This window comes from Rhopilema esculentum, chromosome 9, assembly GCF_057945365.1.
Source record: "Rhopilema esculentum isolate cy_ngs chromosome 9, ASM5794536v1, whole genome shotgun sequence".
Taxonomy (NCBI): Eukaryota; Metazoa; Cnidaria; class Scyphozoa; order Rhizostomeae; family Rhizostomatidae; genus Rhopilema; species Rhopilema esculentum.
The window spans coordinates 9,256,108-9,400,286 of NC_142823.1; the positions used below are offsets into that span (position 1 = coordinate 9,256,108).

At 34.8% G+C, this 144,179-nt stretch overlaps 2 long non-coding RNA genes across 2 annotated transcripts; both read right to left on the minus strand.

Moving 5' to 3' along the window:
- Positions 1–3,100: 3,100 nt before the first annotated feature.
- LOC135695553 (uncharacterized) lies at positions 3,101–72,344 on the minus strand. Its single transcript, XR_016144021.1, has 3 exons — positions 72,290–72,344; positions 5,355–5,758; positions 3,101–4,451 (listed from the first exon to the last, which is right to left on the minus strand). It is a non-coding gene; the product is annotated as an uncharacterized LOC135695553 (long non-coding RNA).
- Positions 72,210–73,638, minus strand: LOC148959593 (uncharacterized). Its single transcript, XR_016144022.1, has 2 exons — positions 73,335–73,638; positions 72,210–72,431 (listed from the first exon to the last, which is right to left on the minus strand). It is a non-coding gene; the product is annotated as an uncharacterized LOC148959593 (long non-coding RNA).
- Positions 73,639–144,179: the final 70,541 nt, after the last annotated feature.

Consider the following 144,179-nt stretch of genomic DNA (forward strand, 5'->3'; position numbering starts at 1 on the left):
TCCTACTAATATCCTATCCTACTAATGACCCATCCTACTAATGTCCTATCCTACTAATGTCCTATCCTACTAATGACCAATTTTATTAAAAATCTAACCTACTAATGGCCTATCCTACTAATGTCCTCTCCTACTAATGACCTATCCTACTAATGTCTTAGCCTACTAATGACCAATTTTTTTAAAAACCTATCCTACTAGAGGCCTATCCTATTAAAGTCCTATCCTACTAATGGCCTATCCTACTAATGTCCTATCCTACTAATGTCCTATCCTACTAATGACCATTTTTATTAAAAACCTATCCTACTAGAGGCCTATCCTATTAATGTCCTATCCTACTAATGGTCTATCCTATTAATGTCCTATCCTACTAATGACCAATTTTATTAAAAACCTAACCTACTAATGGCCTATCATATTAATGTCCTAGCCTACTAAAGTCCTATCCTACTAATGACCAATTTTATTAAAAACCTATCCTACTAGAGGCCTATCCTATTAATCTAGCCTACTAATCTCCTATCCTACTAATGACCAATTTTATTAAAAACCTAACCTACTAATGGCCTATCCTACTAATGTTCTATCCTACTAATGACCTATCCTACTAATGTCCTATCTTACTTATGACAAATTTTATCAAAAACCTAACCTACTAATGGCCTATCCTACTAATGATCTATCCTACTAATGGTCTATCCTACTAATGTCTTAGCCTACTAATGACCAATTTTATTAAAAACCTATCCTACTAGAGGCCTATCCTATTAATGTCCTAGCCTACTAATGTCCTATCCTACTAATGACCAATTTTATTAAAAATCTAACCTACTAATGGCCTATCCTACTAATGTCCTATCCTACTTATGACCTATCCTACTAATGTCTTAGATTACTAATGACCAATTTTATTAAAAACCTATCCTACTAGAGGCCTATCCTATTAAAGTCCTATCCTACTAATGGCCTATCCTACTAATGTCCTATCCTACTAATGTCCTATCCTACTAATGACCAATTTTATTAAAAACCTATCCTACTAGAGGCCTATCCTATTAATGTCCTATATACTAATGGACTATCCTACTAATGTCCTATCCTACTAATGACCAATTTTATTAAAAACCTAACCTACTAACGGCCTATCCTACTAATGTCCTATCCTACTAATGTCCTATCCTACTAATGACCAATTTTATTTAAAACCTAAACTACTAATGGCCTATCCTACTAATGTCCTATCCTACTAATGACCTATTCTACTAATGTCCTATCCTACTAATGTCCTATCCTACTAATGACCAATTTCATTAAAAACCTAACCTACTAATGACCTATCCTACTAATGTCCTATCCTACTAATGGTCTATCCTACTAATGTCTTAGCCTACTAATGACAAATTTTATTAAAAACCTATCCTACTAGAGGCCTATCCTATTAATGTCCTAGCCTACTAATGTCCTATCCTACTAATGACCTTTTTTATTAAAAACGTAAACTACTAATAGCCTATCCTATTAATGTCCTATCCTACTAATGGTCTATCCTACTAATGCCCTAACCTACTAATGACCAATTTTATTAAAAACCTAACCTACTAATGGCCTATCCTACTAATGTCGTATCCTACTAATGTCCTATCCTACTAATGACCAATTTTATTAAAAACCTATCCTACTAGAGGCCAATCCTATTAATGTCCTATCCTACTAATGGTCTATCCTACTAATGTCCTTTCCTACTAATGACCAAATTTATTAAAAACCTATCCTACTAGAGGCCTATCCTATTAATGTCCTAGCCTACTAATGTCCTATCCTACTAATGACCAATTTTATTAAAAACCTGAACTACTAATGGCCTATCCTACTAATGTCCTATCCTACTAATGACCCATCCTACTAATGTCCTATCTTACTAATGACCAAGTTTATTAAAAACCTATCCTACTAATGGCCTATCCTACTAATGACCTATCCTACTAATAGTCTAACCTACTAATATCTTATCCTACTAAGGACCAATTTTATTAAAAACCTAACCTACTAATGGCCTATCCTACTAATATCCTATCCTACTAATGACCCATCCTACTAATGTCCTATCCTACTAATGACCAAGTTTATTAAAAACCTATCCTACTAATGGCCTATCCTACTAATGACCTATCCTACTAATAGTCTAACCTACTAATATCTTATCCTACTAAGGACCAATTTTATTAAAAACCTAACCTACTAATGGCCTATCCTACTAATATCCTATCCTACTAATGACCCATCCTACTAATGTCCTATCCTACTAATGACCTATTCTACTAATGTCCTATCCTACTAATGACCAATTTTATTAAAAACCTAACCTACTAATGGCCTATCCTACTAATGTCCTATCCTACTAATGACCAATTTCATTAAAAACCTATCCTACTAATGTCCTATCCTACTAATGTCCTATCCTACTAATGTCTTAGCCTACTAATGACCAATTTTATTAAAAACCTATCCTACTAGAGGCCTATCCTACTAATGTCCTATCCTACTAATGACCAATTTCATTAAAAACCTAAACTACTAATGGCCTATCCTACTAATGTCCTATCCTACTAATGACCTATTCTACTAATGTCCTATCCTACTAATGTCCTATCCTACTAATGACCAATTTCATTAAAAACCTATCCTACTAATGTCCTATCCTACTAATGTCCTATCCTACTAATGTCTTAGCCTACTAATGACCAATTTTATTAAAAACCTATCCTACTAGAGGCCTATCCTACTAATGTCCTATCCTACTAATGGTCTATCCTACTAATGTCTTAGCCCACTAATGACCAATTTTATTAAAAACCTATCCTACTAGAGGCCTATCCTATTAATGTTCTAGCCTACTAATGTCCTATCCTACTAATGACCAATTATATTAAAAACCTATCTTACTAGAGGCCTATCCTACTAATGTCCTATCCTACTAATGACCTATCCTAGTAATGTCCTAGCCTACTAATGCAAAATTTTATTAATAACCTATCCTACTAATGACCTATCCTAGTAATGTCCTAGCCTACTAATGACCAATTTTATTAAACACCTATCCTACTAATGGCCTATCCTACTAATGACCTATCCTACTAATGTCCTAGCCTACTAATGACTTAACCTATTAAACAACAAACATATTAATGACCTATCCTATTAAACACCTTTCCTTCTAATGATCTATCCTACTAATGACGTATTCAGTCAATCAGATATCGTTTTAATGAACTGTCGGATCAATGACCAATCTATCCTATGAAAATTATTTTCTTTTCGAAGACCTACCCAATTGAAGACCTAAAATATTATTGACCAATTCTTTTAAGACCTTTCCTATCCAAAAATCTATGCTATCAGAACTAATTCTATCTATTGTAACAACTTCTACAGCTGATAAAGATAAACACCAACAAACTCCTGGAATGGTTTAAATTGAAAAATTTTCTATATACACAATTATAATTCGAGAAATGGGAGGTTATAAAAAAGCTTGACTTTGCCACTGTGTTTACGATAATATAACTTTACATTGTTTTGAGTTTGACAATTATCCTAAGTTAGAAACTTAACATCGATATATCTGAAAATATAAAGCCAACAATTCAATCATTTAGAGTGAACAGCAAAGCATATTAAAAACCAATTATTAAAGGATATTTACCATTAATTTTGGTATTGTTTATTTTTTTCTATTGCCCATTAGTATGGATGTTATGTAGCAAAGGAAGTCATGATAATTTAATAAAAATTAAAGATCATTACCGCTAGAGTTTTGTGACTATTCATCCTACTTTAATGATTTTGTTGCCAACTTGAAGGAGACTACCATACACCTTAATCATATAGCGTGTCAGCGTATCTAAAATTCTTAACAATCTGAATTCTTGATAATCTAGATTCGACGGTTTTTTGCCAAAAATAACGACTCACAATTATCGTGTATGAAATCTTTCTTGAGACAAAAGGTCAAAACTATAGATTAGAGAATCCGGTCGCTTAGCTTACAAGGTTCAAATATTTGAAACTCACATCTAGATGAATTCAAAACAGCCGAAAATTTGCATTAATTGAAAATCTGATTGAAATTTTGCTCTTAGAAAACGAAGACGTCTTATTTTTCGGCAAATTAACTGTCTTGAAAAAATCCTTGTTATTGCTTCAGGTTAGTCGGATTTTGTGTTTTTTTGCTATTGTTAAACTATCATTAAATAAATCATTCGATGCGATAAACTTATAAACAATAGAATACAGTATGATACAATACCTCTGCCTGCAAGCTGGGTATCCATAGCAACTGTCTGCTCAACCATCGCATTTTCAGCCAGAGTTTTTTTCCTCACAGCGGCAAATACCGGATTCGGCGACACACATTGTTGCCACTGTCTGTGCATGGTCACACTCTCATCCTGAAAGAGAACACAACAGTAAATAACAAAGAAATACTATTCATAAATTGGAAGCCTTTTTTTTCAAGTCTTTATGCGAAATATTCACATTACCATAATCCATACCAATGTTGAGACGGATACAAAAATAATGTCTGAGAATACACTCATTTCTTTTCATATATATCTCCACTAAATCTGACAATAAACAATTTCTGTTAGGGCACAAACTAATATGGTTTTTCTCCATATTTCTGAAGACAAATTAGCTTGCTTTGGGGCTTTATCATAATGGAAAGATGGAACAAGACCAAGAGCGCCATTGCCCAACTGTGAACGTTTGTAGTTCTTTTGCTTTTATCGTTTGTTGCGTCAAGGGAGTGTGGACACTAAAAAACACTGGCATCTTTTGCAATGGAAATCCGTATTAACTTGGGTTAGCATAAAGTCTTTCATGGATCGAAATTCTAAGGGGAATGTATTCTCGATCTTCTATTCAAATTTGGTTTAGAAAAGAACATTGGCCAGGGGATCGAGAAACTCAATCAACATTGAAATATTGGGAAATAATGACAAGATTACGGCCTATTGTGTTCACAAAAATAGAAGCTCAACTATCTGGTGATTGTAAAAGATACTAAAATGATAATTAAAGAAATGTTGCAACTTGAACAAAACATCTAAATTGATCTTCCAATCTATAAAACATAGAACAAAACTGATTTTATAAAAATGAACTTCTCGTTGAATGAAACGTGAGGAAAGATTGTTTTTCGACCTTTAGCATGCTACCACAAATAACACACACGACATTGTGTCAAATGTTCCTCGAATGCTTTGGAAATTGAGATTAACTAAGCCAAAATATTTGTCTAATTTTCCCACAGTCGACAACGAGTATTTGAAAAGTGTTAAGTCATTTACCTGACCAACGTCAAAAGAAATGTTGACTTTCTCATACTGCAAGCCCTTGGACAGCGAAGGAAACTGCCGCCATTTTACGCCCCGCATGTTGATGTAGTGGTTTTTGTTTGACCTTTATCTTCATCAAAACATGGAGGCGGCAGAGATTGAGGTGCTGCTTTATCAGTATAGAAAAGGGTTCAAATTTCTAAAATCTGCACATTGAGGGGTTGAAATTTTAATTTTCTTTGAGCACAACGTCCTCGTGGATGTCTTTTTGTAAACAACAAGGCCAAGTACAGGGTTGATTCAATGCTTGATTCCCGCGCTTTTTTGTGAGAATATGAACGGTCGACCAATCACATCTACTTTTGAAATCACGTGCAAACGTTGTTGTGGTTTCCATTCCTCTTCAACCAACTCGCCTTGAAGAAAATTGCAGATTCGAAAAACTGAAGCTTTTGTTGAGTAGCCAAAGAAGACACATTGTGTTTATCACTCAAATGTATACATTACATCACAGTAATTACACGAAAACTAACATAACTAAGCATTAAGATTGTTACGAATGTCAATGCGATTAATCCATTAACGTGTTACGTGTGATTGTCATAAGGCTCTACTTCACAGTTTTTCTCGTTGCTGCTTGTTGGAAACATGTTGGAAATATTTAGAATTTTTGTTTTACTGGTGTTGGCCTAGCTGGATACGGACCTTTCTTTTATTGCTAGAAACCTCAATTTAATTCTCTTTAAACGTCTTGTTTCAATTGCCTACATCAACAAAACTCAATTCTTTATTCCCGACTTTCTACATTACAAAAATGAATAATAATTAAATATCAGTCTGCTTGTCGTCCAATATTGAAGATTTCATAATCTATTATCACGCAAAGGTCTTGTAATTATTTTTGCATTCACCATTTTAGTCCAAGATTGATAGTACATACATTCGGCCACAAATAAGTAAAAATAAACTAACAAGATAAAATAATCAATATTTTGGAAAATAACATCTCTTTGTGCGTTGTAAATACAATGATTTGATTTGATTTCTTAAGGAGAGTAATTAAATATAAGCCCTCGCGGATAAAATTACTGATATACACTGTTTTTAAATTATAGTTTTAATCCAAGAAATTTATAAAAGGCATCTCTAAGGTCCTCAAATTTGATTCCGATTTTTAAAATGGCTGCGAGGGGGAGCAGGAGCAGTTTTGTCCCAGGTTTTCAATGTCTGTTTTCATGGACACTGGAAGTGGAACAAACTAAGAGCAAGGGGGCAAGCTTGAGTAATGGGCCTTTGAAAATAACTTTCAGCTTCTACTCATTTCTCCAACTAACTACCATTTTATTTCAATCTTCTGTTGGTATCTTGAAAGTTGGCTAACTTTTGGCATAAGGATTTATTATACAAGTTTTGAGAAATGTCGCCATGAATTAAGCACTGGAATCAGAATTTCAACGGAATCTCTCTGATTTTTACAATGGGGCGGTTTCAAGAGTACTTTAATCAAATGGGCACCCTGGCCCCTCTTGCCCCTCCTATCAAAAGGCAACAGGGGGGTTGACCCTCGCGCCCAATTCTCCGGCGTCCCTGTCTGTAATGTCTCGTAATGTAATTCTCTTTTAAGAATGGAATCAACAAACATAACAAAAGTAAAGGTAAATTTTTTAAAGCTATTGAAAGAAAATTACTGTAAGAAAAATTCTGAAATGTATCCTAAGCTAAACTAAAGACTCGTGTCCTAGTAAGTAATGAATTTCATTTTAAATCAGAGTTTGTTAAAAGAAACAAAATTATGTCTGAAAAAAGTAAAAGGTTTGAAACGAATGAATAAATGCAAGCTAATCTAAAAAGCGTGGTCGCGATGGCCACTGCCATTGAATAAGCCCCTAATCGTAATATGCGGATTCTAATCCATGATAAATTGAACACAATTTGGAGAAATGAAGGTAAATGAATAAAAAGAAATTCCAAAATGCTTTTGAATTTGCTGTAAACATCGATTTTTTTTAAATGTTCAATTCTCATAGTGAATTGAAAAAGTAAAAGAGGCTTTCAAAATGGGCTAATTTATTTCAGACAATTCTTTTAATTTCCCACTCTTGTTTAAGCTCTTCTCTCCAATTTGCTCTTACTAGAATTAACCCTGTGGTTGCTCAAAAAAATACCTTCCAACTATCATTAGGTAGGCCACGCAGAAAAATTGAAACTTCACATTTCCAATTTTTCTGCGTTTGCTGAATAATTTCCATTTTGTTCCAAAAAAGAAGCAGTTTTTTATCAAAAATGTCGATAATATGATAGTTCTCATCGATTCGAAGCATTAAGAACAATGACAATTTGTGGACTTAGTCAGAGGGCAGATTAGATAGGCCAGACAGAAAAAATGAAACTTCACATTTGCAATTTTTCTGCTTGGGCTCAATATTTTCGATTCTGTTCCAAAATAGAGGAGTTTTTCACCAAAAATGTTGCTAATATGATAGTTCTCATCGATTTGAAGCATTTAGAACAGTGAAAACTTTTAGACTTAGACAGGGGGCAAATTAGATAGGCCACTAAGAAAATTTGACACTTCACATTTCCAATTTTTCTGTGTAGGATCATTTTTTTCGATTTTGTTCCAAAATAAAGCAATTTTTTTGCCTATAACGTTGATAATATGATAGTTCTCATCGATTTGAAGTATGAAGAACAGCGACAACCTATAGACTTAGACAGAGGGCAAAGTAGATAGGCCACGAAGAAAAATTGAAACTTCACATTTCCAATTTTTCTGCGTAGGATCTTTATTTTCGATTCTGTTCCAAAATAGAGCAGTTTTTTACCAAAAAGGTTGATAATATGATAGTTCTCATCGATTTGAAGCATTTAGAACAGTGACAATTTGTGGACTTAGTCAGAGGGCAGATTAGATAGGCCAGACAGAAAAAATGAAACTTCACATTTGCAATTTTTCTGCTTGGGCTCAATATTTTCGATTCTGTTCCAAAATAGAGGAGTTTTTCACCAAAAATGTTGATAATATGATAGTTCTCATCGATTTGAAGCATTTAGAACAGTGAAAACTTTTAGACTTAGACAGGGGGCAAATTAGATAGGCCACTAAGAAAATTTGACACTTCACATTTCCAATTTTTCTGTATAGGATCATTCTTTTCGATTTTGTTCCAAAATAAAGCAATTTTTTGCCTATAACGTTGATAATATGATAGTTCTCATCGATTTGAAGTATGAAGAACAGCGACAACCTATAGACTTAGACAGAGGGCAAAGTAGATAGGCCACGAAGAAAAATTGAAACTTCACATTTCCAATTTTTCTGCGTAGGATCTTTATTTTCGATTCTGTTCCAAAATAGAGCAATTTTTTACCAAAAAGGTTGATAATACGATAGTTCTCGTCGATTTGAAGTATGAAGAACAGCGACAACTTATAGACTTAGACAGAGGGCAAAATAGATAGGCCACGAAGAAAAATTGAAACTTCACATTTCCAATTTTTCTGCGTTGGCTCAGTATTTTCGATTTTGTTCCAAAAAATAGCAACTTTTACCAAAAAAGGTTGATGATATGATAGCTCTCATCGATTGCATTGAAGCATTGAGAACAGTAACAACTTGTAGACTTAGACAGGGGGCAAATTGGAAAGGCCCCGTATAAAAATTAAAATTTCATAATTCCAATTTCTCTGCGTGGGCTCATTATTTTCGATTCTGTTCCAAAATAAAGCAATTTTTTGCCAAAAACGTTGATAATATGATGGTTCTCATCGATTTGAAGCATGAAGAACAGCGACAACTTATAGACTTAGACAGAGGGCAAAATAGATAGGCCACGAAGAAAAATTGAAACTTCACATTTCCAATTTTTCTGCGTTGGCTCAGTATTTTCCATTCCGTTCCAAAATAGAGCAGTTTTTTACCAAAAACGTTAATAATATGATAGTTCTCATCGATTTGAAGCATTTAGAACAGCGACAACTTATAGACTTAGACAGAGGGCAAAATAGATAGGCCACGAAGAAAAATTGAAACTTCACATTTCCAATTTTTCTGCGTTGGCTCAGTATTTTCCATTCCGTTCCAAAATAGAGCAGTTTTTTACCAAAAACGTTAATAATATGATAGTTCTCATCGATTTGAAGCATTTAGAACAGTGAAAACGTGTAGACTTAGATAGGGAGCAAATTAGATAGGCTACGAAGGAAAATTGAAACTTCACATTTCCAATTTTTCTGCGTTGGCTCAGTATTTTCGATTTTGTTCCAAAAAAAAGCAACTTTTACCAAAAACGGTTGATGATATGATAGCTCTCATCGATTGCATTGAAGCATTGAGAACAGTAACAACTTGTAGACTTAGACAGGGGGCAAATTGGAAAGGCCCCGTATAAAAATTAAAATTTCATAATTCCAATTTCTCTGCGTGGGCTCATTATTTTCGATTCTGTTCCAAAATAAAGCAATTTTTTGCCAAAAACGTTGATAATATGATGGTTCTCATCGATTTGAAGCATGAAGAACAGCGACAACTTATAGACTTAGACAGAGGGCAAAATAGATAGGCCACGAAGAAAAATTGAAACTTCACATTTCCAATTTTTCTGCGTTGGCTCAGTATTTTCCATTCCGTTCCAAAATAGAGCAGTTTTTTACCAAAAACGTTAATAATATGATAGTTCTCATCGATTTGAAGCATTTAGAACAGTGAAAACGTGTAGACTTAGACAGGGAGCAAATTAGATAGGCTACGAAGGAAAATTGAAACTTCACATTTCCCATTTTTTCTGCGTGGGCTCATTATGTTCGATTCTGTCTCAAAATAGAGCAATTTTTTACCAAAAACGTTGATAATACGATAGTTCTCGTCAATTTGAAGTATGAAGAACAGCGACAACTTATAGACTTAGACAGAGGGCAAAATAGATAGGCCACGAAGAAAAATTGAAACTTCACATTTCCAATTTTTCTGCGTTGGCTCAGTATTTTCGATTTTGTTCCAAAAAATAGCAACTTTTACCAAAAAAGGTTGATGATATGATAGCTCTCATCGATTGCATTGAAGCATTGAGAACAGTAACAACTTGTAGACTTAGACAGGGGGCAAATTGGAAAGGCCCCGTATAAAAATTAAAATTTCATAATTCCAATTTCTCTGCGTGGGCTCATTATTTTCGATTCTGTTCCAAAATAAAGCAATTTTTTGCCAAAAACGTTGATAATATGATGGTTCTCATCGATTTGAAGCATGAAGAACAGCGACAACTTATAGACTTAGACAGAGGGCAAAATAGATAGGCCACGAAGAAAAATTGAAACTTCACATTTCCAATTTTTCTGCGTTGGCTCAGTATTTTCCATTCCGTTCCAAAATAGAGCAGTTTTTTACCAAAAACGTTAATAATATGATAGTTCTCATCGATTTGAAGCATTTAGAACAGTGAAAACGTGTAGACTTAGATAGGGAGCAAATTAGATAGGCTACGAAGGAAAATTGAAACTTCACATTTCCAATTTTTCTGCGTTGGCTCAGTATTTTCGATTTTGTTCCAAAAAAAAGCAACTTTTACCAAAAACGGTTGATGATATGATAGCTCTCATCGATTGCATTGAAGCATTGAGAACAGTAACAACTTGTAGACTTAGACAGGGGGCAAATTGGAAAGGCCCCGTATAAAAATTAAAATTTCATAATTCCAATTTCTCTGCGTGGGCTCATTATTTTCGATTCTGTTCCAAAATAAAGCAATTTTTTGCCAAAAACGTTGATAATATGATGGTTCTCATCGATTTGAAGCATGAAGAACAGCGACAACTTATAGACTTAGACAGAGGGCAAAATAGATAGGCCACGAAGAAAAATTGAAACTTCACATTTCCAATTTTTCTGCGTTGGCTCAGTATTTTCCATTCCGTTCCAAAATAGAGCAGTTTTTTACCAAAAACGTTAATAATATGATAGTTCTCATCGATTTGAAGCATTTAGAACAGTGAAAACGTGTAGACTTAGACAGGGAGCAAATTAGATAGGCTACGAAGGAAAATTGAAACTTCACATTTCCCATTTTTTCTGCGTGGGCTCATTATGTTCGATTCTGTCTCAAAATAGAGCAATTTTTCACCAAAAACGTTGATAATACGATAGTTCTCGTCGATTTGAAGTATGAAGAACAGCGACAACTTATAGACTTAGACAGAGGGCAAAATAGATAGGCCACGAAGAAAAATTGAAACTTCACATTTCCAATTTTTCTGCGTTGGCTCAGTATTTTCGATTTTGTTCCAAAAAATAGCAACTTTTACCAAAAAAGGTTGATGATATGATAGCTCTCATCGATTGCATTGAAGCATTGAGAACAGTAACAACTTGTAGACTTAGACAGGGGGCAAATTGGAAAGGCCCCGTATAAAAATTAAAATTTCATAATTCCAATTTCTCTGCGTGGGCTCATTATTTTCGATTCTGTTCCAAAATAAAGCAATTTTTTGCCAAAAACGTTGATAATATGATGGTTCTCATCGATTTGAAGCATGAAGAACAGCGACAACTTATAGACTTAGACAGAGGGCAAAATAGATAGGCCACGAAGAAAAATTGAAACTTCACACTTCCAATTTTTCTGCGTTGGCTCAGTATTTTCCATTCCGTTCCAAAATAGAGCAGTTTTTTACCAAAAACGTTAATAATATGATAGTTCTCATCGATTTGAAGCATTTAGAACAGTGAAAACGTGTAGACTTAGACAGGGAGCAAATTAGATAGGCTACGAAGGAAAATTGAAACTTCACATTTCCCATTTTTTCTGCGTGGGCTCATTATGTTCGATTCTGTCTCAAAATAGAGCAATTTTTTACCAAAAACGTTGATAATACGATCGTTCTCGTCGATTTGAAGTATGAAGAACAGCGACAACTTATAGACTTAGACAGAGGGCAAAATAGATAGGCCACGAAGAAAAATTGAAACTTCACATTTCCAATTTTTCTGCGTTGGCTCAGTATTTTCGATTTTGTTCCAAAAAATAGCAACTTTTACCAAAAAAGGTTGATGATATGATAGCTCTCATCGATTGCATTGAAGCATTGAGAACAGTAACAACTTGTAGACTTAGACAGGGGGCAAATTGGAAAGGCCCCGTATAAAAATTAAAATTTCATAATTCCAATTTCTCTGCGTGGGCTCATTATTTTCGATTCTGTTCCAAAATAAAGCAATTATTTGCCAAAAACGTTGATAATATGATGGTTCTCATCGATTTGAAGCATGAAGAACAGCGACAACTTATAGACTTAGACAGAGGGCAAAATAGATAGGCCACGAAGAAAAATTGAAACTTCACATTTCCAATTTTTCTGCGTTGGCTCAGTATTTTCCATTCCGTTCCAAAATAGAGCAGTTTTTTACCAAAAACGTTAATAATATGATAGTTCTCATCGATTGCATTGAAGCATTGAGAACAGTAACAACTTGTAGACTTAGACAGGGGGCAAATTGGAAAGGCCCCGTATAAAAATTAAAATTTCATAATTCCAATTTTTCTGCGTTGGCTCAGTATTTTCCATTCCGTTCCAAAATAGAGCAGTTTTTTACCAAAAACGTTAATAATATGATAGTTCTCATCGATTTGAAGCATTTAGAACAGTGAAAACGTGTAGACTTAGATAGGGAGCAAATTAGATAGGCTACGAAGGAAAATTGAAACTTCACATTTCCAATTTTTCTGCGTTGGCTCAGTATTTTCGATTTTGTTCCAAAAAAAAGCAACTTTTACCAAAAACGGTTGATGATATGATAGCTCTCATCGATTGCATTGAAGCATTGAGAACAGTAACAACTTGTAGACTTAGACAGGGGGCAAATTGGAAAGGCCCCGTATAAAAATTAAAATTTCATAATTCCAATTTCTCTGCGTGGGCTCATTATTTTCGATTCTGTTCCAAAATAAAGCAATTTTTTGCCAAAAACGTTGATAATATGATGGTTCTCATCGATTTGAAGCATGAAGAACAGCGACAACTTATAGACTTAGACAGAGGGCAAAATAGATAGGCCACGAAGAAAAATTGAAACTTCACATTTCCAATTTTTCTGCGTTGGCTCAGTATTTTCCATTCCGTTCCAAAATAGAGCAGTTTTTTACCAAAAACGTTAATAATATGATAGTTCTCATCGATTTGAAGCATTTAGAACAGTGAAAACGTGTAGACTTAGACAGGGAGCAAATTAGATAGGCTACGAAGGAAAATTGAAACTTCACATTTCCCATTTTTTCTGCGTGGGCTCATTATGTTCGATTCTGTCTCAAAATAGAGCAATTTTTTACCAAAAACGTTGATAATACGATAGTTCTCGTCGATTTGAAGTATGAAGAACAGCGACAACTTATAGACTTAGACAGAGGGCAAAATAGATAGGCCACGAAGAAAAATTGAAACTTCACATTTCCAATTTTTCTGCGTTGGCTCAGTATTTTCGATTTTGTTCCAAAAAATAGCAACTTTTACCAAAAAAGGTTGATGATATGATAGCTCTCATCGATTGCATTGAAGCATTGAGAACAGTAACAACTTGTAGACTTAGACAGGGGGCAAATTGGAAAGGCCCCGTATAAAAATTAAAATTTCATAATTCCAATTTCTCTGCGTGGGCTCATTATTTTCGATTCTGTTCCAAAATAAAGCAATTTTTTGCCAAAAACGTTGATAATATGATGGTTCTCATCGATTTGAAGCATGAAGAACAGCGACAACTTATAGACTTAGACAGAGGGCAAAATAGATAGGCCACGAAGAAAAATTGAAACTTCACACTTCCAATTTTTCTGCGTTGGCTCAGTATTTTCCATTCCGTTCCAAAATAGAGCAGTTTTTTACCAAAAACGTTAATAATATGATAGTTCTCATCGATTTGAAGCATTTAGAACAGTGAAAACGTGTAGACTTAGACAGGGAGCAAATTAGATAGGCTACGAAGGAAAATTGAAACTTCACATTTCCCATTTTTTCTGCGTGGGCTCATTATGTTCGATTCTGTCTCAAAATAGAGCAATTTTTTACCAAAAACGTTGATAATACGATAGTTCTCGTCGATTTGAAGTATGAAGAACAGCGACAACTTATAGACTTAGACAGAGGGCAAAATAGATAGGCCACGAAGAAAAATTGAAACTTCACATTTCCAATTTTTCTGCGTTGGCTCAGTATTTTCGATTTTGTTCCAAAAAATAGCAACTTTTACCAAAAAAGGTTGATGATATGATAGCTCTCATCGATTGCATTGAAGCATTGAGAACAGTAACAACTTGTAGACTTAGACAGGGGGCAAATTGGAAAGGCCCCGTATAAAAATTAAAATTTCATAATTCCAATTTCTCTGCGTGGGCTCATTATTTTCGATTCTGTTCCAAAATAAAGCAATTATTTGCCAAAAACGTTGATAATATGATGGTTCTCATCGATTTGAAGCATGAAGAACAGCGACAACTTATAGACTTAGACAGAGGGCAAAATAGATAGGCCACGAAGAAAAATTGAAACTTCACATTTCCAATTTTTCTGCGTTGGCTCAGTATTTTCCATTCCGTTCCAAAATAGAGCAGTTTTTTACCAAAAACGTTAATAATATGATAGTTCTCATCGATTGCATTGAAGCATTGAGAACAGTAACAACTTGTAGACTTAGACAGGGGGCAAATTGGAAAGGCCCCGTATAAAAATTAAAATTTCATAATTCCAATTTTTCTGCGTTGGCTCAGTATTTTCCATTCCGTTCCAAAATAGAGCAGTTTTTTACCAAAAACGTTAATAATATGATAGTTCTCATCGATTTGAAGCATTTAGAACAGTGAAAACGTGTAGACTTAGATAGGGAGCAAATTAGATAGGCTACGAAGGAAAATTGAAACTTCACATTTCCAATTTTTCTGCGTTGGCTCAGTATTTTCGATTTTGTTCCAAAAAAAAGCAACTTTTACCAAAAACGGTTGATGATATGATAGCTCTCATCGATTGCATTGAAGCATTGAGAACAGTAACAACTTGTAGACTTAGACAGGGGGCAAATTGGAAAGGCCCCGTATAAAAATTAAAATTTCATAATTCCAATTTCTCTGCGTGGGCTCATTATTTTCGATTCTGTTCCAAAATAAAGCAATTTTTTGCCAAAAACGTTGATAATATGATGGTTCTCATCGATTTGAAGCATGAAGAACAGCGACAACTTATAGACTTAGACAGAGGGCAAAATAGATAGGCCACGAAGAAAAATTGAAACTTCACATTTCCAATTTTTCTGCGTTGGCTCAGTATTTTCCATTCCGTTCCAAAATAGAGCAGTTTTTTACCAAAAACGTTAATAATATGATAGTTCTCATCGATTTGAAGCATTTAGAACAGTGAAAACGTGTAGACTTAGACAGGGAGCAAATTAGATAGGCTACGAAGGAAAATTGAAACTTCACATTTCCAATTTTTCTGCGTTGGCTCAGTATTTTCGATTTTGTTCCAAAAAAAAGCAAATTTTACCAAAAACGGTTGATGATATGATAGCTCTCATCGATTGCATTGAAGCATTGAGAACAGTAACAACTTGTAGACTTAGACAGGGGGCAAATTGGAAAGGCCCCGTATAAAAATTAAAATTTCATAATTCCAATTTCATCGCGTGGGCTCATTATTTTCGATTCTGTTCCAAAATAAAGTAATTTTTTGCCAAAAACGTTGATAATATGATAGTTCTCATCGATTTGAAGTGTGAAGAACAGCGACAACTTATAGACTTAGACAGAGGGCAAAATAGATAGGCCACGAAGAAAAATTGAAACTTCACATTTCCAATTTTTCTGCGTTGGCTCAGTATTTTCCATTCCGTTCCAAAATAGGGCAGTTTTTTACCAAAAACGTTAATAATACGATAGTTCTCATCGATTTGAAGCATTTAGAACAGTGAAAACTTGTAGACTTAGACAGGGAGCAAATTAGATAGGCTACGAAGGAAAATTGAAACTTCACCTTTTTCAATTTTTCTCCGTTGGCTCAGTATTTTCGATTTTGTTCCAAAAAAAAGCAACTTTTACCAAAAAAGGTTGATGATATGATAGCTCTCATCGATTGCATTGAAGCATTGAGAACAGTAACAACTTGTAGACTTAGACAGGGGGCAAATTGGAAAGGCCCCGTATAAAAATTAAAATTTCATAATTCCAATTTCTCTGCGTGGGCTCATTATTTTCGATTCTGTTCCAAAATAAAGCAATTTTTTGCCAAAAACGTTGATAATATGATAGTTCTCATCGATTTGAAGTATGAAGAACAGCGACAACTTATAGACTTAGACAGGGAGCAAATTAGATAGGCTACGAAGGAAAATTGAAACTTCACATTTCCAATTTTTCTGCGTTGGCTCAGTATTTTCGATTTTGTTCCAAAAAATAGCAACTTTTACCAAAAAAGGTTGATGATATGATAGCTCTCATCGATTGCATTGAAGCATTGAGAACAGTAACAACTTGTAGACTTAGACAGGGGGCAAATTGGAAAGGCCCCGTATAAAAATTAAAATTTCATAATTCCAATTTCTCTGCGTGGGCTCATTATTTTCGATTCTGTTCCAAAATAAAGCAATTTTTTGCCAAAAACGTTGATAACAAGATAGTTCTCATTGATTTCAAGCATTAGGACTAGCGACAATTTGCAGACTGAGAAAGGGGGGCAAATTAAATAGGCCACGCAGAAAAAGTGAAACTTCACATTTCCAATTTTTCTGCGTGGGCCCATTATATTCGATTCCGTTCCTAAATAAAGAATCTTTTTACCAAAAACGTTGATAATATTATAGTTCTTGTCGATTTGAAGAATTAAGAACAGTGACAACTTGTAGACTAAGACAGAAGGCAAATTAGATAGGCCATGCAGAAAATTTGAAACTTCACATTTTCAATTTTTCTGTGTGGGCTCATTATAGTCCATTCTTTTCCAAAATATAACAGTTTTTTACCAAAAAAGGTTGATGATATGATAGCTCTCATCAATTGCATTGAATCATCGAGAACAGCGACAATTTGAAGACTTAGACAGGGGGCAAAATAGATAGTCCACGACGAAAAATTGAAACTTCACATTTCCAATTTTCTGCGTAGGATCTTTTTTTCGATTCTGTTCCAAAATAGAGCAGTTTTTTACCAAAAAGGTTGATAATATGATAGTTTTCATCAATTTGAAGCATTTAGAACAGTGACAACTTGTAGACCTTGACAGGGGGCAAATTAGATAGGCCACGAAGAAAAATTGAAACTTCACATTTCAAATTTTTCTGCGTGGGCCCATTATATTCGATTCCGTTCCTAAATAAAGAATCTTTTTACCAAAAACGTCGATAATATTATAGTTCTTGTCGATTTGAAGAATTAAGAACAGTGACAACTTGTAGACTAAGACAGAAGGCAAATTAGATAGGCCATGCAGAAAATTTGAAACTTCACATTTCCATTTCTGTGTGGGCTCATTATAGTCCATTCTATTCCAAAATATAGCAATTTTTTGCCAAAAACGTTGATAATATTATAGTTCTTGTCGATTTGAAGAATTAAGAACAGTGACAACTTGTAGACTAAGACAGAAGGCAAATTAGATAGGCCACTAAGAAAATTTGAAACTTCACATTTCCAATTTTTCTGCGTTGGCTCAGTATTTTCCATTCCGTTCCAAAATAGGGCAGTTTTTTACCAAAAACGTTAATAATATGATAGTTCTCATCAATTTGAAGCATTTAGAACAGTAAAAACTTGTAGACTTAGACAGGGAGCAAATTAGATAGGCTACGAAGGAAAATTGAAACTTCACCTTTTTCAATTTTTCTGCGTTGGCTCAGTATTTTCGATTTTGTTCCAAAAAATAGCAACTTTTACCAAAAAAGGTTGATGATATGATAGCTCTCATCGATTGCATTGAAGCATTGAGAACAGTAACAACTTGTAGACTTAGACAGGGGGCAAATTGGAAAGGCCCCGTATAAAAATTAAACTTTCATAATTCCAATTTCTCTGCGTGGGCTCATTATTTTCGATTCTGTTCCAAAATAAAGCAATTTCTTGCCAAAAACGTTGATAATATGATAGTTCTCATCGATTTGAAGTATGAAGAACAGCGACAACTTATAGACTTAGACAGAGGGCAAAAATGATAGGCCACGAAGAAAAATTGAAACTTCACATTTCCTATTTTTCCGCGTGGGCTCATTATAGTCCATTATGTTCCAAAATATAACAGTTTTTTCCAAAAAAGGTTAAGGAGATGATAGCTCTCATCGATTGCATTGAATCATTGAGAACAGCGACAATTTGTAGACTTAGACAGGGGGCAAAATAGATAGTCCACGAAGAAAAATTGAAACTTCACATTTCCAATTTTTCTGCCTTGGATCTGTATTTTCCATTCCGTTCCAAAATAGAGCAGTTTTTTACCAAAAACCTTAATAATATGATAGTTTTCATCGATTTGAAGCATTTAAAACAGTGACAACTTGTAGGTTTTGACAGGGGGCAAATTAGATAGGCCATAAAGAAAAATTGAAACTTCACATTTCCAATATTTCTGAGGGGGCTCATTATTTCCCATTCCTTTCCAAAATAGAGCAGTTTTTAACCAAAAACCCTAATAATATGATAGTTCTCATCGGTTTGAAGCATTTAGAACAGTGACAACTTGTAGACTTAGTCAGGGGGCAAATTAGATAGGCCACGAAAAAAAATTAAAACTTCACATTTCAAATTTTTCTGCGTTGGCTCTGTATTTTCCATTCCGTTCCAAAATAGAGTAGTTTTTAACCAAAAACGTTAATAATATGATAGTTCTCATCCATTTGAAGCATTTAGAACAGTGAAAATTTGTAAACTTAGACAGGGAGCAAATTAGATAGGCTACGAAGGAAAATTGAAAATTCACATTATCAATTTTTCTGCGTTGGCTCAGTATTTTCTATTCCGTTCCAAAATAGAGCAGTTTTTTACCAAAAACGTTAATAATATGATAGGTCTCATCGATTGGAAGCATTTAGAACAGTGAAAACTTGTAGACTTAGACAGGGAGCAAATTAGCTAGGCTACGAAGGAAAATTGAAACTTCACATTTCCAATTTTTCTGCGTTGGCTCAGTATTTTCGATTCTGTTCCAAAAAAAGCAACTTTTACCAAAAAAGGTTGATGATATGATAGCTCTCATCGATTGCATTGAAGCATTGAGAACAGTAACAACTTGTAGACTTAGACAGGGGGCAAATTGGAAAGGCCCCGTATAAAAATTAAAATTTCATAATTCCAATTTCTCTGCGTGGGCTCATTATTTTCGATTCTGTTCCAAAATAAAGCAATTTTTTGCCAAAAACGTTGATAAAATGATAGTTCTCATCGAATTGAAGTATGAAGAACAGCGACAACTTATAGACTTAGACAGAGGGCAAATTAGATAGGCCACGAAAAAAAATTGAAACTTCACATTTCCAATTTTTCTGCGTTGGCTCTGTATTTTCCATTCCGTTCCAAAATAGAGCAGTTTTTTACCAAAAACGTTAATAATATGATAGTTCTCATCCATTTGAAGCATTTAGAACAGTGACAACTTGTAGACTTTGACAGGGGGCAAATTAGATAGGCCAGGAAGAAAAATTGAAACTTCACATTTCCAATTTTTCTGCGTTGGCTCTGTATTTTCCATTCCGTTCCAAAATAGAGCAGTTTTTTACCAAAAACGTTAATCATATAATAGTTCTCATCGATTTGAAGCATTTAGAACAGTGAAAACTTGTAAACTTAGACAGGGAGCAAATTAGATAGGCTACGAAGGAAAATTGAAACTTCACATTTCCAATTTTTCTGCGTTGGCTCAGTATTTTCGATTCTGTTCCAAAAAATAGCAACTTTTACCAAAAAAGGTTGATGATATGATAGCTCTCATCGATTGCATTGAAGCATTGAGAACAGTAACAACTTGTAGACTTAGACAGAGGGCAAATTGGAAAGGCCCCGTATAAAAATTAAAATTTCATAATTCCAATTTCTCTGCTTGGGCTCATTATTTTCGATTCTGTTACAAAATAAAGCAATTTTTTGCCAAAAACGTTGATAATATGATAGTTCTCATCGATTTGAAGTATGAAGAACAGCGACAACTTATAGACTTAGACAGAGGGCAAATTAGATAGGCCACGAAGAAAAATTGAAACTTCACATTTCCAATTTTTCTGCGTTGGCTCTGTATTTTCCATTCCGTTCCAAAATAGAGCGGTTTTTTACCAAAAACCTTAATCATATGATAGTTCTCATCCAATTGAAGCATTTAGAACAGTGACAACTTGTAGACTTAGACAGGGGGCAAATTAGATAGGCCACGAAGAAAAATTGAAACTTCACATTATCAATTTTTCTGCGTTGGCTCAGTATTTTCTATTCCGTTCCAAAATAGAGCAGTTTTTTACCAAAAACCTTAATAATATGATAGTTCTCATCGATTTGAAGCATTTAGAACAGTGACAACTTGTAGACTTAGACAGGGGGCAAATTAGATAGGCCACGAAAAAAAATTGAAACTTCACATTTCCAATTTTTCTGCGTAGGATCTTTATTTTCGATTCTGTTCCAAAAAATAGCAGTTTTTGCCAAAAAGGTTGATAATATGATAGTTCTCATCGATTTGAAGCATTTAGAAAAGTGACAACTTGTAGACTTTGACAGGGGGCAAATTAGATAGGCCACGAAGAAAAATTGAAACTTCACATTTCCAATATTTCTGAGGGGGTTCATTATTTCCCATTCCGTTCCAAAATAGAGCAGTTTTTAACCAAAAACCCTAATAATATGATAGTTCTCATCGGTTTGAAGCATTTAGAACAGTGACAACTTGTAGACTTTGACAGGGGGCAAATTAGATAGGCCACGAAGAAAAATTGAAACTTCACATTTCCAATATTTCTGAGGGGGCTCATTATTTCCCATTCCGTTCCAAAATAGAGCAGTTTTTTATCAAAAAAGGTTGATAATATGATAGTTCTCATCTATTTCAAGCATTTAGAACAGTGACAACTTGTAGACTTAGACAGGGGGCAAATTAGATAGGCCACGAAGAAAAATTGAAACTTCACATTTCCAATATTTCTGAGGGGGCTCATTATTTCCCATTCCGTTCCAAAATAGAGCAGTTTTTAACCAAAAACCTTAATAATATGATAGTTCTCATCGATTTGAAGCATTTAGAACAGTGACAACTTGTAGACTTAGACAGGGGGCAAATTAGATAGGCCACGAAAAAAAATTGAAACTTCACATTTCAAATTTTTCTGCGTAGGATCTTTATTTTCGATTCTGTTCCAAAAAATAGCAGTTTTTTGCCAAAAAGGTTGATAATATGATAGTTCTCATCGATTTGAAGCATTTAGAACAGTGACAACTTGTAGACTTAGACAGGGGGCAAATTAGATAGACCACGAAAAAAAATTGAAACTTCACATTTCCAATTTTTCTGCATTGGCTCTGTATTTTCCATTCCGTTCCAAAATAGAGCGGTTTTTTACCAAAAACCTTAATAATATGATAGTTCTCATCTAATTGAAGCATTTAGAACAGTGACAACTTGTAGACTTAGACAGGGGGCAAATTAGATAGGCCACGAAGAAAAATTGAAACTTCACATTTCCAATATTTCTGAGGGGGCTCATTATTTCCCATTCCGTTCCAAAATAGAGCAGTTTTTAACCAAAAACCTTAATAATATGATAGTTCTCATCGATTTGAAGCATTTAGAACAGTGACAACTTGTAGACTTAGACAGGGGGCAAATTAGATAGACCACGAAAAAAAATTGAAACTTCACATTTCAAATTTTTCTGCGTAGGATCTTTATTTTCGATTCTGTTCCAAAAGATAGCAGTTTTTTACCAAAAAGGTTGATAATATGATAGTTCTCATCTAATTGAAGCATTTAGAACAGTGACAACTTGTAGATTTAGAAAAGGGGCAAATTAGATAGGCCACGAAGAAAAATTGAAACTTCACATTTCCAATATTTCTGAGGGGGCTCATTATTTCCCATTCCGTTCCAAAATAGAGCAGTTTTTAACCAAAAACCTTAATAATATGATAGTTCTCAGCGATTTGAAGCATTTAGAACAGTGACAACTTGTAGACTTAGACAGGGGGCAAATTAGATAGGCCACGAAAAAAAATTGAAACTTCACATTTCAAATTTTTCTGCGTAGGATCTTTATTTTCGATTCTGTTCCAAAAAATAGCAGTTTTTTGCCAAAAAGGTTGATAATATGATAGTTCTCATCTAATTCAAGCTTTTAGAACAGTGACAACTTGTAGACTTAGACAGGGGGCAAATTAGATAGGCCACGAAGAAAAATTGAAACTTCACATTTCCAATATTTCTGAGGGGGCTCATTATTTCCCATTCCGTTCCAAAATAGAGCAGTTTTTAACCAAAAACCTTAATAATATGATAGTTCTCATCGATTTGAAGCATTTAGAACAGTGACAACTTGTAGACTTAGACAGGGGGCAAATTAGATAGGCCACGAAAAAAAATTGAAACTTCACATTTCAAATTTTTCTGCGTAGGATCTTTATTTTCGATTCTGTTCCAAAAATAGCAGTTTTTTGCCAAAAAGGTTGATAATATGATAGTTCTCATCGATTTGAAGCATTTAGAACAGTGACAACTTGTAGACTTAGACAGGGGGCAAATTAGATAGACCACGAAAAAAAATTGAAACTTCACATTTCAAATTTTTCTGCGTAGGATCTTTATTTTCGATTCTGTTCCAAAAGATAGCAGTTTTTTACCAAAAAGGTTGATAATATGATAGTTCTCATCGGTTTGAAGCATTTAGAACAGTGACAACTTGTAGATTTAGAAAGGGGGCAAATTAGATAGGCCACGAAGAAAAATTGAAACTTCACATTTCCAATATTTCTGAGGGGGCTCATTATTTCCCATTCCGTTCCAAAATAGAGCAGTTTTTTACCAAAAAAGGTTGATGATATGATAGCTCTCATCAATTGCATTGAATCATCGAGAACAGCGACAACTTGTAGACTTTGACAGGGGGCAAATTAGATAGGCCACGAAGAAAAATTGAAACTTCACATTTCCAATTTTTCTGCGTTGGCTCTGTATTTTCCATTCCGTTCCAAAATATAACAGTTTTTTACCAAAAAGGTTGATAATATGATAGTTCTCATCAATTTGAAACATTTAGAACAGTGACAACTTGTAGACTTAGACAGGGGGTAAATTAGATAGTCCACGAAAAAAAATTGAAACTTCACATTTCCAATTTTTCTGCGTAGGATCTTTATTTTCGATTCTGTTCCAAAATATAGTATCTTTTTACCAAAAAGGTTGATAATATGATAGTTCTCATCGATTTGAAGCATTTAGAACAGTGACAACTTGTAGACTTTGACAGGGGGCAAATTAGATAGGCCACGAAGAAAAATTGAAACTTCACATTTCCAATATTTCTGCGTTGGCTCTGTATTTTCCATTCCGTTCCAAAATAGAGCAGTTTTTAACCAAAAACCTTAATAATATGATAGTTCTCAGCGATTTGAAGTATTTAGAACAGTGACAACTTGTAGACTTAGACAGGGGGCAAATTAGATAGGCCACGAAAAAAAATTGAAACTTCACATTTCCAATTTTTCTGCGTGGGCCCATTATATTCGATTCCGTTCCTAAATAAAGAATCTTTTTACCAAAAACGTTGATAATATTATAGTTCTTGTCGATTTGAAGAATTAAGAACAGTGACAACTTGTAGACTGAGACAGAAGGCAAATTAGATAGGCCATGCAGAAAATTTGAAACTTCACATTTTCAATTTTTCTGTGTGGGCTCATTATAGCCCATTCTGTTCCAAAATATAACAGTTTTTTACCAAAAAAGGTTGATGATATGATAGCTTTCATCAATTGCATTGAATCATCGAGAAAAGCGACAACTTGTAGACTTTGACAGGGGGCAAATTAGATAGGCCACGAAGAAAAATTGAAACTTCACATTTCCAATTTTTCTGCGTTGGCTCTGTATTTTCCATTCCGTTCCAAAATATAACAGTTTTTTACCAAAAAGGTTGATAATATGATAGTTCTCATCAATTTGAAACATTTAGAACAGTGACAACTTGTAGACTTAGACAGGGGGTAAATTAGATAGTCCACGAAAAAAAATTGAAACTTCACATTTCCAATTTTTCTGCGTAGGATCTTTATTTTCGATTCTGTTCCAAAATATAGTATCTTTTTACCAAAAAGGTTGATAATATGATAGTTCTCATCGATTTGAAGCATTTAGAACAGTGACAACTTGTAGACTTTGACAGGGGGCAAATTAGATAGGCCACGAAGAAAAATTGAAACTTCACATTTCCAATTTTCTGCGTTGGCTCTGTATTTTCCATTCCGTTCCAAAATAGAGCAGTTTTTAACCAAAAACCTTAATAATATGATAGTTCTCATCGATTTGAAGCATTTAGAACAGTGACAACTTGTAGACTTAGACAGGGGGCAAATTAGATAGGCCACGAAAAAAAATTGAAACTTCACATTTCCAATTTTTCTGCGTGGGCCCATTATATTCGATTCCGTTCCTAAATAAAGAATCTTTTTACCAAAAACGTTGATAATATTATAGTTCTTGTCGATTTGAAGAATTAAGAACAGTGACAACTTGTAGACTGAGACAGAAGGCAAATTAGATAGGCCATGCAGAAAATTTGAAACTTCACATTTTTAATTTTTCTGTGTGGGCTCATTATAGCCCATTCTGTTCCAAAATATAACAGTTTTTTACCAAAAAGGTTGATAATATGATAGTTCTCATCAATTTGAAACATTTAGAACAGTGACAACTTGTAGACTTAGACAGGGGGTAAATTAGATAGGCCACGAAGAAAAATTGAAACTTCACATTTCCAATTTTTCTGCGTTGGCTCTGTATTTTCCATTCCGTTCCAAAATATAACAGTTTTTTACCAAAAAGGTTGATAATATGATAGTTCTCATCAATTTGAAACATTTAGAACAGTGACAACTTGTAGACTTAGACAGGGGGTAAATTAGATAGTCCACGAAAAAAAATTGAAACTTCACATTTCAAATTTTTCTGCGTGGGCCCATTATATTCGATTCCGTTCCTAAATAAAGAATCTTTTTACCAAAAACGTTGATAATATTATAGTTCTTGTCGATTTGAAGAATTAAGAACAGTGACAACTTGTAGACTGAGACAGAAGGCAAATTAGATAGGCCATGCAGAAAATTTGAAACTTCACATTTTCAATTTTTCTGTGTGGGCTCATTATAGCCCATTCTGTTCCAAAATATAACAGTTTTTTACCAAAAAAGGTTGATGATATGATAGCTTTCATCAATTGCATTGAATCATCGAGAAAAGCGACAACTTGTAGACTTTGACAGGGGGCAAATTAGATAGGCCACGAAGAAAAATTGAAACTTCACATTTCCAATTTTTCTGCGTTGGCTCTGTATTTTCCATTCCGTTCCAAAATATAACAGTTTTTTACCAAAAAGGTTGATAATATGATAGTTCTCATCAATTTGAAACATTTAGAACAGTGACAACTTGTAGACTTAGACAGGGGGTAAATTAGATAGTCCACGAAAAAAAATTGAAACTTCACATTTCCAATTTTTCTGCGTAGGATCTTTATTTTCGATTCTGTTCCAAAATATAGTATCTTTTTACCAAAAAGGTTGATAATATGATAGTTCTCATCGATTTGAAGCATTTAGAACAGTGACAACTTGTAGACTTTGACAGGGGGCAAATTAGATAGGCCACGAAGAAAAATTGAAACTTCACATTTCCAATTTTCTGCGTTGGCTCTGTATTTTCCATTCCGTTCCAAAATAGAGCAGTTTTTAACCAAAAACCTTAATAATATGATAGTTCTCATCGATTTGAAGCATTTAGAACAGTGACAACTTGTAGACTTAGACAGGGGGCAAATTAGATAGGCCACGAAAAAAAATTGAAACTTCACATTTCCAATTTTTCTGCGTGGGCCCATTATATTCGATTCCGTTCCTAAATAAAGAATCTTTTTACCAAAAACGTTGATAATATTATAGTTCTTGTCGATTTGAAGAATTAAGAACAGTGACAACTTGTAGACTGAGACAGAAGGCAAATTAGATAGGCCATGCAGAAAATTTGAAACTTCACATTTTTAATTTTTCTGTGTGGGCTCATTATAGCCCATTCTGTTCCAAAATATAACAGTTTTTTACCAAAAAGGTTGATAATATGATAGTTCTCATCAATTTGAAACATTTAGAACAGTGACAACTTGTAGACTTAGACAGGGGGTAAATTAGATAGGCCACGAAGAAAAATTGAAACTTCACATTTCCAATTTTTCTGCGTTGGCTCTGTATTTTCCATTCCGTTCCAAAATATAACAGTTTTTTACCAAAAAGGTTGATAATATGATAGTTCTCATCAATTTGAAACATTTAGAACAGTGACAACTTGTAGACTTAGACAGGGGGTAAATTAGATAGTCCACGAAAAAAAATTGAAACTTCACATTTCAAATTTTTCTGCGTGGGCCCATTATATTCGATTCCGTTCCTAAATAAAGAATCTTTTTACCAAAAACGTCGATAATATTATAGTTCTTGTCGATTTGAAGAATTAAGAACAGTGACAACTTGTAGACTAAGACAGAAGGCAAATTAGATAGGCCATGCAGAAAATTTGAAACTTCACATTTCCATTTTTCTGTGTGGGCTCATTATAGTCCATTCTATTCCAAAATATAGCAATTTTTTGCCAAAAACGTTGATAATATTATAGTTCTTGTCGATTTGAAGAATTAAGAACAGTGACAACTTGTAGACTAAGACAGAAGGCAAATTAGATAGGCCACTAAGAAAATTTGAAACTTCACATTTCCAATTTTTCCGCGTGGGCTCATTATAGTCCATTCTGTTCCAAAATATAACAGTTTTTTACCAAAAAAGGTTGATGATATGATAGCTCTCATCAATTGCATTGAATCATCGAGAACAGCGACAATTTGAAGACTTAGACAGGGGGCAAAATAGATAGTCCACGACGAAAAATTGCAACTTCACATTTCCAATTTTTCTGAGTTGGCTCTGTATTTTCCATTCCGTTCCAAAATAGAGCAGTTTTTAACCAAAAACCTTAATAATATGATAGTTCTCAGCGATTTGAAGCATTTAGAACAGTGACAACTTGTAGACTTAGACAGGGGGCAAATTAGATAGGCCACGAAAAAAAATTGAAACTTCACATTTCCAATTTTTCTGCGTGGGCCCATTATATTCGATTCCGTTCCTAAATAAAGAATCTTTTTACCAAAAACGTTGATAATATTATAGTTCTTGTCGATTTGAAGAATTAAGAACAGTGACAACTTGTAGACTGAGACAGAAGGCAAATTAGATAGGCCATGCAGAAAATTTGAAACTTCACATTTTCAATTTTCTGTGTGGGCACATTATAGTCCATTCTATTCCAAAATATAGCAATTTTTTTGCCAAAAACGTTGATAACATGATAGTTCTCATTGATTTCAAGCATTAGGACTAGCGACAATTTGCAGACTGAGAAAGGGGGGCAAATTAAATAGGCCACGCAGAAAAAGTGAAACTTCACATATCCAATTTTTCTGCGTGGGCCCATTATATTCGATTCCGTTCCTAAATAAAGAATCTTTTTACCAAAAACGTTGATAATATTATAGTTCTTGTCGATTTGAAGAATTAAGAACAGTGACAACTTGTAGACTGAGACAGAAGGCAAATTAGATAGGCCATGCAGAAAATTTGAAACTTCACATTTTCAATTTTTCTGTGTGGGCTCATTATAGTCCATTCTTTTCCAAAATATAACAGTTTTTTACCAAAAAAGGTTGATGATATGATAGCTCTCATCAATTGCATTGAATCTTCGAGAACAGCGACAATTTGAAGACTTAGACAGGGGGCAAAATAGATAGTCCACGACGAAAAATTGAAACTTCACATTTCCAATTTTCTGCGTTGGCTCTGTATTTTCCATTCCGTTCCAAAATAGAGCAGTTTTTTACCAAAAACCTTAATAATATGATAGTTCTCATCAATTTGAAGCATTTAGAACAGTGACAACTTGTAGACTTAGACAGGGGGCAAATTAGATAGGCCACGAAAAAAAATTGAAACTTCACATTTCCAATTTTTCTGCGTGGGCCCATTATATTCGATTCCGTTCCTAAATAAAGAATCTTTTTACCAAAAACGTTGATAATATTATAGTTCTTGTCGATTTGAAGAATTAAGAACAGTGACAACTTGTAGACTGAGACAGAAGGCAAATTAGATAGGCCATGCAGAAAATTTGAAACTTCACATTTTCAATTTTCTGTGTGGGCTCATTATAGTCCATTCTATTCCAAAATATAGCAATTTTTTTGCCAAAAACGTTGATAACATGATAGTTCTCATTGATTTCAAGCATTAGGACTAGCGACAATTTGCAGACTGAGAAAGGGGGGCAAATTAAATAGGCCACGCAGAAAAAGTGAAACTTCACATATCCAATTTTTCTGCGTGGGCCCATTATATTCGATTCCGTTCCTAAATAAAGAATCTTTTTACCAAAAACGTTGATAATATTATAGTTCTTGTCGATTTGAAGAATTAAGAACAGTGACAACTTGTAGACTGAGACAGAAGGCAAATTAGATAGGCCATGCAGAAAATTTGAAACTTCACATTTTCAATTTTTCTGTGTGGGCTCATTATAGTCCATTCTTTTCCAAAATATAACAGTTTTTTACCAAAAAAGGTTGATGATATGATAGCTCTCATCAATTGCATTGAATCTTCGAGAACAGCGACAATTTGAAGACTTAGACAGGGGGCAAAATAGATAGTCCACGACGAAAAATTGAAACTTCACATTTCCAATTTTCTGCGTTGGCTCTGTATTTTCCATTCCGTTCCAAAATAGAGCAGTTTTTAACCAAAAACCTTAATAATATGATAGTTCTCAGCGATTTGAAGCATTTAGAACAGTGACAACTTGTAGACTTAGACAGGGGGCAAATTAGATAGGCCACGAAAAAAAATTGAAACTTCACATTTCCAATTTTTCTGCGTAGGATCTTTTTTTCGATTCTGCTCCAAAATAGAGCAGTTTTTTACCAAAAAGGTTGATAATATGATAGTTTTCATCAATTTGAAGCATTTAGAACAGTGACAACTTCTAGACTTTGACAGGGGGCAAATTAGATAGGCCCCGAAGAAAAATTGAAACTTCACATTTCAAATTTTTCTGCGTGGGCCCATTATATTCGATTCCGTTCCTAAATAAAGAATCTTTTTACCAAAAACGTCGATAATATTATAGTCCTTGTCGATTTGAAGAATTAAGAACAGTGACAACTTGTAGACTAAGACAGAAGGCAAATTAGATAGGCCATGCAGAAAATTTGAAACTTCACATTTCCAATTTTTCCGCGTGGGCTCATTATAGTCCATTCTGTTCCAAAATATAACAGTTTTTTACCAAAAAAGGTTGATGATATGATAGCTCTCATCAATTGCATTGAATCACCGAGAACAGCGACAATTTGAAGACTTAGACAGGGGGCAAAATAGATAGTCCACGACGAAAAATTGAAAATTCACATTTCCAATTTTTCTGCGTTGGCTCTGTATTTTCCATTCCGTTCCAAAATAGAGCAGTTTTTTACCAAAAAGGTTGATAATATGATAGTTTTCATCAATTTGAAGCATTTAGAACAGTGACAACTTCTAGACTTTGACAGGGGGCAAATTAGATAGGCCACGAAGAAAAATTGAAACTTCACATTTCAAATTTTTCTGCGTGGGCCCATTATATTCGATTCCGTTCCTAAATAAAGAATCTTTTTACCAAAAACGTCGATAATATTACAGTTCTTGTCGATTTGAAGAATTAAGAACAGTGACAACTTGTAGACTAAGACAGAAGGCAAATTAGATAGGCCATGCAGAAAATTTGAAACTTCACATTTCCATTTTTCTGTGTGGGCTCATTATAGTCCATTCTATTCCAAAATATAGCAATTTTTTGCCAAAAACAATGATAATATTATAGTTCTTGTCGATTTGAAGAATTAAGAACAATGACAACTTGTAGACTAAGACAGAAGGCAAATTAGATAGGCCACTAAGAAAATTTGAAACTTCACATTTCCAATTTTTCCGCGTGGGCTCATTATAGTCCATTCTGTTCCAAAATATAACAGTTTTTTACCAAAAAAGGTTGATGATATGATAGCTCTCATCAATTGCATTGAATCACCGAGAACAGCGACAATTTGAAGACTTAGACAGGGGGCAAAATAGATAGTCCACGACGAAAAATTGAAAATTCACATTTCCAATTTTTCTGCGTTGGCTCTGTATTTTCCATTCCGTTCCAAAATAGAGCAGTTTTTTTCCAAAAACCTTAATAATATGATAGTTCTCATCAATTTGAAGCATTTAGAACAGTGACAACTTGTAGACTTTGACAGGGGGCAAATTAGATAGGCCACGAAGAAAAATTGAAACTTCACATTTCCAATTTTCTGCGTTGGCTCTGTATTTTCCATTCCGTTCCAAAATAGAGCAGTTTTTAACCAAAAACCTTAATAATATGATAGTTCTCAGCGATTTGAAGCATTTAGAACAGTGACAACTTGTAGACTTAGACAGGGGGCAAATTAGATAGGCCACGAAAAAAAATTGAAACTTCACATTTCCAATTTTTCTGCGTAGGATCTTTTTTTCGATTCTGTTCCAAAATAGAGCAGTTTTTTACCAAAAAGGTTGATAATATGATAGTTTTCATCAATTTGAAGCATTTAGAACAGTGACAACTTCTAGACTTTGACAGGGGGCAAATTAGATAGGCCACGAAGAAAAATTGAAACTTCACATTTCAAATTTTTCTGCGTGGGCCCATTATATTCGATTCCGTTCCTAAATAAAGAATCTTTTTACCAAAAACGTCGATAATATTATAGTCCTTGTCGATTTGAAGAATTAAGAACAGTGACAACTTGTAGACTAAGACAGAAGGCAAATTAGATAGGCCATGCAGAAAATTTGAAACTTCACATTTCCAATTTTTCCGCGTGGGCTCATTATAGTCCATTCTGTTCCAAAATATAACAGTTTTTTACCAAAAAAGGTTGATGATATGATAGCTCTCATCAATTGCATTGAATCACCGAGAACAGCGACAATTTGAAGACTTAGACAGGGGGCAAAATAGATAGTCCACGACGAAAAATTGAAAATTCACATATCCAATTTTTCTGCGTTGGCTCTGTATTTTCCATTCCGTTCCAAAATAGAGCAGTTTTTTACCAAAAAGGTTGATAATATGATAGTTTTCATCAATTTGAAGCATTTAGAACAGTGACAACTTCTAGACTTTGACAGGGGGCAAATTAGATAGGCCACGAAGAAAAATTGAAACTTCACATTTCAAATTTTTCTGCGTGGGCCCATTATATTCGATTCCGTTCCTAAATAAAGAATCTTTTTACCAAAAACGTCGATAATATTATAGTTCTTGTCGATTTGAAGAATTAAGAACAGTGACAACTTGTAGACTAAGACAGAAGGCAAATTAGATAGGCCATGCAGAAAATTTGAAACTTCACATTTCCATTTTTCTGTGTGGGCTCATTATAGTCCATTCTATTCCAAAATATAGCAATTTTTTGCCAAAAACAATGATAATATTATAGTTCTTGTCGATTTGAAGAATTAAGAACAGTGACAACTTGTAGACTAAGACAGAAGGCAAATTAGATAGGCCACTAAGAAAATTTGAAACTTCACATTTCCAATTTTTCCGCGTGGGCTCATTATAGTCCATTCTGTTCCAAAATATAACAGTTTTTTACCAAAAAAGGTTGATGATATGATAGCTCTCATCAATTGCATTGAATCACCGAGAACAGCGACAATTTGAAGACTTAGACAGGGGGCAAAATAGATAGTCCACGACGAAAAATTGAAAATTCACATTTCCAATTTTTCTGCGTTGGCTCTGTATTTTCCATTCCGTTCCAAAATAGAGCAGTTTTTTACCAAAAACCTTAATAATATGATAACTCTCATCAATTTGAAGCATTTAGAACAGTGACAACTTGTAGACTTTGACAGGGGGCAAATTAGATAGGCCACGAAGAAAAATTGAAACTTCACATTTCCAATATTTCTGAGGGGGCTCATTATTTCCCATTCCGTTCCAAATAGAGCAGTTTTTAACCAAAAACCTTAATAATATGATAGTTCTCAGCGATTTGAAGCATTTAGAACAGTGACAACTTGTAGACTTAGACAGGGGGCAAATTAGATAGGTCACGAAAAAAAATTGAAACTTCACATTTCCAATTTTTCTGCGTAGGATCTTATTTTCGATTCTGTTCCAAAATATAGCAGTTTTTTACCAAAAAGGTTGATAATATGATAGTTTTCATCAATTTGAAGCATTTAGAACAGTGACAACTTCTAGACTTTGACAGGGGGCAAATTAGATAGGCCACGAAGAAAAATTGAAACTTCACATTTCAAATTTTTCTGCGTGGGCCCATTATATTCGATTCCGTTCCTAAATAAAGAATCTTTTTACCAAAAACGTCGATAATATTATAGTTCTTGTCGATTTGAAGAATTAAGAACAGTGACAACTTGTAGACTAAGACAGAAGGCAAATTAGATAGGCCATGCAGAAAATTTGAAACTTCACATTTCCATTTTTCTGTGTGGGCTCATTATAGTCCATTCTATTCCAAAATATAGCAATTTTTTGCCAAAAACAATGATAATATTATAGTTCTTGTCGATTTGAAGAATTAAGAACAGTGACAACTTGTAGACTAAGACAGAAGGCAAATTAGATAGGCCACTAAGAAAATTTGAAACTTCACATTTCCAATTTTTCCGCGTGGGCTCATTATAGTCCATTCTGTTCCAAAATATAACAGTTTTTTACCAAAAAAGGTTGATGATATGATAGCTCTCATCAATTGCATTGAATCATCGAGAACAGCGACAATTTGAAGACTTAGACAGGGGGCAAAATAGATAGTCCACGACGAAAAATTGAAACTTCACATTTCCAATTTTGCTACGTTGGCTCTGTATTTTCCATTCCGTTCCAAAATAGAGCAGTTTTTTTCCAAAAACCTTAATAATATGATAGTTCTCATCAATTTGAAGCATTTAGAACAGTGACAACTTGTAGACTTTGACAGGGGGCAAATTAGATAGGCCACGAAGAAAAATTGAAACTTCACATTTCCAATATTTCTGTGGGGGCTCATTATTTCCCATTCTGTTCCAAAATAGAGCAGTTTTTAACCAAAAACCTTAATAATATGATAGTTCTCAGCGATTTGAAGCATTTAGAACAGTGACAACTTGTAGACTTAGACAGGGGGCAAATTAGATAGGCCACGAAAAAAAATTGAAACTTCACATTTCCAATTTTTCTGCGTGGGCCCATTATATTCGATTCTGTTCCTAAATAAAGAATCTTTTTACCAAAAACGTTGATAATATTATAGTTCTTGTCGATTTGAAGAATTAAGAACAGTGACAACTTGTAGACTAAGACAGAAGGCAAATTAGATAGGCCATGCAGAAAATTTGAAACTTCACATTTTCAATTTTTCTGCGTGGGCTCATTATAGTCCATTCTTTTCCAAAATAGAGCAGTTTTTTTGCCAAAAACGTTGATAACATGATAGTTCTCATTGATTTCAAGCATTAAGAACAGCGACAACTTGTAGACTTTGACAGGGAACAAATTAGATAGGCCACGAAGAAAAATTGAAACTTCACATTTCCAATATTTCTGAGGGGGCTCATTATTTCCCATTCCGTTCCAAAATAGAGCAGTTTTTAACCAAAAACCTTAATAATATGACAGTTCTCATCGATTTGAAGCATTTAGAACAGTGACAACTTGTAGACTTAGACAGGGGGCAAATTAGATAGGCCACTAAGAAAATTTGAAACTTCACATTTCCAATTTTTCCGCGTGGGCTCATTATAGTCCATTCTGTTCCAAAATATAACAGTTTTTTACCAAAAAAGGTTGATGATATGATAGCTCTCATCAATTGCATTGAATCATCGAGAACAGCGACAATTTGAAGACTTAGACAGGGGGCAAAATAGATAGTCCACGACGAAAAATTGAAACTTCACATTTCCAATTTTTCTGCGTTGGCTCTGTATTTTCCATTCCGTTCCAAAATAGAGCAGCTTTTTACCAAAAACCTTAATAATATGATAGCTCTCATCAATTTGAAGCATTTAGAACAGTGACAACTTGTAGACTTTGACAGGGGGCAAATTAGATAGGCCACGAAGAAAAATTGAAACTTCACATTTCCAATATTTCTGAGGGGGCTCATTATTTCCCATTCCGTTCCAAAAAGAGCAGTTTTTAACCAAAAACCTTAATAATATGATAGTTCTCAGCGATTTGAAGCATTTAGAACAGTGACAACTTGTAGACTTAGACAGGGGGCAAATTAGATAGGCCATGAAGAAAAATTGAAACTTCACATTTCCAATTTTTCTGCGTGGGCCCATTATATTCGATTCCGTTCCTTAATAAAGCATCTTTTTACCAAAAACGTTGATAATATTATAATTCTCGTCGATTTGAAGCATTTAGAACAGTGACAACTTGTAGACTTAGACAGGGGGCAAATTAGATAGTCCACGAAAAAAAATTGAAACTTCACATTTCCAATATTTCTGCGTTGGCTCTGTATTTTCCATTGCGTTCCAAAATAGAGCAGTTTTTTACCAAAGAGTTTCATAATATGATAGTTCTCATCAATTTGAAGCATTTAGAACAGTGACAATTTGTAGACTTAGACAGGGGGCAAATTAGATAGGCCACGAAAAAAAATTGAAACTTCACATTTCCAATATTTGTGAGGGGGCTCATTATTCCCCATTCCGTTCCAAAATAGAGCAGTTTTTAACCAAAAACCTTAATAATATGATAGTTCTCATCGATTTGAAGCACTTAGAACAGTGACAACTTGTAGACTTAGACAGGGGGCAAATTAGATAGGCCACGAAAAAAAATTGAAACTTCACATTTCCAATTTTTCTGCCTAGGATCTTTATTTTCGATTCTGTTCAAAAATATAGCATCTTTTTACCAAAAAAGGTTGATAATATGATAGTTCTCATCGATTTGAAGCATTTAGAACAGTGACAACTTGTAGACTTTGACAGGGGGCAAATTAGATAGGCCACGAAAAAAAATTGAAACTTCACATTTCCAATTTTTCTGCCTAGGATCTTTATTTTCGATTCTGTTCAAAAATATAGCATCTTTTTACCAAAAAAGGTTGATAATATGATAGTTCTCATCGATTTGAAGCATTTAGAACAGTGACAACTTGTAGACTTTGACAGGGGGCAAATTAGATAGGCCACGAAAAAAAATTGAAACTTCACATTTCCAATATTTGTGAGGGGGCTCATTATTCCCCATTCCGTTCCAAAATAGAGCAGTTTTTAACCAAAAACCTTAATAATATGATAGTTCTCATCGATTTGAAGCACTTAGAACAGTGACAACTTGTAGACTTAGACAGGGGGCAAATTAGATAGGCCACGAAAAAAAATTGAAACTTCACATTTCCAATTTTTCTGCCTAGGATCTTTATTTTCGATTCTGTTCAAAAATATAGCATCTTTTTACCAAAAAAGGTTGATAATATGATAGTTCTCATCGATTTGAAGCATTTAGAACAGTGACAACTTGTAGACTTTGACAGGGGGCAAATTAGATAGGCCACGAAAAAAAATTGAAACTTCACATTTCCAATTTTTCTGCCTAGGATCTTTATTTTCGATTCTGTTCAAAAATATAGCATCTTTTTACCAAAAAAGGTTGATAATATGATAGTTCTCATCGATTTGAAGCATTTAGAACAGTGACAACTTGTAGACTTAGACAGGGGGCAAATTAGATAGGCCACGAAAAAAAATTGAAACTTCACATTTCCAATTTTTCTGCCTAGGATCTTTATTTTCGATTCTGTTCAAAAATATAGCATCTTTTTACCAAAAAAGGTTGATAATATGATAGTTCTCATCGATTTGAAGCATTTAGAACAGTGACAACTTGTAGACTTTGACAGGGGGCAAATTAGATAGGCCACGAAAAAAAATTGAAACTTCACATTTCCAATTTTTCTGCGTAGGATCTTTATTTTCGATTCTGTTCAAAAATATAGCATCTTTTTACCAAAAAAGGTTGATAATATGATAGTTCTCATCGATTTGAAGCATTTAGAACAGTGACAACTTGTAGACTTTGACAGGGGGCAAATTAGATAGGCCACGAAGAAAAATTGAAACTTCACAATTCCAATATTTCAGCGTTGGCTCTGTATTTTCCATTCCGTTCCAAAATAGAGCAGTTTTTTACCAAAAAGGTTGATAATATGATAGTTCTCATCAATTTGAAGCATTTAGAACAGTGACAACTTGTAAACTTTGACAGGGGGCAAATTAGATAGGCCACGAAGAAAAATTGAAACTTCACATTTCCAATATTTCTGAGGGGGCTCATTATTTCCCATTCCGCTCCAAAATAGAGCGGTTTTTAACCAAAAACCTTAATAATATGATAGTTCTCATCGATTTGAAACATTTAGAACAGTGAAAACTTGTAGACTTAGACAGGGGGCAAATTAGATAGGCCACGAAAAAAAATTGAAACTTCACATTTCCAATTTTTCTGCGTAGGATCTTTATTTTCCATTCCGTTCCAAAATAGAGCAGTTTTTTACCAAAAAGGTTGATAATATGATAGTTCTCATCGATTTGAAGCATTTAGAACAGTGACAACTTGTAGACTTTGACAGGGGGCAAATTAGATAGCCCAGGAAGAAAAATTGAAACTTCACATTTCCAATTTTTCTGCGTAGGATCTTTATTTTCCATTCCGTTCCAAAATAGAGCAGTTTTTTACCAAAGAGTTTCATAATATGATAGTTCTCATCAATTTGAAGCATTTAGAACAGTGACAATTTGTAGACTTAGACAGGGGGCAAATTAGATAGGCCACGAAAAAAAATTGAAACTTCACATTTCCAATTTTTCTGAGGGGGCTCATTATTTCCCATTCCATTCCAAAATAGAGCAGTTTTATAACCAAAAACCTTAATAATATGATAGTTCTAATCGATTTGAAGCATTTAGAACAGTGACAACTTGTAGACTTAGACAGGGGGCAAATTAGATAGGCCACGAAAAAAAATTTAAACTTCACATTTCCAATTTTTCTGAGGGGGCTCATTATTTCCCATTCCATTCCAAAATAGAGCAGTTTTATAACCAAAAACCTTAATAATATGATAGTTCTAATCGATTTGAAGCATTTAGAACAGTGACAACTTGTAGACTTAGACAGGGGTCAAATTAGATAGGCCACGAAAAAAAATTTAAACTTCACATTTCCAATTTTTCTGAGGGGGCTCATTATTTCCCATTCCATTCCAAAAAAGAGCAGTTTTTAAGCAAAAACCTTAATAATATGATAGTTCTCATCGATTTGAAGCATTTAGAACAGTGACAACTTGTAGACTTTGACAGGGGGCAAATTAGATAGGCCACGAAAAAAAATTGAAACTTCACATTTCCAATTTTTCTGCGTGGGCCCATTATATTCGATTCCGTTCCTAAATAAAGCATCTTTTTACCAAAAACGTTGATAATATTATAGTTCTCATCGATTTGAAGCATTTAGAACAGTGACAACTTGTAGACTTTAACAAGGGGCAAATAAGATAGGCCACGAAGAAAAATTGAAACTTCACATTTCCAATATTTCTGCGTTGGCTCTGTATTTTCCATTCCGTTCCAAAATAGAGCAGTTTTTTACCAAAGAGTTTGATAATATGATAGTTCTCATCAATTTGAAGCATTTAGAACAGTGACAACTTGTAGACTTTGACAGGGGGCAAATTAGATAGGCCACGAAGAAAAATTGAAACTTCACAATTCCAATATTTCTGCGTTGGCTCTGTATTTTCCATTCCGTTCCAAAATAGAGCAGTTTTTTACCAAAAAGGTTGATAATATGATAGTTTTCATCAATTTGAAGCATTTAGAACAGTGACAACTTGTAGACTTTGACAGGGGGCAAATTAGATAGGCCACGAAGAAAAATTGAAACTTCACATTTCCAATATTTCTGCGTTGGCTCTGTATTTTTCATTCCGTTCCAATATAGAGCAGTTTTTTACCAAAAAGGTTGATAATATGATAGTTCTCATCAATTTGAAGCATTTAGAACAGTGACAACTTGTAGACTTAGACAGGGGGCAAATTAGATAGGCCACGAAAAAAAATTGAAACTTCACATTTCCAATTTTTCTGCGTAGGATCTTTTTTTCGATTCTGTTCCAAAATAGAGCAGTTTTTTACCAAAAAGGTTGATAATATGATAGTTTTCATCAATTTGAAGCATTTAGAACAGTGACAACTTGTAGACTTTGACAGGGGGCAAATTAGATAGGCCACGAAGAAAAATTGAAACTTCACAATTCCAATATTTCTGCGTTGGCTCTGTATTTTCCATTCCGTTCCAATATAGAGCAGTTTTTTACCAAAAAGGTTGATAATATGATAGTTCTCATCGGTTTGAAGCATTTAGAACAGTGACAACTTGTAGACTTTGACAGGGGGCAAATTAGATAGGCCACGAAGAAAAATTGAAACTTCACATTTCCAATATTTCTGAGGGGGCTCATTATTTCCCATTCCGTTCCAAAATAGAGCAGTTTTATAACCAAAAACCTTACTAATATGATAGTTCTCATCGATTTGAAGCAATTAGAACAGTGACAACTTGTAGACTTTGACAGGGGGCAAATTAGATATGCCAGGAAGAAAAATTGAAACTTCACATTTCCAATTTTTCTGCGTTGGCTCTGTGTTTTCCATTCCGTTCCAAAATAGAGCAGTTTTTTAACCAAAAACCTTTATAATATGATAGTTCTCATCAATTTGAAGCATTTAGAACAGTGACAACTTGTAGACTTTGACAGGGGGCAAATTAGATAGGCCACGAAGAAAAATTGAAACTTCACAATTCCAATATTTCTGCGTTGGCTCTGTATTTTCCATTCCGTTCCAAAATAGAGCAGTTTTTTACCAAAAAGGTTGATAATATGATAGTTTTCATCAATTTGAAGCATTTAGAACAGTGACAACTTGTAGACTTTGACAGGGGGCAAATTAGATAGGCCACGAAGAAAAATTGAAACTTCACATTTCCAATATTTCTGCGTTGGCTCTGTATTTTTCATTCCGTTCCAATATAGAGCAGTTTTTTACCAAAAAGGTTGATAATATGATAGTTCTCATCAATTTGAAGCATTTAGAACAGTGACAACTTGTAGACTTAGACAGGGGGCAAATTAGATAGGCCACGAAAAAAAATTGAAACTTCACATTTCCAATTTTTCTGCGTAGGATCTTTTTTTCGATTCTGTTCCAAAATAGAGCAGTTTTTTACCAAAAAGGTTGATAATATGATAGTTTTCATCAATTTGAAGCATTTAGAACAGTGACAACTTGTAGACTTTGACAGGGGGCAAATTAGATATGCCAGGAAGAAAAATTGAAACTTCACATTACCAATTTTTCTGCGTTGGCTCTGTGTTTTCCATTCCGTTCCAAAATAGAGCAGTTTTTTAACCAAAAACCTTTATAATATGATAGTTCTCATCAATTTGAAGCATTTAGAACAGTGACAACTTGTAGACTTTGACAGGGGGCAAATTAGATAGGCCACGAAGAAAAATTGAAACTTCACAATTCCAATATTTCTGCGTTGGCTCTGTATTTTCCATTCCGTTCCAAAATAGAGCAGTTTTTTACCAAAAAGGTTGATAATATGATAGTTTTCATCAATTTGAAGCATTTAGAACAGTGACAACTTGTAGACTTTGACAGGGGGCAAATTAGATAGGCCACGAAGAAAAATTGAAACTTCACATTTCCAATATTTCTGCGTTGGCTCTGTATTTTTCATTCCGTTCCAATATAGAGCAGTTTTTTACCAAAAAGGTTGATAATATGATAGTTCTCATCAATTTGAAGCATTTAGAACAGTGACAACTTGTAGACTTAGACAGGGGGCAAATTAGATAGGCCACGAAAAAAAATTGAAACTTCACATTTCCAATTTTTCTGCGTAGGATCTTTTTTTCGATTCTGTTCCAAAATAGAGCAGTTTTTTACCAAAAAGGTTGATAATATGATAGTTTTCATCAATTTGAAGCATTTAGAACAGTGACAACTTGTAGACTTTGACAGGGGGCAAATTAGATAGGCCACGAAGAAAAATTGAAACTTCACAATTCCAATATTTCTGCGTTGGCTCTGTATTTTCCATTCCGTTCCAATATAGAGCAGTTTTTTACCAAAAAGGTTGATAATATGATAGTTCTCATCGGTTTGAAGCATTTAGAACAGTGACAACTTGTAGACTTTGACAGGGGGCAAATTAGATAGGCCACGAAGAAAAATTGAAACTTCACATTTCCAATATTTCTGAGGGGGCTCATTATTTCCCATTCCGTTCCAAAATAGAGCAGTTTTATAACCAAAAACCTTACTAATATGATAGTTCTCATCGATTTGAAGCAATTAGAACAGTGACAACTTGTAGACTTTGACAGGGGGCAAATTAGATATGCCAGGAAGAAAAATTGAAACTTCACATTTCCAATTTTTCTGCGTTGGCTCTGTGTTTTCCATTCCGTTCCAAAATAGAGCAGTTTTTTAACCAAAAACCTTTATAATATGATAGTTCTCATCAATTTGAAGCATTTAGAACAGTGACAACTTGTAGACTTTGACAGGGGGCAAATTAGATAGGCCACGAAGAAAAATTGAAATTTCACATTTCCAATATTTGTGAGGGGGCTCATTATTTCCCATTCCGTTCCAAAATAGAGCAGTTTTTAACCAAAAACGTTACTAATATGATAGTTTTCATCGATTTGAAGCACTAAGAACAGTGACAACTTGTAGACTTTGACAGGGGGCAAAAAAGATATTCCAGGAAGAAAAATTGAAAATTCACATTTCCAATTTTTCTGCGTTGGCTCTGTATTTTCCATTCCGTTCCAAAATAGAGCAGTTTTTAACCAAAAACCTTTATAATATGATAGTTCTCATCAATTTGAAGCATTTAGAACAGTGACAACTTGTAGACTTTGACAGGGGGCAAATTAGATAGGCCACGAAGAAAAATTGAAATTTCACATTTCCAATATTTGTGAGGGGGCTCATTATTTCCCATTCCGTTCCAAAATAGAGCAGTTTTTAACCAAAAACCTTACTAATATGATAGTTTTCATCGATTTGAAGCACTTAGAACAGTGACAACTTGTAGACTTTGACAGGGGGCAAATTAGATATGCCAGGAAGAAAAATTGAAAATTCACATTTCCAATTTTTCTGCGTAGGATCTTTATTTTCGATTCTGTTCCAAAACATAGCAGTTTTTTGCCAAAAACGTTGATAATATACTAGTTCTCGTCGATTTGAAGCATTTAGAACAGTGACAATTTGTAGATTTAGACAGGGGGCAAATTAGATAGGCCACGAAAAAAAATTGAAACTTCACATTTCCAATTATTCTGCGTGGGCTCATCATTTTCGATTCTGTTCCAAAATATAACAGTTTTTTACCAGAAAAGGTTGATGATATGATAGCTCTCATCGATTGCATTGAAGCATTTAGAACAGCGACAACTTGTAGACTTAGACAGGGTGCATTTAAATAGGCCACGCAGAAAAAGTGAAACTTCACATTTCCCATTTTTTCTGCGTTGGCTCTGTATTTTCCATTCCGTTCCAAAAAAGAGCAGTTTTTTAACCAAAAACCTTTATAATATGATAGTTCTCATCGATTTGAAGCACTTAGAACAGTGACAACTTATAGACTTAGACAGAGGGCAAAATAGATAGGCCAGGAAGAGAAATTGAAACTTCACATTTCCAATTTTTATGCGTTGGCATATTATATTCGATTCTGTTCCAAAATATAGCAATTTTTGCCAAAAACGTTGATAATATGATAGTTCTCATCGATTTGAAGCAATAAGAACAGCGACAACTTGTAGACTTAGACAGGGGACAAATGAGGTAGGCCATGCAGAAATATTGAAGCTTCACATTTCTAATTTTTGTGAGTGTGCTCATTATTTTCGATTCTGTCCGAAAATAAAGAGTTTTTTTACCAAAAACGCTCACAAATTTCATGTCTCAACGGAAGGGGAACACAAAAAGACTGTACACTATTTGAAAAATTTCAAGTTACTTTTTCATTTGCGCAAGCGTGGGTTTAATCCGAGATTTGCCTTTTTTATGTTTTGCTAATCTGAAAAGTAGATTTGAGATTGAGTTTATGTTGCCGTCATGTGACGCAGCGTTTGGCATAATGCATCTTGCCCTGTTGCAGTAGTCCACGCGAAGTCTGGTAACCACACAAAAAAAAGTATTACACCGGCATGGTTTATCACCGCTTTTGCTTCGCAGCTAGAATTAGGCCAATTTTCGCCATTTCAGCGTGTTTTTACCACATTGTTTACAAAAAAAAACATTGCACGCCTCTAGAACGCGAATTTACACTTTATTTTTTGTCCAGTTCATCATTATGCGTTGCTATTCAACCTATATTAGCTCCACTGTTCGATCGCAAAGAATAATATAAAAAACACCTCGCAAATGATCGCTAAATTTCGTGTCTAGATTCAGGGAAATTATGTTTTTACAATCAATTTTGGCGCCCCCTTATCTTCATTTGCGCCCCTATTCAGGGGGCCGCCCTGCCACCACGCCACTGGAGTCAAAGACAGTCCGTGAATTGTGCTCAAAGGTTGAAACTATGGAATACATAGAGAAGTCGTGTAGACATGTCTCAATAACACATGAATTGTTATACACATTGTTAGAATACTTCTAAACATAGGGTACTTCCAACCTATCGATAAGAGGCTTTATAGGAAGGTATGTTACTTGAACTCAACAATCTTGGGTAAGAATGAAAGTTAATACTGAATGATGTAACCAATACACACAAGGCAAGAAATATGTAACGAATATGATAAAAAGGAAAGTTACAAGGCATATCAAGATTTACCAATTAAAACAACAACGAACATCAAGAACAAAAATATATTAAATACAATGGAATTCGAAGTAGAGGAAATACAAAATAATCGTTTTAAGGTGATAGTGAATTGTTTGTTTGATGAAAACATGTTTCCTAATCCTTCCTACCAGCTTTTTGTGTAACCGTTTATAAAGATCAAGGTTCAAATATTCATGGACCATATAACATATATGATACAAACCTTATGGATAGAAAATAATTGTATATTTCACAAAGTAGAATGACCAAATTTGCGTGCATTCATCTGAACAACAAAGAGGTAAACAACAAATATTTCAATAGGAAGCAACCATCATCAGAGTTGTTAAACAGAAAATTCAACAGTACATACGAAAATGGCAAAATATACAAAGTGACATTTAAAAATGAATATAAACATATAATGGATCAACATGTGATGAACTTCAGACACGTCTTAAATGGCATCTATCAAATGTTAAAAGCCAAATATTCAAAGATAAAAGCGAGAGCCCTGTAATAGAATTAATCGAGAAGCGACAAAGGACGAAAAAAAGAGATTAGAGTCAGTCGCAAACGGATAATTCATGAATAGGCTTAAAAGCAAATCTAAGTAAAGTCAATCATCGACGGAAAAAGATACTAATGTCCTATCCTACTAATGACCAATTTTATTAATAACCTATCCTACTAGAGGCCTATCCTATTAATGTCCTAGCCTACTAATCTCCTATCCTACTAATGACAAATTTTATTAAAAACATAACCTACTAATGACCTATCCTGCCAATGTCCTATCCTACTAATGACCTATCCTACCAATGTCCTATCCTACTAATGACCAATTTTATTAAAAACCTAACCTACTAATGGCCTATCCTACTAAAGTCCTATCCTACTAATGACCTATCCTACTAATGTACTATCCTATTAATAACCAATTTTACTAAAAACCTATCCTACTAGAGGCCTATCTTATCCTACTAATGTCCTATCCTACTAATGACCAATTTTATTAAAAACCTAACCTACTAATCTCCTATCCTACTAATGACCTATCCTACTAATGTCTTAGCCTACTAATGACTAATTTTATTAAAAACCTATCCTACTAGAGGCCTATCCTATTAATGTCCTAGCCTACTAATGTCCTATCCTACTAATGACCAATTTTATTAAAAAACTAACCTACTAATGGCCTATCCTACTAATGTCCTATCCTACTAATGGCCTATCCTACTAATGTCCTATCCTACTAATGACCAATTTTATTAAAAACCTATCCTACTAATGGCCTATTCTACTAATGTCCTAGCCTACTAATGCCCTATCCTACTAATGACCTATCCTACTAATGTCCTATCCTATTAATGACCAATTTTATTAAAAACCTATCCTACTAATGGCCTATTCTACTAATGATCTATCCTACTAATGTCTTAGCCTACTAATGACTAATTTTAATAAAAACCTATCCTACTAGAGGCCTATCCTATTAATGTCCTAGCCTACTAATGTCCTATCCTACTAATGACCAAATTTATTAAAAACCTAACCTACTAATGTCCTAGCCTACTAATGGCCTATCCTACTAATGGCCTATCCTACTAATGTCCTATCCTATTAATGACCAATTTTATTAAAAACCTATCCTACTAATGGCCTATCCTACTAATGTCCTATCCTACTAATGACCTATCCTACTAATGTCCTATCCTATTAATGACCAATTTTATTAAAAACCTATCCTACTAGAGGCCTATCTTATTAATGTTCTATCCTACTAATGACCTATCCTACTAATGTTCTATCCTATTAATGTCCTATCCTACTAATGGTCTATCCTACTAATGTCCTATCCTACTAATGACCAATTTTATTAAAAACCTATCCTACTAGAGGCCTATCCTATTAATGTCCTAGCCTACTAATGTCCTATCCTACTAATGACCAATTTTATTAAAAACCTATCCTACTAAAGGCCTATCCTATTAATGTCCTAGCCTACTAATGTCCTCTCCTACTAATGACCAATTTTATTAAAAACCTAACCTACCAATGGCCTATCCTACTAATGGCCTATCCTACTAATGGTCTATCCTACTAATGAGCAATTTTATTAAAAACCTAACATACTAATGGCCTATTCTACTAATGTCTTAGCCTACTAATGACCAATTTTATTAAAAACCATCCTACTAGAGGCCTATCCTATTAATGTCCTAGCCTACTAATGTCCTATCCTACTAATGACCAATTTTATTAAAAACCTATCCTACTAGAGGCCTATCCTATTAATCTCCTAGCCTACAAATGACCAATTTTATTAAAAACCTAACCTACTAATGGCCTATTCTACTAATGTCCTATCCTACTAATGACCAATTTTAATAAAAACCTAACCTACTAATGGCCTATCCTACTAATGTCCTATCCTACTAATGGTCTATCCTGCTAATGTCCTATCCTACTAATGACCAATTTTATTAAAAACCTAACCTACTAATGGCCTATCCTACTAATGTCCTATCCTACTAATGACCAATTTTATTAGAAACCTAACCTACTAATGACCTATCCTGCCAATGTCCTATCCTACTAATGACCTATCCTACCAATGTCCTATCCTACTAATGACCAATTTTATTAAAAACCTAACCTACTAATGGCCTATCCTACTAAAGTCCTATCCTACTAATGACCAATTTTATTAGAAACCTAACCTACTAATGGCCTATCCTACTAATGTCCTATCCTACTAATGGTCTATCCGGCTAATGTCCTATCCTACTAATGACTAATTTTATTAAAAACCTATCCTACTAATGTCTTAGCCTACTAATGACTAATTTTATTAAAAACCTATCCTACTAGAGGCCTATCCTATTAATGTCCTAGCCTACTAATGTCCTATCCTACTAATGACCAATTTTATTAAAAACCTAACCTACTAATGGCCTATCCTACTAATGTCCTATCCTACTAATGGCCTATCCTACTAATGTCCTATCCTACTAATGACCAATTTTATTAAAAACCTATCCTACTAATGGCCTATTCTACTAATGTCCTAGCCTACTAATGCCCTATCCTACTAATGACCTATCCTACTAATGTCCTATCCTATTAATGACCAATTTTATTAAAAACCTATCCTACTAATGGCCTATTCTACTAATGATCTATCCTACTAATGTCTTAGCCTACTAATGACTAATTTTAATAAAAACCTATCCTACTAGAGGCCTATCCTATTAATGTCCTAGCCTACTAATGTCCTATCCTACTAATGACCAAATTTATTAAAAACCTAACCTACTAATGTCCTAGCCTACTAATGGCCTATCCTACTAATGGCCTATCCTACTAATGTCCTATCCTATTAATGACCAATTTTATTAAAAACCTATCCTACTAATGGCCTATCCTACTAATGTCCTATCCTACTAATGACCTATCCTACTAATGTCCTATCCTATTAATGACCAATTTTATTAAAAACCTATCCTACTAGAGGCCTATCTTATTAATGTTCTATCCTACTAATGACCTATCCTACTAATGTTCTATCCTATTAATGTCCTATCCTACTAATGGTCTATCCTACTAATGTCCTATCCTACTAATGGTCTATCCTGCTAATGTCCTATCCTACTAATGACCAATTTTATTAAAAACCTAACCTACTAATGGCCTATCCTACTAATGTCCTATCCTACTAATGACCAATTTTATTAGAAACCTAACCTACTAATGACCTATCCTGCCAATGTCCTATCCTACTAATGACCTATCCTACCAATGTCCTATCCTACTAATGACCAATTTTATTAAAAACCTAACCTACTAATGGCCTATCCTACTAAAGTCCTATCCTACTAATGACCAATTTTATTAGAAACCTAACCTACTAATGGCCTATCCTACTAATGTCCTATCCTACTAATGGTCTATCCGGCTAATGTCCTATCCTACTAATGACTAATTTTATTAAAAACCTATCCTACTAATGTCTTAGCCTACTAATGACTAATTTTATTAAAAACCTATCCTACTAGAGGCCTATCCTATTAATGTCCTAGCCTACTAATGTCCTATCCTACTAATGACCAATTTTATTAAAAACCTAACCTACTAATGGCCTATCCTACTAATGTCCTATCCTACTAATGGCCTATCCTACTAATGTCCTATCCTACTAATGACCAATTTTATTAAAAACCTATCCTACTAATGGCCTATTCTACTAATGTCCTAGCCTACTAATGCCCTATCCTACTAATGACCTATCCTACTAATGTCCTATCCTATTAATGACCAATTTTATTAAAAACCTATCCTACTAATGGCCTATTCTACTAATGATCTATCCTACTAATGTCTTAGCCTACTAATGACTAATTTTAATAAAAACCTATCCTACTAGAGGCCTATCCTATTAATGTCCTAGCCTACTAATGTCCTATCCTACTAATGACCAAATTTATTAAAAACCTAACCTACTAATGTCCTAGCCTACTAATGGCCTATCCTACTAATGGCCTATCCTACTAATGTCCTATCCTATTAATGACCAATTTTATTAAAAACCTATCCTACTAATGGCCTATCCTACTAATGTCCTATCCTACTAATGACCTATCCTACTAATGTCCTATCCTATTAATGACCAATTTTATTAAAAACCTATCCTACTAGAGGCCTATCTTATTAATGTTCTATCCTACTAATGACCTATCCTACTAATGTTCTATCCTATTAATGTCCTATCCTACTAATGGTCTATCCTACTAATGTCCTATCCTACTAATGACCAATTTTATTAAAAACCTATCCTACTAGAGGCCTATCCTATTAATGTCCTAGCCTACTAATGTCCTCTCCTACTAATGACCAATTTTATTAAAAACCTAACCTACCAATGGCCTATCCTACTAATGGCCTATCCTACTAATGGTCTATCCTACTAATGAGCAATTTTATTAAAAACCTAACATACTAATGGCCTATTCTACTAATGTCTTAGCCTACTAATGACCAATTTTATTAAAAACCATCCTACTAGAGGCCTATCCTATTAATGTCCTAGCCTACTAATGTCCTATCCTACTAATGACCAATTTTATTAAAAACCTATCCTACTAGAGGCCTATCCTATTAATCTCCTAGCCTACAAATGACCAATTTTATTAAAAACCTAACCTACTAATGGCCTATTCTACTAATGTCCTATCCTACTAATGACCAATTTTGATAAAAACCTAACCTACTAATGGCCTATCCTACTAATGTCCTATCCTACTAATGGTCTATCCTGCTAATGTCCTATCCTACTAATGACCAATTTTATCAAAAACCTAACCTACTAATGGCCTATCCTACTAATGTCCTATCCTACTAATGACCAATTTTATTAGAAACCTAACCTACTAATGGCCTATCCTACTAATGTCCTATCCTACTAATGGTCTATCCGGCTAATGTCCTATCCTACTAATGACTAATTTTATTAAAAACCTAACCTACTAATGGCCTATCCTACTAATGTCCTATCCTACTAATGTCTATCCTGCTAATGTCCTATCCTACTAATGACCAATTTTATTAAAAACCTAACCTACTAATGGCCTATCCTACTAATGACCAATTTTATTAAAAACCTAACCTACTAATGGCCTATTCTACTAATGTCCTATCCTACTAATGACCAATTTTAATAAAAACCTAACCTACTAATGGCCTATCCTACTAATGTCCTATCCTACTAATGGTCTATCCTGCTAATGTCCTATCCTACTAATGACCAATTTCATTAAAAACCTAACCTACTAATGGCCTATCCTACTAATGTCCTATCCTACTAATGGTCTATCCTGCTAATGTCCTATCCTACTAATGACCAATTTTATTAAAAACCTAACCTACTAATGGCCTATCCTACTAATGTCCTATCCTACTTATGGTCTATCCTGCTAATGTCCTATCCTACTAATGATCAATTTTATTAAAAACCTAACCTACTAATGGCCTATCCTACTAATGTCCTATCCTACTAATGGTCTATCCTATTAATGACCTATCCTACTAATGGTCTATCCTACTAATGTCCTATCCTACTAATGACCAATTTTGATAAAAACCTAACCTACTAATGGCCTATCCTACTAATGGCCTATCCTATTAATGACCTATCCTACTAATATCCTATCCTACTAATGGCCTATGCTACTAATGTCCTATCCTACTAATGACCAATTTTATTAGAAACCTAACCTACTAATGACCTATCCTACTAATGTCCTATCCTACTAATGACCAATTTTATTAAAAACCTAACCTACTAATGGCCTATCCTACTAATGTCCTAGCCTACTAATGTCCTATCCTACTAATGACCAATTTTATTAAAAACCTATCCTGCTAGAGGCCTATCCTATTAATCTTCTAGCCTACTAATCTCCTATCCTACTAATGAGCAAATTTATTAAAAACCTAACCTACTAATGGCCTATCCTACTAATGTCCTATCCTACTAATGACCTATCCTACTAATGACCTATCTTACTAATGACCAATTTTATTAAAAACCTAACCTACTAATGTCCTATCCTACTAATGACCTATCCTACTATTGACCTATTTTACTAATGACCAATTTTATTAAAAACCTAACCTACTAATGGCCTATCCTACCAATGTCCTATCCTACTAATGGTCTATCCTACTAATGTCTTAGCCTACTAATGACCAATTTTATTAAAAACCTAACCTACTAATGGCCTATCCTACTAATGTCCTATCCTACTAATGGTCTATCCTGCTAATGTCCTATCCTACTAATGATCAATTTTATTAAAAACCTAACCTACTAATGGCCTATCCTACTAATGTCCTATCCTACTAATGGTCTATCCTATTAATGACCTATCCTACTAATGGTCTATCCTACTAATGTCCTATCCTACTAATGACCAATTTTGATAAAAACCTAACCTACTAATGGCCTATCCTACTAATGGCCTATCCTATTAATGACCTATCCTACTAATATCCTATCCTACTAATGGCCTATTCTACTAATGTCCTATCCTACTAATGACCAATTTTATTAGAAACCTAACCTACTAATGACCTATCCTACTAATGTCCTATCCTACTAATGACCAATTTTATTAAAAACCTAACCTACTAATGGCCTATCCTACTAATGTCCTAGCCTACTAATGTCCTATCCTACTAATGACCAATTTTATTAAAAACCTATCCTGCTAGAGGCCTATCCTATTAATCTCCTAGCCTACTAATCTCCTATCCTACTAATAAGCAAATTTATTAAAAACCTAACCTACTAATGGCCTATCCTACTAATGTCCTATCCTACTAATGACCTATCCTACTAATGACCTATCTTACTAATGACCAATTTTATTAAAAACCTAACCTACTAATGTCCTATCCTACTAATGACCTATCCTACTATTGACCTATTTTACTAATGACCAATTTTATTAAAAACCTAACCTACTAATGGCCTATCCTACCAATGTCCTATCCTACTAATGGTCTATCCTACTAATGTCTTAGCCTACTAATGACCAATTTTATTAAAAACCTAACCTACTAATGGCCTATCCTACTAATGTCCTATCCTACTAATGGTCTTTCCTACTAATGTCCTATCCTACTAATGACCAATTTTAATAAAAAACCTAACCTACTAATGGCCTATCCTACTAATGTCCTATCCTACTGATGACCTATCCTACTAATGTCCTATCCTACTAATGACCAATTTTATTAAAAACCAAACCTACTAATGGCCTATCCTACTAATGTCCTAGCCTACTAATGTCCTATCCTACTAATGACCAATTTTAATAAAAACCTATCCTGCTAGAGGCCTATCCTATTCATCTCCTAGCCTACTAATCTCCTATCCTACTAATGACCAATTTTATTAAAAACCTAACCTACTAATGGCCAATCCTACTAATGTCCTATCCTACTAATGATCAATTTTATTAAAAACCTAACCTACTAATGGCCTATTCTACTAATGTCCTATCCTACTAATGACCAATTTTATTAAAAACCTAACCTACTAATGGCCTATCCTACTAATGTCCTATCCTACTAATGGTCTATCCTACTAATGTCTTAGCCTACTAATGACTAATTTTATTAAAAACCTATCTTACTAGAGGCCTATCCCTTTAATGTCCTAGCCTACTAATGTCCTATCCTACTAATGACCAATTTTATTAAAAACCTATCCCACTAGAGTCCTATCCTATTAATGTCCTAGCCTACTAATGTCCTATCCTACTAATGACCAATTTTATTAAAAACCTAACCTACTAATGGCCAATCCTACTAATGTCCTATCCTACTAATGATCAATTTTATTAAAAACCTTACCTACTAATGGCCTATTTTACTAATGTCCTATCCTACTAATGACCAATTTTATTAAAAACCTAACCTACTAATGGCCTATCCTATTAATGGCCTATCCTACTAATGGTCTATCCTGCTAATGTCCTATCCTACTAATGACCAATTTTATTAAAAACGTAAGCTACTAATGACCTATCCTACTAATGTCCTATCTTACTAATGACCAATTTTATTAAAAACCTATCCTACTAGAGGTCTATCCTATTAATGTCCTATCCTACTAATGGTCTATCCTACTAATGTCCTATCCTACTAATGACCAATTTTATTAAAAAACCTAACCTACTAATGGCCTATCCTACTAATGTCCTATCCTACTAATGACCTATCCTACTAATGTCCTATCCTACTAATGACCAATTTTATTAAAAACCTAACCTACTAATGGCCTATCCTACTAATGTCCTATCCTACTAATGGTCTATCCTGCTAATGTCCTATCCTACTAATGACCAATTTTATTAAAAACCTAACCTACTAATGGCTTATCCTACTAATGTCCTATCCTACTAATGGTCTATCCTACTAATGTTTTAGCCTACTAATGACCAATTTTATTAAAAACCTATCCTACTAGAGGCCTATCCTATTAATGTCCTAGCCTACTAATGTTCTATCCTACTAATGACCAAATTTATTAAAAACCTAACCTACTAATGGCCTATCCTACTAATGTGCTAGCCTACTAATGTCCTATTCTACTAATGACCAATTTTATTAAAAACCTAACCTACTAATGGCCTATCCTACTAATGTCCTATCCTACTAATGACCAATTTTATTAAAAACCTAACCTACTAATGGCCTATTCTACTAATGTCCTCTCCTACTAATGACCAATTTTATTAAAAACCTAACCTACTAATGGCCTATCCTACTAATGGCCTATCCTACTAATGGTCTATCCTACTAATGACCAATTTTAATAAAAACCTAACCTACTAATGGCCTATTCTACTAATGTCCTATCCTACTAATGACCAATTTTATTGAAAACCTAACCTACTAATGGCCTATCCTACTAATGTCCTATCCTACTAATGGTCTATCCTGCCAATGTCCTATCCTACTAATGACCAATTTCATTAAAAACCTAACCTACTAATGGCCTATCCTACTAATGGCCTATCCTACTAATGGTCTATCCTACTAATGACCAATTTTATTAAAAACCTAACCTACTAATGGCCTATTCTACTAATGTCCTATCCTACTAATGGTCTATCCTGCTAATGTCCTATCCTACTAATGACCAATTTCATTAAAAACCTAACCTACTAATGGCCTATCCTACTAATGGCCTATCCTACTAATGGTCTATCCTACTAATGTCTTAGCCTACTAATGACCAATTTTATTAAAAACCTATCCTACTAGAGGCCTATCCTATTAATGTCCTAGCCTACTAATGTCCTATCCTACTAATGACCAATTTTATTAAAAACCTATCCTACTAATGTCCTATCCTACTAATGGTCTATCCTGGTAATGTCCTATCCTACTAATGACCAATTTTATTAAAAACCTAACCTACTAATGGCCTATCCTACTAATGTCCTATCCTACTAATGACCAATTTTATTAGAAACCTAACCTACTAATGACCTATCCTGCCAATGTCCTATCCTACTAATGACCTATCCTACCAATGTCCTATCCTACTAATGACCAATTTTATTAAAAACCTAACCTACTAATGGCCTATCCTACTAAAGTCCTATCCTACTAATGACCAATTTTATTAGAAACCTAACCTACTAATGGCCTATCCTACTAATGTCCTATCCTACTAATGGTCTATCCGGCTAATGTCCTATCCTACTAATGACTAATTTTATTAAAAACCTATCCTACTAATGTCTTAGCCTACTAATGACTAATTTTATTAAAAACCTATCCTACTAGAGGCCTATCCTATTAATGTCCTAGCCTACTAATGTCCTATCCTACTAATGACCAATTTTATTAAAAACCTAACCTACTAATGGCCTATCCTACTAATGTCCTATCCTACTAATGGCCTATCCTACTAATGTCCTATCCTACTAATGACCAATTTTATTAAAAACCTATCCTACTAATGGCCTATTCTACTAATGTCCTAGCCTACTAATGCCCTATCCTACTAATGACCTATCCTACTAATGTCCTATCCTATTAATGACCAATTTTATTAAAAACCTATCCTACTAATGGCCTATTCTACTAATGATCTATCCTACTAATGTCTTAGCCTACTAATGACTAATTTTAATAAAAACCTATCCTACTAGAGGCCTATCCTATTAATGTCCTAGCCTACTAATGTCCTATCCTACTAATGACCAAATTTATTAAAAACCTAACCTACTAATGTCCTAGCCTACTAATGGCCTATCCTACTAATGGCCTATCCTACTAATGTCCTATCCTATTAATGACCAATTTTATTAAAAACCTATCCTACTAATGGCCTATCCTACTAATGTCCTATCCTACTAATGACCTATCCTACTAATGTCCTATCCTATTAATGACCAATTTTATTAAAAACCTATCCTACTAGAGGCCTATCTTATTAATGTTCTATCCTACTAATGACCTATCCTACTAATGTTCTATCCTATTAATGTCCTATCCTACTAATGGTCTATCCTACTAATGTCCTATCCTACTAATGGTCTATCCTGCTAATGTCCTATCCTACTAATGACCAATTTTATTAAAAACCTAACCTACTAATGGCCTATCCTACTAATGTCCTATCCTACTAATGACCAATTTTATTAGAAACCTAACCTACTAATGACCTATCCTGCCAATGTCCTATCCTACTAATGACCTATCCTACCAATGTCCTATCCTACTAATGACCAATTTTATTAAAAACCTAACCTACTAATGGCCTATCCTACTAAAGTCCTATCCTACTAATGACCAATTTTATTAGAAACCTAACCTACTAATGGCCTATCCTACTAATGTCCTATCCTACTAATGGTCTATCCGGCTAATATCCTATCCTACTAATGACTAATTTTATTAAAAACCTATCCTACTAATGTCTTAGCCTACTAATGACTAATTTTATTAAAAACCTATCCTACTAGAGGCCTATCCTATTAATGTCCTAGCCTACTAATGTCCTATCCTACTAATGACCAATTTTATTAAAAACCTAACCTACTAATGGCCTATCCTACTAATGTCCTATCCTACTAATGGCCTATCCTACTAATGTCCTATCCTACTAATGACCAATTTTATTAAAAACCTATCCTACTAATGGCCTATTCTACTAATGTCCTAGCCTACTAATGCCCTATCCTACTAATGACCTATCCTACTAATGTCCTATCCTATTAATGACCAATTTTATTAAAAACCTATCCTACTAATGGCCTATTCTACTAATGATCTATCCTACTAATGTCTTAGCCTACTAATGACTAATTTTAATAAAAACCTATCCTACTAGAGGCCTATCCTATTAATGTCCTAGCCTACTAATGTCCTATCCTACTAATGACCAAATTTATTAAAAACCTAACCTACTAATGTCCTAGCCTACTAATGGCCTATCCTACTAATGGCCTATCCTACTAATGTCCTATCCTATTAATGACCAATTTTATTAAAAACCTATCCTACTAATGGCCTATCCTACTAATGTCCTATCCTACTAATGACCTATCCTACTAATGTCCTATCCTATTAATGACCAATTTTATTAAAAACCTATCCTACTAGAGGCCTATCTTATTAATGTTCTATCCTACTAATGACCTATCCTACTAATGTTCTATCCTATTAATGTCCTATCCTACTAATGGTCTATCCTACTAATGTCCTATCCTACTAATGACCAATTTTATTAAAAACCTATCCTACTAGAGGCCTATCCTATTAATGTCCTAGCCTACTAATGTCCTCTCCTACTAATGACCAATTTTATTAAAAACCTAACCTACCAATGGCCTATCCTACTAATGGCCTATCCTACTAATGGTCTATCCTACTAATGAGCAATTTTATTAAAAACCTAACATACTAATGGCCTATTCTACTAATGTCTTAGCCTACTAATGACCAATTTTATTAAAAACCATCCTACTAGAGGCCTATCCTATTAATGTCCTAGCCTACTAATGTCCTATCCTACTAATGACCAATTTTATTAAAAACCTATCCTACTAGAGGCCTATCCTATTAATCTCCTAGCCTACAAATGACCAATTTTATTAAAAACCTAACCTACTAATGGCCTATTCTACTAATGTCCTATCCTACTAATGACCAATTTTAATAAAAACCTAACCTACTAATGGCCTATCCTACTAATGTCCTATCCTACTAATGGTCTATCCTGCTAATGTCCTATCCTACTAATGACCAATTTTATCAAAAACCTAACCTACTAATGGCCTATCCTACTAATGTCCTATCCTACTAATGACCAATTTTATTAGAAACCTAACCTACTAATGGCCTATCCTACTAATGTCCTATCCTACTAATGGTCTATCCGGCTAATGTCCTATCCTACTAATGACTAATTTTATTAAAAACCTAACCTACTAATGGCCTATCCTACTAATGTCCTATCCTACTAATGTCTATCCTGCTAATGTACTATCCTACTAGTGACCAATTTTATTAAAAACCTAACCTACTAATGGCCTATCCTACTAATGACCAATTTTATTAAAAACCTAACCTACTAATGGCCTATTCTACTAATGTCCTATCCTACTAATGACCAATTTTAATAAAAACCTAACCTACTAATGGCCTATCCTACTAATGTCCTATCCTACTAATGGTCTATCCTGCTAATGTCCTATCCTACTAATGACCAATTTCATTAAAAACCTAACCTACTAATGGCCTATCCTACTAATGTCCTATCCTACTAATGGTCTATTCTGCTAATGTCCTATCCTACTAATGACCAATTTTATTAAAAACCTAACCTACTAATGGCCTATCCTACTAATGTCCTATCCTACTTATGGTCTATCCTGCTAATGTCCTATCCTACTAATGATCAATTTTATTAAAAACCTAACCTACTAATGGCCTATCCTACTAATGTCCTATCCTACTAATGGTCTATCCTATTAATGACCTATCCTACTAATGGTCTATCCTACTAATGTCCTATCCTACTAATGACCAATTTTGATAAAAACCTAACCTACTAATGGCCTATCCTACTAATGGCCTATCCTATTAATGACCTATCCTACTAATATCCTATCCTACTAATGGCCTATGCTACTAATGTCCTATCCTACTAATGACCAATTTTATTAGAAACCTAACCTACTAATGACCTATCCTACTAATGTCCTATCCTACTAATGACCAATTTTATTAAAAACCTAACCTACTAATGGCCTATCCTACTAATGTCCTAGCCTACTAATGTCCTATCCTACTAATGACCAATTTTATTAAAAACCTATCCTGCTAGAGGCCTATCCTATTAATCTCCTAGCCTACTAATCTCCTATCCTACTAATGAGCAAATTTATTAAAAACCTAACCTACTAATGGCCTATCCTACTAATGTCCTATCCTACTAATGACCTATCCTACTAATGACCTATCTTACTAATGACCAATTTTATTAAAAACCTAACCTACTAATGTCCTATCCTACTAATGACCTATCCTACTATTGACCTATTTTACTAATGACCAATTTTATTAAAAACCTAACCTACTAATGGCCTATCCTACCAATGTCCTATCTTACTAATGGTCTATCCTACTAATGTCTTAGCCTACTAATGACCAATTTTATTAAAAACCTAACCTACTAATGGCCTATCCTACTAATGTCCTATCCTACTAATGGTCTATCCTGCTAATGTCCTATCCTACTAATGATCAATTTTATTAAAAACCTAACCTACTAATGGCCTATCCTACTAATGTCCTATCCTACTAATGGTCTATCCTATTAATGACCTATCCTACTAATGGTCTATCCTACTAATGTCCTATCCTACTAATGACCAATTTTGATAAAAACCTAACCTACTAATGGCCTATCCTACTAATGGCCTATCCTATTAATGACCTATCCTACTAATATCCTATCCTACTAATGGCCTATTCTACTAATGTCCTATCCTACTAATGACCAATTTTATTAGAAACCTAACCTACTAATGACCTATCCTACTAATGTCCTATCCTACTAATGACCAATTTTATTAAAAACCTAACCTACTAATGGCCTATCCTACTAATGTCCTAGCCTACTAATGTCCTATCCTACTAATGACCAATTTTATTAAAAACCTATCCTGCTAGAGGCCTATCCTATTAATCTCCTAGCCTACTAATCTCCTATCCTACTAATAAGCAAATTTATTAAAAACCTAACCTACTAATGGCCTATCCTACTAATGTCCTATCCTACTAATGACCTATCCTACTAATGACCTATCTTACTAATGACCAATTTTATTAAAAACCTAACCTACTAATGTCCTATCCTACTAATGACCTATCCTACTATTGACCTATTTTACTAATGACCAATTTTATTAAAAACCTAACCTACTAATGGCCTATCCTACCAATGTCCTATCCTACTAATGGTCTATCCTACTAATGTCTTAGCCTACTAATGACCAATTTTATTAAAAACCTAACCTACTAATGGCCTATCCTACTAATGTCCTATCCTACTAATGGTCTTTCCTACTAATGTCCTATCCTACTAATGACCAATTTTAATAAAAAACCTAACCTACTAATGGCCTATCCTACTAATGTCCTATCCTACTGATGACCTATCCTACTAATGTCCTATCCTACTAATGACCAATTTTATTAAAAACCAAACCTACTAATGGCCTATCCTACTAATGTCCTAGCCTACTAATGTCCTATCCTACTAATGACCAATTTTAATAAAAACCTATCCTGCTAGAGGCCTATCCTATTCATCTCCTAGCCTACTAATCTCCTATCCTACTAATGACCAATTTTATTAAAAACCTAACCTACTAATGGCCAATCCTACTAATGTCCTATCCTACTAATGATCAATTTTATTAAAAACCTAACCTACTAATGGCCTATTCTACTAATGTCCTATCCTACTAATGACCAATTTTATTAAAAACCTAACCTACTAATGGCCTATCCTACTAATGTCCTATCCTACTAATGGTCTATCCTACTAATGTCTTAGCCTACTAATGACTAATTTTATTAAAAACCTATCTTACTAGAGGCCTATCCCTTTAATGTCCTAGCCTACTAATGTCCTATCCTACTAATGACCAATTTTATTAAAAACCTATCCCACTAGAGTCCTATCCTATTAATGTCCTAGCCTACTAATGTCCTATCCTACTAATGACCAATTTTATTAAAAACCTAACCTACTAATGGCCAATCCTACTAATGTCCTATCCTACTAATGATCAATTTTATTAAAAACCTTACCTACTAATGGCCTATTTTACTAATGTCCTATCCTACTAATGACCAATTTTATTAAAAACCTAACCTACTAATGGCCTATCCTATTAATGGCCTATCCTACTAATGGTCTATCCTGCTAATGTCCTATCCTACTAATGACCAATTTTATTAAAAACGTAAGCTACTAATGACCTATCCTACTAATGTCCTATCTTACTAATGACCAATTTTATTAAAAACCTATCCTACTAGAGGTCTATCCTATTAATGTCCTATCCTACTAATGGTCTATCCTACTAATGTCCTATCCTACTAATGACCAATTTTATTAAAAAACCTAACCTACTAATGGCCTATCCTACTAATGTCCTATCCTACTAATGACCTATCCTACTAATGTCCTATCCTACTAATGACCAATTTTATTAAAAACCTAACCTACTAATGGCCTATCCTACTAATGTCCTATCCTACTAATGGTCTATCCTGCTAATGTCCTATCCTACTAATGACCAATTTTATTAAAAACCTAACCTACTAATGGCTTATCCTACTAATGTCCTATCCTACTAATGGTCTATCCTACTAATGTTTTAGCCTACTAATGACCAATTTTATTAAAAACCTATCCTACTAGAGGCCTATCCTATTAATGTCCTAGCCTACTAATGTTCTATCCTACTAATGACCAAATTTATTAAAAACCTAACCTACTAATGGCCTATCCTACTAATGTGCTAGCCTACTAATGTCCTATTCTACTAATGACCAATTTTATTAAAAACCTAACCTACTAATGGCCTATCCTACTAATGTCCTATCCTACTAATGACCAATTTTATTAAAAACCTAACCTACTAATGGCCTATTCTACTAATGTCCTCTCCTACTAATGACCAATTTTATTAAAAACCTAACCTACTAATGGCCTATCCTACTAATGGCCTATCCTACTAATGGTCTATCCTACTAATGACCAATTTTAATAAAAACCTAACCTACTAATGGCCTATTCTACTAATGTCCTATCCTACTAATGACCAATTTTATTGAAAACCTAACCTACTAATGGCCTATCCTACTAATGTCCTATCCTACTAATGGTCTATCCTGCCAATGTCCTATCCTACTAATGACCAATTTCATTAAAAACCTAACCTACTAATGGCCTATCCTACTAATGGCCTATCCTACTAATGGTCTATCCTACTAATGACCAATTTTATTAAAAACCTAACCTACTAATGGCCTATTCTACTAATGTCCTATCCTACTAATGGTCTATCCTGCTAATGTCCTATCCTACTAATGACCAATTTCATTAAAAACCTAACCTACTAATGGCCTATCCTACTAATGGCCTATCCTACTAATGGTCTATCCTACTAATGTCTTAGCCTACTAATGACCAATTTTATTAAAAACCTATCCTACTAGAGGCCTATCCTATTAATGTCCTAGCCTACTAATGTCCTATCCTACTAATGACCAATTTTATTAAAAACCTATCCTACTAATGTCCTATCCTACTAATGGTCTATCCTGGTAATGTCCTATCCTACTAATGACCAATTTCATTATAAACCTAACCTACTAATGGCCTATCCTACTAATGGCCTATCCTACTAATGGTCTATCCTACTAATTTCTCAGCCTACTAATTACCAATTTTATTAAAAACCTAACCTACTAATGGCCTATTCTACTAATGTCCTATCCTACTAATGACCAATTTTATTAAAAACCTATCCTACTAATGTCCTATCCTACTAATGGTCTATCCTGCTAATATCCTATCCTATTAATGACCAATTTTATTGAAAACCTAACCTACTTATGGCCTATCCTACTAATGGCCTATCCTACTAATGGTCTATCCTACTAATGACCAATTTTATTAAAAACCTAACCTACTAATGGCCTATCCTACTAATGTCCTATCCTTATAATGGCCTATCCTGCTAATAACCTATCCTACTAATGACCAATTTCTTTAAAAACCTAACCTACTAATGGCCTATCCTACTAATGGCCTATCCTACTAATGGTCTATCCTACTAATGTCTTAGCCTACTAATGACCAATTTTATTAAAAACCTATCCTACTAGAGGCCTATCCTATTAATGTCCTAGCCTACTAATGTCCTATCCTACTAATGACCAATTTTATTAAAAACCTACCCTACTAAAGGCCTATCCTATTAATCTCCTAGCCTACTAATCTCCTATCCTACTAATGACCAATTTTATTAAAAACCTAACCTACTAATGGCCTATCCTACTAATGTTTTATCCTACTAATGGCCTATCCTACTAATGGCCTATCCTACTAATGGTCTATCCTACTAATGACCAATTTTATTAAAAACCTAACCTACTAATGGCCTATTCTACTAATGTCCTATCCTACTAATGGTCTATCCTGCTAATGTCCTATCCTACTAATGACCAATTTCATTAAAAACCTAACCTACTAATGGCCTATCCTACTAATGGCCTATCCTACTAATGGTCTATCCTACTAATGTCTTAGCCTACTAATGACCAATTTTATTAAAAACCTATCCTACTAGAGGCCTATCCTATTAATGTCCTAGCCTACTAATGTCCTATCCTACTAATGACCAATTTTATTAAGAACCTATCCTACTAATGTCCTATCCTACTAATGGTCTATCCTGGTAATGTCCTATCCTACTAATGACCAATTTCATTATAAACCTAACCTACTAATGGCCTATCCTACTAATGGCCTATCCTACTAATGGTCTATCCTACTAATTTCTCAGCCTACTAATGACCAATTTTATTAAAAACCTAACCTACTAATGGCCTATTCTACTAATGTCCTATCCTACTAATGACCAATTTTATTAAAAACCTAACCTCCTAATGGCCTATCCTACTAATGACCTATCCTACTAATGGTCTAGCCTACTAATGTCCTATCCTACTAATGACCAATTTTATTAAAAACCTTTCCTCCTAATGGCCTATCCCACTAATGTCCTATCCTACTAATGTCCTATCCTACTAATGGCCTATCCTACTAATGTCCTATCCTACTAATGACCAATTTTATTAAAAACCTAACCTACTAATGGCCTATCCTACTAATATCCTATCCTACTAATGACCCATCCTACTAATGTCCTTTCCTACTAATGTCCTAGCCAATTAATGACTAATTTTATTAAAAACCTATCCTACTAATGGCCTATCCTACTAATGACCTATCCTACTAATGTCTTATCCTACTAATGACCAATTTTATTGAAAACCTATCCTACTAATGACCTATCCTACTAATGACCTATTCTACTAAAGTCCTAGCCTACTAATGACTTAATCTATCAAACAAGTATCCTACTAATGACCAATTTTATTAAAAACCTATCCTACTAATGGCCTATCCTTATAATGACCTATCCTACTAATGACCTAGCCTACTAATGACCAATTTTATTAAAAACCTATCCTACTAATGACCTATCCTACTAATGACCTATCCTACTAATGTCCTAGTCTACTAATGACTTAATCTATCAAACAACTATCCAACTAATGACCAATTTTAATAAACACCTATCCTACTAATGGCCTAACCTACTAATGACCTATCCTACTAATGTCCTAGCCTACTAATGACTTAACCTATTAAGCAACAAACATACTAATGACCTATCCTACTGATGACCTATCCTACTAATGACCTATCCTACCAATGACCAATTTTATTAAAACCCTATCCTACTAATGGCTTATCCTACTAATGACCTATCCTACTAATGTCCTAGCCTACTAATGACTTAACCTATTAAACACCAAACATACTAATGGCCTATCCTACTAATGACCTATCCTACTAATGACAAATTTTTTTATTAACCTTTCCTACTAATGGCCTATCCTACTAATGACCTATCATACTAATGTCCTAGCCTATTAATGACCAATTTTATTAACAAACCTAGCCTACTAATGGCCTATCCTACTAATGACCTATCCTACTAATATCCTATCCTACTAATGTCCTAGCCTACTAATGAACAATTTTATTAAAAACCTATCCTACTGATGGCCTATCCTACTAATGACTTATCCTACTAATGGCCTATCCTACTAATGACCTATCCTACTAATGACCAATTTTATTAAAAACATAACCTATTAATGTCCTAACCTACCAATGACCTATCCTACTAATGACCTATCCTACTAATGACAAATTTTATTAATAACCTTTCCTACTAATGGCCTATCCTACTAATGACCTATCATACTAATGTCCTAGCCTATTAATGACCAATTTTATTAAAAACCTAGCCTACTAATGGCCTATCCTACTAATGACCTATCCTACTAATGTCCTAACCTACTAATGTCCTAGCCTACTAATGAACAATTTTATTAAAAACCTATCCTACTGATGGCCTATCCTACTAATGACTTATCCTACTAATGGCCTATCCTACTAATGTCCTATCCTACTAATGACCAATTTTATTAAAAACATAACCTACTAATGACCTAACCTACCAATGACCTATCCTACTAATGTCCTATCCTACTAATGACCAATTCTATTAAAAACCTATCCTACTAATGGCCTGTCCTACTAATGAACTATCCTACTAATGTCCTATCCTACTAATGATCAATTTTATTAAAAACCTATCCTACTAATGGACTATCATACTAATGACCTATCCTACTAATGTCCTAGCCTATAAATGACCGATTTTATTAAAAACCTATCCTACTAATGGCCTATCCTACTAATGACCTATCCTACTAATGGCCTATCCTACTAATGACCTAGCCTACTAATGACCAAATTTATTAAATACCTATCCTACTAATGGCCTATCCTACTAATGACCTATCCTACCAATGTACTAGCCTATAAATGACCAATTTTATTAAAAACCTATCCTACTAATGGCCTATCCTACTAATGACCTATCCTACTAATGGCCTATCCTACTAATGACCTAGCCTACTAATGACCAAATTTATTCAAAACCTTTCCTACTAATAGCCATTCCTACTAATGACCTATCCTACTAATGTCCTAGTTTACTAATGACCAATTTTATTAAAAACCTATCCTACTAATGGCCTATCCTACTAATGACCTATCCTACTAATGACCTATCTTACTAATGTCCTATCCTACTAATGTCCTAGTTTATTAATGACCAATTATATTAAAAACCTATCCTACTAATGGCCTATCCTACTAATGACCTAGCCTACTAATGACCAATTTTATTAAAAATCTATCCTACTAATGGCCTATCCTACTAATGACCTATCCTACTAATGTCCTATCCTACTAATGGTCTATCCTACTAATGTCTTAGCCTACTAATGACCAATTTTATTAAAAGCCATCCTACTAGAGGCCTATCCTATTAATGTCCTAGCCTACTAATGTCCTATCCTACTAATGACCAATTATATTAAAAACCTATCCTACTAGAGGCCTATCCTATTAATCTCCTAGCCTACTAATGACCTAGCCTACTAATGACCAATTTTATTAAAAACCCATCCTACTAATGACCTATCCTACTAATGACCTATCCTACTAATGTCCTATCTTACTAATGACCAATTTTATTAAAAACCTATCCTACTAATGGACTATCATACTAATGACCTATCCTACTAATGTCCTAGCCTATAAATGACCAATTTTATTAAAAACATGTCCTACTAATGGCCTATCCTACTAATGACCTATCCTACTAATGGCCTATCCTACTAATGACCTAGCCTACTAATGACCAAATTTATTAAATACCTATCCTACTAATGGTCTATCCTACTAATGACCTATCCTACTAATGTACTAGCCTATAAACGACCAATTTTATTAAAAACCTATCCTGCTAATGGCCTATCCTACTAATGACCTATCCTACTAATGGCCTATCCTACTAATGACCTAGCCTACTAATGACCAAATTTATTAAAAACCTATCCTACTAATGGCCTATCCTACTAATGTCCTATCCTACTAATGACCAATTTTATTAAAAACCTAACCTCCTAATGGCCTATCCTACTAATGACCTATCCTACTAATGGTCTAGCCTACTAATGTCCTATCCTACTAATGACCAATTTTATTAAAAACCTTTCCTCCTAATGGCCTATCCCACTAATGTCCTATCCTACTAATGTCCTATCCTACTAATGGCCTATCCTACTAATGTCCTATCCTACTAATGACCAATTTTATTAAAAACCTAACCTACTAATGGCCTATCCTACTAATATCCTATCCTACTAATGACCCATCCTACTAATGTCCTTTCCTACTAATGTCCTAGCCAATTAATGACTAATTTTATTAAAAACCTATCCTACTAATGGCCTATCCTACTAATGACCTATCCTACTAATGTCTTATCCTACTAATGACCAATTTTATTGAAAACATATCCTACTAATGACCTATCCTACTAATGACCTATTCTACCAATGTCCTAGCCTACTAATGACTTAATCTATCAAACAAGTATCCTACTAATGACCAATTTTATTAAAAACCTATCCTACTAATAGCCTATCCTTATAATGACCTATCCTACTAAGGACCTAGCCTACTAATGACCAATTTTATTAAAAACCTATCCTACTAATGACCTATCCTACTAATGTCCTAGTCTACTAATGACTTAATCTATCAAACAACTATCCAACTAATGACCATTTTTAATAAACACCTATCCTACTAATGGCCTAACCTACTAATGACCTATCCTACTAATGTCCTAGCCTACTAATGACTTAACCTATTAAGCAACAAACATACTAATGACCTATCCTACTGATGACCTATCCTACTAATGACCTATCCTACCAATGACCAATTTTATTAAAACCCTATCCTACTAATGGCTTATCCTACTAATGATCTATCCTACTAATGTCCTAGCCTACTAATGACTTAACCTATTAAACACCAAACATACTAATGGCCTATCCTACTAATGACCTATCCTACTAATGACAAATTTTATTAATAACCTTTCCTACTAATGGCCTATCCTACTAATGACCTATCATACTAATGTCCTAGCCTATTAATGACCAATTTTATTAACAAACCTAGCCTACTAATGGCCTATCCTACTAATGACCTATCCTACTAATGTCCTATCCTACTAATGTCCTAGCCTACTAATGAACAATTTTATTAAAAACCTATCCTACTGATGGCCTATCCTACTAATGACTTATCCTACTAATGGCCTATCCTACTAATGACCTATCCTACTAATGACCAATTTTATTAAAAACATAACCTACAAATGTCCTAACCTACCAATGACCTATCCTACTAATGACCTATCCTACTAATGACAAATTTTATTAATAACCTTTCCTACTAATGGCCTATCCTACTAATGACCTATCATACTAATGTCCTAGCCTATTAATGACCAATTTTATTAAAAACCTAGCCTACTAATGGCCTATCTTACTAATGACCTATCCTACTAATGTCCTAACCTACTAATGTCCTAGCCTACTAATGAACAATTTTATTAAAAACTTATCCTACTGATGGCCTATCCTACTAATGACTTATCCTACTAATGGCCTATCCTACTAATGTCCTATCCTACTAATGACCAATTTTATTAAAAACATAACCTACTAATGTCCTAACCTACCAATGACCTATCCTACTAATGTCCTATCCTACTAATGACCAATTCTATTAAAAACCTATCCTACTAATGGCCTGTCCTACTAATGAACTATCCTACTAATGTCCTATCATACTAATGATCAATTTTATTAAAAACCTATCCTACTAATGGACTATCATACTAATGACCTATCCTACTAATGTCCTAGCCTATAAATGACCGATTTTATTAAAAACCTATCCTACTAATGGCCTATCCTACTAATGACCTATCCTACTAATGGCCTATCCTACTAATGACCTAGCCTACTAATGACCAAATTTATTAAATACCTATCCTACTAATGGCCTATCCTACTAATGACCTATCCTACCAATGTACTAGCCTATAAATGACCAATTTTATTAAAGACCTATCCTACTAATGGCCTATCCTATTAATGACCTATCCTACTAATGGCCTATCCTACTAATGACCTAGCCTACTAATGACCAAATTTATTTAAAACCTTTCCTACTAATAGCCTATCCTACTAATGACCTATCCTACTAATGTCCTAGTTTACTAATGACCAATTTTATTAAAAACCTATCCTACTAATGGCCTATCCTACTAATGACCTATCCTACTAATGACCTATCTTACTAATGTCCTATCCTACTAATGTCCTAGTTTATTAATGACCAATTATATTAAAAACCTATCCTACTAATGGCCTATCCTACTAATGACCTAGCCTACTAATGACTAATTTTATTAAAAACCTATCCTACTAATGGCCTATCCTACTAATGACCTATCCTACTTATGGCTTATCCTACTAATGACCTCTCCTACTAATGTTCTATCTTACTAATGTCCTAGCCTACTAATGACCAATTTTATCAAAAACCTATCCTACTAATGGCCTATCCTACTAATGACCTATCCTACTAATGGCTTATCCTACTAATGACCTATCCTACCAATGTCCTATCCTACTAATGTCCTAGTTTATTAATGACCAATTTTATTAAAAACCTATCCTACTAATAGCCTATCCTACTAATGACCTATCCTACTAATGTCCTAGTTTACTAATGAACAATTTTATTAAAAACCTATCCTACTAATGGCCTATCCTACTAATGACCTATCCTACTAATGACCTATCCTACTAATGTCCTATCCTACTAATGTCCTAGTTTATTAATGACCAATTTTATTAAAAACCTATCCTACTAATGGCCTATCCTACTAATGACCTATCCTACTAATGGCCTATCCTACTAATGACCTAGCCTACTAATGACCAAATTTATTTAAAACCTTTCCTACTAATAGCCTATCCTACTAATGACCTATCCTATTAATGTCCTAGTTTACTAATGACCAATTTTATTAAAAACCTATCCTACTAATGGCCTATCCTACTTATGACCTATCCTACTAATGACCTATCTTACTAATGTCCTGTCCTTCTAATGTCCTAGTTTATTAATGACCAATTATATTAAAAACCTATCCTACTAATGGCCTATCCTACTAATGACCTAGCCTACTAATGACCAATTTTATTAAAAACCTATCCCACTAATGGCCTATCCTACTAATGACCTATCCTACTTATGGCTTATCCTACTAATGACCTCTCCTACTAATGTTCTATCTTACTAATGTCCTAGCCTACTAATGACCAATTTTATCAAAAACCTATCCTACTAATGGCCTATCCTACTAATGACCTATCCTACTAATGGCTTATCCTACTAATGACCTATCCTACCAATGTCCTATCCTAATAATGTCCTAGTTTATTAATGACCAATTTTATTAAAAACCTATCCTACTAATAGCCTATCCTACTAATGACCTATCCTACTAATGTCCTAGTTTACTAATGACCAATTTTATTAAAAACCTATCCCACTAATGGCCTATCCTACTAATGACCTATCCTACTAATGACCTATCCTACTAATGTCCTATCCTACTAATGTCCTAGTTTATTAATGACCAATTTTATTTAAAACCTATCCTACTAATGGCCTATCCTACTAATGACCTAGCCTACTAATGACCAATTTTATTAAAAACCTATCCTACTTATGGCTTATCCTACTAATGACCTCTCCTACTAATGTTCTATCCTACTAATGTCCTAGCCTTCTAATGACCAATTTTATCAAAAACCTATTCTACTAATGACCTATCCTACTAATGACCTATCCTACTAATGGCTTATCCTACTAATGTCCTAGTTTATTAATGACCAATTTTATTAAAAACCTATCCTACTAATGGCCTATCCTACTAATCACCTATCCTAATTATGGCTTATCCTACTAATGAACTCTCCTACTAATGTTCTATCCTACTAATGTCCTAGCCTACTAATGAGCAATTTTATCAAAAACCTATCCTACTAATGGCCTATCCTACTAATGACCTATCCTACTAATGGCTTATCTTACTAATGACCTATCCTACCAATGTCCTATCCTACTAATGTCCTAGTTTATTAATGACCAATTTTATTAAAAACCTATCCTACTAATAGCCTATCCTACTAATGACCTATCCTACTAATGTCCTAGTTTACTAATGACCAATTTTATTAAAAACCTATCCCACTAATGGCCTATCCTACTAATGACCTATCCTACTAATGACCTATTCTACTAATGGCTTATCCTACTAATGTCGTAGTTTATAAATGACCAATTTTATTAAAAACCTATCCTACTAATGGCCTATCCTACTAATGACCTAGCCTACCAATGACCAATTTTTTTAAAAACACTATCCTACTAATGGCCTATCCTACTAATGACCTATCCTACTAATGACCTATCCTACTAATGTCCTATCCTACTAATGTCCTAGTTTATTAATGACCAATTTTATTAAAAACCTATCCTACTAATGGCCTATCCTACTAATGACCTAGCCTACTAATGACCAATCTTCTTAAAAACCTATCCTACTAATGGCCTATCCTACTAATGACCTATCCTACTTATGGCTTATCCTACTAATGACCTCTCCTACTAATGTTTTATCCTACTAATGTCCTAGCCTACTAATGACCAATTTTATCAAAAACCTATCCTACTAATGACCTATCCTACTAATGACCTATCCTACTAATGGCTTATCCTACTAATGTCCTAGTTTATTTATGACCAATTTTATCAAAAACCTATCCTACTAATGACCTATCCTACTAATGACCTATCCTACTAATGGCTTATCCTACTAATGTCCTAGTTTATTTATGACCAATTTTATCAAAAACCTATCCTACTAATGACCTATCCTACTAATGACCTATCCTACTAATGGCTTATCCTACTAATGTCCTAGTTTATTAATGACCAATTTTATTAAAAACCTATCCTATTAATGGCCTATCCTACTAATGACCTAGCCTACTAATGACCAATTTTATTAAAAACCTATCCTACTAATGGCCTATTATACTAATGACCTATCCTAATTATGGCTTATCCTACTAATGACCTCTCCTACTAATGTTCTATCCTACTAATGTCCTAGCCTACTAATGAGCAATTTTATCAAAAACCTATCCTACTAATGGCCTATCCTACTAATGACCTATCCTACTAATGGCTTATCCTACTAATGACCTATCCTACTAATGGCCCATCCTACTAATGACCTATCCTAGTAATGTCCTAGCCTACTAATGCGTTAACTTATTGAGCACCTATCCTACTTAAAGCCTATCTTACTAATGACCTCTCCTACGAATGTCCTAGCATACTAATGACTCAATCTATTAAACAACTGTCCTACTAGTGACCAATTTTATCAAACACTTATCCTAGCAATGGCCTATCCTACTAATGATTTATCCTACTAATGTCTTATCCTACCAATGACCTAGCCTACTAATGACCAATTTTATTAAAAACCTATCCTACTAACGGCCTATCCTACTAATGACCTATCCTACTAATGACCTATCCTACTAATGACCTATCCTACTTATGGCTTATCCTACTAATGACCTCTCCTACTAATGTTCTATCCTATTAATGTCCTAGCCTATTAATGACCAATTTTATTAAAAACCTATCCTACGAATGACCTATCCTACTAATGATGTATTCAGTCAATCAGATATCGTTTTAATGAACTGTCGTATCAATGACCAATCTATCCTATGACAATTCTTGTTTTTTCGAAGACCTACCCGATTGAAGACCTAAAATATTATTGACCAATTCTTTTAAGACTTTTCCTATCCAAAAATCTATGCTATCAGAACTAATTCTATCTATTGTAACAACTTCTACAGCTGTTAAAGACAAACACCAACAAACTCCTGGAATGGTTTAAATTGAAAAATTTTCTATATACACAATTATAATTCGAGAAATGGGAGGTTATAAAAAGCTTGACATTGCCAATGAGTTTACAATAATATAACTTTACATTGTTTTAAGTTTGATAATTATCCTAAGTTAGAAACTTAACATCAATATATCTGAAAATATAAAGCCAATAATTAAATTATTTAGAGTGAACAGCAAAGCATATTAAAGACCAATTATTAAAGGATATTTACCATTAATTTTGGTATTGTTTATTTTTTTCTATTGCCCATTAGTATGGATGTTATGTAGCAAAGGAAGTCATGATAATTTAATAAAAATTAAAGAGCATTACCGCTAGAGTTTTGTGACTATTCGTCCTACTTTAATGATTTTGTTGCCAGCTTGAAGGAGACTACCATACACCTTAATCATATAGCGTGTCAACGTATCTAAAATTTTTGACAATCTGAATTCTTGATAATCTAGATTCGATGGTTTTTTGCCAAAAATAACGACTCGCAATTATCGTGTATGAAATCTTTCTTGAGACAAAAGGTCAAAACTATAGATTAGAGAATCCGGGCGCTTAGCTTTTCAATAAATTTGCATTAATTGAAAATCTGATTGAAATTTGGCTATTAGAAAACGAAGACGTGCTATTTTTCGGCAAATTAACTGCCTTGAGAAATCCTTGTTTTTGCTTCAGGTTAGTCGGGTTTTGTGTTTTTTTGCTATTGTTAAACTATCATTAAATAAATCATTCAATGCGATAAACTTATAAACAATAGAATACAGTAAAATACAATACCTCTGCCTGCAAGCTGGGTATCCATAGCAACTGTCTGCTCAACCATCGCATTTTCAGCCAGAGTTTTTTTCCTCACAGCGGCAAATACCGGATTCGACGACACACATTGTTGCCACTGTCTTTGCATGGTCACACTCTCATCCTGAAAGAGAACACAACAGTCAATAACAAAGAAATACTATTCATAAATTGGAAGCCTTTCTTTTCAAGTATTTATGTCAAATATTCACATTATCATAATCCATACCAATGTTGAGACGGATACAAAAATAATGTCTGAGAATACACTCATTTCTTTTCATATATATCTCCACTAAATCTGACAATAAACAATTTTTGTTAGGGCACAAACTAATATGGTTTTTCTCCATATTTCTGAAGACAAATTAGCTTGCTTTGGGGCTTTATCATAATGGAAAGATGGAACAAGACCAAGAGGGCAATTGGCCAACCGTGAACGTTTGTAGTTCTTTTGCTTTGATCGTTTGTTGCGTCAAGGGAGTGTGGACACTAAAAAACACTGGCATCTTTTGCAATGGAAGTCCGTATTAACTTGGGTTAGCGTAAAGTCTTTCACGGGTCGAAATTCTAAGGGGAATGTATTCTCGATCTTCTATTCAAATTTGGTTTAGAAAAGAACATTGGCCAGGGGATCGAGAAACTCAATCAACATTGAAATATTGGGAAATAATGACAAGATTACGGCCTATTGTGTTCACAAAAATAGAAGCTCAACTATCTGGTGATTGTAAAAGATACTAAAATGGTAATTAAAGAAATATTGCAAATTGAACAAAACATCTAAATTGAACTTCAAATCTATAAAACATCGAACAAAACTGATTTTATAAAATTGAACTTCTCGTTGAATGAAACGTAAGGAAAGATTGTTTTTCGACCTTTAGCATGCTACAACAAATAACACACAGGACATTGTGTCAAATAATTCTCGAATGCCTTGGAAATTGAGATTAACTAAGCCAAAATATTTGTCCAATTGCCCTACAGTCGACCACGAGTATTTGAAAAGTGTTAAGTCATTTACCTGACCAACGTCAAAAGAAATGTTGACTTTCTCATACTGCAAGCCCTTGGACAGCGAAGGAAACTGCCGCCATTTTACGCGCCTAGACATTCCCCGCATGTTGATGTAGTGGTTTTTGTTTTTCCTTCATCTTCATCAAAACATGGAGGCGGCAGAAATTGAGGTGCTGCTTTATCAATATAGAAAAGGGTTCAAATTTCTAAAATCTGCAAATTGAGGGGTTGAAATTTTAATTTTCTTTGAGTACAACCTCCTCGTGGATGTCTTTTTGTAAACAACAAGGCCAAGTACAGGGTTGATTCAATGCTTGATTCCCGCGCTTTTTTGTGAGAATATCAACGGTCGACCAATCACATCTACTTTTGAAATCACGTGCAAACGCTGCTGTGGTTTCCATTCCTCTTCAACCAACTCGCCTTGAAGAAAATTGCAGACTTGAGAAACTGAAGTTTTTGTTGAGTAGCCAAAGAAGAAACATTGTGTTTATCACTCAAATGTATACATTACATCACAGTAATTACACGAAAATTAACATTACTAAGCATTAAGATTGTTACGAATGTCAATGCGATTAATCCATTAATGTGTTACGTGTGATTGTCATAAGGCTCTACTTCACAGTTTTTCTATTTGCTGCTTGTTGGAAATATTTAGAATTTTTGTTTTACTGGTGTTGGCCTAGCTGGATACGGACCTTTCTTTTATTGCTAGAAACCTCAATTTAATTGTCTTTAAACGTCTTGTTTCAATTGCCTACATCAACAAAACTCAATTCTTTATTCCCGACTTTCTACATTACAAAAATGAATAATAATTAAATATCAGTCTACTTGTCGTCCAAAATTGAAGATTTCATAATCTATTATCACGCAAAGGTCTTGTAATTATTTTTGCATTCACCATTTTAGTCCAAGATTGATAGTACATACATTCGGCCACAAATAAGTAAAAATAAACTAACAAGATAAAATAATCAATATTTTGGAAAATAACATCTCTTTGTGCGTTGTAAATACAATGATTTGATTTGATTTCTTAGGGAGAGTAATTAAGTATAAGCCCTCACGGAGGAAAATACTGATATACACTGTTTTTAAATTATAGTTTTATTTCAAGAAATTTATAGAAGGCATCTCTAAGGTCCTCAAATCTGATTCCGACTTTTAAAATGGCTGCCAGGGGAGCAGGAGCAGTTTTGTCCCAGGTTTTCAATGTCTGTTTTCATGGACACTGAAAGTGGAACAAACTAAGAGCAAGGGGGCAAGCTTGAGTAAAGGGCCTTTGAAAATAACTTTCAGCTTCTACTCATTACTTCTACTAACTGCCATTTTATTTCAATCTTCTGTTGGTATCTTGAAAGTTGGCTAACTTTTGGCATAAGGATTTATTATACAAGTTTTGAGAAATGTCGTCATGAATTAAGCACTGGCACTGGAATCAGAATTCCAACGGAATCTCTCTGATTTTTACAATGGGGCGGTTTCAAGGGTATTTTAATCAAATGGGCACGCTGGCCCCTCTTGCCCCTTCTATCAGAAAGCAACAGGGGCGGTTGACCCTCGCGCCCCATTCTCCGGCGTCCCTGTCTGTAATGTCTCGTAATGTAATTCTTTTTTAAGAATGGAATCAACAAACATAACAAAAGTAAAGGTAAATTTTTTAAAGCAATTGCAAGAAAATTATTGTAAGAAAAATTCTGAAATGTATCCTAAGCTAAACTAAAGACTCGTGTCCTAGTAAGTAATGAATTTCATTTTAAATCAGAGTTTGTTAAAAGAAACAAAATTATGCCTGAAAAAAGTAAAAGGTTTAAAACGAATGAATAAATGCAAGCTAATCTAAAAGGCGTGGTCGCGATGGCCACTGCCATTGAATAAGCCCCTAATCGTAATATGCGGATTCTAATCCAAGATAAATTGAACACATTTTGGAGAAATGAAGGTAAATGAATAAAAAGAAATTCTAAAATGCTTTTGAATTTGCTGTAAACATCGATTTATTAGAAATGTTCAATTCGCATAGCCAATTGAAAAAGTAAAAGAGGCTTTGAAAATGGGCTAATTTATTTCACTTTTCAGATGATTCTTTTAATTTCCCATCCTTGTTTAAGCTCTTCTCTCCGATTTGCTCTTACTAAAATTAACAAACTCCCAAAGAGGGAGAGGCCTATTTAAAGCTTTACTAAAAGACTAAAAGAATACTACTAGGTAGAAGTTGCTCAAAAAAATACCTTCAAACTATCCTTAAAAAACGGTAATATTAAGATGTAGTAATTACCATTTTGTGCAGTATTGTACACTGGCTCCAAAGCAACATAAATTTGAGCGTGAAAATTAGAAGATATGAGTGTATAAGCGGAGGACGCTTCTTAAAATGGGTCTCTAGTTAAGCGCTCAAATTTTGTGGCTACAGTACCCAGGGTAGCAGTATTTAGAGGGTTTTGTGCAATGATTAAACTGTTATTAGTCATAGTGGGCCACTTTACGCATTTTTTTCTCATAAAGCTTCCAAATCCATCGACAAACTGACTTAGATTTAATTTTACAGTTATTTTGCAAAAATATTAAAATTGAAAATATTAGTTGTAAACTATGCAAAATCCAGTGCAGTTTGTTAGAAAACTGAAGAAATCAGCGTAATGCCAAACGCAGCCTTAATGCACTTGGCATCGCCACACAGCCTTACGCAGTGATACAGCTTGGATCAAGTTTGTCGTTATAGTAATGCGTCAAAAGAGAAGGGACAGGTCTCAGTACAGATATGCTCATCGATGATAGTTCTAATCGATTTTAAGAATTAAGAACAGCAACAACTTGTAAACTTAGACCGGGGGCAAATTAGATAGGCCACGCAGAAAAATTGAAATTTCACATTTCCAATTTTATTTACGGGGGCTTATTGTTATCGACTCTGTTCCAAAATATAGGAATTTTTTCCCAAAAACTTTGATAATATGATAGTTCTCATCGATTCGAAGCATTAAGAACAGCGACAACTTGTAAACTTAGACCGGGGGCAAATTAGATAGGCCACGCAGAAAAATTGAAACTTCACATTTCCAATTTCTTCGTGGGATCATTATTTTCGATTCTCTTCCAAAATAAAGCAGTTTTTTGTCGAAAACGTTGATACATTGATAGTTCTTATCAATTTGAAGCATTGAGAACGGCGACAATATGTAGACTTAGACAGGGGGCAAATTAGATGGGCCACGAAAAAAAATTGAAACTACATAATTCCAATTTCTCTGCGTGGGCTCATTATTTTCGATTCTGTTCCAAAATATAGCATCCTTTTACAAAAAAACGTTGATGATATGATAGTTCTCATCGATTTGAAGTATGAAGAACAGCGACAACTTATAGACTTAGACAGAGGGCAAATTAGATAGGCCATGAAGAAAAATTGAAACTTCACATTTCCAATTTTTCCGCGTTGGCTCTGTATTTTCCATTCAGTTCCAAAACAAAGCAGTTTTTTACCAAAAACGTTAATAGTATGATAGTTATCATTTATTTGAAGCATTTAGAACAGTGACAACTTGTAGACTTTGACAGGGGGCAAATTAGATAGGCCAGGAAGAAAAATTGAAACTCCACATTTCCAATTTTTCTGCGTGGGCTCATTATTTTCGATTCTGTTCCAAAATAGAGCAGTTTTTTACCAAAAAGGTTGATAATATGATAGTTCTCATCAATTTGAAGCATTTAGAACAGTGACAACTTGTAGACTTAGACAGGGGGCAAATTAGATAGGCCACGAAAAAAAATTGAAACTTCACATTTCCAATTTTTCTGCGTAGGATCTTTATTTTCGATTCTGTTCCAAAATATAGCATCTTTTTACCAAAAAGGTTGATAATATGATAGTTCTCATCGATTTGAAGCATTTAGAACAGTGACAACTTTTAGACTTTGACAGGGGGCAAATTAGATAGGCCACGAAGAAAAATTGAAACTTCACATTTCCAATATTTCTGCGTTGGCTCTGTATTTTCCATTCCGTTCCAAAATAGAGCAGTTTTTTACCAAAAAGGTTGATAATATGATAGTTCTCATCGATTTGAAGCATTTAGAACAGTGACAACTTGTAGACTTAGACAGGGGGCAAATTAGATAGGCCACAAAAAAAACTGAAACTTCACATTTCCAATTTTTCTGCGTTGGCTCTGTATTTTCCATTCCGTTCCAAAATAGAGCATTTTTTTACCAAAAAGGTTGATAATATGATAGTTCTCATCAATTTGAAGCATTTAGAACACTGACAACTTGTAGACTTAGACAGGGGGAAAATTAGATAGGCCACGAAAAAAAATTGAAACTTCACATTTCCAATTTTTCTGCATAGGATCTTTATTTTCGATTCTGTTCCAAAATATAGCATCTTTTTACCAAAAAGGTTGATAATATGATAGTTCTCATCGATTTGAAGCATTTAGAAAAGTGGCAACTTTTAGACTTTGACAGGGGGCAAATTAGATAGGCCACGAAGAAAAAATGAAACTTCACATTTCCAATATTTCTGAGGGGGCTCATTATTTCCCATTCCGTTCCAAAATAGAGCAGTTTTTAACCAAAAACTTAATAATATGATAGTTCTCATCGATTTGAAGCATTTAGAACAGTGACAACTTGTAGACTTAGACAGGGGGCAAATTAGATAGGCCACGAAGAAAAATTGAAATTTCACATTTCCAATATTTCTGCGTTGGCTCTGTATTTTCCATTCCGTTCCAAAATAGAGCAGTTTTTTACCAAAAAGGTTGATAATTTGATAGTTCTCATCAATTTGAAGCATTTAGAACAGTGACAACAGATAGACTTTGACAGGGGGCAAATTAGATAGGCCACGAAAAAAAATTGAAACTTCACATTTCCAGATTTTCTGCGTAGGATCTTTATTTTCGATTCTGTTCCAAAATATAGCATCTTTTTACCAAAAAAGGTTGATAATATGATAGTTCTCATCGATTTGAAGCATTTAGAACAGTGACAACTTGTAGACTTAGACAGGGGGCAAATTAGATAGGCCACGAAAAAAAATTGAAACTTCACATTTCCAATATTTCTGCGTTGGCTCTGTATTTTCCATTCCGTTCCGAAATAGAGCAGTTTTTTACCAAAAAGGTTGATAATATGATAGTTCTCATCAATTTGAAGCATTTAGAACAGTGAAAACTTGTAGACTTAGACAGGGGGCAAATTAGATAGGCCACGAAAAAAAATTGAAACTTCACATTTCCAATATTTCTGCGTTGGCTCTGTATTTTCCATTCCGTTCCGAAAAAGAACAGTTTTTTACCAAAAAAGGTTGATAATATGATAGTTCTCATCAATTTGAAGCATTTAGAACAGTGACAACTTGTAGACTTAGACAGGGGGCAAATTAGATAGGCCACGAAGAAAAATTGAAACTTCACATTTGCAATATTTCTGCGTTGGCTCTGTATTTTCGATTCTGTTCCAAAATATAGCAGTTTTTTGCCAAAAAGGTTGATAATATGATAGTTCTCATCAATTTGAAGCATTTAGAACAGTGACAACTTTTAGACTTAGACAGGGGGCAAATTAGATAGGCCACGAAAAAAAATTGAAACTTCACATTTCCAATTTTTCTGCGTTGGCTCTGTATTTTCCATTCCGTTCCAAAATAGAGCGGTTTTTTACCAAAAACCTTAATAATATGATAGTTCTCATCCAATTGAAGCATTTAGAACAGTGACAACTTGTAGACTTAGACAGGGGGCAAATTAGATAGGCCACAAAAAAAACTGAAACTTCACATTTCCAATTTTTCTGCGTTGGCTCTGTATTTTCCATTCCGTTCCGAAATAGAGCAGTTTTTGACCAAAAAGGTTGATAATATGATAGTTCTCATCAATTTGAAGCATTTAGAACAATGGCAACTTGTAGACTTAGACAGGGGGCAAATTAGATAGGCCACGAAGAAAAATTGAAACTTCACATTTCCAATATTTCTGCATAGGATCTTTATTTTCGATTCTGTTCCAAAATATAGCATCTTTTTACCAAAAAGGTTGATAATATGATAGTTCTCATCGATTTGAAGCATTTAGAACAGTGACAACAGATAGACTTTGACAGGGGGTAAATTAGATAGGCCACGAAGAAAAAATTGAAACTTCACATTTCCAATATTTCTGTGTTGGCTCTGTATTTTCCATTCCGTTCCAAAATAGAGCAGTTTTTTACCAAAAAGGTTGATAATATGATAGTTCTCATCAATTTGAAGCATTTAGAACAGTGACAACTTCTAGACTTAGACAGGGGGCAAATTAGATAGGCCACAAAAAAAACTGAAACTTCACATTTCCAATTTTTCTGCGTTGGCTCTGTATTTTCCATTCCGTTCCAAAATAGAGCAGTTTTTTACCAAAAAAGTTGATAATATGATAGTTCTCATCGATTTGAAGCACTTAGAACAGTGACAACTTGTAGACTTTGACAGGGAGCAAATTAGATAGGCCACGAAGAAAAATGGAAACTTCACATTTCCAATTTTTCTGCGTAGGATCATTATTTTCGATTCTGTTCCAAAATATAGCAGTTTTTTACCAAAAACGTTGATAATATGATAGTTCAAGTCGATTTGAAGTATGAAGAACAGCGACAACTTATAGACTTAGACAGGGGGCAAATTAGATCGGCCACAAAGAAAAATTGAAACTTCACATTTCCACTTTTTATGTGTGGGGTCAATATTTTCGATACTCTTCCAAAATAAAGCATTTTTTTGCCAAAAACGTTGATAATATGATAGTTCTCATCGATTTAAAGCTTTAAGAACAGTGACAACTTGTAGACTTAGACAGGGGACAAATTAGGTAGGCCATGCAGAAAAATTGAAGCTTCACATTTCCAATATTTCTGCGTTGGCTCTGTATTTTCCATTCCGTTACAAAATAGAGCAGTTTTTTACCAAAAAGGTTGATAATATGATAGTTCTCATCGATTTGAAGCATTTAGAACAGTGACAACTTGTAGACTTAGACAGGGGGCAAATTAGATAGGCCACAAAAAAAACTGAAACTTCACATTTCCAATTTTTCTGCGTTGGCTCTGTATTTTCCATTCCGTTCCAAAATAGAGCAGTTTTTTACCAAAAAAGTTGATAATATGATAGTTCTCATCGATTTGAAGCACTTAGAACAGTGACAACTTGTAGACTTTGACAGGGAGCAAATTAGATAGGCCACGAAGAAAAATGGAAACTTCACATTTCCAATTTTTCTGCGTAGGATCATTATTTTCGATTCTGTTCCAAAATATAGCAGTTTTTTACCAAAAACGTTGATAATATGATAGTTCAAGTCGATTTGAAGTATGAAGAACAGCGACAACTTATAGACTTAGACAGGGGGCAAATTAGATCGGCCACAAAGAAAAATTGAAACTTCACATTTCCACTTTTTATGTGTGGGGTCAATATTTTCGATACTCTTCCAAAATAAAGCATTTTTTTGCCAAAAACGTTGATAATATGATAGTTCTCATCGATTTAAAGCTTTAAGAACAGTGACAACTTGTAGACTTAGACAGGGGACAAATTAGGTAGGCCATGCAGAAAAATTGAAGCTTCACATTTCTAATTTTTGTGAGTGTGCTCATTATTTTCGATTCTGTCCGAAAATAAAGAGTTTTTTTATCAAAAACGCTCACAAATTTCATGTCTCAACGGAAGGGGAACACAAAAAGACTGTACACTATTTGAAAAATTTCAAGTTACTTTTTCATTTGCGCAAGCGTGGGTTTAATCCGAGATTTGCCTTTTTTATGTTTTGCTAATCTGAAAAGTAGATTTGAGATTGAGTTTATGTTGCCGTCATGTGACGCAGCGTTTGGCATAATGCATCTTGCCCTGTTGCAGTAGTCCACGCGAAGTCTGGTAATCTCACAAAAAAAAGTAGTTTCGAGTTTGATAGCATAGTGGTCAAATCTCTGATTGGCTAAGAGCTCTGTTCGCTACCATGTTCTAAACCAATCAGCACACAGGATTCTCGCAACAAAATCGCTTCGCAGCTAGAATTAGGCCAATTTTCGCCATTTCAGCGTGTTTTTACCACATTGTTTACAAAAAACATTGCACGCCTCTACAACGCGAATTTCCACTTTATTTTTTGTCCAGTTCATCATTATGCGTTGCTATTCAACCTATATTAGCTCCACTGTTCGATCGCAAAGAATAATATAAAAAACACCTCGCAAATGATCGCTAAATTTCGTGTCTAGATTCAGGGAAATTATGTTTTTACAATCAATTTTGGCGCCCCCTTATCTTCATTTGCGCCCCTATTCAGGGGGCCGCCCTGCCACCACGCCACTGGAGTCAAAGACAGTCCGTGAATTGTGCTCAAAGGTTGAAACTATGGAATACATAGAGAAGTCGTGTAGACATGTCTCAATAACACATGAATTGTTATACACATTGTTAAAATACTTCTAAACATAGGATACTTCCAACCTATCGATAAGACGCTTTATAGGAAAGTATGTTACTTGAACTCAACAATCTTGGGTAAGAATAAAAGTTGATACTGAATGATGTAACCAATACACACAAGGCAAGAAATATGTAACAAATATGATAAAAAAGGAAACTTACAAGGCATATCAAGATTTACCAATTAAAACAACAACGAACATCAAGGACAAAAATATATTAAATACAATGGAATTTGAAGTAGAGGAAATACAAAATAATCGTTTTGAGGTGATAGTGAATGATTTGATGAAAACATGTTTTCTTAATCCTTCCTACCAGCTTTTTGTGTAACCGTTTATAAAGATCAAGGTTCAGATATTCATGGACCATATAACATATATGATACAAACCTTATGGATAAAAAATAATTGTATATTTCACAAAGTAGAATAATCAAATTTGCGTGCATTCATCTGAACAACAAAGAGGTAAACAACAAATATTTCAATAGGAAGCAACCATCATTAGAGTTGTTAAACAGAAAATTCAACAGTACATACGAAAATGGAAAAATATACAAAGTGACATTTAAAAATGAATATAAACATATAATGGATCAACATGTGATGAACTTCAGACACGTCTTAAATGGCATCTATCAAATGTTAAAAGCCAAATATTCAAAGATAAAAGCGAGAGCCCTGTAATAGAATTAATCGAGAAGCGACAAAGGACGAAAAAAAGAGATTAGAGTCAGTCGCAAACGAATAATTCATGAATAGGCTTAAAAGCAAATCTAAGTAAAGTCAATCATCGACGGAAAAAGATACAAGACGATGGTTAGATATAACGACTATCCTCATCCTAATAAACACCTGTCCTACTAATGTCCTAGCCTACTAATGATCTAACCTACTATTGTCCTAGCCTACTAATGAACAATTTTATTAAAAACCTATCCTACTATTGTCCTAGCCTACTAATGAACAATTTTATTAAAAACCTATCCTACTATTGTCCTAGCCTACTAATGACCAATTTTATTAAAAACCTATCCTACTAATGGCCTATCCTACTAATGACCAATCCTACTAATGATCTATCCTACTATTGTCCTAGCCTACTAATGAACAATTTTATTAAAAAACCTATCCTACTAATACCCTATCCTACTAATGGCCTATCCTACTAATGACCTATCCTACTAATGTCCTATCCTACTAATGACCTAGCCTACTAATGACTAGTTTTTTTAAAAACCTATCCTATTAATTGCCTTAAATACTAATGACCTATCCTACTAATGCCTTATCCCACTAATGAGAAATTCTACTAAACACCTATCCTACTAATGACCTATCCTACTAATGACCAATTTTATTAGACCTATCCTACTAATGGCCTATCCTACTAATGACCTTTCCTACTAATGTCCTAGCCTACTAATGACCAATTTTATTAAAAACATATCCTACTAATGGCCTATCCTACTAATGACCTATCCTACTAATGACCTATCCTACTAATGTCCTATCCTACTAATGACCAATTTTATTAAAAACCTATCCTACTAATGACCTTTCCTACTAATGTCCTAGCCTACTAATGACCAATTTTATTGAAAACCTATCCTACTAATGGCCTATCCTACTAATGACCTTTCCTACTAATGTCCTAGCCTACTAATGGCCTATCCTGCTAATGTCCTATCTTACTAATGACTTAATCTATCAAACAACTATCTTATTGGTGACCAATTTTATTAAACACCTATCCTACTAATGGCCTATCCTACTAATGACCTATCCTACTAATGGCCTATCCTACTAATGAAATAGCCTACCAATGACCCATGCTATTAAAAACCTATCCTACCAATGGCCTATCCTACTAATGAACTATCCTACTAATGACCTTTCCTACTAATGGCCTATCCTACTAATGAAATAGCCTATCAATGACCAATGCTATTAAAAACCTATCCTACTAATGGCCTATCCTACTAATGAACTATCCTACTAATGACCTATCCTACTAATGGCCTATCCTACTAATGATCTATCCTACTATTGTCCTAGCCTACTAATGAACAATTTTATTAAAAACCTATCCTACTACTGTCCTAGCCTACTAATGACCAATTTTATTAAAAACCTATCCTACTAATGGCCTATCCTACTAATGACCAATCCTACTAATGATCTATCCTACTATAGTCCTAGCCTACTAATGAACAATTTTATTAAAAAACCTATCCTACTAATAACCTATCCTACTAATGGCCTATCCTACTAATGACCTATCCTACTAATGTCCTATCCTACTAATGACCTAGCCTACTAATGACTAGTTTTTTTAAAAACCTATCCTATTAATTGCCTAAAATACTAATGACCTATCCTACTAATGACCAATTTTATTAGACCTATCCTACTAATGGCCTATCCTACTAATGACCTTTCCTACTAATGTCCTAGCCTACTAATGACCAATTTTATTAAAAACCTATCCTACTAATGGCCTATCCTACTAATGGCCTATCCTACTAATGAACTATCCTACTAATGGCCTATCCTACTAATGTCCTAACCTACTAATGTCCTAGCCTACTAATGACCAATTTTATTAAAAACCTATCCTACTAATGTCCTAGCCTACTAATGTTCTAGCCTACTCATAACTTAACCTATTAAACACCAATCATAATAATGGCCTATCTTACTAATGACCTATCCTACTAATGTCCTAGCCTACTAATGACCAATTTTATTAAAAACCTATCCTACTAATGTCCTAGCCTACTAATGTTCTAGCCTACTAATAACTTAACCTATTAAACACCAATCATAATAATGGCCTATCTTACTAATGACCTATCCTACTAATGTCCTAGCCTACTAATGACAAATTTTATTAAAAACCTAGCCTACTAATGGCCTATCCTACTAATGGCCTATCCTACTAATGTCCGATCCTACTAATGTCCTAACCTACTAATGTCCTAGCCTACTAATCACCAGTTTTATTAAAAACCTATCCTACTAATGTCCTAGCCTACTAATGACTAATTTTATTAAAAACCTATCCTACTAATGTCCTATCCTACGAATGTCCTAGCCTACTAATGACAAACTTTATTAAAAACATTTCCTACTAATAAACTATCCTACTAATGGCCTATCCTACTAATGTCTTATCCTACTAATGTCCTAGCCTACTAATGACCAATTTTATTAAAAACCAATCCTACTAATGGCCTATCCTACTAATGGCCTATCCTACTAATATCCTAACCTACTAATATCCTAGCCTAGTAATGACCAATTTTATTAAAAACCTATCCTACTAATGTCCTAGCCTACTAATGTTCTAGCCTACTAATGACAAATTTTATTAAAAACCTATCGTACTAATAACCTATCCTACTAATGGCCTAGCCTACTAATGACCTATCCTACTAATGTCCTATCCTACTAATGACCTAGCCTACTAATGACTAGTTTTTTTAAAAGCCTATCCTATTAATTGGCTAACCTACTAATGACCTATCCTACTAATGCCTTATCCCACTAATGAGAAATTCTACTAAACACCTATCCTACTAATGACCTATCCTACTAATGACCAATTTTATTAGACCTATCCTACTAATGGCCTATCCTACTAATGACCTTTCCTACTAATGTCCTAGCCTACTAATGGCCTATCCTAGTAATGAACTAGCCTACTAATGACCAATTTTATTAAAAACCTAACCTACTAATGGCCTATCCTACTAAAGACCTTTCCTACTAATGTCCTATCCTACTAATGTCCTATCCTACTAATGTCCTATCCTACTAATGTCCTAACCTACTAATGTCCTAGCCTACTAATCACCAGTTTTATTAAAAACCTATCCTACTAATGTCCTAGCCTACTAATGACCATATTTATTAAAAACCTATCCTACTAATGTCCTATCCTACTAATGTCCTAGCCTACTAATGACAAATTTTATTAAAAACCTATCCTACTAATAACCTATCCTACTAATGGCCTATCCTACTAATGTCCTAACCTACTAATGTCCTAGCCTACTAATGACCAATTTTATTAAAAACATATCCTACTAATGTCCTAGCCTACTAATGTTCTAGCCTACTAATGACAAATTTTATTAAAAACCAATCCTACTAATGGCCTATCCTACTAGCGGCCTATCCTACTAATATCCTAACCTACTAATATCCTAGCCTGCTAATGACCAATTTTATTAAAAACCGATCCTACCAATGTCCTAGCCTACTAATGTTCTAGCCTACTAATGACAAATTTTATAAAAACCTATCCGACTAATAACCTATCCTACTAATGGCCTAGCCTACTAATGACCTATCCTACTAATGTCCTCTCCTACTAATGACCTAGCCTACTAATGACTAGTTTTTTTAAAAACCTATCCTATTAATTGCCTAACCTACTAATGACCTATCCTACTAATGCCTTATCCCACTAATGAGAAATTCTACTAAACACCTATCCTACTAATGACCTATCCTACTAATGACCAATTTTATTAGACCTATCCTACTAATGGCCTATCCTACTAATGACCTTTCCTACTAATGTCCTAGCCTACTAATGGCCTATCCTAGTAATGAACTAGCCTACTAATGACCAATTTTATTAAAAACCTAACCTACTAATGGCCTATCCTACTAAAGACCTTTCCTACTAATGTCCTAGCCTACAAATGGCCTATCCTGCTAATGTCCTATCTTACTAATGATTTAATCAATCAAACAACTATCTTATTGGTGACCAATTTTATAAAACACCTATCCTACTAATGGCCTATCCTACTAATTGCCTATCCTACTAATGAAATAGCCTACCAATGACCAATGCTATTAAAAACCTATCCTACTCATGGCCTATCCTACTAATGAACTATCCTACTAATTACCTTTCCAACTAATGGCCTATCCTACTAATTACCTAGCCTAATAATGACCAATTATATTAAAAATCTATCCTACTAATGGCCTATCCTACTAATGTCTTATTCTACTAATGTCCTAACCTACTAATGTCCTAGCCTACTAATCACCAGTTTTATTAAAAACCTATCCTACTAATGTCCTAGCCTACTAATCACCATATTTATTAAAAACCTATCCTACTAATGTCCTATCCTACTAATGTCCTAGCCTACTAATGACAAATTTTATTAAAAACCTATCCTACTAATAACCTATCCTACTAATGGCCTATCCTACTAATGGCCTAACCTACTAATGTCCTAGCCTACTAATGACCAATTTTATTAAAAACATATCCTACTAATGTCCTAGCCTACTAATGTTCTAGCCTACTAATGACAAATTTTATTAAAAACCTATCCTACTAATAACCTATCCTACTAATGGCCTATCCTACTAATGTCCTATCCTACTAATGTCCTAGCCTACTAATGTCCTAGCCTACTAATTACCTAGCCTAATAATGACCAATTATATTAAAAATCTATCCCACTAATGGCCTATCCTACAAATGTCCTATCATACTAATGTCCAAGCCTACTAATGTCCTATCCTACTAAGGTCCTAGACTACTAATGACAAATTTTATTAAAAACCTATCCTACTAATAACCTATCCTACTAATGTCCTAGCCTACTAATGTCCTAGCCTACTAATGACCAATTTTATTATAAACCTATCCTACTAATGTCCTATCCTACTAATGTCCTTTTCTACTAATGACAAATTTTATTAAAACCCTATCCTACTAATAACCTATCCTACTAATGGCCTATCCTACTAATGTCTTATCCTACTAATGGCCTAGCCTACTAATGACCAATTTTATTAAAAACCTATCCTACTAATGGCCTATCCTACTAATGGCCTATCCTACTAATGACCTAGCCTACTAATGACCAATTTTATTAAAAACCTATCCTACTAATGTCCTAGCCTACTAATGTTCTAGCCTACTAATGACAAATTTTATTAAAAACCTATCCTACTAATACCCTATCCTACTAATGGCCTAGCCTACTAATGTCCTATCCTACTAATGTCCAAGCCTACTAATGTCCTAGCCTACTAATGACCAATTTCATTAAAAACCTATCCTACTAATGTCCTATCCTACTAATGTCCTAGCCTACTAATGACAAATTTTATTAAAAACCTATCCTACTAATAACCTATCCTACTAATGGCCTATCCTACTAATATCCTATCCTACTAATGTCCTAGCCTACTAATGTCCTAGCCTACTAATTACCTAGCCTAATAATGACCAATTATATTAAGAAATCTATCCCACTAATGGCCTATCCTACAAATGTCCTATCATACTAATGTCCAAGCCTACTAATGTCCTATCCTACTAATGTCCTAGACTACTAATGACAAATTTTATTAAAAACCTATCCTACTAATAACCTATCCTACTAATGTCCTAGCCTACTAATGTCCTAGCCTACTAATGACCAATTTTATTAAAAACCTATCCTACTAATAACCTATCCTACTAATGGCCTATCCTACTAATGACCTAGCCTACTAATGACCAATTTTATTAAAAACCTATCCTACTAATGGTCTATCCTACTAAAGGCTTAGCCTATTAATGAAGAATTTCATTAAAACCTATCCTTCTAATGGCCTATCCTACTAATGACCTATCCTACTAATGGCCTATCCTACTAATTACCTAGCCTAATAATGACCAATTTTATTAAGAACCTATCCTACTAGAGGCCTATCCTACTAATGACCTATCCTACTAATGTCCTATCCTATTAATGAGAAATTCTTTTAAACACCTATCCTACTAATGACCTATCCTACTAATGTCCTATCCTACTAATGTCCTAGCCTACTAATGACCAATTTTATTAAAAACCTATCCTACTAATGGCCTTTCCTACTTATGTCCTATCCTACTAATGTCCTATCCTACTAATGTCCTATCCTACTAATGACAAATTTTATTTAAAACCTATCCTACTAATGACCTATCCTACTAATGGCCTACCCTACTAATGTCCTAGCCCACTAATGACCAATTTTATTAAAAACCTATCCTACTAGAGGCCTATCCTACTAATGACCTATCCTACTAATGTCCTATCCTATTAATGAGAAATTCTTTTAAACACCTATCCTACTAATGACCAATCCTACTAATGTCCTATCCTACTAATCTCCTAGCCTACTAATGACCAATATTATTAAAAACCTATCCTACTAATGACCTATCTTACTAATGACCTATCCTACGAATGTCCTATCCTACTAATGTCCTAGCCTACTAATGACAAATTTCATTAAAAACCTATCCTACTTATGTCCTAGCCTACTAACGATCAATTTTATTAAAAACCTATCCTACTAATGACCTATCCTACTAATGGCCTATCCTACTAATGTCCTATCCTATTAATGAGAAATTCTTTTAAACACCTATCCTACTAATGACCTATCTTACTAATGTCCTATCCTACTAATGTCCTAGCCTACTAATGACCAATTTTATTAAAAACCTATCCTACTAATGACCTATCCTAATAATGGCCTATCCTACGAATGTCCTACCCTACTAATGTCCTAGCCTACTAATGACAAATTTCATTAAAAACCTATCCTACTTATGACCTAGCCTACTAATGATCAATTTTATTAAAAACCTATCCTACTAATGACCTATCCTACTAATAGCCTATCCTACTAATGTCCTATCCTACTAATGTCCTATCCTACTAATGACCTATCCTACTAATGTCCTAGCCTAATAATGACCAATTTTATTAAAAACCTATCCTACTAATGGCCTATCCTACTAATGACCTATCCTACTAATGTCCAAGCCTACTAATGATCAATTTTATTAAAAACCTATCCTACTAATGGCCTTTCCTACTTATGTCCTTTCCTACTAATGTCCTATCCTACTAATGTCCTAGCCTACTAATGACCTATCCTACTAATGTCCTAGCCTAATAATGACCAATATTATTAAAAACCTATCCTACTAATGACCTATCCTACTAATGTCCTATCCTACTAATGTCCTAGCCTACTAATGACAAATTTTACTTAAAACCTATCCTACTAATGACCTATCCTACTAATGGCCTACCCTACTAATATCCTAGCCCACTAATGACCAATTTTATTAAAAACCTATCCTACTAGAGGCCTATCCTACTAATGACCTATCCTACTAATGTCCTATCCTATTAATGAGAAATTCTTTTAAACACCTATCCTACTAATGACCTATCCTACTAATGTCCTATCCTACTAATGTCCTATCCTACTAATGACCAATTTTATTAAAAACCTATCCTTCTAATGACCTATCCTACTAATGTCCTAGCCTAATAATGACCAATATTATTAAAAACCTATCCTACCAATGACCTATCCTGCTAATGTCCTATCCTACTAATGTCCTAGCCTACTAATGACAAATTTTATTTAAAACCTATCCTACTAATGACCTATCCTACTAATGACCTATCCTACTAATGACCTATCCTACTAATGACCTATCCTACTAATGGCCTATCCTACTAATGACCTATCCATTTAATGGCCTATCCTACTAATGTTCTAGCCTACTAATGAAAAATTTTATTAAAAACCTATCCTACTAATGACCTATCCTACAAATGTCCTACCCTACTAATGTCCTAGCCTTCTAATGACAAATTTTATTAAAAACCTATTCTACTAATGACCTTTCCTACTAATGACCTATCCTACTAATGTCCTAGCCTATTAATGACAAATTTTATTAAAAACCTATCCTACTAATGACCTATCCTACTAATGTCCTATCCTACTAATGTCCTATCTTACTAATGTCCTAGCCTACTTATGCCAAATTTTTTTAAAACCTAACCTACCAATGACCTATCCTACTAATGTCCTATCCTACTAATGTCCTAGCCTCCTAATGCCAAATTTTATTTAAAACCTATCCTACTAATGACCTATCCTACTAATGTCCCTAGCCTACTAATGATCAATTTTATTAAAAACCTATCCTACTAATGGCCTTTCCTACTAATGTCCTATCCTACCAATGTCCTATCCTACTAATGTCCTATCCTACTAATGACCTATCCTACTAATGTCCTAGCCTAATAACGACCAATTTTATTAAAAACCTATCCTACTAATGGTCTATCCTACTAATGACCTATCCTACTAATGTCCAAGCCTACTAATGATCAATTTTATTGAAAACCTATCCTACTAATGGCCTTTCCTACTTATGTCCTATCCTACTAATGTCCTATCCTACTAATGTCCTATCCTACTAATGACCTATCCTACAAATGTCCTAGCCTAATAATGACCAATTTTATTAAAAACCTATCCTACTAATGACCTATCCTACTAATGTCCTATCCTACTAATGTCCTAGCCTACTAATGACAAATTTTATTTAAAACCTATCCTACTAATGACCTATCCTACTAATGGCCTACCCTACTAATGTCCTAGCCCACTAATGACCAATTTTATTAAAAACCTATCCTACTAGAGGCCTATCCTACTAATGACCTATCCTACTAATGTCCTATCCTATTAATGAGAAATTCTTTTAAACACCTATCCTACTAATGACCTATCCTACTAATGTCCTATCCTACTAATGTCCTAGCCTACTAATGACCAATTTTATTAAAAACCTATCCTACTAATGACCTATCCTACTAATGGCCTATCCTACGAATGTCCTATCCTACTAATGTCCTAGCCTACTAATGACAAATTTTATTTAAAACCTATCCTACTAATGACCTATCCTACTAATGTCATATCATACTAATGTCCTAGTCTATTAATGGCAAATTTTAATAAAAACCTATCCTACTTATGTCCTAGCCTACTAATGATCAATTTTATTAAAAACCTATCCTACTAATGACCTATCCTACTAATGGCCTATCCTACTAATGTCCTAACCTACTAATGACAAATTTTATTAAAAACATATCCTACTAATGACCTATCCTACTAATGACCTATCCTACTAATGGCCTATCCTACTAATGACCTATACTACTAATGGCCTATCCTACTAATGACCTATCCTACTAATGGCCTATCCTACCAATGACCTATCCAACTAATGTCCTAGCCTACTAATCACCAGTTTTATTAAAAACCTATCCTACTAATGTCCTAGCCTACTAATGACTAATTTTATTAAAAACCTATCCTACTAATGTCCTATCCTACGAATGTCCTAGCCTACTAATGACAAATTTTATTAAAAACATTTCCTACTAATAACCTATCCTACTAATGGCCTATCCTACTAATGTCTTATCCTACTAATGTCCTAGCCTACTAATGACCAATTTTATTAAAAACCAATCCTACTAATGGCCTATCCTACTAATGGCCTATCCTACTAATATCCTAACCTACTAATATCCTAGCCTACTAATGACCAATTTTATTAAAAACCTATCCTACTAATGTCCTAGCCTACTAATGTTCTAGCCTACTAATGACAAATTTTATTAAAAACCTATCCTACTAATAACCTATCCTACTAATGGCCTAGCCTACTAATGACCTATCCTACTAATGTCCTATCCTACTAATGACCTAGCCTACTAATGACTAGTTTTTTTAAAAACCTATCCTATTAATTGCCTAACCTACTAATGACCTATCCTACTAATGCCTTATCCCACTAATGAGAAATTCTACTAAACACCTATCCTACTAATGACCTATCCTACTAATGACCAATTTTATTAGACCTATCCTACTAATGGCCTATCCTACTAATGACCTTTCCTACTAATGTCCTAGCCTACTAATGGCCTACCCTACTAATGTCCTAGCCCACTAATGACCAATTTTATCAAAAACCTATCCTACTAGAGGCCTATCCTACTAATGACCTATCCTACTAATGTCCTATCCTATTAATGAGAAATTCTTTTAAACACCTATCCTACTAATGACCTATCCTACTAATGTCCTATCCTACTAATGTCCTAGCCTACTAATGACCAATTTTATTAAAAACCTATCCTACTAATGACCTATCCTACTAATGGCCTATCCTACGAATGTCCTATCCTACTAATGTCCTAGCCTACTAATGACAAATTTTATTTAAAACCTATCCTACTAATGACCTATCCTACTAATGTCATATCATACTAATGTCCTAGTCTATTAATGGCAAATTTTAATAAAAACCTATCCTACTTATGTCCTAGCCTACTAATGATCAATTTTATTAAAAACCTATCCTACTAATGACCTATCCTACTAATGGCCTATCCTACTAATGTCCTAACCTACTAATGACAAATTTTATTAAAAACATATCCTACTAATGACCTATCCTACTAATGACCTATCCTACTAATGGCCTATCCTACTAATGACCTATACTACTAATGGCCTATCCTACTAATGACCTATCCTACTAATGGCCTATCCTACCAATGACCTATCCAACTAATGTCCTAGCCTACTAATCACCAGTTTTATTAAAAACCTATCCTACTAATGTCCTAGCCTACTAATGACTAATTTTATTAAAAACCTATCCTACTAATGTCCTATCCTACGAATGTCCTAGCCTACTAATGACAAATTTTATTAAAAACATTTCCTACTAATAACCTATCCTACTAATGGCCTATCCTACTAATGTCTTATCCTACTAATGTCCTAGCCTACTAATGACCAATTTTATTAAAAACCAATCCTACTAATGGCCTATCCTACTAATGGCCTATCCTACTAATATCCTAACCTACTAATATCCTAGCCTACTAATGACCAATTTTATTAAAAACCTATCCTACTAATGTCCTAGCCTACTAATGTTCTAGCCTACTAATGACAAATTTTATTAAAAACCTATCCTACTAATAACCTATCCTACTAATGGCCTAGCCTACTAATGACCTATCCTACTAATGTCCTATCCTACTAATGACCTAGCCTACTAATGACTAGTTTTTTTAAAAACCTATCCTATTAATTGCCTAACCTACTAATGACCTATCCTACTAATGCCTTATCCCACTAATGAGAAATTCTACTAAACACCTATCCTACTAATGACCTATCCTACTAATGACCAATTTTATTAGACCTATCCTACTAATGGCCTATCCTACTAATGACCTTTCCTACTAATGTCCTAGCCTACTAATGGCCTATCCTAGTAATGAACTAGCCTACTAATGACCAATTTTATTAAAAACCTAACCTACTAATGGCCTATCCTACTAAAGACCTTTCCTACTAATGTCCTAGCCTACAAATGGCCTATCCTGCTAATGTCCTATCTTACTAATGACTTAATCTATCAAACAACCATCTTATTGGTGACCAATTTTATTAAACACCTATCCTACTAATGGCCTATCCTACTAATGGCCTATCCTACTAATGAAATAGCCTACCAATGACCAATGCTATTAAAAACCTATCCTACTCATGGCCTATCCTACTAATGAACTATCCTACTAATGACCTTTCCAACTAATGGCCTATCCTACTAATTACCTAGCCTAATAATGACCAATTATAATAAAAATCTATCCTACTAATGGCCTATCCTACTAATGTCCTATTCTACTAATGTCCTAACCTACTAATGTCCTAGCCTACTAATCACCAGTTTTATTAAAAACCTATCCTACTAATGTCCTAGCCTACTAATGACCATATTTATTAAAAACCTATCCTACTAATGTCCTATCCTACTAATGTCCTAGCCTACTAATGACAAATTTTATTAAAAACCTATCCTACTAATAACCTATCCTACTAATGGCCTATCCTACTAATGTCCTAACCTACTAATGTCCTAGCCTACTAATGACCAATTTTATTAAAAACATATCCTACTAATGTCCTAGCCTACTAATGTTCTAGCCTACTAATGACAAATTTTATTAAAAACCAATCCTACTAATGGCCTATCCTACTAATGGCCTATCCTACTAATATCCTAACCTACTAATATCCTAGCCTGCTAATGACAAATTTTATTAAAAACCGATCCTACCAATGTCCTAGCCTACTAATGTTCTAGCCTACTAATGACAAATTTTATAAAAACCTATCCTACTAATAACCTATCCTACTAATGGCCTAGCCTACTAATGACCTATCCTACTAATGTCCTATCCTACTAATGACCTAGCCTACTAATGACTAGTTTTTTTAAGAACCTATCCTATTAATTGCCTAACCTACTAATGACCTATCCTACTAATGCCTTATCCCACTAATGAGAAATTCTACTAAACACCTATCCTACTAATGACCTATCCTACTAATGACCAATTTTATTAGACCTATCCTACTAATGGCCTATCCTAATAATGACCTTTCCTACTAATGTCCTAGCCTACTAATGGCCTATCCTAGTAATGAACTAGCCTACTAATGACCAATTTTATTCAAAACCTATCCTACTAATGTCCTAGCCAACTAATGTTCTAGCTTACTAATGACAAATTTTATTAAAAACCTATCCTACTAATAACCTATCCTACTAATGGCCTAGCCTACTAATGTCCTATCCTACTAATGTCCTAGCCTACTAATATCCTAGCCTACTAATGACCAATTTCATTAAAAACCTATCCTACTAATGTCCTATCCTACTAATGTCCTAGCCTACTAATGACAAATTTTATTAAAAACCTATCCTACTAATAACCTATCCTACTAATGGCCTATCCTACTAATGTCCTATCCTACTAATGTCCTAGCCTACTAATGTCCTAGCCTACTAATTACCTAGCCTGATAATGACCAATTATATTAAAAATCTATCCCACTAATGGCCTATCCTACAAATGTCCTATCATACTAATGTCCAAGCCTACTAATGTCCTATCCTACTAAGGTCCTAGACTACTAATGACAAATTTTATTAAAAACCTATCCTACTAATAACCTATCCTACTAATGTCCTAGCCTACTAATGTCCTAGCCTACTAATGACCAATTTTATTATAAACCTATCCTACTAATGTCCTATCCTACTAATGTCCTTTTCTACTAATGACAAATTTTATTAAAACCCTATCCTACTAATAACCTATCCTACTAATGGCCTATCCTACTAATGTCTTATCCTACTAATGGCCTATCCTACTAATGACCAATTTTATTAAAAACCTATCCTACTAATGGCCTATCCTACTAATGGCCTATCCTACTAATGACCTAGCCTACTAATGACCAATTTTATTAAAAACCTATCCTACTAATGTCCTAGCCTACTAATGTTCTAGCCTACTAATGACAAATTTTATTAAAAACCTATCCTACTAATACCCTATCCTAATAATGGCCTAGCCTACTAATGTCCTATCCTACTAATGTCCAAGCCTACTAATGTCCTAGCCTACTAATGACCAATTTCATTAAAAACCTATCCTACTAATGTCCTATCCTACTAATGTCCTAGCCTACTAATGACAAATTTTATTAAAAACCTATCCTACTAATAACCTATCCTACTAATGGCCTATCCTACTAATGTCCTATCCTACTAATGTCCTAGCCTACTAATGTCCTAGCCTACTAATTACCTAGCCTAATAATGACCAATTATATTAAGAAATCTATCCCACTAATGGCCTATCCTACAAATGTCCTATCATACTAATGTCCAAGCCTACTAATGTCCTATCCTACTAATGTCCTAGACTACTAATGACAAATTTTATTAAAAACCTATCCTACTAATGTCCTAGCCTACTAATGTTCTAGCCTACTAATGACAAATTTTATTAAAAACCTATCCTACTAATAACCTATCCTACTAATGGCCTAGCCTACTAATGACCTATCCTACTAATGTCCTATCCTACTAATGACCTAGCCTACTAATGACTAGTTTTTTTAAAAACCTATCCTATTAATTGCCTAACCTACTAATGACCTATCCTACTAATGCCTTATCCCACTAATGAGAAATTCTACTAAACACCTATCCTACTAATAACCTATCCTACTAATGACCAATTTTATTAGACCTATCCTACTAATGGCCTATCCTACTAATGACCTTTCCTACTAATGTCCTATCCTGCTAATGTCCTATCTTACTAATGACTTAATCTATCAAACAACCATCTTATTGGTGACCAATTTTATTAAACACCTATCCTACTAATGGCCTATCCTACTAATGGCCTATCCTACTAATGAAATAGCCTACCAATGACCAATGCTATTAAAAACCTATCCTACTCATGGCCTATCCTACTAATGAACTATCCTACTAATGACCTTTCCAACTAATGGCCTATCCTACTAATTACCTAGCCTAATAATGACCAATTATATTAAAAATCTATCCTACTAATGGCCTATCCTACTAATGTCCTATTCTACTAATGTCCTAACCTACTAATGTCCTAGCCTACTAATCACCAGTTTTATTAAAAACCTATCCTACTAATGTCCTAGCCTACTAATGACCATATTTATTAAAAACCTATCCTACTAATGTCCTATCCTACTAATGTCCTAGCCTACTAATGACCTATCCTACTAATGTCCTATCCTACTAATGACCTAGCCTACTAATGACTAGTTTTTTTAAAAACCTATCCTATTAATTGCCTAACCTACTAATGACCTATCCTACTAATGCCTTATCCCACTAATGAGAAATTCTACTAAAAACCTATCCTACTAATAACCTATCCTACTAATGGCCTATCCTACTAATGTCCTAACCTACTAATGTCCTAGCCTACTAATGACCAATTTTATTAAAAACATATCCTACTAATGTCCTAGCCTACTAATTTTTTAGCCTACTAATGACAAATTTTATTAAAAACCAATCCTACTAATGGCCTATCCTACTAATGGCCTATCCTACTAATATCCTAACCTACTAATATCCTAGCCTGCTAATGACAAATTTTATTAAAAACCGATCCTACCAATGTCCTAGCCTACTAATGTTCTAGCCTACTAATGACAAATTTTATAAAAACCTATCCTACTAATAACCTATCCTACTAATGGCCTAGCCTACTAATGACCTATCCTACTAATGTCCTATCCTACTAATGACCTAGCCTACTAATGACTAGTTTTTTTAAAAACCTATCCTATTAATTGCCTAACCTACTAATGACCTATCCTACTAATGCCTTATCCCACTAATGAGAAATTCTACTAAACACCTATCCTACTAATGACCTATCCTACTAATGACCAATTTTATTAGACCTATCCTACTAATGGCCTATCCTACTAATGTTCTAGCCTACTAATAACTTAACCTATTAAACACCAATCATAATAATGGCCTATCTTACTAATGACCTATCCTACTAATATCCTAACCTACTAATATCCTAGCCTGCTAATGACAAATTTTATTAAAAACCGATCCTACCAATGTCGTAGCCTACTAATGTTCTAGCCTACTAATGACAAATTTTATAAAAACCTATCCTACTAATAACCTATCCTACTAATGGCCTAGCCTACTAATGACCTATCCTACTAATGTCCTATCCTACTAATGACCTAGCCTACTAATGACTAGTTTTTTTAAAAACCTATCCTATTAATTGCCTAACCTACTAATGACCTATCCTACTAATGCCTTATCCCACTAATGAGAAATTCTACTAAACACCTATCCTACTAATGACCTATCCTACTAATGACCAATTTTATTAGACCTATCCTACTAATGGCCTATCCTACTAATGACCTTTCCTACTAATGTCCTAGCCTACTAATGGCCTATCCTAGTAATGAACTAGCCTACTAATGACCAATTTTATTAAAAACCTATCCTACTAATGGCCTATCCTACTAAAGACCTTTCCTACTAATGTCCTAGCCTACAAATGGCCTATCCTGCTAATGTCCTATCTTACTAATGATTTAATCTATCAAACAACTATCTTATTGGTGACCAATTTTATTAAACACCTATCCTACTAATGGCCTATCCTACTAATGGCCTATCCTACTAATGAAATAGCCTACCAATGACCAATGCTATTAAAAACCTATCCTACTCATGGCCTATCCTACTAATGAACTATCCTACTAATGACCTTTCCAACTAATGGCCTATCCTACTAATTACCTAGCCTAATAATGACCAATTATATTAAAAATCTATCCTACTAATGGCCTATCCTACTAATGTCCTATCCTACTAATGTCCTAACCTACTAATGTCCTAGCCTACTAATCACCAGTTTTATTAAAAACCTATCCTACTAATGTCCTAGCCTACTAATGACCATATTTATTAAAAACCTATCCTACTAATGTCCTATCCTACTAATGTCCTAGCCTACTAATGACAAATTTTAATAAAAACCTATCCTACTAATAACCTATCCTACTAATGGCCCATCCTACTAATGTCCTAACCTACTAATGTCCTAGCCTACTAATGACCAATTTTATTAAAAACATATCCTACTAATGTCCTAGCCTACTAATGTTCTAGCCTACTAATGACAAATTTTATTAAAAACCAATCCTACTAATGGCCTATCCTACTAATGGCCTATCCTACTAATATCCTAACCTACTAATATCCTAGCCTGCTAATGACAAATTTTATTAAAAACCGATCCTACCAATGTCCTAGCCTACTAATGTTCTAGCCTACTAATGACAAATTTTATAAAAACCTATCCTACTAATAACCTATCCTACTAATGGCCTAGCCTACTAATGACCTATCCTACTAATGTCCTATCCTACTAATGACCTAGCCTACTAATGACTAGTTTTTTTAAAAACCTATCCTATTAATTGCCTAACCTCCTAATGACCTATCCTACTAATGCCTTATCCCACTAATGAGAAATTCTACTAAACACCTATCCTACTAATAACCTATCCTACTAATGGCCTAGCCTACTAATATCCTATCCTACTAATGTCCTAGCCTACTAATGTCCTAGCCTACTAATGGCCAATTTTATTAAAAACCTATCCTACTAATGTCCTATCCTACTAATGTCCTATCCTACTAATGTCCTAGCCTACTAATGACAAATTTTATTAAAAACCTATCCTACTAATAACCTATCCTACTAATGGCCTATCCTACTAATGTCCTATCCTACTAATGTCCTAGCCTACTATTGTCCTAGCCTACTAATTACCTAGCCTAATAATGACCAATTATATTAAAAATCTATCCCACTAATGGCCTATCCTACAAATGTCCTATCATAGTAATGTCCAAGCCTACTAATGTCCTATCCTACTAAGGTCCTAGACTACTAATGACAAATTTTATTAAAAACCTATCCTACTAATAACCTATCCTACTAATGTCCTAGCCTACTAATGTCCTAGCCTACTAATGACCAATTTTATTATAAACTTATCCTACTAATGTCCTATCCTACTAATGTCCTATTCTACTAATGACAAATTTTATTAAAACCCTATCCTACTAATACCCTATCCTACTAATGGCCTATCCTACTAATGTCTTATCCTACTAATGTCCTAGCCTACTAATGACCAATTTTATTAAAAACCTATCCTACTAATGGCCTATCCTACTAATGGCCTATCCTACTAATGACCTAGCCTACTAATGACCAATTTTATTCAAAACCTATCCTACTAATGTCCTAGCCTACTAATGTTCTAGCCTACTAATGACAAATTTTATTAAAAACCTATCTTACTAATAACCTATCCTACTAATGGCCTAGCCTACTAATGTCCTATCCTACTAATGTCCTAGCCTACTAATATCCTAGCCTACTAATGACCAATTTCATTAAAAACCTATCCTACTAATGTCCTATCCTACTAATGTCCTAGCCTACTAATGACAAATTTTATTAAAAACCTATCCTACTAATAACCTATCCTACTAATGGCCTATCCTACTAATGTCCTATCCTACTAATGTCCTAGCCTACTAATGTCCTAGCCTACTAAGTACCTAGCCTAATAATGACCAATTATATTAAAAATCTATCCCACTAATGGCCTATCCTACAAATGTCCTATCATATTAATGTCCAAGCCTACTAATGTCCTATCCTACTAAGGTCCTAGACTACTAATGACAAATTTTATTAAAAACCTATCCTACTAATAACCTATCCTACTAATGTCCTAGCCTACTAATGTCCTAGCCTACTAATGACCAATTTTATTATAAACCTATCCTACTAATGTCCTATCCTACTAATGTCCTTTTCTACTAATGACAAATTTTATTAAAACCCTATCCTACTAATAACCTATCCTACTAATGGCCTATCCTACTAATGTCTTATCCTACTAATGGCCTAGCCTACTAATGACCAATTTTATTAAAAACCTATCCTACTAATGGCCTATCCTACTAATGGCCTATCCTACTAATGACCTAGCCTACTAATGACCAATTTTATTAAAAACCTATCCTACTAATGTCCTAGCCTACTAATGTTCTAGCCTACTAATGACAAATTTTATTAAAAACCTATCCTACTAATACCCTATCCTACTAATGGCCTAGCCTACTAATGTCCTATCCTACTAATGTCCAAGCCTACTAATGTCCTAGCCTACTAATGACCAATTTCATTAAAAACCTATCCTACTAATGTCCTATCCTACTAATGTCCTAGCCTACTAATGACAAATTTTATTAAAAACCTATCCTACTAATAACCTATCCTACTAATGGCCTATCCTACTAATGTCCTATCCTACTAATGTCCTAGCCTACTAATGTCCTAGCCTACTAATTACCTAGCCTAATAATGACCAATTATATTAAGAAATCTATCCCACTAATGGCCTATCCTACAAATGTCCTATCATACTAATGTCCAAGCCTACTAATGTCCTATCCTACTAATGTCCTAGACTACTAATGACAAATTTTATTAAAAACCTATCCTACTAATAACCTATCCTACTAATGTCCTAGCCTACTAATGTCCTAGCCTACTAATGACCAATTTTATTAAAAACCTATCCTACTAATAACCTATCCTACTAATGGCCTATCCTACTAATGACCTAGCCTACTAATGACCAATTTTATTAAAAACCTATCCTACTAATGGTCTATCCTACTAAAGGCTTAGCCTATTAATGAAGAATTTCATTAAAACCTATCCTTCTAATGGCCTATCCTACTAATGACCTATCCTACTAATGGCCTATCCTACTAATTACCTAGCCTAATAATGACCAATTTTATTAAGAACCTATCCTACTAGAGGCCTATCCTACTAATGACCTATCCTACTAATGTCCTATCCTATTAATGAGAAATTCTTTTAAACACCTATCCTACTAATGACCTATCCTACTAATGTCCTATCCTACTAATGTCCTAGCCTACTAATGACCAATTTTATTAAAAACCTATCCTACTAATGGCCTTTCCTACTTATGTCCTATCCTACTAATGTCCTATCCTACTAATGTCCTATCCTACTAATGACAAATTTTATTAAAAACCTATCCTACTAATGACCTATCCTACTAATGGCCTACCCTACTAATGTCCTAGCCCACTAATGACCAATTTTATTAAAAACCTATCCTACTAGAGGACTATCCTACTAATGACCTATCCTACTAATGTCCTATCCTATTAATGAGAAATTCTTTTAAACACCTATCCTACTAATGACCTATACTACTAATGTCCTATCCTACTAATGTCCTAGCCTACTAATGACCAATTTTATTAAAAACCTATCCTACTAATGACCTATCCTAATAATGGCCTATCCTACGAATGTCCTACCCTACTAATGTCCTAGCCTACTAATGACAAATTTCATTAAAAACCTATCCTACTTATGTCCTAGCCTACTAATGATCAATTTTATTAAAAACCTATCCTACTAATGACCTATCCTACTAATGGCCTATCCTACTAATGTCCTATCCTACTAATGTCCTATCCTACTAATGACCTATCCTACTAATGTCCTAGCCTAATAATGACCAATTTTATTAAAAACCTATCCTACTAATGGCCTATCCTACTAATGACCTATCCTACTAATGTCCAAGCCTACTAATGATCAATTTTATTAAAAATCTATCCTACTAATGGCCTTTCCTACTTATGTCCTTTCCTACTAATGTCCTATCCTACTAATGTCCTATCCTACTAATGACCTATCCTACTAATGTCCTATCCTATTAATAAGAAATTCTTTTAAACACCTATCCTACTAATGACCTATCCTACTAATGTCCTATCCTACTAATGTCCTAGCCTACTAATGACCAATTTTATTAAAAACCTATCCTACTAATGACCTATCCTACTAATGGCCTATCCTACGAATGTCCTATCCTACTAATGTCCTAGCCTACTAATGACAAATTTTATTTAAAACCTATCCTACTAATGACCTATCCTACTAATGTCATATCATACTAATGTCCTAGTCTATTAATGGCAAATTTTAATAAAAACCTATCCTACTTATGTCCTAGCCTACTAATGATCAATTTTATTAAAAACCTATCCTACTAATGACCTATCCTACTAATGGCCTATCCTACTAATGTCCTAACCTACTAATGACAAATTTTATTAAAAACATATCCTACTAATGACCTATCCTACTAATGACCTATCCTACTAATGGCCTATCCTACTAATGACCTATCCTACTAATGGCCTATCCTACTAATGACCTATCCTACTAATGGCCTATCCTACTAATGACCTATCCTACTAATGGCCTATCCTACCAATGACCTATCCAACTAATGGCCTATCCTACTAATGTTCTAGCCTACTAATGAAAAATTTTATTAAAAACCTATCCTACTAATGACCTATCCTACAAATGTCCTACCCTACTAATGTCCTAGCCTTCTAATGACAAATTTTATTAAAAACCTATCCTACTAATGACCTATCCTACTAATGTCCTATCCTACTAATGTCCTAGCCTACTAATGCCAAATTTTATTTAAAACCTAACCTACCAATGACCTATCCTACTAATGTCCTATCCTACTAATGTCCTAGCCTCCTAATGCCAAATTTTATTTAAAACCTATCCTACTAATGACCTATCCTACTAATGGCCTATCCTACTAATGTCCTAGCCTACTAATGACAAATTTTATTAAAAACCTATCCTACTAATGACCTATCCTACTAATGACCTATCCTACTAATGTCCTAGCCAACTAATGACTAATTTTATTGAAAACATATCCTACTAATGACCTATTCTATTAATGTCCTATCCTACTAATGTCCTAGCCTACTAATGCCAAATTTTTTTAAAAACCTATCCTACTAATGACCTATCCTACTAATGGCCTATCCTACTAATGTCCTAGCCTACTAATGACCAATTTTATTAAAAACCTATCCTACTAGAGGCCTATCCTACTAATGACCTATCCTACTAATGTCCTATCCTATTAATAAGAAATTCTTTTAAACACCTATCCAACTAATGACCTTTCCTACTAATGTCCTATCCTACTAATGTCCTATCCTACTAATGACCTATCCTACTAATTGCCTATCCTACTAATGCCCTAGCCTACTAATGACCTATCCTGCTAATGTCCAAGCCTACTAATGATCAATTTTATTAAAAACCTATCCTACTAATGGCCTTTCCTACTAATGTCCTATCCTACTGATGTCCTATCCTACTAATGTCCTATCCTACTAATGACCTATCCTACTAATGTCCTAGCCTAATAATGACCAATTTTATTAAAAACCTATCCTACTAATGGCCTATCCTACTAATGACCTATCCTACTAATGTCCAAGCCTACTAATGATCAATTTTATTAAAAACCTATCCTACTAATGGCCTATCCTACGAATGTCCTATCCTACTAATGTCCTAGCCTACTAATGACAAATTTCATTAAAAACCTATCCTACTTATGTCCTAGCCTACTAATGATCAATTTTATTAAAAACCTATCCTACTAATGACCTATCCTACTAATGTCCTATCCTACTAATGTCCTAACCTACTAATGACAAATTTTATTAAAAACATATCCTAGTAATGACCTATCCTACTAATGACCTATCCTACTAATGGCCTATCCTACTAATGACCTATCCTACTAATGGCCTATCCTACTAATGACCTATCCTACTAATTGCCTATCCTACCAATGACCTATCCAACTAATGGCCTATCCTACTAATGTTCTAGCCTACTAATGAAAAATTTTATTAAAAACCTATCCTACTAATGACCTATCCTACAAATGTCCTACCCTACTAATGTCCTATCCTATTAATGAGAAATTCTTTTAAACACCTATCCAACTAATGACCTTTCCTACTAATGTCCTATCCTACTAATGTCCTATCCTACTAATGACCTATCCTACTAATTGCCTATCCTACTAATGCCCTAGCCTACTAATGACCTATCCTGCTAATGTCCAAGCCTACTAATGATCAATTTTTTTAAAAACCTATCCTACTAATGACCTATCCTACTAATGGCCTATCCTACTAATGTCCTAGCCTACTAATGACCAATTTTATTAAAAACCTATCCTACTAGAGGCCTATCCTACTAATGACCTATCCTACTAATGTCCTATCCTATTAATGAGAAATTCTTTTAAACACCTATCCAACTAATGACCTCTCCTACTAATGTCCTATCCTACTAATGTCCTATCCTACTAATGACCTATCCTACTAATTGCCTATCCTACTAATGCCCTAGCCTACTAATGACCTATCCTGCTAATGTCCAAGCCTACTAATGATCAATTTTATTAAAAACCTATCCTACTAATGGCCTTTCCTACTAATGTCCTATCCTACTGATGTCCTATCCTACTAATGTCCTATCCTACTAATGACCTATCCTACTAATGTCCTAGCCTAATAATGACCAATTTTATTAAAAACCTATCCTACTAATGGCCTATCCTACTAATGACCTATCCTACTAATGTCCAAGCCTACTAATGATCAATTTTATTAAAAACCTATCCTACTAATGGCCTATCCTACGAATGTCCTATCCTACTAATGTCCTAGCCTACTAATGACAAATTTCATTAAAAACCTATCCTACTTATGTCCTAGCCTACTAATGATCAATTTTATTAAAAACCTATCCTACTAATGACCTATCCTACTAATGTCCTATCCTACTAATGTCCTAACCTACTAATGACAAATTTTATTAAAAACATATCCTAGTAATGACCTATCCTACTAATGACCTATCCTACTAATGGCCTATCCTACTAATGACCTATCCTACTAATGGCCTATCCTACTAATGACCTATCCTACTAATTGCCTATCCTACCAATGACCTATCCAACTAATGGCCTATCCTACTAATGTTCTAGCCTACTAATGAAAAATTTTATTAAAAACCTATCCTACTAATGACCTATCCTACAAATGTCCTACCCTACTAATGTCCTATCCTATTAATGAGAAATTCTTTTAAACACCTATCCAACTAATGACCTTTCCTACTAATGTCCTATCCTACTAATGTCCTATCCTACTAATGACCTATCCTACTAATTGCCTATCCTACTAATGCCCTAGCCTACTAATGACCTATCCTGCTAATGTCCAAGCCTACTAATGATCAATTTTATTAAAAACCTATCCTACTAATGGCCTTTCCTACTAATGTCCTATCCTACTGATGTCCTATCCTACTAATGTCCTATCCTACTAATGACCTATCCTACTAATGTCCTAGCCTAATAATGACCAATTTTATTAAAAACCTATCCTACTAATGGCCTATCCTACTAATGACCTATCCTACTAATGTCCAAGCCTACTAATGATCAATTTTATTAAAAACCTATCCTACTAATGGCCTATCCTACGAATGTCCTATCCTACTAATGTCCTAGCCTACTAATGACAAATTTCATTAAAAACCTATCCTACTTATGTCCTAGCCTACTAATGATCAATTTTATTAAAAACCTATCCTACTAATGACCTATCCTACTAATGTCCTATCCTACTAATGTCCTAACCTACTAATGACAAATTTTATTAAAAACATATCCTAGTAATGACCTATCCTACTAATGACCTATCCTACTAATGGCCTATCCTACTAATGACCTACCCTACTAATGGCCTATCCTACTAATGACCTATCCTACTAATTGCCTATCCTACCAATGACCTATCCAACTAATGGCCTATCCTACTAATGTTCTAGCCTACTAATGAAAAATTTTATTAAAAACCTATCCTACTAATGACCTATCCTACAAATGTCCTACCCTACTAATGTCCTAGCCTTCTAATGACAAATTTTATTAAAAACCTATCCTACTAATGACCTTTCCTACTAATGACCTATCCTACTAATGTCCTAGCCTATTAATGACCAATTTTATTAAAAACCTATCCTACTAATGACCTATCCTACCAATGTCCTATCCTACTAATGTCCTAGCCTACTAATGCCAAATTTTATTTAAAACCTAACCTACCAATGACCTATCCTACTAATGTCCTATCCTACTAATATCCTAGCCTCCTAATGCCAAATTTTATTTAAAAGCTATCCTACTAATGACCTATCCTACTAATGGCCTATCCTACGAATGTCCTATCCTACTAATGTCCTAGCCTACTAATGACAAATTTCATTAAAAACCTATCCTACTTATGTCCTAGCCTACTAATGATCAATTTTATTAAAAACCTATCCTACTAATGACCTATCCTACTAATGGCCTATCCTACTAATGTCCTAACCTACTAATGACAAATTTTTTTAAAAACATATCCTACTAATGACCTATCCTACTAATGACCTATCCTACTAATGGCCTATCCTACTAATGACCTATCCTACTAATGACCTATCCTACTAATTGCCTATCCTACCAATGACCTATCCAACTAATGGCCTATCCTACTAATGTTCTAGCCTACTAATGAAAAATTTTATTAAAAACCTATCCTACTAATGACCTATCCTACAAATGTCCTACCCTACTAATGTCCTAGCCTTCTAATGACAAATTTTATTAAAAACCTATCCTACTAATGACCTTTCCTACTAATGACCTATCCTACTAATGTCCTAGCCTATTAATGACCAATTTTATTAAAAACCTATCCTACTAATGACCTATCCTACCAATGTCCTATCCTACTAATGTCCTAGCCTACTAATGCCAAATTTTATTTAAAACCTAACCTACCAATGACCTATCCTACTAATGTCCTATCCTACTAATATCCTAGCCTCCTAATGCCAAATTTTATTTAAAAGCTATCCTACTAATGACCTATCCTACTAATGGCCTATCCTACGAATGTCCTATCCTACTAATGTCCTAGCCTACTAATGACAAATTTCATTAAAAACCTATCCTACTTATGTCCTAGCCTACTAATGATCAATTTTATTAAAAACCTATCCTACTAATGACCTATCCTACTAATGGCCTATCCTACTAATGTCCTAACCTACTAATGACAAATTTTTTTAAAAACATATCCTACTAATGACCTATCCTACTAATGACCTATCCTACTAATGGCCTATCCTACTAATGACCTATCCTACTAATGGCCTATCCTACTAATGACCTATCCTACTAATGGCCTATCCTACTAATGACCTATCCTACTAATTGCCTATCCTACCAATGACCTATCCAACTAATGGCCTATCCTACTAATGTTCTAGCCTACTAATGAAAAATTTTATTAAAAACCTATCCTACTAATGACCTATCCTACAAATGTCCTACCCTACTAATGTCCTAGCCTTCTAATGACAAATTTTATTAAAAACCTATCCTACTAATGACCTTTCCTACTAATGACCTATCCTACTAATGTCCTATCCTACTAATGTCCTAGCCTACTAATGTCCTAGCCTACTAATTACCTAGCCTATTAATGACCAATTTTATTAAAAACCTATCCTACTAATGACCTATCCTACCAATGTCCTATCCTACTAATGTCCTAGCCTACTAATGCCAAATTTTATTTAAAACCTAACCTACCAATGACCTATCCTACTAATGTCCTATCCTACTAATGTCCTAGCCTCCTAATGCCAAATTTTATTTAAAAGCTATCCTACTAATGACCTATCCTACTAATGGCCTATCCTACGAATGTCCTATCCTACTAATGTCCTAGCCTACTAATGACAAATTTCATTAAAAACCTATCCTACTTATGTCCTAGCCTACTAATGATCAATTTTATTAAAAACCTATCCTACTAATGACCTATCCTACTAATGGCCTATCCTACTAATGTCCTAACCTACTAATGACAAATTTTTTTAAAAACATATCCTACTAATGACCTATCCTACTAATGACCTATCCTACTAATGGCCTATCCTACTAATGACCTATCCTACTAATGGCCTATCCTACTAATGACCTATCCTACTAATGGCCTATCCTACCAATGACCTATCGAACTAATGGCCTATCCTACTAATGTTCTAGCCTACTAATGAAAAATTTTATTAAAAACCTATCCTACTAATGACCTATCCTACAAATGTCCTACCCTACTAATGTCCTAGCCTTCTAATGACAAATTTTATTAAAAACCTATCCTACTAATGACCTATCCTACTAATGTCCTATCCTACTAATGTCCTAGCCTACTAATGCCAAATTTTATTTAAAACCTAACCTACCAATGACCTATCCTACGAATGTCCTATCCTACTAATGTCCTAGCCTACTAATGACAAATTTCATTAAAAACCTATCCTACTTATGTCCTAGCCTACTAATGATCAATTTTATTAAAAACCTATCCTACTAATGACCTATCCTACTAATGGCCTATCCTACTAATGTCCTAACCTACTAATGACAAATTTTTTAAAAACATATCCTACTAATGACCTATCCTACTAATGACCTATCCTACTAATGGCCTATCCTACTAATGACCTATCCTACTAATGGCCTATCCTACTAATGACCTATCCTACTAATGGCCTATCCTACCAATGACCTATCGAACTAATGGCCTATCCTACTAATGTTCTAGCCTACTAATGAAAAATTTTATTAAAAACCTATCCTACTAATGACCTATCCTACAAATGTCCTACCCTACTAATGTCCTAGCCTTCTAATGACAAATTTTATTAAAAACCTATCCTACTAATGACCTATCCTACTAATGTCCTATCCTACTAATGTCCTAGCCTACTAATGCCAAATTTTATTTAAAACCTAACCTACCAATGACCTATCCTACTAATGTCCTATCCTACTAATGTCCTAGCCTCCTAATGCCAAATTTTATTTAAAACCTAACCTACCAATGACCTATCCTACTAATGTCCTATCCTACCAATGTCCTAGCCTCCTAATGCCAAAATTTATTTAAAACCTATCCTACTAATGACCTATCCTACTAATGGCCTACCCTACTAATGTCCTAGCCCACTAATGACCAATTTTATTAAAAACCTATCCTACTAGAGGCCTATCCTACTAATGACCTATCCTACTAATGTCCTATCCTATTAATGAGAAATTCTTTTAAACACCTATCCTACTAATGACGTATCCTACTAATGTCCTATCCTACCAATGTCCTAGCCTACTAATGACCAATTTTATTAAAAACCTAGCCTACTAATGACCAATTTTATTAAAAACCCTAGCCTACTAATGACCAATTTTATTAAAAACCTATCCTACTAATGACCTATCCTACTAATGGCCTATCCTACGAATGTCCTATCCTACTAATGTCCTAGCCTACTAATGACAAATTTCATTGAAAACCTATCCTACTTATGTCCTAGCCTACTAATGACCTATCCTACTAATGGCCTATCCTACTAATGACCTATCCTACTAATGACCTATCCTACTAATGGCCTATCCTACCAATGACCTATCGAACTAATGGCCTATCCTACTAATGTTCTAGCCTACTAATGAAAAATTTTATTAAAAACCTATCCTACTAATGACCTATCCTACAAATGTCCTACCCTACTAATGTCCTAGCCTTCTAATGACAAATTTTATTAAAAACCTATCCTACTAATGACCTATCCTACTAATGTCCTATCCTACTAATGTCCTAGCCTACTAATGCCAAATTTTATTTAAAACCTAACCTACCAATGACCTATCCTACGAATGTCCTATCCTACTAATGTCCTAGCCTACTAATGACAAATTTCATTAAAAACCTATCCTACTTATGTCCTAGCCTACTAATGATCAATTTTATTAAAAACCTATCCTACTAATGACCTATCCTACTAATGGCCTATCCTACTAATGTCCTAACCTACTAATGACAAATTTTTTTAAAAACATATCCTACTAATGACCTATCCTACTAATGACCTATCCTACTAATGGCCTATCCTACTAATGACCTATCCTACTAATGGCCTATCCTACTAATGACCTATCCTACTAATGGCCTATCCTACCAATGACCTATCGAACTAATGGCCTATCCTACTAATGTTCTAGCCTACTAATGAAAAATTTTATTAAAAACCTATCCTACTAATGACCTATCCTACAAATGTCCTACCCTACTAATGTCCTAGCCTTCTAATGACAAATTTTATTAAAAACCTATCCTACTAATGACCTATCCTACTAATGTCCTATCCTACTAATGTCCTAGCCTACTAATGCCAAATTTTATTTAAAACCTAACCTACCAATGACCTATCCTACTAATGTCCTATCCTACTAATGTCCTAGCCTCCTAATGCCAAATTTTATTTAAAACCTAACCTACCAATGACCTATCCTACTAATGTCCTATCCTACCAATGTCCTAGCCTCCTAATGCCAAAATTTATTTAAAACCTATCCTACTAATGACCTATCCTACTAATGGCCTACCCTACTAATGTCCTAGCCCACTAATGACCAATTTTATTAAAAACCTATCCTACTAGAGGCCTATCCTACTAATGACCTATCCTACTAATGTCCTATCCTATTAATGAGAAATTCTTTTAAACACCTATCCTACTAATGACGTATCCTACTAATGTCCTATCCTACCAATGTCCTAGCCTACTAATGACCAATTTTTTTAAAAACCTAGCCTACTAATGACCAATTTTATTAAAAACCTAGCCTACTAATGACCAATTTTATTAAAAACCTATCCTACTAATGACCTATCCTACTAATGGCCTATCCTACGAATGTCCTATCCTACTAATGTCCTAGCCTACTAATGACAAATTTCATTGAAAACCTATCCTACTTATGTCCTAGCCTACTAATGATCAATTTTATTAAAAACCTATCCTACTAATGACCTATCCTACTAATGGCCTATCCTACTAATGTCCTAACCTACTAATGACAAATTTTTTTAAAAACATATCCTACTAATGACCTATCCTACTAATGACCTATCCTACTAATGGCCTATCCTACTAATGACCTATCCTACTAATGGCCTATCCTACTAATGACCTATCCTACTAATGGCCTATCCTACCAATGACCTATCGAACTAATGGCCTATCCTACTAATGTTCTAGCCTACTAATGAAAAATTTTATTAAAAACCTATCCTACTAATGACCTATCCTACAAATGTCCTACCCTACTAATGTCCTAGCCTTCTAATGACAAATTTTATTAAAAACCTATCCTACTAATGACCTATCCTACTAATGTCCTATCCTACTAATGTCCTAGCCTCCTAATGCCAAATTCTATTTAAAACCTAACCTACCAATGACCTATCCTACTAATGTCCTATCCTACTAATGTCCTAGCCTCCTAATGCCAAATTTTATTTAAAACCTATCCTACTAATGACCTATCCTACTAATGGACTATCCTACTAATGTCCTAGCCTACTAATGACAAATATTATTAAAAACCTATCCTACTAATGACCTATCCTACTAATGACCTATCCTACTAATGACCTATCCTACTAATGTCCTAGCCAACTAATGACTAATTTTATTGAAAACCTATCCTACTAATGACCTATTCTACTAATGTCCTATCCTACTAATGTCCTAGCCTACTAATGCCAAATTTTTTTAAAAACCTATCCTACTAATGACCTATCCTACTAATGACCAATTTTATTAAAAACCTATCCTAGTAATGGCCTATCCTAATAATGACCTATCCTACTAATGTCCAAGCCTACTAAAGATCAATTTTATTAAAAACCTATCCTACTAATGGCCTTTCCTACTAATGTCCTATCCTACTAATGTCCTATCCTACTAATGTCCTATCCTACTAATGACCTATCCCACTTATGTCCTAGCCTAATAATGACCAATTTTACTAAAAACCTATCCTACTAATGGCCTATCCTACTAATGACCTATCCTACTAATGTCCAAGCCCACTAATGATCAATTTTATTAAAAACCTATCCTACTAATGGCCTTTCCTACTTATGTCCTATCCTAATAATGTCCTATCCTACTAATGTCCTATCCTACTAATGACCTATCCTACTAATGTCCTAGCCTAATAATGACCAATTTTATTAAAAACCTATCCTACTAATGACCTATCCTACTAATGTCCTATCCTACTAATGTCCTAGCCTAATAATGACAAATTTTATTTAAAACCTATCCTACTAATGACCTATCCTACTAATGGCCTACCCTACTAATGTCCTAGCCCACTAATGACCAATTTTATTAAAAACCTATCCTACTAGAGGCCTATCCTACTAATGACCTATCATACTAATGTCCTAGCCTACTAATGACAAATTTTATTTAAAACCTATCCTACTAATGACCTATCCTACTAATTGCCTACCCTACTAATGTCCTAGCCCACTAATGACCAATTTTATTAAAAACCTATCCTACTAGAGGCCTATCCTACTAATGACCTATCCTACTAATGTCCTATCCTATTAATGAGAAATTCTTTTAAACACCTATCCTACTAATGACCTATCCTACTAATGTCCTATCCTACCAATGTCCTAGCCTACTAATGACCAATTTTATTAAAAACCTAGCCTACTAATGATCAATTTTATTAAAAACCTATCCTACTAATGACCTATCCTACTAATGGCCTATCCTACGAATGTCCTATCCTACTAATGTCCCAGCCTACTAATGACAAATGTCATTAAAAACCTATCCTACTTATGTCCTAGCCTACTAATGATCAATTTTATTAAAAACCTATCCTACTAATGACCTATCCTACTAATGGCCTATCCTACTAATGTCCTAACCTACTAATGACAAATTTTATTAAAAACATATCCTACTAATGACCTATCCTACTAATGACCTATCCTACTAATGGCCTATCCTACTAATGACCTATCATACTAATGGCCTATCCTACTAATGACCTATCCTACTAATGGCCTATCCTACCAATGACCTATCGAACTAATGGCCTATCCTACTAATGTTCTAGCCTACTAATGAAAAATTTTATTAAAAACCTATCCTACTAATGACCTATCCTACAAATGTCCTACCCTACTAATGTCCTAGCCTTCTAATGACAAATTTTATCAAAAACCTATCCTACTAATGACCTATCCTACTAATGGCCTATCCTACTAATGTCCTAGCCTACTAATGACAAATTTTATTAAAAACCTATCCTACTAATGACCTATCCTACTAATGACCTATCCTACTAATGTCCTAGCCAACTAATGACCAATTTTATTAAAAACCTATCCTACTAGAGGCCTATCCTACTAATGACCTATCCTACTAATGTCCTATCCTATTAATGAGAAATTCTTTTAAACACCTATCCTACTAATGTCCTTTCCTACTAATGTCCTATCCTACTAATGTCCTATCCTACTAATGACCTATCCTACTAATAGCCTATCCTACTAATGCCCTAGCCTACTAATGACCAATTTTATTAAAAACCTATCCTACTAGAGGCCTATCCTACTAATGACCTATCCTACTAATGTCCTATCCTATTAATGAGAAATTCTTTTAAACACCTATCCTACTAATGACCTTTCCTACTAATGTCCTATCCTACTAATGGCCTATCCTACTAATGACCTATCCTACTAATGGCCTATCCTACTAATGCCCTAGCCTACTAATGACCAATTTTATTAAAAACCTATCCTACTAATGGCCTATCCTACTAATGACCTATCCTACTAATGTCCAAGCCTACTAATGATCAATTTTATTAAAAACCTATTCTACTAATGGCCTTTCCTACTAATGTCCTATCCTACTGATGTCCTATCCTACTAATGTCCTATCCTACTAATGACCTATCCTACTAATGTCCTAGCCTAATAATGGCCAATTTTATTAAAAACCTATCCTACTAATGGCCTATCCTACTAATGACCTATCCTACTAATGTCCAAGGCTACTAATGATCAATTTTATTAAAAACCTATCCTACTAATGGCCTATCCTACGAATGTCCTATCCTACTAATGTCCTAGCCTACTAATGACAAATTTCATTAAAAACCTATCCTACTTATGTCCTAGCCTACTAATGATCAATTTTATTAAAAACCTATCCTACTAATGACCTATCCTACTAATGTCCTATCCTACTAATGTCCTAACCTACTAATGACAAATTTTATTAAAAACATATCCTACTAATGACCTATCCTACTAATGACCTATCCTACTAATGGCCTATCCTACTAATGACCTATCCTACTAATGGCCTATCCTACTAATGACCTATCCTACTAATTGCCTATCCTACCAATGACCTATCCAACTAATGGCCTATCCTACTAATGACCTATCCTACTAATGACCAATTTTATTAAAAACCTATCCTAGTAATGTCCTATCCTACTAATGTCCTATCCTACTAATGTCCTATCCTACTAATGACCTATCCTACTTATGTCCTAGCCTAATAATGACCAATTTTATTAAAAACCTATCCTACTAATGGCCTATCCTACTAATGACCTATCCTACTAATGTCCAAGCCTCCTAATGATCAATTTTATTAAAAACCTATCCTACTAATGGCCTTTCCTACTTATGTCCTATCCTAATAATGTCCTATCCTACTAATGTCCTATCCTACTAATGACCTATCCTACTAATGTCCTAGCCTAATAATGACCAATTTCATTAAAAACCTATCCTACTAAAGACCTATCCTACTAATGTCCTATCCTACTAATGTCCTAGCCTCCTAAAGCCAAATTTTATTTAAAACCTATCCTACTAATGACCTATCCTACTAATGGCCTATCCTACTAATGTCCTAGCCTACTAATGACAAATTTTATTAAAAACCTATCCTACTAATGACCTATCCTACTAATGGCCTATCCTACTAATGTCCTAGCCTACTAATGACAAATTTTATTAAAAACCTATCCTACTAATGACCTATCCTACTAATGACCTATCCTACTAATGTCCTAGCCAACTAATGACCAATTTTATTAAAAACCTATCCTACTAGAGGCCTATCCTACTAATGACCTATCCTACTAATGTCCTATCCTATTAATGAGAAATTCTTTTAAACACCTATCCTACTAATGTCCTTTCCTACTAATGTCCTATCCTACTAATGTCCTATCCTACTAATGACCTATCCTACTAATGGCCTATCCTACTAATGCCCTAGCCTACTAATGACCAATTTTATTAAAAACCTATCCTACTAGAGGCCTATCCTACTAATGACCTATCCTACTAATGTCCTATCCTATTAATGAGAAATTCTTTTAAACACCTATCCTACTAATGACCTTTCCTACTAATGTCCTATCCTACTAATGGCCTATCCTACTAATGACCTATCCTACTAATGGCCTATCCTACTAATGCCCTAGCCTACTAATGACCAATTTTATTAAAAACCTATCCTACTAATGGCCTATCCTACTAATGACCTATCCTACTAATGTCCAAGCCTACTAATGATCAATTTTATTAAAAACCTATTCTACTAATGGCCTTTCCTACTAATGTCCTATCCTACTGATGTCCTATCCTACTAATGTCCTATCCTACTAATGACCTATCCTACTAATGTCCTAGCCTAATAATGGCCAATTTTATTAAAAACCTATCCTACTAATGGCCTATCCTACTAATGACCTATCCTACTAATGTCCAAGGCTACTAATGATCAATTTTATTAAAAACCTATCCTACTAATGGCCTATCCTACGAATGTCCTATCCTACTAATGTCCTAGCCTACTAATGACAAATTTCATTAAAAACCTATCCTACTTATGTCCTAGCCTACTAATGATCAATTTTATTAAAAACCTATCCTACTAATGACCTATCCTACTAATGTCCTATCCTACTAATGTCCTAACCTACTAATGACAAATTTTATTAAAAACATATCCTACTAATGACCTATCCTACTAATGACCTATCCTACTAATGGCCTATCCTACTAATGACCTATCCTACTAATGGCCTATCCTACTAATGACCTATCCTACTAATTGCCTATCCTACCAATGACCTATCCAACTAATGGCCTATCCTACTAATGACCTATCCTACTAATGATCAATTTTATTAAAAACCTATCCTACTAATGACCTATCCTACTAATGTCCTATCCTACTAATGTCCTAACCTACTAATGACAAATTTTATTAAAAACATATCCTACTAATGACCTATCCTACTAATGACCTATCCTACTAATGGCCTATCCTACTAATGACCTATCCTACTAATGGCCTATCCTACTAATGACCTATCCTACTAATTGCCTATCCTACCAATGACCTATCCAACTAATGGCCTATCCTACTAATGACCTATCCTACTAATGACCAATTTTATTAAAAACCTATCCTAGTAATGTCCTATCCTACTAATGTCCTATCCTACTAATGTCCTATCCTACTAATGACCTATCCTACTTATGTCCTAGCCTAATAATGACCAATTTTATTAAAAACCTATCCTACTAATGACCTATCCTACTAATGGCCTATCCTACTAATGTCCTAGCCTACTAATGACAAATTTTATTAAAAACCTATCCTACTAATGACCTATCCTACTAATGACCTATCCTACTAATGTCCTAGCCAACTAATGACCAATTTTATTAAAAACCTATCCTACTAGAGGCCTATCCTACTAATGACCTATCCTACTAATGTCTTATCCTATTAATGAGAAATTCTTTTAAACACCTATCCTACTAATGACCTTTCCTACTAATGTCCTATCCTACTAATGTCCTATCCTACTAATGACCTATCCTACTAATTGCCTATCCTACTAATGCCCTAGCCTACTAATGACCAATTTTATTAAAAACCTATCCTACTAATGGCCTATCCTACTAATGACCTATCCTACTAATGTCCAAGCCTACTAATGATCAATTTTATTAAAAACCTATCCTACTAATGGCCTTTCCTACTAATGTCCTATCCTACTGATGTCCTATCCTACTAATGTCCTATCCTACTAATGACCTATCCTACTAATGTCCTAGCCTAATAATGACCAATTTTATTAAAAACCTATCCTACTAATGGCCTATCCTACTAATGACCTATCCAACTAATGTCCAAGCCTACTAATGATCAATTTTATTAAAAACCTATCCTACTAATGGCCTATCCTACGAATGTCCTATCCTACTAATGTCCTAGCCTACTAATGTAAAATTTCATTAAAAACCTATCCTACTTATGTCCTAGCCTACTAATGATCAATTTTATTAAAAACCTATCCTACTAATGACCTATCCTACTAATGTCCTATCCTACTAATGTCCTAACCTACTAATGACAAATTTTATTAAAAACATATCCTACTAATGACCTATCCTACTAATGACCTATCCTACTAATGGCCTATCCTACTAATGACCTATCCTACTAATGGCCTATCCTACTAATGACCTATCTTACTAATTGCCTATCCTACCAATGACCTATCCAACTAATGGCCTATCCTACTAATGTTCTAGCCTACTAATGAAAAATTTTATTAAGAACCTATCCTACTAATGACCTATCCTACAAATGTCCTACCATACTAATGTCCTAGCCTTCTAATGACAAATTTTATTAAAAACCTATCCTACTAATGACCTTTCCTACTAATGACCTATCCTACAAATGTCCTAGCCTATTAATGACCAATTTTATTAAAAACCTATCCTACTAATGACCTATCCTACCAATGTCCTATCCTACTAATGTCCTAGCCTACTAATGCCAAATTTTATTTAAAACCTAACCTACCAATGACCTATCCTACTAATGTCCTATCCTACTAATGTCCTACCCTCCTAATGCCAAATTTTTTTAAAACCTATCCTACTAATGACCTATCCTACTAATGGCCTATCCTACTAATGTCCTAGCCTACTAATGACAAATTTTATTAAAAACCTATCCTACTAATGACCTATCCTACTAATGACCTATCCTACTAATGTCCTAGCCTACTAATGCCAAATTTTTTTAAAAACCTATCCTACTAATGACCTATCCTACTAATGACCAATTTTATTAAAAACCTATCCTAGTAATGGCCTATCCTACTAATGACCTATCCTACTAATGTCCAAGCCTACTAATGATCAATTTTATTAAAAACCTATCCTACTAATGGCCTTTCCTACTAATGTCCTATCCTACTAATGTCCTATCCTACTAATGTCCTATCCTACTAATGACCTATCCTACTTATGTCCTAGCCTAATAATGACCAATTTTATTAAAAACCTATCCTACTAATGGCCTATCCTACTAATGGCCTATCCTACTAATGTACAAGCCTCCTAATGATCAATTTTATTAAAAACCTATCCTACTAATGGCCTTTCCTATTTATGTCCTATCCTAATAATGTCCTATCCTACTAATGTCCTATCCTACTAATGACCTATCCTACTAATGTCCTAGCCTAATAATGACCAATTTCATTAAAAACCTATCCTACTAATGACCTATCCTACTAATGTTCTATCCTACTAATGTCCTAGCCTACTAATGACAAATTTTATTTAAAACCTATCCTACTAATGACCTATCCTACTAATGGCCTACCCTACTAATGTCCTAGCCCACTAATGACCAATTTTATTAAAAACCTATCCTACTAGAGGCCTATCCTACTAATGACCTATCCTACTAATGTCCTATCCTATTAATGAGAAATTCTTTTAAACACCTATCCTACTAATGACCTATCCTACTAATGTCCTATCCTACTAATGTCCTAGCCTACTAATGACCAATTTTATTAAAAACCTATCCAACTAATGGCATTTCCTACTAATGTCCTATCCAAATAATGTCCTATCCTACTAATGTCCTATCCTACTAATGACCTATCCTACTAATGTCCTATCCTACTAATGTCCTATCCTACTAATGTCCTAGCCTACTAATGACAAATTTTATTTAAAACCTATCCTACTAATGACCTATCCTACTAATGTCCTATCCTACTAATGTCCTATCCTACTAATGTCCAAGCCTCCTAATGATCAATTTTATTAAAAACCTATCCTACTAATGGCCTTTCCTACTTATGTCCTATCCTACTAATGTCCTAGCCTAATAATGACCAATTTCATTAAAAACCTATCCTACTAATGGCCTATCCTACTAATGACCTATCCTACTAATGGCCAATCCTACTTATGACCTATCCTACTAATGGCCTATCCTACTAATGACCTATCCTACTATTGGCCTATCCGACTAATGACCTATCCTAATAATGGCCTATCCAACTAATGTCCTATCCTACTAATGTCCTAGCCCACTAATGACAAATTTTATTAAAAACCTATCCTACTAATGGCCTATCCTACTAATGAACTATCCTACTAATGGCCTATCCTACTAATGTCCTATCATACTAATGTCCAAGCCTACTGATGACCAATTTTTTTAAGAACCTATACTACTAATGGCCTATCCTACTAATGAACTATCCTACTAATGGCCAATCCTACTTATGACCTATCCTACTAATGGCCTATCCTACTAATGTCCTAACCTACTAATGACCAATTTTATTAAAAACCTATCCTACTAATGACCTATCCTACTAATGTCCTATCCTACTAATGTCCTAGCCCACTAATGACAAATTTTATTAAAAACCTATCCTACCAATGACCTATCCTACTAATGGCCTATCCTACTAATGACCTATCCTACTATTGGCCTATCCTACTAATGACCTATCCTACTAATGGCCTATCCTACTAAGGTCCTATCCTACTAATGACCAATTATATTAAAAACCTATCCTACTAATGACCTATCCTACTAATGTCCTATCCTACTAATGTCCTAGCCTACTAATGACAAATTTTATTAAAAACCTATCCTACTAATGACCTATCCTACTAATGACCTATCCTACTAATGACCTATCCTACTAATGTCCTAGCCTGCTAATGACCAATTTTATTAAAAACCTATCCTACTAAAGACCTATCCTACTAATGGCCTATCCTACTAATGTCCTAGCCTACTAATGACCATATTTATTGAAAACCTATCCTACTAATGACCTATCCTACTAATGTCCTATCCTACTAATGTCTTAGTCTACTAATGGCAAATTTTATTAAAAACCTATCCTACTGATGGCCTATCCTACTAATGTCCAAGCCTACTAATGTCCTAGCCTACTAATGACCAATTTTATTAAAAACCTATCCTACTAATGACCTATCCTACTAATGACCTATCCTACTAATGTCCTAGCCTACTAATGATCAATTTTATTAAAAACCTATCCTACTAAAGACCTATCCTTCTAATGGCCTATCCTACTAATGAGCTATCCTACTAATGGCCTATCCTACTAATGTCCTATCATACTAATGTCCAAGCCTACTGATGACCAATTTTTTTAAGAACCTATACTACTAATGGCCTATCCTACTAATGACCTATCCTACTAATGGCCAATCCTACTTATGACCTATCCTACTAATGGCCTATCCTACTAATGTCCTAACCTACTAATGACCAATTTTATTAAAAACCTATCCTACTAATGACCTATCCTACTAATGTCCTATCCTACTAATGTCCTAGCCCACTAATGACAAATTTTATTAAAAACCTATCCTACTAATGACCTATCCTACTAATGGCCTATCCTACTAATGACCTATCCTACTATTGGCCTATCCTACTAATGACCTATCCTACTAATGGCCTATCCTACTAAGGTCCTATCCTACTAATGACCAATTATATTAAAAACCTATCCTACTAATGACCTATCCTACTAATGTGCTATCCTACTAATGTCCAAGCCTACTGATGACCAATTTTTTTAAGAACCTATACTACTAATGGCCTATCCTACTAATGACCTATCCTACTAATGGCCAATCCTACTTATGACCTATCCTACTAATGGCCTATCCTACTAATGTCCTAACCTACTAATGACCAATTTTATTAAAAACCTATCCTACTAATGACCTATCCTACTAATGTCCTATCCTACTAATGTCCTAGCCCATAATGACCAATTATATTAAAAACCTATCCTACTAATGACCTATCCTACTAATGTCTTATCCTACTAATGTCCTAGCCTACTAATGACAAATTTTATTAAAAACCTATCCTACTAATGACCTATCCTACTAATGACCTATCCTACTAATGACCTTTCCTACTAATGTCCTAGCCTGCTAATGACCAATTTTATTAAAAACCTATCCTACTAAAGACCTATCCTACTAATAGCCTATCCTACTAATGTCCTAGCCTACTAATGACCATATTTATTGAAAACCTATCCTACTAATGACCTATCCTACTAATGTCCTATCCTACTAATGTCCTAGTCTACTAATGGCAAATTTTATTAAAAACCTATCCTACTAATGGCCTATCCTACTAATGTCCAAGCCTACTAATGTCCTAGCCTACTAATGACCAATTTTATTAAAAACCTATACTACTAATGACCTATCCTACTAATGACCTATCCTACTAATGTCCTAGCCTACTAATGACCAATTTTATTAAAAACCTATCCTACTAAAGACCTATCCTACTAATGGCCTATCTTACTAATGTCCTAGCCTACTAATGTCCAATTTTATTAACAACATATCCGACTAATGAACTATCCTACTAATGGCCTATCCTACTAATGTCCTATCTTACTAATGTCCTAGTCTACTAATTACCAATTTTATTAAAAACCTATCCTACTAATGGCCTATCCTACTAATGTCCTAGCCTATTAATGACCATATTTATTGAAAACATATCCTACTAATGACCTATCCTACTAATGTCCTATCCTACTAATGTCCTAGCCTACTAATGTCCAATTTTTTTTACAACCTATCCGACTAATGACCTATCTTACTAATGGCCTATCCTACTAATGTCCTATCTTACTAATGTCCTAGCCTACTAATTACCAATTTTATTAAAAACCTATCCTACTAATGGCCTTTCCTAATAATGTCCTATCCTCCTAATGGCCTATCCTACTAATGACCTAGCCTACTAATTACCAATTTTATTAAAAACCTATCCTACTAATGGCCTTTCCTAATAATGTCCTATCCTCCTAATGGCCTATCCTACTAATATCCAAGCCTACTAATGACCAATTTTATTAAAAACCTATCCTACTAATGGCATTTCCGACTAATGAACTATCCTACTAATGGCCTATCCTACTAATGTCCAATTTTATTAAAAACCTATCCTACTAATGGCATTTCCGACTAATGGCCTATCCTACTAATGGCCTATCCTACTAATGTTCAATTTTATTAACAACCTATCCTACTAATGGCATTTCCGACTAATGAACTATTCTACTAATGGCATTTCCTACTAATGTCCTATCCTACTAATGTCCTAGCCTACTAATGTCCAATTTTATTAAAAACCTATCCTACTAGAGGCCTATCCTACTAATGTTCTATCCTACTAATGTCCTATCCTACTAATGGTCTATCCTACTAATGTCCAATTTTATTAACAACCTATCCTACTAATGGCATTTCCGACTAATGAACTATCCTACTAATGGCCTATCCTACTAATGTCCAATTTTATTAAAAACCTATCCTACGAATGGCATTTCCGACTAATGAACTATCCTACTAATGGCCTATCCTACTAATGGCCTATCCTACTAATGTCCAATTTTATTAAAAACCTATCCTACTAATGGCATTTCCGACTAATGAACTATCCTACTAATGGCCTATCCTACTAATGTCCTATCCTACTAATGGCCTATCCTACTAATGGCCTATCCTACTAATGTCCAATTTTATTAAAAACCTATCCTACTAATGGCATTTCCGACTAATGATCTATCCTAATAATGTCCTATCCTATTCAACGAATGACCTGTCCTATTAAACACCTATCCTACTTATGACGTATTCAGTCAATCAAATATCGTTTTAATGAACTGTCGGATCACTGACCAATCTATCCTATGCAAATTTTTTTATTTTCAAAGACCTACCCAATTGAAGACCTAAGATTTTATTGATCAATCCTTTTAAGACCTTTCCTATCCAAAAATCTATACTATCAGAACTTATTCTATCTATTGTAACAACTTCTACAGCTGATAAAGACAAGAACCAACAAATTCCGGGAATTGTTTAAATTGAAAAATTTTCCCGATACACAGTTATAATTTGAAAAATGAAAGGTCATAAAAAGCTTGACATTGCCAATGAGTTTACGATAATATAACTTCACATTGTTTTAAGTTTGATAATTATCCTAAGTTAGAAACTTAACATCAATATATCTGAAAATATAAAGCCAACAATTCAATCATTTAGAGTGAACAGCAAAGCATATTAAAGACCAATTATTAAAGGATATTTACCATTAATTTTGGTATTGTTTATTTTTTTCTATTGCCCATTAGTATGGATGTTATGTAGCAAAGGAAGTCATGATAATTTAATAAAAATTAAAGATCATTACCGCTAGAGTTTTGTGACTATTCATCCTAATTTAATGATTTTGTTGCCAACTTGAAGGAGACTACCATACACCTTAATCATATAGCGTGTCATCGTATCTAAAATCCTTTACAATCTGAATTCTTGATAATCTAGATTCGATGGTTTTTTGCCAAAAATAACGACTCGCAATTATCGTTTATGAAATCTTTCTTGAGACAAAAGGTCAAAACTATAGATTAGAGAATCCGGTCGCTTAGCTTTTCAATAAATTTGCATTAATTGAAAATCTGATTGAAATTTGGCTATTAGAAAACGAAGACGTGCTATTTTTCGGCAAATTAACTGCCTTGAGAAATCCTTGTTTTTGCTTCAGGTTAGTCGGATTTTGTGTTTTTCTGCTATTGTTAAACTATCATTAAATAAATCATTCAATTCGATAAACTTATAAACAATAGAATACAGTAAAATACAATACCTCTGCCTGCAAGCTGGGTATCCATAGCAACTGTCTGCTCAACCATCGCATTTTCAGCCAGAGTTTTTTTCCTCACAGCGGCAAATACCGGATTCGGCGACACACATTGTTGCCACTGTCTGTGCATGGTCACACTCTCATCCTGAAAGAGAACACAACAGTCAATAACAAAGAAATACTATTCCTAAATTGGAAGCCTTTCTTTTCAAGTCTTTATGCGAAATATTCACATTATCATAATCCATACCAATGTTGAGACGGATACAAAAATAATGTCTGAGAATACACTCATTTCTTTTCATATATATCTCCACTAAATCTGACAATAAACAATTTCTGTTAGGGCACAAACTAATATGGTTTTTCTCCATATTTCTGAAGACAAATTAGCTTGCTTTGGGGCTTTATCATAATGGAAAGATGGAACAAGATCAAGAGGGCAATTGGCCAACTGTGAACGTTTGTAGTTCTTTTGCTTTTATCGTTTGTTGCGTCAAGGGAGTGTGGACACTAAAAAACACTGGCATCTTTTGCAATGGAAATCCGTATTAACTTGGGTTAGCATAAAGTCTTTCACGGATCGAAATTCTAAGGGGAATGTATTCTCGATCTTCTATTCAAATTTGGTTTAGAAAAGAACATTGGCCAGGGGATCGAGAAACTCAATCAACATTGAAATATTGGGAAATAATGACAAGATTACGGCCTATTGTGTTCACAAAAATAGAAGCTCAACTATCTGGTGATTGTAAAAGATACTAAAATGATAATTAAAGAAATGTTGCAACTTGAACAAAACATCTAAATTGATCTTCCAATTTATAAAACATAGAACAAAACTGATTTTATAAAAATGAACTTCTCGTTGAATGAAACGTGAGGAAAGATTGTTTTTCGACCTTTAGCATGCTACCACAAATAACACACACGACATTGTGTCAAATGTTCCTCGAATGCTTTGGAAATTGAGATTAACTAAGCCAAAATATTTGTCTAATTTTCCCACAGTCGACAACGAGTATTTGAAAAATGTTAAGTCATTTACCTGACCAACGTCAAAAGAAATGTTGACTTTCTCATACTGCAAGCCCTTGGACAGCGAAGGAAACTGCCGCCATTTTACGCCCCGCATGTTGATGTAGTGGTTTTTGTTTGACCTTTATCTTCATCAAAACATGGAGGCGGCAGAAATTGAGGTGCTGCTTTATCAGTATAGAAAAGGGTTCAAATTTCTAAAATCTGCACATTGAGGGGTTGAAATTTTAATTTTCTTTGAGTACAACCTCCTCGTGGATGTCTTTTTGTAAACAACAAGGCCAAGTACAGGGTTGATTCAATGCTTGATTCCCGCGCTTTTTTGTGAGAATATCAACGGTCGACCAATCACATCTACTTTTGAAATCACGTGCAAACGTTGTTGTGGTTTCCATTCCTCTTCAACCAACTCGCCTTGAAGAAAATTGCAGACTCGAAAAACTGAAGCTTTTGTTGAGTAGCCAAAGAAGAAACATTGTGTTTATCACTCAAATGTATACATTACATCACAGTAATTACACGAAAACTAACATTACTAAGCATTAAGATTGTTACGAATGTCAATGCGATTAATCCATTAATGTGTTACGTGTGATTGTCATAAGGCTCTACTTCACAGTTCTTCTCGTTGCTGCTTGTTGGAAATATTTAGAATTTTTGTTTTACTGGTGTTGGCCTAGCTGGATACGGACCTTTCTTTTATTGCTAGAAACCTCAATTTAATTCTCTTTAAACGTCTTGTTTCAATTGCCTACATCAACAAAACTCAATTCTTTATTCCCGACTTTCTACATTACAAAAATGAATAATAATTAAATATCAGTCTGCTTGTCGTCCAATATTGAAGATTTCATAATCTATTATCACGCAAAGGTCTTGTAATTATTTTTGCATTCACCATTTTAGTCCAAGATTGATAGTACATACATTCGGCCACAAATAAGTAAAAATAAACTAACAAGATAAAATAATCAATATTTTGGAAAATAACATCTCTTTGTGCGTTGTAAATACAATGATTTGATTTGATTTCTTAGGGAGAGTAATTAAATATAAGCCCTCGCGGATAAAATTACTGATATACACTGTTTTTAAATTATAGTTTTAATCCAAGAAATTTATAAAAGGCATCTCTAAGGTCCTCAAATTTGATTCCGATTTTTAAAATGGCTGCGAGGGGGAGCAGGAGCAGTTTTGTCCCAGGTTTTCAATGTCTGTTTTCATGGACACTGAAAGTGGAACAAACTAAGAGCAAGGGGGCAAGCTTGAGTAAAGGGCCTTTGAAAATAACTTTCAGCTTCTACTCATTACTTCTACTAACTGCCATTTTATTTCAATCTTCTGTTGGTATCTTGAAAGTTGGCTAACTTTTGGCATAAGGATTTATTATACAAGTTTTGAGAAATGTCGTCATGAATTAAGAACTGTCACTGGAATCAGAATTCCAACGGAATCTCTCTGATTTTTACAATGGGGCGGTTTCAAGGGTACTTTAATCAAATGGGCACGCTGGCCCCTCTTGCCCCTTCTATCAAAACCAACAGGGGCGGTTGACCCTCGCGCCCAATTCTCCGGCGTCCCTGTCTGTAATGTCTCGTAATGTAATTCTTTTTTAAGAATGGAATCAACAAACATAACAAAAGTAAAGGTAAATTTTTTAAAGCAATTGCAAGAAAATTATTGTAAGAAAAATTCTGAAATGTATCCTAAGCTAAACTAAAGACTCGTGTCCTATTGAGTAATGAATTTCATTTTAAATCGAATTTGTTAAAAGAAACAAAATTATGCCTGAAAAAAGTAAAAGGTTTAAAACGAATGAAATAATGCAAGCTAATCTAAAAGGCGTGGTCGCGATGGCCACTGCCATTGAATAAGCCCCTAATCGTAATATGCGGATTCTAATCAATGATAAATTGAACACATTTTGGAGAAATGAAGGTAAATGAATAAAAAGAAATTCCAAAATGTTCTTGAATTTGCTGTAAACATCGATTTTTTAGAAATGTTCAATTCTCATAGTGAATTGAAAAAGTAAAAGAGGCTTTGAAAATGGGCTAATTTATTTCAATTTTCAGATGATTCTTTTAATTTCCCGTCCTTGTTTAAGCTCTTCTCTCCAATTTGCTCTTACTAGAATTAACAAACTCCCAAAAAAGGGAGAGGCCAATTTAAAGATTTACTAAAAGACTAAAAGAATACTACTAGGTAGAAGTTGCTCAAAAAAATACCTTCCAACTATCCTTAAAAAACGGTAATATTAAGATGTAGTAATTACCATTTTGTGCAGTATTGTATACTGGCACCAGAGCAACATAAATTCGAGAGCGGAAATTAGAAGATATGAGTGTATAAGCGAGGAACGCTCCTCAAAATGGGTCTCTAGTTAAGCGCTCAAATTTTGTGGCTCTGGTACCCAGGGTAGCAGTATTTAGACGGTTTTGTGCAACGATTAAACTGTTATTAGTCATAGAGGGCCACTTTACGCATTTTTTTCTCATAAAGCTTCCAAATCTATAGACAAACTGGATTAGATTTAATTTTACAGTTATTTTGCAAAAATATTAAAATTGAAAATATTAGTTGTAAACTATGCAAAATCCAGTGCAGTTTGTTAGAAAACTGAAGAAATCAGCGTAATGCCAAACGCAGCCTTAATGCACTTGGCATCGCCACACAGCCTTACGCAGTGATACAGCTTGGATCAAGATTGTCGTTATAGTAATGCGTCAAAAGAGAAGGGACAGGTCTCAGTACAGATATGCTCATCGATGTTAGTTCTCATCGATTTTAAGCATTAAGAACAGCGACAACTTGTAAACTTAGACCGGGGGCAAATTAGATTTTAGACTTCACAATTCCAATTTTTCTACGAGGGCTCATTGTTATCGATTCTGTTCCAAAATATAGGAATTTTTGACAAAAACGTTGCTAATATGATATTTCTCATCGATTCGAAGCATTAAGAACGGTGACAACTTGTAGACTTAGACAGGGGGCCAGATAAGATAGGCCACACAGAAACATTGAAACTTCACATTTCCAATTATTCTTCGTAGGATCATTATTTTCGATTTTATTCCAAAACAGAACAGTTTTTGCCAAAAACATTCATAATATGATACCTCTCATCGATTGCATTGAAGCATTGAGGACAGCGACAACTTGTAGACTTAGACAGGGGGCAAATTAAATAGGCCACGCAGAAAAATTGAAAATTCACATTTCCAGTTTTTCTGCTTGGGCTTATTATTTTCCATTCTCTTCCAAAATAAAGCAGTTTTTTACCAAAACATTAATAATATGAAAGTTCTCATCGATTGCAATGAGGCATTGAGAACAGCGAGAGCTTGTAGACTTAGACAGGGGGGCAGATAAGAAAGGCCATGCAGAAACATTGAAACTTCACATTTCCAATTTTTTTCCGTGGGCTCATTATTTTCCATTCGGTTTCAAAAAAGAGCAATTTTTTACCAAAAATATTGATAATGTGATAGTTCTCATTGATTTAAAGCATTGAGAACAGTGGCAACTTGTAGAGTTAGACAGGGGGGGGGGGGGCAAATTAGATCGGCCACGCAGAAAACTACAAACTTCACATTTCCAATTTTTCTACGTGGGCTCATTATTTTCCATTCTGTTTCAAGAAAGAGCAATTTTTTACCAAAAATATTGATAATTTGATAGTTCTCATTGATTTAAAGCATTGAGAACAGTGACAACTTGTAGACTAAGACAGGGGGGACAGATAAGATAGGCCACGCAGAAAACTTGAAACTTCACATTTCCAATTTTTCTGAATTGGATCACTATTTTCGATTCGCTTCCAAATCATGGCAATTTTTTAGCAAAAACGTTGATAATGTGATAGTTCTCATTGATTTAAAGCATTGAGAACAGTGACAACTTGCAGACATAGACAGGGGGACAGATAAGATAGGCCACGAAGAAGACTTGAAACTTCACATTTCCAATTTTTCTGCGTTGGATCACTATTTTCGATTCGTTTCCAAATTATAGCAATTTTTTAGCAAAAACGTTGATAATGTGATAGCTCTCATCGATTTAAAGCATTAAGAAAAGGGACAACTTGGAGACTTAGAAAGGGGGGCAGATAAGAAAGGCCACGCAGAAAACTTGAAACTTCACATTTCCAATATTTCTGCGTGGGCTCATTATTCTCGATTCTCTTCCGAAATATAGCAATACTCACTAAAAATGTTTATAATGTTATAGTTCTCATCAATTTGAAAAACTGAAAACAGTGGCAAATTGTAGACTTAGACATGGGGGCAGATAAGATAGGCCACACAGAAAAATTAAACTTAAGATTTCCAACTTTTCTTCGTGGGCTCATTTTTTGCGATTCTGTTTCAAAAAAGAGCAATCTTTTTACCAAAAATGTTAATAATGTGATAGTTCTGATCGATTCGAAGCATTAAGAACATTGACAACTTGTAGACTTAAACAGGGGGGGGGGGCAAATTAGATCGGCCAGGCAGAAAACTTCAAACTTCACATTTCCAATTTTTCTACGTGGGCTCATTATTTTCCATTCTGTTTCAAAAAAGATCAATTTTTTACCATAAATGTTGATAATGTGATAGTTCTCATTGATTTGAAGCATTAAGAACAGTGACAACTTGTAGATTTAGACAGGGGGGCAGATAATATAGGCCATGCAGAAAACTTGAAACTAAAGATTTCCAATTTTCTTCGTGGGCTCATTATTTGCGATTCTGTTTCAAAAAAGAGCAATTTTTTACCAAAAATATTGACAATGTGATAGTTCTGATCGATTCGAAGCATTAAGAACATTGAATACTTGTGGACTTAGAGAGGGGGGGGGGCAGGGGAATTAGATCGGCCACGCAGAAAGCTTCAAACTTCACATTTCCAATTTTTTACGTGGGCTCATTATTTTCGTTTCTGTTTCAAAAAAGAGCAATTTTTTAACAAAAATGTTAATAATGTGATAGTTCTCATCGATTTGAAGCATTAAGAACAGTGACAACATGTAGACATAGACAGGGGGCAGATAAGATGGGCCACGCAGAAAAATTGAAACTTCACTGTTCCAATATCTCTACATGGGCTCATTATTTTCGATTCTGTTATGAAATATAGAAATTTTTTACCAAAAACGTAGATAATGTGATAGTTCTCATCGATTTGAAGCAATACGAACAGTGACAACTTGTAGACTTGGACAAGGGTGGGGGGGGGGGGGGGGGGAATTAGATCGGCCACGCTGAAAACTTCAAACTTCATATTTCCAATTTTTTTAAGTGAGCTCATTATTTTCGTTTCTGTTTCAAAAAAGAGCAATTTTTTATCAAAAATGTTAATAATGTCATAGTTCTGATCGATTCAAAGCATTAAGAACATTGACAACTTGTAGACTTAAACAGGGGCGGGGGGGGGGGAGGGGAATTAGATCGGCCAGCCAGAAAACTTCAAAATTCACATTTCCAATTTTTCTACGTGGGCTCATTATTTTCCATTCTGTCTCAAAAAAGAGCAATTTTTTACCAAAAATATTGATAATGTGATAGTTCTCATTGATTTAAAGCATTGAGAACAGTGACAACTTGTAGACTAAGACAGGGGGGACAGATAAGATAGGCCACGCAGAAAACTTGAAACTTCACATTTCCAATTTTTCTGAATTGGATCACTATTTTCGATTCGCTTCCAAATCATGGCAATTTTTTAGCAAAAACGTTGATAATGTGATAGTTCTCATTGATTTAAAGCATTGAGAACAGTGACAACTTGCAGACATAGACAGGGGGACGGATAAGATAGGCCACGAAGAAGACTTGAAACTTCACATTTCCAATTTTTCTGCGTTGGATCATTATTTTCGATTCACTTCCAAATTATTGCAAATTTTTAGCAAAAACGTTGATAATGTGATAGTCCTCATCGATTCAAAGCATTAAGAACAGGGACAACTTGTAGACTTAGACAGGGGGGGCAGATAAGATAGGCCACGCAGAAAACTTGAAACTTCACATTTCCAAAATTTCTGCGTGGGCTCATTACTCTCGATTCTCTTCCGAAATATAGCAATACTCACCAAAAATGTTTATAATGTTATGGTTCTCATCAATTTGAAAAACTGAAAACAGTGGCAAATTGTAGACTTAGACATGGGGGCAGATAAGATAGGCCACACAGAAAAATCAAACTTAAGATTTCCAACTTTTCTTCGTGGGCTCATTTTTTCGATTCTGATTCAAAAAAGAGCAATTTTTTACTGAAAATATTGATAATGTGATAGTTCTGATCTATTCGAAGCATTAAGAACATTGACAACTTGTAGACTTAAACAGGGGGGGGGGGGAGGGGAATTACATCGGCCAGGCAGAAAACTTCAAAATTCACATTTCCAATTTTTCTACGTGGGCTCATTATTATCGTTTCTGTTTCAAAAAAGAGCAATTTTTTATCAAAAATGTTGATAATGTGGTAGTTCTGATCGATTCGAAGCATTAAGAACAGTGACAATTTGTAGACTTAGACAGGGGGGGCAGACAAGATAGGCCACGCAGAAAACTTTAAACTTCACATTTCCAATTGTTTTATGTGAGCTCATTATTTTCGTTTCTGTTTCAAAAAAGAGCAATTTTTTATCAAAAATGTTAATAATGTCATAGTTCTGATCGATTCAAAGCATTAAGAACATTGACAACTTGTAGACTTAAACAGGGGCGGGGGGGGGGGGAGGGGAATTAGATCGGCCAGCCAGAAAACTTCAAAATTCACATTTCCAATTTTTCTACGTGGGCTCATTATTTTACATTCTGTCTCAAAAAAGAGCAATTTTTTACCAAAAATATTGATAATGTGATAGTTCTCATTGATTTAAAGCATTGAGAACAGTGACAACTTGCAGACATAGACAGGGGGACAGATAAGATAGGCCACGAAGAAGACTTGAAACTTCACATTTCAAATTTTTCTGCGTTGGATCACTATTTTCGATTCGTTTCCAAATTATAGCAATTTTTTAGCAAAAACGTTGATAATGTGATAGCTCTCATCGATTTAAAGCATTAAGAACAGGGACAACTTGGAGACTTAGAAAGGGGGGCAGATAAGAAAGGCCACGCAGAAAACTTGAAACTTCACATTTCCAATATTTCTGCGTGGGCTCATTATTCTCGATTCTCTTCCGAAATATAGCAATACTCACTAAAAATGTTTATAATGTTATAGTTCTCATCAATTTGAAAAACTGAAAACAGTGGCAAATTGTAGACTTAGACATGGGGGCAGATAAGATAGGCCACACAGAAAAATTAAACTTAAGATTTCCAACTTTTCTTCGTGGGCTCATTTTTTGCGATTCTGTTTCAAAAAAGAGCAATCTTTTTACCAAAAATGTTAATAATGTGATAGTTCTGATCGATTCGAAGCATTAAGAACATTGAATACTTGTGGACTTAGAGAGGGGGGGGGCAGGGGAATTAGATCGGCCACGCAGAAAGCTTCAAACTTCACATTTCCAATTTTTTACGTGGGCTCATTATTTTCGTTTCTGTTTCAAAAAAGATCAATTTTTTACCATAAATGTTGATAATGTGATAGTTCTCATTGATTTGAAGCATTAAGAACAGTGACAACTTGTAGATTTAGACAGGGGGGCAGATAATATAGGCCATGCAGAAAACTTGAAACTAAAGATTTCCAATTTTTCTTCGTGGGCTCATTATTTGCGATTCTGTTTCAAAAAAGAGCAATTTTTTACCAAAAATATTGACAATGTGATAGTTCTGATCGATTCGAAGCATTAAGAACATTGAATACTTGTGGACTTAGAGAGGGGGGGGGGGGCAGGGGAATTAGATCGGCCACGCAGAAAGCTTCAAACTTCACATTTCCAATTTTTTACGTTGGCTCATTATTTTCGTTTCTGTTTCAAAAAAGATCAATTTTTTACCATAAATGTTGATAATGTGATAGTTCTCATTGATTTGAAGCATTAAGAACAGTGACAACTTGTAGATTTAGACAGGGGGGCAGATAATATAGGCCATGCAGAAAACTTGAAACTAAAGATTTCCAATTTTTCTTCGTGGGCTCATTATTTGCGATTCTGTTTCAAAAAAGAGCAATTTTTTACCAAAAATATTGACAATGTGATAGTTCTGATCGATTCGAAGCATTAAGAACATTGAATACTTGTTGACTTAGAGAGGGGGGGGGGCAGGGGAATTAGATCGGCCACGCAGAAAGCTTCAAACTTCACATTTCCAATTTTTTACGTGGGCTCATTATTTTCGTTTCTGTTTCAAAAAAGAGCAATTTTTTAACAAAAATGTTGATAATGTGATAGTTCTCATCGATTTGAAGCATTAAGAACAGTGACAACTTGTAGACATAGACAGGGGGCAGATAAGATGGGCCACGCAGAAAAATTGAAACTTCACAGTTCCAATATCTCTACATGGGCTCATTATTTTCGATTCTGTTATGAAATATAGAAATTTTTTACCAAAAACGTAGATAATGTGATAGTTCTCATCGATTTGAAGCAATAAGAACAGTGACAACTTGTAGACTTGGACAAGGGTGGGGGGGGGGGGGAATTAGATCGGCCACGCTGAAAACTTCAAACTTCACATTTCCAATTTTTTTAAGTGAGCTCATTATTTTCGTTTCTGTTTCAAAAAAGAGCAATTTTTTATCAAAAATGTTAATAATGTCATAGTTCTGATCGATTCAAAGCATTAAGAACATTCACAACTTGTAGACTTAAACAGGGGGGGGGGGAGCAAATTAGATCGGCCAGGCAGAAAACTTCAAACTTCACATTTCCAATTTTTCTACGTGGGCTCATTATTTTCCATTCTGTTTCAAAAAAGATCAATTTTTTACCATAAATGTTGATAATGTGATAGTTCTCATTGTTATACTACACTTTAACTACAGTGCAACCAAGTATATATAAAATAACTCACGGCCCTTTTCAACTCGACTTGTGGCAGAGAGGAACAGAGAGACAACGACTTCTTTTGTCAGTACTTTGAACGAACAGCAAGATGCTTCTCCCAAAAAGCCTCATTCTTAAAACTACTACAGCGTATTTATAGATACAAGCATTTTACAACTATTAATAACAACCAATCAGCTAAAAACACGTAAGAACTACAACCAAAAGAAACATAGATAATTAACAGCGGAAATAAAGTGTTTGCCAAATATTTAAATTATACCCTACAATGGTTCGTTCGATCTGGTGCACAACACAACCTCCCCCTTTGAAATCGAGCCTCCCGGCTCGAAAACGCGTCAAACTGGTAAAATCTCCTGTGGTGTACAGTAATCCTCGGGACGAGTGATAGAGGGCTCATCTACAGACGAGTCACTCTTTGCTATCGGGTTAGGTTCTGGTAGAAAACTGTCTGGCGGTAAATCCACATCACTGAGATCAACGAACGTGTCACATTGCGGAGGAGCAGCGGTTGGACGGTCCGACGGATCGACGTACAGCTTCATGCGGTTTGCGTGCACTGGAACACTAACTGGACGGTTGTCGAGTGTCCTTAAACGAAAGTGAACGGGCGATAACTTCTTGACAACGCGATATGGTCCGTGGTAGTTATGGGCCAACTTTTTGGAAAGACCCTTTCTCGTTTTTGGGGTGTACACCCAGACTTTGGATCCGATATCAAAGGAGACTGGCGCACTGTTCTGATCGTAGTAGTGTTTCATGCGCTGTTGAGTCAACTCTGTATTTGTCTTAACTATGCGATGGGCGTTTTCCAGATTTTCGACAATGCGAGCACGGTGTTCTGCAACGGAGGACGAGAGTTTTGCTGTCGAAGGCAAAATAAGAGACGCATCAATTGGCAGACGAGGCTCTCACCCATATAAAAGATAAAACGGCGATTCGTGGGTCGTAGCGTGAGGCGAGACACGGTAAGCGAAAAGCACCAATGGCAGGTGGCGGTCCCAATCCCTCTGATTTGAGCTGACATACATCGACAACGCTTCCGCAAGGGTACCATTAAACCTTTCGACTAGTCCGTCCGTTTGCGGATGATACGAGGTAGTCCGAAGTTGGCGAGTGTTGAGCAATTTGCAGACCTCTGTAACGATAGATGCAAGAAAATTCGAACCCCGATCTGATAAAAGCGTTTTCGGAGCACCATGGCGAGCGAGAATCTTGTCCACAAGCAAGTTAGCAATCATAGACGCTTCAGTAGAAGGCAAAGCAAAAGCTTCAGGCCACCGTGTGTAATAATCAGAAAAAACCACAATATAACGGTTGCCGTCGTTTGTAACGGGAAACGGGCCTAAGACGTCCATGGCTACTCGATCAAAGGCTCCTTCGACAGGAATAGGCAGCAAGGGTGCCTTCTTCTTACCCCTAGGCACCTTCTTCATCGAACAATCAATACATGAAGTACACCAATGTTCAACGTCTTTATACATGCCGTGCCAATAATAACGAGAACGAATTTTCTCATACGTTTTAAAAACGCTTAAATGACCAGCAGTAGGTTCATCGTGACAAGCAATAAGAATCTCTCGGCGAAGGCTTGCAGGAATTACCACCTGAGAACATAAAGACTGAACATGTCGTTTACTAGGTGTCCATAAATGACATAAAACCCCATTTTCGTCCAGATAGTACGAGTCGACAGTCAGTAGCAGAGTACGCGCTTTATTGTTATCATCTGGCAAGAGAGAACACTCGAGGTACTCAATAATGGCGAAAAGGTCACGATCTTCGCGTTGTAATTTGGTGAGCTGTGGAGGAGCAGGACATGGGTGCCTAATAGAAGCCATAGGCGGAGAAAGACCAGAAACAGTGGTTGAGGAATAAGATCGTCGTGAAAGCGCATCTGCGTTGTTGTTGGAAGGTCCAGGGCGATAAACAATGTCAAAATCGTACTGCTGCAGCTGCAACGCCCAGCGAGCAAGCCGACCTGTAGGATCCTTCACATTCATGAGCCATGAGAGGCTACTGTGGTCTGTATGGACAAAAAATTTACGGCCATGAAGATAAGGTTGATACCGTTTAATTCCATCTACTACAGCAAGAGCTTCACGTTCCGTGGTGCTATAGCGTTTTTCAGCATTATTCAGCTCACGCCCACCATAGGCCACGACATACTCCACACCCGCAACTCGTTGGCCGAGAATATACCCAAGAGCCGAGTTGCTGGCATCAGTATACAGGTGAAAAGGCTCACTAAAAACGGGATAAGCTAAAACAGGATTGGAGCACAAACTCTGCTTTAGTATGTTGAAAGCGTGTTGACATTCAGCACTCCACACAAACTTGACGTCCTTTCTTGTTAGCTGATTTATAGGTGAAGCTATGCGTGCAAAATCATGGACAAAACGTCTGTAATAGTTACAGAGACCAAGAAAACTGCGTACATCCTTCACATTGGACGGCACTGGAAACGAGTTTACAACTTCAAGCTTGTCTGGGTCAGCAGAAATACCATTTGCAGAGACAATAAACCCAAGAAATTTCACAGAATGGCGAGCAAAGTGGCACTTACTTGGTTTCAATTTCAAGTTAGCCTGACGTATGCGATCGAAAACGAGAGACAGCCTTTGCAAATGTTCTTCAAAAGTAGAAGAAAAAACGATAATATCGTCTATATAGATGAGACAAACCTTCCATTCTAGGCCAGCAAGAACTCTCGACATCAGTCGTTGGAAAGTCGGTGGAGCGTTTGTTAAACCAAAACTCATTACATTATATTCGAACAATCCTGCATGTGAAACGAAGGCAGTTTTTTCTCGCGAAGACGGATGCATGGCAACTTGGTGATAGCCCGACTGCAGATCGAGCGTTGTAAAGAACTGAGATCCAGAAAGAGCGTCAAGGGCATCATCAATGCGAGGAAGAGGATAACTGTCTTTGCGAGTGACAGCATTTAATTTTCGATAGTCGACACAAAATCTCGTCGTACCGTCTTTCTTCTTTACTAAAACTACAGGAGAGCTCCAAGAGCTCGAAGAAGGTTGAATCACATTTTGAGATAGCATATTTGAAATCTGTGTTTCAATTTCTTCACGTTGCAATTGAGAGACTCGATAAGGTGAAGACTTAATAGGCCGAGCATCCCCTGTGTAAATTTTGTGTTCGATGATGGAAGTATGGCCGAGATCAAGGCTAGATGAGGCGAAAATATCTTTAAACGATAAAAGTAATTGTGAGAGAGCTGCATTCTGGGCCTCTGAAAGATCGACATTCTTAATAGACTCAAGTTCGGAAAGGAGGCTGTGATGTTGTGGAGCAGAATCCATAGCTGAGACACTACTTTTTAAAGGAACGATGTCAGTGTGCAAAAGTTCAGAAAACGTGCCGATGACTGTTCCTTTATGAAGAAGCACTGGTTCATCAGAAGGATTTAACAAACGAAACGAGACATTTCCTTCACTAGTTGGGCACGAAATGGAAGCTGCTGGGAGGAGGCGATAACGAGAGGTTAATTTCTCATTACCTTCGACGAGGCCTGCGACAGAACTACTGTGCGACTGCAAAAGCTGCACAGGAATAATAGCTTCAGAACGAGGTTCAATGACGAATGAAGAAAAAACTGCGACAGAGCAAAGCAATGGAGGTGTATTGCCAGTTATAAATGAGACAGTGTTATCATTCTTAAATGTTACAATATGGCCAGGAACATCAATAACAGCATGGGTTTTATGCAGAAAGTCACGACCTAACACAACATTGTAAGCTAGGCCAGAGACAACTGAGGCCTGACATTCATAATGCTCATTACCAATGGTGAGAGGAAACGTCACAAAACCTTTCACAGCAACAGTGGCACCATTTGCAGTTTGAATACTTTCGAGTCCATTACGCGGCGTCTGCAGCGAGTAATGCATGCGCAGAGCAGAATTAAAAAAACTTTCACTAATTACGGAAATAGCGGCGCCAGTGTCTACGAGTAATTTAACTTGCTCATTTTCAAATTAAGACATTTCCAAGTATTGAAGATTCGTCACTTGATGATGTCCCGTTTAGTAAGCACGGTACTGCGTAGGTTCCCTTTCTTGGCTCGATATCAATGTCATTTAGAGGTTTTTCTAATTGAAACTTGGCACTAGTCAAACGATTTCGTTTATTAACCCATTGTTCGAAAGACGAATCAGCTTTTTCACAAAACGGGGGCTTCATTTGCTTTTCAACCGTTTGGGCCTCCTTCAATTCCCCCAACGAGAAGGCCCTTGTTCGTTTAAATAATTTGTACCGGATCTGTCCTGCTGAAAGTTTTGAGTTGACCGAAAGCGAGAATTATTTTGAACTGCATTTTCTCTACCAGAAACACCACTATTATTACTTCTACAATATCGAGCCACATGACCCACACGATAGCAGTTGTTGCAAATAGGTTGCCCATCGGTGGTACGTAAATTACGCCCCCTTGCATAGCTTTCCCTTACACCTTGTTGAAGCCTGTTCATGGGTTGAGGTTTGCCAGACACAAAACGTTGATCAATTGCAGCAATTAGCTCTGTTTTAAGATTCAGGAGGTCACTTTGAAAAGAGCTTTGATTTGCAACATATGTACCACCACCCAAGTTGTTACCATAATCAATTTGATCTAAAGCGTTTAACTGGCCGGTTCTCTTGTTGCTAGCCAACGCAAGCAGTTATTAACTTGGCCCTCAAGTTCTTTAATACGCTGGTCTTGCGAAATGGTTTGCGGGACGGTTGGGCCGAAAGACTTTGAAACGGCGTCACGGAGGCGGGCAAGGTTTTCTGCCTCTGTGAAAGTTTTTGGCTGGTTTAAAACAACATGGTTCTTTAGTTCTGCGCTTAGGCCGTTTATGAAAATGTTCATCATTTCTAACTCATTTAGATTCAGTCGTTGACACTTTTTTATGATGTCTTCAGTGTAGGTTACTAGAGGCTCATGTTCGAGCTGTTTTCGGGCATAAAGTTCTTGCCGTATCAAAAACTGGATGTTTTGGTTGCCAAATCTTGCAATTAAAGCTTCAATTAAGCTATCGAAAGTTCCTGCAGTTTCGTCTGAGAGCGTCTGAAACCATGCCAAAGCTGGGCCATTAAGCAGCAATGGAAGTGCACTTAATTTTTTTGCATTGCCCCAACCATAGAACCTGGCAAGTCGATTAAATTTTACAACCCATTCATTTACGTCTTCATTTTGGAATCCACTGAAAGGCGGTTGTTTAAAAAGTCCCGACTGGGCGTTTCCCTCCAGGGCTGCCTGCATAGCAGACACACGGTTTTGTAATTCTTCTACCGTTGCTTCCATTTTAACTACGTGAATAACTAAACAATTTCACAATATTTCCAAAGTTTTGCCGAAATGAGTGCAACCACGGATTTTGTTTTCGAGTTATCAAGAAGAAAACGAGCGGAATTAAAGTCTGTCTTGAACAATCTTTAGACAATATCATATAAGTATATCAGCATTCTGAAATTGTTTCTCGAAAGTTCAGTTCAATCTTCACTTTTAACGGAAATCCGACGTAATAATAAAAACGATACAAGATAACCAATGCGGCGAAGACGTCAAAATTTCCAAAGAAACAAGAAATAAAAACCATACCCAGAACATCAACCCCGAACAATTCCAGTGAATACGTCAAAACGGCAAGTGAAATAAGAAAAAGAAAACTATATACAAAAACATATGAAAAGCATCAAACCCGAGCAAATGCAGCGACTACGTCAAAACGGCCAATGAAAAATGCAATAAAACCTATATTCGACACCAAAATGTAAAACGCAAGTTTATCGGTTTTTTTTCAGCACGCCAATAAGTATTCTCGACCGGTCACGTCGTGGTCACCAATATGTTATACTACACTTTAACTACAGTGCAACCAAGTATATATAAAATAACTCACGGCCCTTTTCAACTCGACTTGTGGCAGAGAGGAACAGAGAGACAACGACTTCTTTTGTCAGTACTTTGAACGAACAGCAAGATGCTTCTCCCAAAAAGCCTCATTCTTAAAACTACTACAGCGTATTTATAGATACAAGCATTTTACAACTATTAATAACAACCAATCAGCTAAAAACACGTAAGAACTACAACCAAAAGAAACATAGATAATTAACAGCGGAAATAAAGTGTTTGCCAAATATTTAAATTATACCCTACAATGGTTCGTTCGATCTGGTGCACAACATCATTGATTTGAAGCATTAAGAACAGTGACAACTTGTAGATTTAGACAGGGGGGCAGATAATATAGGCCACGCAGAAAACTTGAAACTAAAGATTTCCAATTTTTCTTCGTGGGCTCATTATTTGCGATTCTGTTTCAAAAAAGAGCAATTTTTTACCAAAAATATTGACAATGTGATAGTTCTGATCGATTCGAAGCATTAAGAACATTGAATACTTGTGGACTTAGAGAGGGGGGGGGGGGGGGGGGGCAGGGGAATTAGATCGGCCACGCAGAAAGCTTCAAACTTCACATTTCCAATTTTTTACGTGGGCTCATTATTTTCGTTTCTGTTTCAAAAAAGAGCAATTTTTTAACAAAAATGTTAATAATGTGATAGTTCTCATCGATTTGAAGCATTAAGAACAGTGACAACTTGTAGACATAGACAGGGGGCAGATAAGATGGGCCACGCAGAAAAATTGAAACTTCACTGTTCCAATATCTCTACATGGGCTCATTATTTTCGATTCAGTTATGAAATATAGAAATTTTTTACCAAAAACGTAGATAATGTGATAGTTCTCATCGATTTGAAGCAATACGAACAGTGACAACTTGTAGACTTGGACAAGGGTGGGGGGGGGGGGAATTAGATCGGCCACGCTGAAAACTTCAAACTTCACATTTCCAATTTTTATAAGTGAGCTCATTATTTTCGTTTCTGTTTCAAAAAAGAGCAATTTTTTATCAAAAATGTTAATAATGTCATAGTTCTGATCGATTCAAAGCATTAAGAACATTGACAACTTGTAGACTTAAACAGGGGCGGGGGGGAGGGGAATTAGATCGGCCAGCCAGAAAACTTCAAAATTCACATTTCCAATTTTTCTACGTGGGCTCATTATTTTCCATTCTGTCTCAAAAAAGAGCAATTTTTTACCAAAAATATTGATAATGTGATAGTTCTCATTGATTTAAAGCATTGAGAACAGTGACAACTTGTAGACTAAGACAGGGGGAAAAGATAAGATAGGCCACGCAGAAAACTTGAAACTTCACATTTCCAATTTTTCTGAATTGGATCACTATTTTCAATTCGCTTCCAAATCATGGCAATTTTTTAGCAAAAACGTTGATAATGTGATAGTTCTCATTGATTTAAAGCATTGAGAACAGTGACAACTTGCAGACATAGACAGGGGGACGGATAAGATAGGCCACGAAGAAGACTTGAAACTTCACATTTCCAATTTTTCTGCGTTGGATCATTATTTTCGATTCACTTCCAAATTATAGCAAATTTTTAGCAAAAACGTTGATAATGTGATAGTCCTCATCGATTTAAAGCATTAAGAACAGGGACAACTTGTAGACTTAGACAGGGGGGGCAGATAAGATAGGCCACGCAGAAAACTTGAAACTTCACATTTCCAAAATTTCTGCGTGGGCTCATTACTCTCGATTCTCTTCCGAAATATAGCAATACTCACCAAAAATGTTTATAATGTTATGGTTCTCATCAATTTGAAAAACTGAAAACAGTGGCAAATTGTAGACTTAGACATGGGGGCAGATAAGATAGGCCACACAGAAAAATCAAACTTAAGATTTCCAACTTTTCTTCGTGGGCTCATTTTTTCGATTCTGATTCAAAAAAGAGCAATTTTTTACTGAAAATATTGATAATGTGATAGTTCTGATCTATTCAAAGCATTAAGAACATTGACAACTTGTAGACTTAAACAGGGGGGGGGGGGGGAGGGGAATTACATCGGCCAGGCAGAAAACTTCAAAATTCACATTTCCAATTTTTCTACGTGGGCTCATTATTATCGTTTCTGTTTCAAAAAAGAGCAATTTTTTATCAAAAATGTTGATAATGTGGTAGTTCTGATCGATTCGAAGCATTAAGAACAGTGACAATTTGTAGACTTAGACAGGGGGGGCAGACAAGATAGGCCACGCAGAAAACTTTAAACTTCACATTTCCAATTGTTTTATGTGAGCTCATTATTTTCGTTTCTGTTTCAAAAAAGAGCAATTTTTTATCAAAAATGTTAATAATGTCATAGTTCTGATCGATTCAAAGCATTAAGAGCATTGACAACTTGTAGACTTAAACAGGGGGGGGGGGGGAGGAAAATTAGATCGGCCAGCCAGAAAACTTCAAAATTCACATTTCCAATTTTTCTACGTGGGCTCATTATTTTCCATTCTGTCTCAAAAAAGAGCAATTTTTTACCAAAAATATTGATAATGTGATAGTTCTCATTTATTTAAAGCATTGAGAACAGTGACAACTTGCAGACATAGACAGGGGGACAGATAAGATAGGCCACGAAGAAGACTTGAAACTTCACATTTCCAATTTTTCTGCGTTGGATCACTATTTTCGATTCGTTTCCAAATTATAGCAATTTTTTAGCAAAAACGTTGATAATGTGATAGCTCTCATCGATTTAAAGCATTAAGAACAGGGACAACTTGGAGACTTAGAAAGGGGGGCAGATAAGAAAGGCCACGCAGAAAACTTGAAACTTCACATTTCCAATATTTCTGCGTGGGCTCATTATTCTCGATTCTCTTCCGAAATATAGCAATACTCACTAAAAATGTTTATAATGTTATAGTTCTCATCAATTTGAAAAACTGAAAACAGTGGCAAATTGTAGACTTAGACATGGGGGCAGATAAGATAGGCCACACAGAAAAATTAAACTTAAGATTTCCAACTTTTCTTCGTGGGCTCATTTTTTGCGATCCTGTTTCAAAAAAGAGCAATCTTTTTACCAAAAATGTTAATAATGTGA